General features: G+C 32.3%; 1 protein-coding gene across 1 annotated transcript; it reads left to right on the top strand.

Annotated features, from left to right (window-relative positions):
- Positions 1–29,138: 29,138 nt before the first annotated feature.
- LOC114332771 (syndecan) lies at positions 29,139–142,711 on the top strand. The gene is made up of 4 exons (XM_028282547.2): positions 29,139–29,354; positions 112,340–112,505; positions 118,584–118,763; positions 128,810–142,711. Exons 1-4 carry the CDS (start codon positions 29,289–29,291, stop codon positions 128,980–128,982), a joined length of 585 nt encoding a protein of 194 aa, XP_028138348.1. The 5' UTR covers positions 29,139–29,288; the 3' UTR covers positions 128,983–142,711.
- Positions 142,712–144,179: the final 1,468 nt, after the last annotated feature.

Genomic DNA, 144,179 nt, shown 5'->3' with positions numbered 1-144,179 from the left:
AAATAACTAAAAAAAAAGTATTTTATCGAATTAAATATTATCGACAAATTATATCAAAAATGTAGCTTATAAAAAACAAAAAAAAAATGGTGTACCTATTCATGAAGTCTATCGACACAGTAAAAGGAAAGCTCATGAAAATATTCGTTCAATTTCATATCGAATATTTCAACGTGAAATAACCAACAAACCAATCACTTTTCGGGAAAACTCATTGAAACTTTTTTTAATGTTTAAAAATTAGCTATATTTCTATTTTTTATAGCATTTTTATCGCATTTTATAGCAAGCTTCTAGCATCAAAACTAAGCGAGTTACGCTCAAAGCTCGAGGGGGCCTCAGAGAGCCCCCTCGAAAATTTACGATAATATAAATCTAAAATTTGCAGTTCAAAATGTTTTTGTTTTAAACACATATCTCGCTTTCTACGAGAAAAATGTTTTTATCTTTCTGCTGAACGAGGTAAAGTGTGAGGTAACCTAAGCCATGCATATATCATAAAAAAAGTTCATGCCTCCCCCCAAATTTGGTCTTGCTTAAGATTGTAAAACAAAAATTGTTTAAGATATCGCTGTTCACAATTTGCATACACTCGTAATTAGTGATTCGTTAGAGCCCTTTCAAATAAAACCCATTCAAAAATAAGCACTTCGAACCGGTGAAACTTACAGGTCATTTAAAAAAAAAGTTAAGTAATTTTTAAAGCGGTAATGATTAGTTTCATTTGAGGTGCTAAATAGGGGGAGATGTTCACAATTTTTTGTTTACCAAAAAATACTTTAACTGTATTTTGAGCGTACCTAACTCGCTTAGTTTTGATGATAGAAATTTTTATAAAAAGTAAAAATACCTAAAACTTATTTTAAACACTAAAAAATTTTAATGAGTTTTCCCCAAAAAGTGCTCCATTTTTTGGTTATTTCATGTTGAAATATTCGATTTGGAATTTGACAAATAAGAACAATTCTTCATGAGCTACAAATTTGCATTTACTTGGTCGATAGACTTCATTTTTATATAGGCTACATTTTTGCTACTTACTTACGTATAGGTAGGTACATACCTACTTACTTTTTGAGTTATATGCGAACATCCGCCTGAGAACTTGATTTTTTGTTGAACAATGTTGAACATTTTCACTCGTAAATAACTCGAAAAGTAGTATTGACTGGACCACTTCGGTGGTGACATTGAAAATTACACGATATCGCCGTATTTCACGTTCATTAAAGCCTGGGTTTCCTCGAAAGCGACACCGACAAACTGCTACCGTAACACTGCGATGAATTACGTCAGATTACGGTGAAAAATTCAAGGTTCTTCACTGCGGCAATTGAATGTGCAAACTCAGCAAGCGGTGGCTTCCAACGCATCCTTGGAAACCACGGCTATTATTTTGCGTGGTACAGTTTTTTATGACGTCATTCATCGCAGTGTTACGCTCGCAGTTTGTCAGTGCCGCTTTCGAGGAAACCGAGGCTTTACTGGGCATACACATATAAGTTTTTGTGACACATGTCGCATTTAGTAATTTTTCAAGGGGGGCCCATTTCTAATTCTGCGGGGGGGGGGCGACAGATTTTGTTACGCCACTGGAAGAAAGTCAGACAAAATATGCAAAAGAAAGAAAAGGAGATACGAAAATGACCAAATACTAAATATGGAGGAAGATTTAAATGAGGATTACACTAAAGAAGCATATAAATTCCTGAAAAAAGTCAGAGAGGGATATAGACCAAGCTCTAACCTTTTAAGAAATTAGTGAAAGGCAAATTATAAGTGATGATACAGCAATAAAAGTAGGGTGGAAAAACTCCGGGTATTGAAACTGAAACCTACTTAAATTCTCAAAATTGGAGGACAGACACTGATAGATAGATTCCATAAACTAATAACAGCCGTGTGGACACAGAAGAAATTTCAGGAGACTGAAAAAAAAGCAATTATGTGCCCAATCCACAAGACGGACGACAAACTCAGCTACAAAGCTACTGAGACATAACTTACTCTGTATAAGCTGTAAGGTGTTTACGTGGATTATACACTCAGAAAAATTTAGTTCGTAATATTGATTAACAGTGATTTTTGAATAGTATTTCGTTGTAACAACAATTTAATTTTTTGTTTCAACGAACTTTTAGGCATTGACTTGACGAATGTATTTGGTTATTGTCGCAATGATTGAATAATAATTGTGAAAATAACTAGAGTACATTAATCAATAACACTCAATTTATTCAGCCAATAACTTAGTTTCGTATATTTAATAAATAATGTTAATTCTGGCAGCAACTCACTTTCTTGATTTCGTAGATGACAAGCAATTACGTTGGTTTATCGTGACAACGTACAGATTTCATTAAAACAATGTACAAATGTTGTTAATATAGAGTAATATATGACTATTGTATAGATGTAAACTGATTATTGTGACAACGAATGCATTAATCAATCTACTACTGCGTTTAATAACCACAATCAATGCGTTCATGGTGACAATAAACGTAGTGGTTTAGACAATAAATGTTTTCTTGACCATTTGAAATGTAACGGCTTTTTCTTATCGTGGTACCCCTAGCCTCTCTGTGTTACCATTGTTTAAAAAAGAATTCTTTGTTAAACAATGCTGTTTCCTCTGCCGAATAATAATTTCATTTCGTTTCCAAGTGTAGTCCGTAGTTGAAAGATGTTTTCGTGTGTCTATTATCGTGAAATTTCGGTCGAATTCTTTTTAATTTTTTTTCGAATCCTGAGAAAACTAATTAGTATTTTTGAAAATTTAAACGCAAAATAAAATATTACAGTATTATCGAGGGTCTGAAGTCCCTGAGAACTTCTATAATGATTATTTTAATAAGTCACAGGGGCGAAAAAATAGAAAATTTAGTATATGATTTTTAATTTCAAATATACCATTTAAAAGAAACTTTTTGTTTATTCTAAGGGACTTTCAGCCCTCGGTAATAATGTGATCTTTTATTCTGCGTTTAATTTTTTCAAAAATACTTATTAGTTTTCTCATGATTCCAAAAAAAAATGAATGCGTTTAAAAAGAATTCGATCGAAATTTTGCACCTGCGCTCTAAAAAAGGATTAAAGTGTTATACATTTTTGGAACTATTTCAAACGCTTTTAAATGAGTTGTCACATGATGTACTTTCACTTTCACATTTGAAAAAATCAAAGTTATGCCTGTCACCTGAAGAGGGATTGTGTAAAGTTCGAAACATTGATGTTATAATATACTTTGATTATTTTAAAAATCGACCTGTCCGAGCGTTTTGCTTATGTGCTAAAAATAAATAAGTTAATAGGGGGGGAGTGTAACACTTATTCCAGCGCGCTTTATAAGTGAAATCATAATATTATTATGATTTCTCATATTATGAGAAATCACACAAGTCCATTAGGTTTAGGACAAAAGAAGGGGGATTTAAAAAATTATTATTAATCAATATCATACATTGGGCTAATATGCATTCAGTAATTATTAATATAAAATACGTTCATAGTAGGAATGAACGAAACTGATTGTAAGAATGAATAGAATTGCTTGTAAGAATAACCGTATTTATTGTGGGAATGAACGGAATTAATTGTAAGAATAAACGGAAATAATTGTAGAAATAAACGAATTACGTTAGGAGAAATAACACTGTTATTGACACAACGAATAGTCTTCGTCGGTCAATTAACGACGTTGTTGTTTCAATGAATAGTGTTCGTTGACTCAACGAACAGAGTTCGTAATATCAATAAAGTGATATTATGGTATACATAATGAATGTTCATCCATTCAATAAACGTAATACATTGGCTCAACTATCGAAAATAATGAATTGATGAACATCGCTTTGTTGTTCGAATAAAACCAAGAATTGGACAAATTTTAAGTATTGCGTTTGTTGTCTGAATTAACATTTTTATTGATATTACGTATCTTTTTCGTTGAGTGTAAACAGGAGATTGAGTCACTTTATAGAGCAAATCATGGAGAATATACCAGGCCGGATTCAGAATGCCTACTATTGATCAGCTATTCAAACTAAAATAAATATTATCTAGCTAAAGCCTCGGAGCACAATATAGGTAGATCTATCAAATCTTTCTAGATTTTCGACCAGCCTATGATAACATAATCAAAGATAAAATATACTTAATTATGCGAGGATTTGGTATACTAAGGAAATTGGTAAAGTTAGTTCAAGCCACCACGACTCACGCAGAAGCGCAAGTGCGAGTTCAAAATGAATTGCCAGATCCCTTCCAGATAACTAAAGGGCTAAAGCAGGAAGATAGGCTAGTAGTCCAGGGCGCATTTGTTTTGAGATGGACGTTGAGAGGTGACTTTTATTATTTAAGTTAAAATATATGAACAAATAAAGTTTTTGCTAATAAAAGTGTTATTTCAAAGGATAGAGTATGTGTTTTTATTTTGCAATAAACAAATTTATTTATTTATATCAAAATGTAATAAAAATTAAAATGTATCAATCATTATCAAAAGTCAATGGAATGCCCAATCAGAGCAAACTATGCGCTGTCTTGCGGTAGCATCAATATAATTAATGTTTATTTAAAAAATTGCCTGACGCCGTGGTAATTAATCTATTTTAATTTTGCAAATTGCAAATGAAAGGTACAGTACACTTCTATATGCAAAAAAAATTTCAACTTGCTATCTGTTTTATTTTCAGTCCTGTAACATTTTGAAAAAATGAATTTTTTTTACGAAAGCTGGATTGCAAAATTTATTTTGCAAAATCTATAGAACCGATGTTAATGAAATTTACAGTATTATTTTACTGTATCATAAAATTTTTCAGGGTGAAATATGAAGGTCCTAAGTGTAGCATAAATGGTTGAAAAACGTAAAATGCGAATACTTGTTTTTGTATATTTTTTTCACAATTATTGCTATTTTGCAACAAGGTGACTATTTTTTAAATTTTTAACCAATTCTATATTGTATGAAATTTAATTACGCAACTTTTATTTCAGTACAATTTTTCTCGGAAATGAATACTTTTAAAGTTATAATAAAAAAACCAAGAAGAAAATCAAATTTTTCCTTAATTTTTTGACATTTTGATTATTTAAACAATGTTCCGGACCTTTTTGAGAGGGAGGATAACTCAAATATTATTATTTGATTTATTTTCAAGCAATTTCTGCAAAAAAATTTGAGTCACCTCTCAACGTCCAAATGTACTAATATTTTTACAGATTCGCCCTGGTCTATAGCTTCGACTCTGTTTAATATAGGTATGTATATATCACAGAATTTTATGTCGAGCTTGAAGAAAATGCGAAAGAATAAAGAAATAAGGCTAGTCGTCAAAGATAAAACTAAAACCCCAATATAAGCAAGGAAACAACGAAACTTGCAAAATTTGACAATAGACCACCCAAATATTGAAGTCGTAAGACAGCTCACATATCTGGGCAAACAGAAAACTGAGGACAGCAAAGAGGAGGGAGACATACGTAAAAGGATTGAATCGAAATAATATTCGAAAATATTACTTCAATCCAGTGGCGGCTCGTGGTAATTTAAGGAGGGTGTTCAATTAAAGAATGTAATTATACAAACGGTGAATAAGCGCCGCAGGCGAAAAATTTTTGGGGCCTCGCCAAAAGATGTTTTGTAAAATGAAACCTATCTTTGACCCGATATTAGTCAGGATGTCACACACTTTTTTTGTTTTGTGCAGAATATGATACCTACTGAATGATGGCGCTTCTTCGGTGGTGAAGGTGGAGGCAGAAGTTACGAATAATGAAATGGCTTTGTCAAAACTGTTTAAAAATCCGTTTATTTTAACGGCATCCAAAGACCGAGATTGAAATTATAGTTTTATTCTTTGAAAATACTAAACATGGAAAACAAAATAAAGAATGTAGTTTATCATACCCACATAATCACTAAGTTTTTCTATACTGTTCAACTTTAAAACAATGTTTAAACTTTTTGTTTCTTATTGCACATTCTTGTACTAAGTTTATCTCCGGCCAAGTTAGTCCATTCTTTTTATAAGAAGTCGATTTTCAAAACTATTTGCATTTTCTTTTATAAACTTCACGGAATAAGGCTCCACCATCTCAAAAAAAACTACCTACCAATATTGTATTAATTTAATAAAATCCCACAACAGAAAATGCCAAACTGTGAATCGAAACGCTTCGCCCCGGTCTCTGTGTGCACAGTGTGCAGTGCACAAATGGTCAATGTTTTAAGATAGGAGAATCCCTGGTTCACGGATTTAAGAGCTCTCGTTCTTCTATAGGGTTACTGTATAGTGGCTGGGTTCAATTTGAATTCTGCACTTACCACGTGCATCTAGCGTAGCGGTGTTGTGCAAACAAATTATGTGATTAATAAATACAGTTATATTTTAATGATACTATGATATTTATGAGATTTAAAAAAAATATTTTAATGATATTTATGAGATTTTTAAAAATATGTATTTTAATGAAATTTGATTGGGTGTTCACTGCACAAGTGAACCAATGGAGAAACCGCCCCTGCTTCAATCATCCAAGATAGCCATCACTACACCCTTAGCTTAGCTCAGTCTCTCAAGGTGTGTGTTCGTCTTGTCCTAATCTTAGAAATGAACTATGAAAGTTTGGAATGAAAGCAAACAAAACAGTATTTTTAACTATAGTCTGGGCTGATTATCGGAGAATAGGCCATTTTTGGGAAAAGTTATTTACCAGCAATTTTATTGCTGAAATCGAATCTTATGATTGTATATATTAATAATATAGATATGCAAAGTCCGCAGATAGTGTGCTACTTTTTTTATAAACAAAATGGCGCCCGAAAATCGTGTTTTTTTAAATTTTTGCTCTATAACTCCAAAGATTTTAACTTTAGACCAAAAGCACTCAAATAAAAATTCACCGAAATTAAATTCTGCATAGAGACGTGTTTTTTCCGACTTAATTCGACAAAAACTTTCCCCGGAAAAAGCGAGTTTTTCCAAAAAAATCTTTAATTTTCAACTAAACTTTTAGATAAGTAATTGTTAATCAATAATTAAATAACTTAGCAACGTAAAAGCCCTTTCCGTATATATTATAATTCCAGAAGCCGATGGAAATTCAATCAACAGTTTAGCAACAATTAAAATGTTAATTAAAAATTTACGGTCGCTATAATAACGACAATAATTATGATGCATAAGAATAACTATGATTTTTTCATAAAAAGATACTATACCTATCTAATGTACTTTACAGAATTTAAATTGGACTATTTAAGCGGCCTCAAGAATATTTTAAAATTATAAAAAAAATTTTGGCTTATAAACAAATAGAATATCTCGAGAAATATTAAACTAAATTAAATTATGAAAACGGTATTCGAAAGACAGCGGCAGGACGCTTCTTATAAAAGAAAAAACGTTTAATTATGACGAGTGGTTCCTGAGATACAACCAGTCAAAATTGACCGAAATTTACGGCAAAGATATAAACAATAGGATCATAATTTTCAAACCATCACCTTTTTACTTTTGTTCTCTTTCTCCACACCAATGTTCATATCTTTAAAATCCTCATAACATATATTATTATAATAAAAACTATCGATAATACGTGTGCAAATTGCCAAAAATAGCAAAATTCCAATCAAAAATTAGGTTGGAGAAAATGTAACCCTCAAAGTTCAAAATCGGTATACGTTAACAAAATGCATTTTCTTGGCTTCCGATGGAGCAATTTCCTTCATTCTTTTTTTGTTCCCTAATAACTCGAGTAGAGCCATCGAACTAATGCATTATTAAATGTCAAACTTGCTTTTGTTTTGTTATAATAAATTAATTTGTTTATTATAACACAATATTTTAATTTGTTTAAATAAAAATTGTTTAAATAATTATACAGCTTTCAAATGAGAATATTTATGTTTTTAACTTTAAAAGGTACACTTGTAGTAAGTTTATCTAAAAAAAGCCTACAACTGGAAAAAATATGTAATTTTCTGTTCTTATAAATAAATTAATCTATTATAACAAAACAAAAGCAAGTTTGACATTTAATAATGCGTTAGTTCGATGGCTCTACTCGAGTTATTAGGGAACAAAAAAAGAATGAAGGAAATTGCTCCATGGGAAGCCGAGAAAATGCATTTTGTTAACGTATACCGATTTTGAACTTTGAGGGTTACATTTTCTCCAACCTAATTTTTGATTGGAATTTTGCTATTTTTGGCAATTTTTACACGTATTATCGATAGTTTTTATTATAATAATATATGTTATGAGGATTTTAAACATATGAAAATTGGTGTGGAGAAAGAGGACAAAAGTAAAAAGGTGATGGTTTGAAAATTATGATCCTATTGTTTATATCTTTGCCGTAAATGCTGGTCAACTTTGACCGGTTGTATCTCAGGAACCACTCGTTATAATTAAACTTTTTTTCTTTTACAAGAAGTATTCTGCCGCTGTCTTTCGAATACTGTTTTTACAATTTAATTTAGTTTAACATTTCCCGAGATATTCTATTTGTTTATAAACCAAAAAATTGTTTATAACTTTAAAATATTCCTGAGGCCGCTTAAATAGTCCAATTTCAATTCTGTAAAGTACATTAGATAGGTGTAGTATCCTGTTATGAAAAAATCATAGTTATTCTTATGCATAATAATTATTGTCGTTATTATAGCGACCGTAAATTTGTAATTAACATTTTAATTGTTGCTAAACTGTTCATTCAATTTCCATAGACTTCTGGAATTATAATACATACGGAAAGGGTTTTTACGTTACTAAGTTATTTAATTATTGATTAACAACTACTTATCTAAAAGTTTAGTTGAAAATTAAAGATTTTGTTGGAAAAACCCGCTTTTTCCGGGGAAAGTTTTCGTCGAAGTAAGTCGGAAAAACACGTCTCTATGCAGAATTTAATTGCGGTGAATTTTTATTTGGGTGTTTTTGGTCTAAAGTTAAAATCTTTTGAGTCATAGAGCAAAAATTGAAAAAAACACGATTTTCGAGCGCCATTTTGTTTATAAAAAAAGTAGCACACTATCTGCGGACTTTGCATATCTATATTATTAATACATACAATAATAAGATTCGATTCCAGCAATAAAATTGCTGGTAAATAACTTTCCCTTGTATTTTGCTAATTAGCCCAGAGTACTAATCATGTTTATTGTTCAATTAAGATACCTATAATAAAAATATGACTTATTAAATGCATCAACAAATATATTCAAATTCTTGCCAAAAACTAACAATTCTGGATTATACTTATGGCTCTTGGTATCTGATGCTAAATTCTTGATGTTGAATAGTACTGCTGTGGACTTCTTATAGACCTGGGCAGTAGTGATGTTGAAAAAGTAACTATTCGTTACAAAGTACTCGGTACTTACGAATACTGAAAGTAACGATTACTATGCAGAGAGGCAAATCGTTACTTTGATTACTCTGATTACTTCGTTACTTTGTACCAATCGTATCAGAGCGAGTAACTACTATTGTATCTACTTTGATTACTCTGATTACTTCATTACTTCGTACCAATCGTATTAGAGCGAGTAACGACTATTGTATCTACTTTGATTACCTACTCTGATTCCTTCGTTACTTCGTACCAATCGTATTAGAGCGAGTAACAACTATCATATCTACTTTGATTATTCTGATTACTTCGTTATTTCGTACCAATCGTATCAAAGCGAGTAACGACTACGACTATTGTAGTTGTTATATCGGAATACCTATACAAAATACCTACCTACTGAGAAATACGATTCCCGATATGATTACCGGTACTCAAATACAAAAGTAACAAAAGTAATCATAGTAATCAAAGTAACGAATACTGTAAAAAATGATTACTTTATACAAAATACCTACCTACTGAGAAATACGATTCTCGATATGATTACCGGTACTCAAATACAAAAGTAACAAAACTAATCATAGTAATCAAAGTAACGAATACTGTACATGATTACTTTATACAAAAGTAACGATTTGTAACGAATACTCGAAAGTAACTATAATCAACATCACTACTGGGCAGATGTTCGGCTCTAGGTCCCTGCAGCTGAAGATGTTGGATGCTGTAGTCTGGATGTCATGGTCTCACGTTGTTATTTCGTCATAGTTCCATCACCGGTGAGGTTGGCTTGAAGCTGGAGGCTCCCGGAGGGAGAAAAGTTTATTCTTATCCCAAAAACTAGAAAAGTAAAACACATATCAACAATCAAGAAGATAAACCAACGTGTGCCAGTCTGCCATTCTTTAATCCAAAGAGTAGCAGATGACAAGAATAAATTAGATGGAATTTACATGAGGAGAATAGTTAAAATTTTGATTACTAAACGTGCATATAATATGTAAATTAAAAAGATAATATATTTAAAACTAAAATATCGGAAACCATGCTTTTGACATTGGAGGTTAGATATAAAAATTTTTAGAAAAAGCCGTTAGATGTAGAAGTGTCATTACAAGAAAAAATAATAAAGAATTCTTAACTCACCCCAAGAGAAAATTAAGTCTGGAAATATACCTGTTATCAGCTCTGTAATTTTTATAAGATTATCACCACCATTTTGAGAATTGAAATGACAGCGAGTAGGGATGAAGTGTCACTTTCATGACAGTGCGACATAGGCAGTGGCGGGCATGTTCCGTATTGAAAAACAGATACTTACAGAGTAAGAATACACAGGGTATGTTCAGTATGATGATTTAGATGTTATATGAAAAGAGATATATTAAATAGAAGATAATAAAAGAGGGTAATAAAAGAGAATAATAAAAGAGGATCATAAAAGAGGATAATAAAAGAGGACGCCAAACAAGTTTTTAACGAAAAAGCAAGTTAAAACGAATGGAAGAAAATTATTTTAATGAAATATTAAAGAAAATAAAGTAAAATAATTATTTAAAAATAAAATATCAAAGATGTGACGTTTGTAACGTTACAGGATAATATTTGATAACAAAGCATACTTCTTTCTATCGCAGGTAGTGGCGGTTCTGGCCCGGGCTGCTGCCCTCCCCCTCCCCCAGTTTTTACAGGATTTTTGTACGTTGTGTTTCCTTGCCCCCTCCCAGTTTTTTTGGTCTAGAACCGCCACTGGCGCCACTGATCGCAGGTGTTTGGATCCAAAACCATCCATAAGGAAGTAAGTTCAAAATAAATAAAACTATGATATGACCAATAGAAGCATATGGAGCCGAAACACGGACCATGACAAAAGAAAACAAGAAACCTTATTCATTATTTTGAAAGAATATTGAGAAAGATATTGGGTTGGGACCCATCTGCGACAATGTTATGTGGAGAATAAGGTTCAACCATGAGTTATATCAATATTACAAAGAACCTCTATGGCAAATTACGCAGAAATACGAAGATTGCGCTCGGCAGGTCACCTTATAAGAATGGATAATGACAGAACACCTAGTATAACGCTTAGCGAAACTATGGTGGGACGTCGGCCAGTAGGTAGACCAAAGAAGACATGGATAGACGAAGTGTCTTCTTCTTCTTGACTGGCTTTACAACTCGGGGTGAGTCTTCGCCGCATCCACTATGGCCCTCCATCGTCTGCGATCTTGCGCTTCGATTTGCCATTGTTGTACCCCAATCCTAGATAGATCGGTTTCAACATCATCCTTCCATCTTTTTCTGGGACGGCCCACTGATCTTCTACCGTCTGGTCTCTCGAAGAACACTGTCTTTAGCACTCTGTCTTCCTCTGATCTTACTACATGACCTGCCCATCTTATCCGATTAGCTTTTATATGTCTGACGATGTTTTCAGTACCATATAGAGTCACCAATACAGCATTGCGGCGCCTTCTCCACTCTCCTGTCAATTCATCTCTTTGAGGACCAAATATCATTCTGAGGACTTTCCTTTCAAATATCAGCAATTTATTTATTTCTCGCTGATGTAGAGTCCATGTTTCACTCCCATATGTAACAACTGGGCGAATAATTGATATGTACAGTCTTAATTTAGATTGTCTTTTCAGCAGCCTAGATCTTAATAATGATGATAGGGAGTATAATGCTCTATTTCCCGCAGCTATTTTTGCTGAGACCTCTTTTTCTATGTGATTGTCCTCTGTGATTACTGCTCCCAGATATTTAAACTCTTTTACTACTTCAAAGTTGTGGTCATTAATAGTTACGTTCTGCCTAACTCTTGGTCTTGGATTTTTGGTCACCAGCATATATTTCGTCTTCTCTTCATTTATTCGAAGGCCCAGGTTACCTGTTTCCTCCTCGAGCTATGAAAACACCTCCCTTACGTCTCTTGTAGAATGTGCGACTGCATCTAGATCATCGGCAAAGGCCAACAATAGTTTTGATCCTCGATTTGCGAATCCCCCTGTTAGTTCAGACGATATTTTACTTATTGCGTATTCTAAAGCCAAATTGAATAGCAATGGTGATAAAGGGTCTCCTTGTCTAAGCCCTGATGTTATACTAAATGGCATCGATGTTCTGTTTCCTATCTTTACCTGTGCATATGAGTCTGCCACGCACATTTGAGTGAGCTGCACTAATTTTCTTGGTATTCCCATTTCTAGCATTGCTAGCCATAGTCTGCTTCTTTTTATCGAGTCATATGCTTGCTGGAAATCTACGGAGATTTGGTGTACATCTCGGTTGAATTCCCAGTTTTTTTCTAATATTTGTCGGATGGTAAATATTTGATCTATTGTTGACCTTCCACTTCGAAAGCCGCATTGGTAGTCGCCTAGAATATCTTCCGAATACGGAGTGAGTCTCTTTAGTAAGATAATTGATAGCAGGGCCCCCGTAAGGGTTACTGGCGCCTGTGTGCAAAAAAGGATTTTGGCGCCCCTTAAAGCATTTTGGATCATATTTTTTATTTATTTTTTGAAGGTAGGTAGGTGCTTGAAATAAACCAAAAAGCTAAACTTTAGAAGTCATATTTAGAGTCCATTCACTCAAGGTAAAATATTTTAAAACCTCTGAATTTTAAAGAACCGCTTGGATTGACATGAGATTTTGCATACACATAGCTAACATGTCAAAGAAAAAAGTGATTTTGTGCCGATGTGTGCTTTTGGCCTGAATGTGAGTTTCATCCCTTCTCGGGAGTGAAAAAACCTACAGTTTTTCCACTAAGTCAATGATACTTTTCAATACTTTTTAAGTTATTTGCGAGTAAATATGTTCATTTTTCAACAAAATAACACGTTTCTTCATCCGTCTAAACACGTTTTTAGATTTTCGCAAATAACTCAAAAGTATTTTATCTAAAAAAATATAGCTCATAAAGTGAAAAAAAGGTGTAAGTCACAGGTGTAACCAGGATGATTCTAAGGGGGATTACAACTACTCGATGGTCTCTGGGGGTATGGAATAATAATGTTATAACCCCAACCCCCCCGGTTACGTCTATGGTGTAAGTACCTATATACGAAGTCTGCATACCCAGTAAAAGTAGAGTTGTAGCTAATGAAAAGGAGGTTCTTATTCGTCAAATTCAAAATCAAAACAATTTCAACGTGAAATAACCAAAAAATCAAATACTTATCAGGGATAACTTATTATAAATTTTTTAAAGTGTTTAAAAGAAGCTATAGGTATTTTTGTTTTTTTTTTGTTAAGTTTTTTTTAACATCAAAAGTAAGTAACTTACGCTCAAAATAATGTTGGTCACTTTTTCTGGTAAAAAAAGCTTGAAAATCACCCCCTAATTAGCATCTTAAATGAAATTAATCGTTACCGCTTCACCACAAGTTACTTTATTTATGTATTGTTTATATGATCTGAAGTTCATCGGTTCAAAGTGCTTATTTTTGAAAAGGATGTAGTTAAAAGGGGTTGAAGGGCTCACTAATCACTAGTGTATGCAAATTTTGAACAGCCATATTTTAACCAATTTTTTTCTTACAGGAAAACAAAAAATCCAAAATATTCAGGAAAGCAAAACTTAAATTTTTTACTGCTTGAGATTTTTGGTATCACTAATATTTTTTTAGTTATTTGAAAAAAAAAATGAATTTTTTGAAGATTAAAAAAAAATTACTTTAAAATCAAATGTATTCAAAAATGAGCACTTTAACCGATGAAATTATATAAATAATACATAGTACATCGATTCGGTAACGATCAATTTCATTTGGAATGCTAATTAGGGGGTGATTTTTACGACTTTTTTTACCAAAAAAAAACGGTTGCTTGTTGCCTGTTTTTGTTGCTAGAAACTTTTTTAAAAATCAAAAATAAAGCTTTTTTAAATGTTTTAAAGAAGTTGTAATGATTTTTTCCCGAAAGGAGCTTAATTATTCGTTTATTTCACGTTGAAATATTCGATTTGAAATTTGACGAATAAGAACCTACTTTTCATTAGATAGCTTCTACTTGCAGACTTCATATATAAATTATTTTTTCACTTTTTTGTAAGCTATATTTTTTCTAAGAGTATTTTTTGATAAAATAATTAGTTTTTGAGTTACTTGCGAAAAACCGTCTAAAAATGGGGTTTCTTGTTGAAAAATGAACATATTTACTCGCCAATAACTCAAAAAGTATTGACGTAGTGAAAATTTCTATAGAACAAAAGTTGCTTAGAATTAGACAGTTTGTCCAATTCCGGACTTATTTTGAACGTATGTTTTTTCACCCCCGAGAATATACCCAGGTATTCTCGGGCGTATTCCCCTGAGAATGCCCTTTTACCCCAAGGACCAAAGCACACATCGGCACAATATCACTTCTTTTCTTTTAGCTATGTATATGACAGATTTCATGTCAATATAAGTGATTCTTTATAATTCACAGCAAAAACCGTAAGTAAATTGACTATTATTTGTAGACTAAAATATCAAAATGAAACAAACACAATAAAATCGTAACAAAATAAATTAAAATACCCGACTTCTGAAATTTTCTCGCAAATAAGAATCGGCAGTAACTGGATGATATACTAATAAAATTTCGTGTGTGTTTATACTGAATCCTATTTAATTTCTCAACTTTTATTTTAAAATTATTTTTGTTTTTTTTTTGCAATCTCTATCCCTGGGTTTTGGCGCCCCTAAAGGATGGCGCCCGTGTGCATTGCACACTTTGCACATATGGTTGCGGGGGCCCTGATTGATAGAATCTTATACGCTGTACTAATAAGCGATATGCCTCTGTAGTTTCGGAATTGCTCTTTATTTCCCTTCTTATGTATGGGTATTATAACGCTTCCATTCCATTCTCTAGGCATTTTCTGCTGTTGCCATACTCTGAGAATAATGTCATACAATTTTTTATGTAAAACGTTTCCTCCTTTTTTTTATCAATTCTCCATTTATACCATCATTTTCTGGTGCTTTGTGATCTTTAAGAGATGCTATTGCATTCTTTACTTCTTGGAGTGTTGGTGGTGGTATTTCCACATCTGCAGAATGAAATGTAGTCTCTGATTCCTCCATCTCACTTTCAATATTTAGTAAATTCCGAAAGTATTCCTTCCATCGCTCTACGATTTCTGTTTCCATCATTATCAGTTCACCTGCTTCATTTCTCATAGCTTGTGTTACCCCAACATTTCCACCTTGTCTGACTGTCTTCACTTCCCTAAAGAATTTTCTTATTTGATTCCTCTCGCCACTTATTTCCATTACTCGTATTTGCTGTTCTATGTAGCTTCTCTTGTGTGAAGTGTGAACCGATGGTAAAGAGATATTAAGGGTGGATAACGGAGGAAAGCAGCCAGAGACAGAGATATTTGGAAGAGGATACTGAGTGAGGCCAGTGAGATTAGAATTTTCCACATTGGCTACATTAACCATTTTCTTTTTCACGTTGTCTTTGGTTGTATAAGATTAGCTGTTTCTCTAACTATGTAGATCACTATAATATCCCTTTATTATCTTCGTTACCAAGAGATTAGATGTCGCATCGGAAAGGCAAAAAGTGCATTCTTGACTATGAGCTCCAGTGTTGCCAATCGGCGGATAATTATCCGATTTGCGTACCTTTTGGAGAGTTGTCGTATCTTCTTCGTACCTTTAAATAAATCGGATATTTGCGGATATTTTTCAGTGTATCTACCATTGACTAAAACTTTCTCATTCATATATTCCCAACACCAACAACACATTAATTTTGTTTGGTTCCACCCAAATTTTTATAAATAGCCTATACTGGATGAATGTTAGTGACATCCGATACTTTTCATCTTTTGACAAAAGGGACATGTGCCGATTCTTTTGTTTAGAATTTAAATGCACAAGTGCGTCCACTTAAGGCATACTAATCCAATTCAAATTTCAAAAACCATTATACAGTGTGAAAGGCACTTTTGGAATAAAATTATTTGTGTCCTTGTTTTAAAGAATTATAAAAAGCGCTGGGACCCGTCGATTTTAATATATATAAATGTGCATTTTTTAAATATAAATTTAAATCTACAGGGTGATTGACGCAAACCAGGCAGAGTCCATATGTTTTTTTTATTGGAACACCCTATATATTTTTATATTTTTAAAAGCTGCTTAACAACCAATAATACAGGGTGAAATTTTGAAATTAGAAAGTATGGAAACTACTTATGGAATAAAATTGTTTGTGTACTTATTTTAGAAAATTATTAAAAAATGCTGTACTCGATAACTTTTAAATTCAAATGGGCGCTTTATAAACATAGATTTAAATATACAGGGTGCGTCACGAAAGTCTAGCATAGTCCATGATCTTTAGTTTTAATGAATCACCCAGTATATTTTTGTGTTATTAGAAGCTAATGTTATACCTAATTATATTTATGATTTTTTTGAGGAATGTAATGGTACTATGCAGAAAAGGACTTTCCGGCACAGAAACGACACTTTTCTGCACACTACTGTCAGTTATTCTGTGAGAAAATATTAAGTTTGTTAACATAAAATTGTGCAGAAGAATGCATTTGGAATAGTGGTTGTAGAAAAATCGACTTATTTGAAACTAGTAGTATCTAGATATCTACTAATTAACTCAAAAATCCTTCAAATTTTTTACCTATAAAAATTATTTAGTCGGGCATTAACGTTGAACGCACCACGGGTATTATGGATAATAACTTTGATATTGATACCTTAATAACTACAAGATTGTCAAATACATTTCTATTGATTTAGTTGTAATAAATCTTTAGTTGTTAAAAGAGCGTAGGCGCAAAATTTCGGACCAATAATCTTTAAACTTATTAATTTTTTTCGATTCCTGAGAAAACTAATCAATATTTTTGAAAAATTTGAACGCAGAATGAAAGATTACATTATTATCGAGGGCTGAAAGTCCCTTAGAATAAACAAAATGTTTCTTTTGAATGAGATATTTAAAATTAAAAATCACACTCAATATTCTGTTTTCCTTTTACCCCTCTAACATATTAGAATAAAAATTATAGAAATCTTCAGAGACTTTCGGCCCTCGGTAATAATGTAATCTTTCATTCTGCGTTTAAATTTTTAAATAATACTTATTAGCTGTCTCAGTACTCGAAAAAAAAATGCATTTTAAAAGTATTGACCTGAAATTTTGCGCCTATGCTGTTAATGTAGCTGTAGTTTATTTTGTATTGATTCATTTATTATTTATTTTTCCAGGACCTAGTTTTAGGTAGTTATTACGTTTTAATAAAAGCTGTACATTTAAAAGTGTTTTTTTTTTACTTAAATAATTATAATAAATTAATATAACGATCCAAATAATGAAATATTTAGATTTATTTATTTATTTAGAATTTAACACTTAGGATAATACAAAATACGAATAATATAATAATAGTAAGTAAATAGTGTTTACATACATGAATTAGGTAATAATCAGCTAGGATAAGAGATTTTCATCTATAAACGAAAATTTTTAAACTTTGAAATAGAGAATCCAGTAGATTAAAGGGCCGGTTGCGGTTGTTCGAACGCTAATCAGAAATGGAATCAACTGATCATTATCAAATATTTAATTACTGTCAATGTCAACTTTGATTGGGTTGCTGAAAACATAATTGATTACAATTATGAGATTAGATTACTTAATCAATTATCTTAATAATTGTTACGTTAATTGATAATTAATAATTAATTAATCAATCAATTATGGTAATTATCATAATGATAATTGATTACAATCAACTGATTGGCGTACGAACAACGGATTTTGTTATTTGATGGTTGTTAAGGGGACTAGAAGAATAACATTGGCAACATTGATTTTAATAACAGAATATTTTTTGACCTAGCGTACCTTTTCGTGGCAAATCGGATATTTTTCGAGTGATTATCGGATAATCTAGAGAAATGCGATTGGCAACGAGCTCTGTGTTCAAGAGCCATTACCTCACCCTAGAAACAAAAATAAGGCTCCTAAAATGTTACGTGTACTCAGTGCTTCTATACAGAGTAGAAACATGGACATCTAAGGCGGACACTCTATCGAAACTTCAGGCTTTTGAACTATGGTTGTACATTGTACAGAAGGATCCTGAAGATAACATGGACAGACAAAGTCACCAATGAAGAAGTGCTACGGAGGATGAACACAACCGCAGATTAGGTTAACATCGTGAAGGGCCGTAAGCTGCAGTACGTGGGACATATAATGAGAAATCAAGGCAGATATAAGCTACTCAATGCATTTTGCAAGGTAAAATTTAAGGAAAAAGGGCCCCAGGACGAAGAAGAATATCCTGGCTTGTTAACCTGAGAGCATGGTATAGAAAGACCTTAACACAATTATTCCGCATAGCAACCAACAAAATCGTCATAGCCAGAATGATCGCCAACATTCGGAACGGACAGGCACCCTAAGAAAAAGATCTTCGTTATTTGGGATCTATTTTTGAAACGCTTTTCTTTACTTCAATAGTTTGCATCAAATCTTTAGACGTTAATTTGACTGACTTTTCTTCAATGCAAATGAATGAAAATTTGCAGACATATGCATTCGCGGGAACAATACACGAATAGTCAATAAATTTTTTTTATGTTTATAAAAAAACGGTTTTAATGGAAAATGCTTAAATTCTCTTGTTTTTTACAATGTAGAAACTTGAAACTTTTACGGATTGTAGCTAATGATATGAACTATACATAATTTCACTTTTTACGTTATTATGACAATAAAGTTTCAAATTTTGAACGCTCATATATTTGTTTATATATAAATCGGCGTTTATTCGTGTCAAATTTCAATACGATACGAAACAAAACTTCAACCAAAACTCGAATTAAAAAATTCGTGTTTTTATCTCAGTCCTAGAAAAACCACCGGTAGAGAAGTTTTGTGCTACAATTAACATTAGAATTCATTTTGTCGTATTAATTAATTAAACGCTTTTCTTTAGTTCAACCGTTTGGGTCAAATTTTGGACGTTAATTTGACTGCCTTTTCTTCAATCCAAATGACTAAAAATTTGTAGACATAAGCAATCGCGGGAACAATACACGAATAGTCAATAAAATTTTTTTTTGTTTATTAATTGTTTAAATAAAAAAACGATTTTAACTGAAAATGACTAAATAATTCTGTTGTTTTTTACAATGAAGAAACTTGAAACTTTTACAGATTGTAGCTAATGTAGCTTACTGTTTACGTTATGCTTCATAAATAAACAATAAAGTTTCAAATTTTTTGCCGATTCCGACTACTTTTCATGTTTGTACATCATATTTTTTTATTATTTAAATTTAAGGCGCATCAACCTATATGGTTATTAGCGTCGCTCGGTATTACAAAGTTTATGTTAACAATTGTTGATACATAGATAGATATATAAATTAACATTAATACGTATACATAGATTTTCACATACATTGATTTTTACAGTGTTGATGTTTATATTTGGTTGTAGATCCCTATTGATTTCAAAAAACTTAAAACTGTCGAAAAGTCACAGTCCTCTTCTAAACACTCACCAGAGGCGGCTCTAGCCCATGTAGCGCCCGTGTGCAGTCGATGCTCTGGCGCCCTTTGGTAGACGCGCAGTCAAAATGGAATAGTCGAATAGGTACCTACCTATGCCTAGTACTAGTACATAGGGTATTAGAGGGTAGTAGGTACACTTATATTGTAAACAAAAATCCAGATGTAAATAGTCCAATATTAAATGATGTCGGGAGCTAATAGGTATTCACGGCGTCAGAAAAACCTACCCAAAAGAGCCCCTGCATACTTTTTATCGGCAGATAGTTTGCCTTCAAACTAATTTGTCGGCCAAATATCGGCCGACAGTTTAATCAGTGTGAGCTAACTAGAACTTGCGCACACACGACGATTGTTTATCGGTCGATAGTTCAATTCTCTCCTAGTTTTGGTATCCAATACTTGTGCAGTGCGAATATTTTTGAATATTTAGCGAAAAAATGGCATCGTCTAATTCACAATCGTTAATTGTAGAAACCTGCATGGCCCAATTAGCATGACTAGTTCATTGAAGGTGACTAGATCATCCGATAAAAGGCGAAAAACTTTTTTGGGTAATCAAGTAATTTAGAATAAATTGTGTAGAATTTTTCACTAAATAATCTATCACTGAGAATTCATCTCATCAGCATCATCAACAACTATTCCATCCATCGCCAGAAGTAAGCCTTCCTTAAGTGTATCCATTCGTTTTAGTTTGTTGTTTTTTTTGCATCCGTTCGTGACCAGCCATTCACTTGATGTCATCAGTCCATCTTGTTTGAGGTCTGCCTCTACTTATTTTGCTAGTCCTTGGTCGCCATTTAAGAATTTGCTTCGTTCAACGGTTGTTTTCCATTCTTCCTATGTGTCCTGCCCAGTTCCATTTTAACATGGCAATCTTCTGGATCAAGTCTGTTACTTTTAACCGTCACGTCGTCTTATTTCTTTCACTGTAAATTATGATGCACTCAATACTCTCGCAATCTCTTCTTGGATTTCCTCCTCCGATATATTAGAGCGATAATATGTCTGGATAATTTTTTCATTGTGCGACTACTAACTTCAACAGTCAAATAAGAACTTTAGTACTAAATCGTTCGAGAATAGTCGGTCGGCTGTTGATAGTGTGCGCCCTCTTCACCAACCCGACTGTTTAGTTGGCTCAGTATGCGTACTAACAGCCCATCCCGACTAAACTATCTGCCGATAAAAAGTCTGCAGTATGCGGGGCTCCGCATACTGCAGTGTTTTATCCTACCAGTGTTTTAATTTTTGAAGGAACGAAAAAGTGTCATTATTTTGCTTTAAAAGTTCGAAGCGTTCGTCAAATTTAGTAATTGAGGTATCTAATAGGTAATAGTAAAAATTTACTTTAGAATATATTTTCGCGTCAGTTACTGATTCATCTTCCGCCTCCTATTTAAAAAAATTTCATATTTTATGTAGAAACAAAGTAAAGGACCCGCTCTTTGGTGCTCGGCGCCCCTAAAATCCCGGCGCCCGTGTGCACCGCACACCCTGCACAATAGGTAAAGCCGCCTCTGACACTCACGTATCGTTATCCGGTAGTTTACACTTTTTCCGGTTGTTTGCATATGCCGGGCATTCAAGAAATATATGTTTTACACTTAAGCTGTTACCGCACTTACCGCACATTGGATTTACACTTCCAGTAATATGGTATTCATGTGTTAGGCGTGTATGTCCTAATCTCAGTCTGTTTAATATAGTCTGCTCTTTCCTGTTGGTACACTTACTCTTCCATCTTGTAACTGTTGTTTTTATGTCCCGCAACTTTTGTTGAGACTGGTTCCAGGTCTGAAGCCACCGTTCACTTAGTGTGGAGTTTATCCAGTGATGAAAATCTTTCCTGTATGTGGATGTACATCATATGTTTTATACATATTTTAATAAACATGACGATATCTATATTTTAATGTTTGAAAATTGTAAGACGCAAAAGTAAAAAATAAAAAATATGAAAAAAATATTTTTAAGAAACGCTTTTCTTTAGTTACGAGTGACTAAAATTGAACATATAAAAAAATCAACGAAAAACCAAAAAATAAAAAAAAATGAAAAAATCTAACACGTTCGTTAAAGAAAAGCGTGATGCGAAAACCGTTTATTCGATGAAGACGAATGTGTTTGATTTTTTCAATTTTTTTATTTTTTGGTTTTTAGTTGATTTTTTTATAATATGTTTAATTTTAGTCACTCGTAACTAAAGAAAAGCGTTTCTTAAAAATATTTTTTTCATATTTTTTTATTTTATTTTGATTTGTTCATATTTTATTGCTATAATTATATTTCTTTCAGTATTAGGATTGGTATCTAGTTCTTAAGTTTCTGTTTTCTTTTACAAGTTTTTCGATGTTTTTCATATCGTGTTTTTATAGTTTTATTTTATTTTATATTTTGTATTGAGCATTAGGTATGTGTATTATGTGGCGTTTTTTTTAATTTCTTGTAATATGATTCTGTGTAATCGTAACATATCTATGCAATTATCTATTTGTTTTTGTTGATTCCTGTTAATTTTTTATTGTTTATATTTCTTAATTCTAAATAAACCCAGTCATTGTCTAAAAATAGTTTTACTACCTATTAATATAGCTACAGCACAACTCAAATTTTCTATATAGGAACATCCTGCAGTCTCTCTAAATATAGTTAGCCTCCCTCCTAGAAGTAAGTAAGGGTAATAGTAGTTTAACTCCTCCCTCCATAAGTGATGAAAATTAAGTTTGACGATTTTCTTGTTGGCTTGAAATTTCCTCTTGTCCCAAATGAATAGCCTTGCAATATTAACGTGTTCGCTTACAAACGAAATTAGGAAAATATTGTTTGGTCATTGATCAATGATTGCTATTATAAGTTTTGTGAAATTGAGAATTTTCAATTGAGAATAGAGCAGGATTAGATGATTATTATGATTATTCGTATAGGTTTTAAAAAATTATCCGAACAAAACTGTATTGAAATAAGTAAAATGAGGGGAAAGTGTTACAAAATATTCAACTTATTGTTACCCTACGTAAAGAGAAAAGTGTAATGTGTGTTGCAGATTTTCAGGAGTGTATTTATCCTTAATTTTGAGTGTGTTTAACACGTTCGCTGCCAGACATATTTTTTAACAAGTGTCCACTACGCCAAATATGTATGTACATACATCGGAAAAGTCTAGGGATGTTTTTAAAAAGAGATGTAATTGCTTCTTTAATTGTTTTGAATAAATAATAGTCGATTTGTAGTGTTTAGTAGTATTTAATATACAACAAAATTGAAATGTCAACAAAAACGAGAACGCCTTTCAGAAATGTCAAAAATATCAAGAAGTATATACATTTAAAATAAAAATATGGTCATAATAATCATATAGTCCAGGGTAATAAGGTTTTTTCCATGACATTTCAACAGCCAGGGTACTGAAGCGTTTTTTCGACAGGTAATACCTATAAGAACAAATTGTAACTATTTCCTGCGTAGGATCTGGCGGCCATTTTTATTTATCAACAATTTAGTGTCAAAATGGCCTTTTTTCTTTTTTTTTTCAAATTAATGAAAAACAGTAAGACATGGTTTTCTTAGTACAAACATCTTCGAGAGAATGGAAAAGCTTTAAAATGGCGTATTACAAAGTTTAATAGGTACACTCTTTTATTGTTAATATAATTGCGAAACAAGGTCGAAATTTCAAAAAAATTAATTTCGCAATAACTATTGTACAGCTTTGAAATTTTTGTCAAATGACGGTTCTTTGGTGTTCAATATGTGACAAAAATTTCAAAGCGATCCATTCAATTGTGTAAATTTTATTCAAATTGTTTATCCCAAAGAGCTTTTTTGCAATAACATAAGTCAGAAAAAAAATAATGTTACAACCATTCTACAGGTGCCAAATGAAAGAGCATGATCTAAACTTTCAAATTTGTTTAAAAAAAGTGAATAGAAAATGCATTTATTATTAATAAATAATTATGCAAAAGTATGTTAAATTTCTCCTTATGAAGTCTTTATTTTTATATACAATAAATTATATATATTTATTACAATTTTTCATCAATTATCATATACATAACATTACTTGGTAGTTGTGCACCTAAAAAAACGGTAAAAATATGATTTTTTTGAAAAAAGTTATTCAAAAAATTTATAAGGAAAAATTGACGATGTTTTTGCACAGTTATTTATTACTAATAAATGCATTTTTTTATTCACCTTTTTTAAAACAATTTGAAAGTTTAGTTCATGTTCTTTCATTTGACACCTGTAGAATGGTTCTAACATTATTTTTTTCTGACTTATGTTATTGCAAAAAAGCTATCTGGGATAAACAATTTGAATAATATTTAAACAATTGAATGGATCGCTTTGAAATTTTTGTCAAATATTAAGCACTAAAAAACCCTCATTTATTATTAAACTTTAATACGCCATTTTAAAGCTTTTTCCATTCTCTCGATGATGTCTGTACCTACTAAGAAAACCATAAGACTTACTGTTTTCCATTAATTTGGAATAAAAGGAAAAAAAGGCCTTTTTTCAACCTCTGTATGTGCAAACCTAGTAAACCTCTGTATGTGTAAACCTCTGTATGTGTAAACCGAAATCCTACCAGAAGAAGTAACCACAGCCATCAGACAAATGAAGGATCGAAAGGCACCGGGACTTGAATGAAATACCTGCAGAACTGCTAAAGCTATTAGATGGAGCACAAATTAATAAAAATAATAGCTGAAATATTTAATGACATATACAAGGCTACAAGGCAGGAAAAATACCAGCAGAGTGGCTCAAATCTGAGTTTGTACCGTTGCCCAAAAAACCAGGAGCAAAAGTTTGTGAAGACTATAGGACCATAAGCCTAATGAGCCATCTTCTCAAGCTGTTTTTAAAAGTCATCCATAATAGAATTTACCGAAAATGCGAAGAACAAATTGCGCCCAATCAGCTTGGATTTGTGAACGCCGTTGGTACGAGGGAAGCTTTATTTAGCGTGCAGGTTTTGTTTCAGAAATGCAGAGATGTCAGCGGTGATGTTTTTGCATGCCTGATTGACTACAAAAAGGCTTTCGATAGAGTCCGACATGAACAAATGATGGAAGTGCTGAAGAGGACAGGGATTGACGGAAGAGACCTGAAAATAATAGCTAACCTGTATTGGTATCAATCAGCAGTGCTCCGAATAGATGGAGAATATACAGATCAGGTCAAAATCTTAAGGGGAGTGAGACAGGGATGCATAATTTCACCGCTGATATTCAATCTGTACTCAGAGCACATTTTTGAAGAGGCTCTAAAAGATATTGATGAAGGCATCTCAATAAATGGAGTCAAGCTCAGTAACCTGCGATATGCAGATGATACAATAGTGTTTTCCAATACCATAGAAGGTCTGCAAAACTTAATGAATAAAATAACTGAAACCAGTAGAACATATAGACTAGATATAAACACCAGCAAAACCAAGCTAATGATCATCAGCAAGCAAAACATAACTGGAGTAAATGTGTATGTGAGCCAAATGAGAATTGAACGTGTCTCAGAATACAACTACAGTGGAACCTCGATAACTCGGATTAATCGGGACCGCGACCGATCCGGGTTATCGAAAATCCGAGATAGCCGGAGAATATGGTAAAAATTAATAAAATACGGTATACTTACAGATAAACTCCGTTAGAATTGAAATAACATGAAATATATTTATAAATATGCACAGTACCTACTCATTAAAATTACTAAAAAAAACACCAAACCCAAACGTAAGCAAATGGAAGCGAACAATACAAGACACACAATACTAAAGACCATTGTTTATAAAAGATTTTTTTAAATAGTCTTTCCTAAACAATGCTGACAGTTTGAAATAAAAAGGAATAGATACTACAGACAGGTGGCTGTTGTTTCTGCGGCGTGTGCTATGAGTCATTTTAATATCGTATAGTTCAAATTACACACATACACATTATCTCTCAAATATTATATTACATACATTTTTATTGTTGAAAGGTTTGTCTGATAATTAACTATTTTGATTGGAAATAAGCCACAATTAAATTGAAAAATACAAAATATTGAAAATCAAAATGTTTATCTGATAAAAATCGGTCCGGGTTAGCCGGACTTCCGGGTTATCGGGGGCCGACTTATCGGGGTTCCACTGTATTTGAAAACTATAATCAATGAGTCGTGGGACAATACTCAAGAGATTAAATGTCGCATCGGAAAGGCAAAGAGTGCATTCTTGACTATGAGCTCTGTGTTCGAGAGCCATGACATCACTCTAAAAACAAAAATAAGGCTACTTAAATGTTACGTGTACTCAGTGCTTCTATACGGAATAGAAACGTGGACATTGAAGGCGGAAACTCTATCGAAACTTTAAGCTTTTCAGCTATGGTTGTACAGAAGGATCCTGAAGATACCATGGACAGACAAAGTCACCAATGAAGAAGTACTACGGAGGATGAACACAACCGCAGATTTAGTCAACATCGTGAAGGGGCGTAAGCTGCAGTACTTAGGGCATATAATGAGAAATCAAGGCAGATAAAATTGAAGGAAAAAGGGCCCCAGGACGAAGAAGAATATCCTGGCTTGCTAACCTGAGAGCATGGTATAGAAAAACCTCAACACAACTATTCCGTATAGCAACTAACAAAGTCATCATAGCCAGAATGATCGCCAACGTTCGGAACGGACAGGCACCCTAAGAAGAAGATATGTAAACGTCCTGACAATGTTTTAAGCGTTCTACATTTCCAAATCGTTTCCACACTCTTACTCGACGAGAATCTGGATGAAGTCCAAATCTAGACTTATAGGAGAATAAAACTGTAGCCCAATCATTTGCATGCCAGTTTTGATATTCTTGACACCACTCTAATCTTGCAAAGCGATTGCCTCTGGAGATAGGTGGACATCTCAACGGCCTTTGATTGTGGAGATTGGGTTCATGAAGATACCACATGAGATGGATTTGGATGGATGAGATGGATTTCCCACAGTATCATAGCCTATGGCTACATGGTGTACTCTCTACAAGTCGCTAACCAATTCAGGTGCTCTAATTGTTGGTTGTTTTCTAGCGGATAACATTGAACATCGGTCTTGATCTTCAGTTGTAGCTTGTAGCGTGCTCACGTCCTAGATGACGTTAGGCTGGATTTCCAGTGTCAGAAAAATGCCGCCACAATAATTGACTTATAACACTTTGGGAGACTCCCATGCACTCAACTAGATTAGTTTGCCGCATGCCACATTGAAGAAGGCCTACAGCTCTATTTATATCATCCAAAGTTAAATGACGTCGTAAAAAAAGAAAAACTGTTACAGCCGAAAAAAATAAGAGGGCGGCCATACTGGGGCGGGGCTTTTGACGTCAGAGGTCAAAAGTCAAAGTGGCCCGAAGTGCATGCCTACCTACTAAATTTATTTATTATTTATTTATATTATTTTAATTTAATTTAATTTTAGGTGGGCCGGATAGATCAGGTGGTGGGATGTCTGACTTCCAAGCAGAAGGCTGGGATCGAATCCCAGCGCCGCTCCGACGGGAATAATGTCTACAGGACCCAGGTCGACTCCGCCTGAATAAAATGAATACCTTGGGTAAAACCAGGAGCCACGGGTAATAATAGGCGGTTAAAGGGTAGCACTGGCCCTGTTACCTTCCTTGTATTTTATTTATTTTATTTTATAGAAATATTTTAAAATTATTTTAAATTTATCAAAATTAGCCAAATCGATTCAGTCGTTCTCAAGTTGCTATAAAAAAGGTACATACTTATTACATATGTATATATAAAATTATAAAAATGTATATGTAAGTAATGTATGTGTAAATGTAATTGTAATGTAGTATATTATGTATATTTTGTATACCACAAGGTTACTACACGCGTATCGATTTTTCGAATTACGCCAAACAGCAACAGCCATTTCGAATGAGCGATAAGAAGTATTCAGTGAATACTCTTCACTTCAATAAGCTCAAAATAAGATCAATAAGATCAAAAATATTTAGCTAACGATTCCAAATATTATTTGTATGCTCCAATAATGTGATTGCCTCAATCAATTACAATACCGTCACGTTGTACAACGAGCGTATAATATGTATGAAACCCTAGCTTTAGACAGAGATGTTACTGATCCAGTGAACGAAGACGACACAACTTTCAGCAACTCAAAATGAACAAATCAAATTAATGAAAAAAGTAAAATCCACCCAAATCAGTCAGACAGTCAGAAATCTTAGAGTTATTACTTAAAAATCATCCAACTTATTGTTTTAAATCACTTTTATGATTTTAATTCATTAATAATTAGCGTTTTTTACTGTTTTGAAAACTTTTTCAACGAAAAATTTGAACTTCCCGGCATCTATGTGCAAGGTGAAAATTTTATGTCATATGGTACTCCCAACTCTATTAATTGAGTTGGAAGTTGGGAGTAAAAATAAAATAAAAAGTCTTAATTGTAACTATCAGATAGTTATGGTTTTGTATTAATGTGAATGTGAATGTAATGCTTACAGGAAATCAAAATCAGTATAGAAAAGGCTAGAGCAAATTTTAACAAAATGAGAAAATTGCTCTGCACAAGAGATTTAGGTTGGCTAGGTGCTACGTTTTCTCGAGTTGGTTTTATGGAATGAAAGCTTGGACCTTGAATGCTGCATCAATGAAAAAACTAAAATCATTCGAGCTGTGGGTGTACAGAGGAATTCTAAAAATATCGTGGACAGAACACGTCACAAACAAAGAGGTTTTGAGAAAGATGAATAAAGAAATGGTAATCTTAAATGCCATCAAAACAAGAAAATTGGAATATCTAGGACATATTACACGTGGAGAGAGATACAACTTGCTCCAATTGATTATGCAGGGAAAGATTCAAGGAAAAAGAAGCATAAGAAGGCGCAGAATATCGTGGCTGCGCAACCTGAGAGAATGGTACGGATGTACAGCAAATGAACTTTTCAGAGCAGCCGGCTCTAAAATCCGAATAGCTATGATGATTGCCGAAATTCGTCGCGGAGATGGCACTTAAAGAAGAAGATTAATGTGCGTATGATTTTGAATTAAACGTTTATTGTTACAAATTTACAAAATAAAACGGGTCACAGATTAGTTATAACAGTTACGTATTCCGTTTGTTTGTCATAGTAACACCTCTACTAACAAGATTCAAGTACAGAAGGAAGTTTATAGGGGGCGGTAAGTGTCATAGGCGATTGCGATTGGATTGTCGAATGTTGATTGATCAGTATACTCATGTTGTAGTGGGTTGTGTTTTTTGTCGTGCCATATTATTATTGTTATTATTATTTAAGTTATAGCAAATACAAATTTAAAGACTGTAGACTATTAGTGATGTATTTTAGGATACAGAGGTTATTATTTTTAGCAGTCCTTATTGGATTTGCATCAACAGCACAGGTAAGGGAGAACATGTACCTACTCACTTCATTTGTGAAAATTTTTATGATGTTTAACCTTTTCGAACTATTAGCAACACGAAACGTTGTTACTTAGATTAAACATTAGGTAATTATACATAACATGAAAAAAAAGGATATACCTCCTACATATTTTTCAATTGAAGATACATACTTAGTTACAGATAATACCTCATTATTTATATTTTCCTGTATTGTAAGACATAATCAAACGTTTTACGCGAGATATCATAAACATAACACATTTTCGCGCTTTCTTTTTTATCTATTTAAGTTTTTTTATTAATAATGTAAACACAAGGTTCAAAAGTGTCAGATGCACTTGAATGTATGTCACAAAAGATATTTTGTAATAGACATTGTAAGATAATCTGCAGATAGAACCTTTGTAGATGTTTTCGTTGTACATAATTGATTGTTATATTTTATTTATGGAGAAATATGCTCATTCTTGGTTTTTTTTCTAACAAATACATTAAAAAACATCATTTATAGGAAAGATATACATTAGAGGATATAGCAATCTTTTAAAGACATAACATGAGTCAGGTGTGTGCTTCCTATTTTTAAACTTCTATGAATTGTTTATATGAATAATAATGTAAGCAAGTCTATCTGTTGTATTATTCATTTATTGGATATATCCTAACAAATATTGATTAAAATTTTAGTCAAATTGCTCAAAATGTATTTTTCTGTTTTGTCTTCTTTGCTAGCATTATGGATTTTATATGTTTCAGTAATAGCATTTCACTATGTTATTCCCTTGAAAGTTCTACATTTTTAATCTGTGGTATTTTTCAACATGTTCATCAATTTTTTCTATTATCTCACATTCTTTAGGCCCTTTTATCAATATTTTCCATGGGTATCACATGGCCCAGGCAGTATTGGCCTGCTTTGATATTATTCTGTCAGTACCTTTTACATAAGATCAAAGTTCATTCTGCATTTCTTCTAGTTTACATCATGCATTATGGATGTATTTGTACATTTTATGCATTGTGGATGTTTTTGTAGATTTTGTACATTAAATGCATTAATATTATCTATGGCTTTTGATTACATATATCTGGACTTTGAAGGTAAACTATACTATGTCCGAGCCACTATGTCTAGGGTCAACGGCGGATCCAGCAACCTTGCAAGGTGGGGGCAATGAAATAAAAATTTTCTTAGGACTGGCGTACGCAGCATTCTTTTTCGGGATGGGCTGTTACTTTCTTATTCTTCATATACAATGTCCTTTCAGAATGTTGGTTACCATCATAGGTATCTTAATTATATTTATTGCCACCCTAAATAAACCATGAAGTTCCTCTTCGGCCTGGACTGCGTTTGCCTACTATTTTCACTTGAATAATATTTTCTAGCAACCTATATTTGGGACCTCTCATTAAATGTCAGAAATAATCCAGCTGTCTGTTCTTGATGCTTTTTATAGTCGCAGAAGTCTTGCTGAGACATTCTAGTATTATTGTGAAGTTTCGAATCTTCTCCATCCAATAAACTCTTAAAATTCTTCTATTGCACCACATTTCGAGAGCCTCAAGGTGATTTAGATCGATTTTATTCACAGTCCAAAACTCGACACCATACAGTAAGACCGAGAACACGTAGTAGCGAAGTAGTCGGATCCTTAATGCCAATTTTAGGTCTCTGTTACATAATACTTTGGACATCCTTCTAAAAGCGGCTCTTATTCGGGGGGTTTTATTAAATGATCAAATTACCATAACATAGCATGGGCAATTACTATTTTTATCTGGTCTCTGGCATTGAATTGAATAGATGGCAATAAACAGATTTATTTTGGGACTTTTTTATTTATTATGTTCCAAAGACTTTTAATAATTTTCGATTCCAAGAAATTCTGCCATATTTGTTTTAGTTTTTCAGTTATCAACAGGACACAAAATTTACTATTTATGTTCAATCGTAATATCTTTCTTAAAAACAACACCAAGCGAGGTCTCAAGGAGGGGGCAATTGCCCCCATTGACCCCCCTTGGATCCGCGCCTGTCTAGGGTGTGTTTGCAACAAAATTTAGAGCACCTAGAATGTTATAAAAATCTGATATATCCCATAATTGTTAAAATTGAAAGATAAGATAACCATATTTTAGTGATAATATACACTCACCGGCACAAAATTCCGCCACCCAAAATTTTTGATTAAGTTTGACAATTTATAACTTTATTATTTGTGCTCTGATTTTCAAGATTTTTGCAGCAGTTTGTAGGTACATGTATTGATATCGTTTGGTATTATTCCTGTTGTATTTTCTCCTATCTTTAAAAAATTCTGTGGAAAAATGTAAGAGCTGTTTTTGTTTCATAGTCCTGTCATATTATACTGAAGGCATCACTAAAATTTTGTTTTTTGAATTATACAAATATCTCTTTTTTTGTAAGAGCTGTACCATTTTTTGTAAATAAAAACACTTATTGACTCATAAAATAGAGGTTGGATTGATCAGATTAGAATGGCCCTCATGCAGCCCAAATCTCAATCCTATTGAGAATTTATGGGATGAATTAAAAAAAACTATTCATCGTCATCCTACTGCCGTGCTAAGCCCAAAGGCGGTAACTGATTTTTTATCGAAAATGACATTTTTGTATTTCTAGGTAGGTTTCATTATATTATAATGCTTCTACAACTCCAAAGACTTTGTAAATATATTCTAGATACCCATTATAATAGTTCTACAACTCTAAGGACTTGGTAAAAATATTCTAAATACCTATAATCTACGTAGAAATACAACAATCTCATTTTCGATAAAAAATCAGTTACCGCCTTTGGGCTTAGCACGGCAGCCTAGGCCTCCAGCAAATTTGGTACAGTTATGGCCCTGGTAGAGGAATATTGGGCTATTCCCCAGGCAAGGATAACACATCTTTATTCGATGCTAAACAGATTGCGAGCAGTCGTTGATGCAAGAGGTGGACATACCCGCTAGTGAATTGTTTTGTTGTTAATTTTGTTTTGTTAATTTTAGTGCCTTTGATAGTTTTAATTAAATTAACCTTCAAAGCAGTGTTTTTTAAAGCTCTTACAAGAAAAGAGATATTCGGATAATTCCAAAAACAAGACCTTAGTGATACCTCCAGGATAATACAAAAGGAGTATGAAACAAAATCAGCTCTCCAATTTTTCCACAGAATTTTTTAAAGTTAGGAGAAAAAACAACGCTTCCATTCACCCCTGTATAATACTATCTAAGCAAAAAGTTTTTTTTACCGTAATAATAACAAACAACATCAATACATATACCTACAAACTGATGCAAGAATCTTGAAAATCGGAGTACAAATAATAAAATTATAGCTTGTCAAACTTAATCAAAAATTTTGGGTGGCGGAATTTTGTGCCAGTTTAGGACCTGCTAATGCTTCAAGTATGTACTACATTTTTGAAGATTTTCTACACCTACAAAGCATTAAATGCTTTGTAAGTGTAGCAAAATACTTACAAAGCATTTGTAAGTGTAGTAATGCTTTGTAAGTGTAGTAAAATCTTCAAAAATGTAGTACATCCTTGAAGCATTAGCAGGTACTACGTTTTATGCATTCCACCCCATGTCGACATAGTGTAGTTTATCTCCGAGATCCAGATATATAACTTGATTTTAGAGTTTTCAATTTGTTCCCTTCAATATTAGGGTAATAGGGATACATAATACGAATCTGACTTGTATTCTTATGAAAATCTATTGTTTTTGCGCCTAAAGTGCCTAAATTGAAGTTTAAACATTCAAGTTGTTTTTAATTGTTAATTATGCGCGTCCACTCGACCCTTAAGCTGTCACGGCAGTGCATCACAGTATATGCTACGTATCGCATTACATGATTGGCGTATTTAATTAGCACATTGGCAATAATTAATTGAATCAATAAATTAATTATTTTAAAAAAACTCAATAACATATTATAAAATTTTAATAAAATGTCAAGTATTTGTTGGGAATTATTCTCAGAAGTACGTATAATATGTAGGTATACATGCAATAGAGACGCACCATAAAGTGGGACGCGTGACGATTAACAATTATAAAACAACAGTCTTTATTTAAATAAGCCCCGATTACTCGCTAGAATCTTAAAATTGGATGTATAAGCTTTAATTTAGGCACTTGTCAACCTGAACACTAATAATTTACACATGAGTTTTCAAGCCTCGAAAATGCATATCCTTATTTTCGTATTTTGTCCATCCTGTAGTATCATATTTTGTCATTCGTATCCTGTCTGAAGTTTGGAATGAGTTTAGTGCAACTGATTCTCATTAGGGAGTTGAGCCAAATACAAAAGCACATAAATTGAGCCAAATGTGGGACACAATTTTTTCATGGCCAAACATTTTCATAATTGCAAAACACTATATTATTCTGAATTTATTTGCGGTCCGCACATAACTAGCCTGGTCCGCATGCAGACCGCTGTCTGCTAATTGGTGACCCCTGGTATAGCATATATAAAAATATCACCTATTCAGAAAACACACTAAATTTGATGATTATTTTCCTTAAGTATTGTAGGTTCTTAAAACTTATATTGTTCTTTTTATTTGGTTTGGGGCTTCATTATTTTTTGTATTCTTTAATACATGAAGTATCTCTTCTTCTCAGTTCAGGTGAGACTTATTAACCCTTTCGCTTCTGATGATGTTGAAAGACATCATTTGCTTTTTCAAGGGCACATAACTTACTTTAGTAAGTATATCATCAGCCTCAAGTGAACGATGTTTTTCAAGTCATCCACAGCGAAAGGGTTAACCTCCGGCACTTGGTCGTTAGGTTAGGCCTTTGTACAATACTTTGTTTTTTCAATAAACTCATATATCCTGTGGCTTCAATAAAGGTGAACCGTTTCCTTATGGGTAGTTTTAGGATGTCTTCTGGTTCAATAAATTCAGTCTCTTCTTCAATTTTGTATTTTATGTGCCATGTTTCATTCACCTTACCTAGTTTGTATTGGTGTTTTCTTAAACTGTAATGTCCTCTTACTATTTTGGTGACTGTTTTAATCACTGGTTTATTGAGGTTCATCAAATTGTTTTAAAAGTTTTTTTTTATCAACATTCTTGAGTATTTTCTTAGTCTGGACCTGCCCTATTTCCATTTCTTTTGATGATTTCTTCTCAGCCACTTCTGAAGTGTGAGTGGGTTCTTTACGGCCAGAATAGCTGCTTGGCTATCTGTATAAATGTTGATTCTCTTTGCTTTTGGGTTTCCCTCTATAATTTCATCAATGCAGGCCACCAAAGCAATAACTTCAGCACGGAACACAGTTTTATGTTGACCTACGCTATAAGATTCCTTATAATTAGATGTTTGCCCAAAGACCCCTGATCCAATAACATGAGCAGTTTTAGATCTATCGATGGACCCATATTATGTCGTTAACTCATATTTATAGTTAGTATTTTGTACTTATTTTCTAGTAGGAATATTATGTTCTTGCTTTGTTCTTGGTAATTTCATAATAAATATTATTTTTACTTTTCTTTCTCATGTGGTTCGAAATTTTTCAACCTCCTTTTCTATTGCTGTTATTTTCATGTTATAATATGTTTTACTTATTTTTTTTTCCACTTGTCATAATTTTATTCACTTTTGTTATGGTACTTTCATACTTTCACAGGTGAATGTACCTGTCTGGTTTTATAGATCAGGAACATCTTTTATTTCATATACCTCAAGAGATTTTCTGCTGTAGTATATCATAACTAAAGGATGTGCTACATCCTAGTCAAGAATAGTTTTATAAATGAACTTAACTAACTGTGAACCAAAATCCTAATGTACCGTGATTTTACCACCTTATCTATGAATATGGATGACAATTACAGTGGAACTTCGATTATCCGTCAGGGCACTGGACAAAGGGTATGACGAATAATCGAAAAGACGGTTACCAGAACATTACAAAAAATTAAAAATTCACAGTAAAATTCTCTTCAAATTATACATGTATGTTTTGTTTGACAATATAAGAGGGATTTTTGTTCCAACAATCGAATCAATTTTGTTTAAAATGTTCTGACGTCTTTGTTTTACTGTTGCTTCATATTTTGCAACGGCTGAATTTCTTATCGGCGTAAGCTTATGCAATCTACTTTATTGGCTTCTTCTTGTTGAGAATACCACTCTATGAACTATTACATGTGCGATGCAGCTTCTCTAGCTTTTTTACACAAATCTTTGTCGCTTGCAATAGCATCATTGACATCGCCACCGTCAAATTCCAAGTCTGTGTCAGCTTCTGAATCTGTTTCGTCCACCTCTGTTGCCATTTCAATGATTTCATCATCTGTCAGCAATCTATAGCCGTTTGCGTCCTCATCACAAAACAAAATAGTTGATTCAGCCATAACTTCATTTGTTACCGCACCACGTTCTTCTGTTATGGAAGCATTTTGATCTTCAGTTCATTCAGGCCATAATTTATTTCACGCTCTTTTCAGCATTACTTCCGAAACATCAGCCAAAGCATCCGCAGCATTGTCGACTATGTGTTTTAACTTGTATACTTTCCAGTATTCTTGATCCCTCTTCCGTAACGAGGTTTTGAATAAAAGTTTCAATGAACGATTGATCCATTGGTTGTATCAATGATGTTGTATTCGAAGGCAGAAAATAGCACGTGATATTTCCATCGTCACTTCGTAGCCTACCGGCAGGATGGGCAGATGCATTGTCCAAAATGAGAATCGCTTTTTTTGCATATATAGTCAATACAGCTTATGTACGGACCCTGACAGTTAACAGAGGTGACGGTTAATGGAGAGACGGATAATCGAGGTTCTACTGTAGTACAAATGACATACGGACATGAAAAATTAGTACGAATTCTAAACCCAAAAACATAGACAAAAGCGACTTAAGAATAATAACAAACCTTTACCGGAATCAAAGAGCACAAATTGTAATAGATAACGAACACAGTTCAGAAGTTGAAATCAGGAGAAGAGTTAGGTAGGGATGTATTCTGTCTCGATTACTATTCAATGCATATAGTGAATCCATTTTTATAATAGGTCTGGATCCCGCGTATGAAAAAAAGGTTGATTAATAGCAAGCTGAAAATTTGTTAATTAGCTTAAGGGTGTCTAGTCAAACAAACTTTGATATATGGGAACACTGGAACAGGGGAAGTTTTAATTGTGGAACAGGTTAAAAATTTGGAACAGTCAGACCATGAAAACGGCACATGTATTTTGTCCGATAGAACAGACTTAAACTCTCCGAACAGAGGTTAAACTCTCATGCAAAAATCAGACTGCTATTTATCACCAAATGGGCGTTTTAATGAGTGGAACATGTAGAATATGTCAAATGACAGGAATTATGAAGGGATTTAATCCTTCCATCAGTGATCCTTACTGATGTTTTTAATTGACAGTTGAAATACACTTTGTTAAAAAAACACAAAATATTATATGTATATCATTCTCAAAAATAGGACTAAATACAAACGAATCTTAAGGGTTAAGAAGAATTTAAGGAAAACATTAAGGATCAGTAAAAAGAATGGAATAGTATGTTAATTTCAAGTGCTCTATTCATGTTGTTACATCTTTCCAGTAAATAGATAATACATATACAACTGAAGAAGCATAGAGAATCCGAGCAACAATGTTTTATTGAAAGATTGATTCTAACGATACTTTTATACTGGTATAATTATTATTCAATATTTACATATTTTTGTTTGTTACCCTTAATCTCAGTCCATATTGATTAAATATTGTCAGTTAATTTGGGATTTCACATTAATTATCTATGTTTGTTGTTTTCACTGCCTTTGATAGTGAGGCGGCACCATTGATCTAATTTTTAAAACAAATTTCACAATCTATAAATATGCAAGTACATAGTAACCAAATTTTATATACAATAATACCAAAACAGTTTAAATTAATGGAAAAATAACAAACATAATGAAAATAGGTTCTGCGCAAAACAAAAAGAAAAGTAAATTTATAATTTATCTAAGTTGTAGATTGTAGAAAGGTCATACAGTCTATTTAGCATCTTTGTACCTTGACCTTAAGTTGCTTGTCTTTTGGTTAGTCCACAAAAGAATTCAATTTCTTAATAGATTTTTTTACAGTCCCAAACCAGTTTGACTCAAAAGTAAAAAAAACTTCTTCTAAAGATGCCTATTTTCTAGTGATGTTGGTGACCACATTGGCCCATCTTATTCTATTCACAGAGCTCGAATGAGATCAGTTAACATTAGACCAGTCCACTTCCTAAGATTGGCCAGCCAGGACATACATCTATGTCCAGGGCCTATCTTGCCTAGTAGAATAAACTGTAGAGTTGGTATTTACCATGATGCATAATGTGGCTGCAGTATGCAAATTTTCTGTTCTTTACAGTGTTAATAGTTTCTTTGCCTTTTTTTAGCATCTGACCTATGGAGAATAGTTATGTTAGTTATGTGATGTATATGAGACCCTTAACATAATGTTGGTAGCACCACATTTCAAATGCCTCTTAATCGTTGTATGCCATCTTATGTAAGACGCCAGCTTTCTACTCAGAGGAGGAGGACACTAAAAAAACTTCAGACCTTTTAAACTCTGTTGGCTGCCTGAAAGAATGACATATGCCCTACTATATATCTCCTCTGTATCATTTCTAGGCAGTAGACACTGATGATATCAAGAGATTTTTAGAGTATACAATTTGGTTCTGTTACTATCACTCCCATCCTTCCTTCTATCTTTGATTAACACGTTGACGGACAGAACGTCTATAGACGTCTAATTTCCATTGATGTAATGTGACACAACGTCTATAGAGGTTGCATTTTTCCCTATTCTACTTTGCAAGATACATACATATTATAGTGTCACAACACTTGCTTATACATCGGACGCACTGTCCATCATCGTGTTAACTACCAAGATGTGGATTGATTCTATGCTACTTATGACATTTTTCCAGGATCTTTAGGTACTTGACCAAGTTGTCTCGTTTTTTTTGTGTCTGGTGCAGGCTGAGGCTCTATTTACTGTCTCCTTCCTAATGCAATATTGCAAAGAAGGTAGGTTGAGATTAGGATGTTGTGAAGCATATTGCCATTATCTCTGTAATTCCCAGATAAATCAGCTGTTACGTGTTCTGCAATTTACCATAAGCCATCTTTTGTTTTCTAAGGTAATTGTATCTAAGGAAAATATTAGGTTAACAATCTTCTTGATTTTCCTGGGTCAAATCCTCATTAGATGTTAGCAATCATTCAGCCAAGAGATTCATTGTCTACCTGGACCTTTGCTTTCTTTTAATTTACCCTGCATCATAACTTGTAGAATGTGCTATTTATTGTTTCTCATCACTTGACCAAAATATGGTAGTTGTCTATATTTTACTGTGCAGATCAGCTTTTGGTCTTAACCTATTCTGTGTAAAACTTTTCACTGGTAATTCAATGCATCATGAGGTACACATTATCCTTAGGTATTCATTTCGAATGCTGTTATTTTCTTACTGCTTGTTTCTGTAAGTCCATGCTTCCACTCCATATAGAAGAGTTGAGAATATATAACAAATAAATACATACTTGAATTCTAACCATTGTATTATGGCCCAGATTGCAAAGAACACCTTTTATGCTATAAAACACACTTCTGGCTTTCTCAGTTCTAGAGAGTGATTACGAATTTCTCTAGAGTGATCCTAAACCTCATTTAAGTTCTACAGTAGATTTGTGAAGTTTTGGATTCTTTCTAGTGGTTTATCATTTGTAAAGAAATGGTAGCTTACATTAGGGTTTTTGCTGATTATCATTGTTACTGTGTATCACATGTAAGAGACAGTAACGACCCAATGTGTTTTGGGAAAGACCAGGTGGGGAATATCTATAGGACAGTCTAGAAAAAGGTGAAATGAGGCAGTCAGAGAGAGTCTGGAGACAATGGAAAGCAATGGCACAGAACCTACAAAAATGGAAGGCAATAGTAAATGCGACAAAAACTCATGAAGAGTTGTAACGCCATTGATGGTGATGATCATCGTTACAAGTTTAGAATGGACATCTTGAAAGAGTTTGTCACACTCTGTATTGTCTCTTTATTTCCCAGTCAGGCCAGCTTATTCACGTTCGTCAATGTAACATAAAACATTTTTTGTTTAGGTTAATTATATCCAAAAAAATCATTAGTCCAACAATGGACATTGAAAGAGTTTGTTACATTTTACAGTGTCTCTAGAATTACAGACAGGTCAGCTGTTGGACTTTCTGCATACTAGCATAAACAGTTTTTAGTTGAGTAAGTAAATTGTATATAGGAAAAAAATTAACAATGACCACTCCAAATGAATTATTCAGTAGTTCTAGTATTATTCAAAATCGTCATATGAATTTAAATTTTAAATAAATAATTCTGAATAACTGAAAAAATATTGAAAATCTTTTGGGTACACAGAATATTAAACAGAAATATTCAAATATTCTGCTCTGCAATAAAATATGGCATTCCAAGCAATGGCCTGATGACTGGAAAAATCTACAATAACGATAATACATAAAAAAGCAGCTTCCTTAAATGCAAGAACTATAAAACTTCTCATGAGGAACTGAAAACTTTTGTACAAAGGGAAATTCCTCAAGAGCAAACTGGATTTACCAAAGGTAAAGATACTTGAGAACACCTGTAAATAAGACAACAAATACAAAATCAAGGGAATTCAATATCCCACTATACCTTTGTTTTATAGATTATCGTAAAGCGTTTGACAGGGTCAAATGGCAACACTAATGGCAGATACTAAAAGAAGTAGGTCTACCGCAACACTTAATTTCGCTTATAACTGAACTATACGAATTTACTTGCTTTTTTATTTCTTCGGCCCACCATGCTGTCTGTTTGTTTTGTTGAGTCTTTTTTACTTGTCCACACACTTGCTTTTCTCTCTCTCTTTCTCTCTCTTTCTCTCTCTCTTTCTCTTTCTCTTTCTCTTTCTCTTTCTCTCTCTCTCTCTCTCTCTCTCTCTCTCTCTTTCTCTCTTTCCTCTCTCTTTCTCTCTCTTTCTCTCTTCTCTTCTCTCTTTCTCTCTTTATCTCTTTCTCCTCTTTCTCTCTTTCTCTCTTTCTCTCTTTCTCTCTTTCTCTCTTTCTCTCTTTCTCTCTTCTCTCTCTCTCTCTCTCTCTCTCTCTCTCTCTCTCTCTCTCTCTCTCTCTCCTCTCTCTCTCTCTCTCTCTCTCTCTCCTCTCTCTCTCTCTCCTCTCTCTCCTCTCTCTCTCTCTCTCTCTCTCTCTCTCTCTCTCTCTCTCTCTCTCTCTCTCTCTCTCTCGTTGCATCCTTCCTTGTGGAGTATTGGGTGCATATGCGTTTCTTGGCCAAAAGTGTAAGATTGCTGTCTGGCTGGGACAGCGCATCTTCTTTTATTTTTATTCTCTGGATAAATTGTGAACTAATTCCCTCCACTCTCTTCTATCTTTTGCTCTCTTTTTGAGTTCGCCCCATCTTAGTCAAATTTTTTCGTGTTCTCTCGTTGTTGTTCTTTTCCAGCTGTTGTCTGGTCTGCCCCTCTTTCTTTTCCCCTCTGGTTGGTATTCAAGTGCTTGTCTTGCTATGCTGCTTTGGTATTTCCTCAAAGTGTGGACACACTTGCTTAGCTTATAGTTGTTGCTTAGGTTGTTTATATCATTTTTATCTTGTTTCTTTTATTCTTAAATACAGTGGAACCTCGATAACTCGGATTAATCGGGACCGCGGCCGATCCGGGTTATGGAAAATCCGGGTTAGCCGGAGAATATGGTAAAAATTAATAAAGTACGGTATACTTACAGCTATACTTCGTTAGAATCGAAATAACATGAAATATATATAAATATGCACAGTACCTACACATCTAAATTACTAGAAACACGCAAAAACAAACCTAAGCAAACGGAAGCGAACAATACAATAATGTACATATTCATACAGTCACAATCGGCACGATGTTTTGTTATTATGTATTAAGAACAGTGAAAACTAGGACCATGGATTAAAAAAGAATTTTTTAAATAGTCTTTCTTAAACAATGCTAACACAGTTTGAAATAAAAAATAAAGGAATACTACAGACAGGTGCCTGTTGTTTCTGCCGGCTTGTGCCATGAATCATTTTTACTATCGTATAGTTCAAATTACACAAATACACATTATCTCTCAAATATTATATTACATACATACATTTTTATTGTTGAAATGTTTATCTGATAATTAACTATTTGATGGGAAATAAGCCACAATTAAATTTAAAAAAATAATTTTATTAACATTTCGACGCCCAGAACGGGTGTCATTGTCAAAATACAAAATATGTACTGAAAATCAAAATGTTTATCTGATGAAAATCGGTCCGGGTTAGTCGGACTTCCGGGTTATCGGGGGCCGACTTATCGGGGTTCCACTGTATGTTACATTTTGTTACATAATATGCACAATTTTATCTTGTTTAACTTTTGAATTAGTATGTATAGAAACATTTTTGATAGAATCTAAAGTAGTTCACAGTTGAGACAAATTCACTATTTAAAATAATTTTTGAGTTTATTTTTTTATCTGTTTAACGTTGTTTGTTTATTTAAATCTCGTTATTACTGGACAAGTGTTTGTTTTGAATCCAAAATAAAATCATCAAAGTTTTATTGAATAATCGGCGCCTTAATATTTTATTCAATTAAATGGAGGTTATTTTCAGTACACATTACTCAGCTATGTTCATATAATTTCTTATTTCACTCTATTTTTGCAAAATACTGATAACCTTTGTTATCCACAACCTTTATTAATAGTTTCAAGAAAATATAAGAATATTAATTTACTTCGTTTTTAAACAAAGTGTGGTATATTCACTAGGTCTCTACCAGATGGCTTGCAAATTCGTTATCATCTGTGACCCATAACAGTCCATTTAGAACCATTTTCCGGACACATTCTGGCTTTTACATAAACCTAAAGAGATGCTTTAAATGTACTGGCCCAGAGATGCATGGACATGAATCAGGACATTTACTTATCTTTTGTAGACTTTGGAAAGGCGTTTGATAAGGTTCAACATAAAAAGCTTGTAGATATATTAAAAAGCAAAAATATTGACAGTCGTGATATGAAAATTATATCTAATCTGTATTGGAATCAAACTGTCAAAGTAAGATTTGGCAACCAGAACAAATGAGATATCAAAATACAGATAGGAGTCCGCCAGGGTTGCGTGCTCTCCCCACTTCTCTTTAATGTGTACAGTTAATGTGCAGTATTTAAAGAAGCGCTCTCAGATTCAATAGAAGGTATGGTCAATGAAGAAGATTTGAATAACTGTGTTTTGTAGATGATACATACGGATAACAACAATGATTTTGAGATCTTAATGCAACGCTTTAATTAATGCTGTCATGAATATCTACTGACTGAAGATGAATTTGAAGAAAACTAAATGCATGATCATGACTAAATCAGCAGATGCGAACATCCAATAGGGAACTTGCACTAAAAAATTTTTTTGCATAAAATTGTTAATTTATGATTTAAAATGTTATATTCAAAATATTACGTCTTAACAATGAATAGTGTACGTACAACAAATATGGTCAAAGTTCCGCGCCTAAAATTTCCGTTTCAAACAACTTCAAAAGCGAGAGCTGGGGTCTGACGTCACAGGCCACTCTTATCGTTTGCCCGTTCGGTGGGGTATTGCATTTAATGCAGTTTGCCCATAGATAAAAATAATATAGTTGAAATATCTTGTTTTACTCTGTGGCAAAAATGATTTTTTCTGTGACAGGCAAAATATTAACATTTTATCTCTCTTGACATGTATCAAAAAGTTCTTTTTTATGAAATTACTTTTGTCGTTTCTTGTGTTGAAGAACAAAGAAGAAACAAGTAACTTTAAAATAAACAAAACTTTTAGTAATAAAAGTAAGAGTAACTAAAAAGTGTTGGTGCTACTATAGTATGCGGTCTACAGCCGGGTTTCTACTATAGCTTGCGGTCTACCGAGGGATGCGGTGTAAGTATAAGCTAATATGATAAAGATATTAACTTGTAAAATTACAATAATGATTCTTCTTATCTGTGCGTATTATTAACTTTGTCAAGAAGGATTTTGTTGGCTATGTACACGTTCTATCGGTACGTCTGCTAATCACCATAATATTTTCTCAGAAGGCTCTGAACAAAATAATGAAAGGCTCCAGTAGGTACTAATAAACATTACAATAAAATATAATCTTTATTATAATGCAAATTACACCGTAATCTTTTCCAGGATATACGAAATCCTTCGATTAGAGGTAGGTAGATCAAACCCACGGGGTAAACTGTATACTATAATATAATGGTACCAAACTATTGTTATAAACGGTTTAAACATGCTTATTAATAACTCTTACTTATTTGCCTTGACACCTCGCATTTCTCCAATAGAATAGCTTTCACTACTTTTTATAAAAGTTGTCACCATGAAGACATCAACGGTAGGTAAGTTAGTCAGATTGACCTTTTGAAAAACCCTCGTCCGTCATATTATGCGTTTTAAACTCTTTACAAAGTAGCACTCAACTTTATCAATTTCAGTTTAAAACTAAGCTGATTGGGGAACTACTTATTACAATATAAATAATATAAGATGAACATAAATAATACCTAGGAAGTTCCCATTAAAGACGATTAAAATGTAATATACCCGTAATACCTACCCTAATCGCGTTGTTTCCGACTGCTAGGCCCGGTTGACCGTGGCCCGTGACGTCGAACCAAAGAAGGACGTTCAAGAGCCTCCTAAGATATTTGAATTTTATAGCATTTTCAAAGCGTCGTAATTAGCTCACGGCTTAAAAATACTTGTTTTTTTTCGCATGCAAGCGTTTTAAGATCATGTTACCTTATGTTTTTTAATATCATTTTAATATTTAAAAATGTATGCAAGTTCCCTATTGAATATTGAAAATACTGTAATTGAGAGTGTGGATACCTATATTTATATAAATACTTAAGAACATGCATAACGTCAAATATAGACCAAACCAAAGAAATTAAGACACATATTGAAATAGTATGTGCATCATTCATTAAAAATTTCTTTGTTGTCAGAATATAAGGTTAGAACTACGCCTAAGGATACTTTACTACGCCTAAGGCAATATTATGCATTCAAAGAATGTAAAACGTAGAAGTAACTATATAGAAGGATAGGAATAGGAAATGAAGAGGAAATAATACACTCACCTGCACAAAATTCCGCCACCCAAAATGTTGGATTAAGTTTGACAAGATATAACTTTATTATTTTGTACTCTGATTTTCAAGATCCTTGCATCAGTTTGTAGGTACATGTTTTGATGTGGTTTGTTATTATTCCAGGAACAAATCTCACTTTTAATTTTAGTCTCATATAATGTAAAACTGCCCCTCTTTCTAATCAGCAGCCTTAACAAATTCGATACTAAGAGTTCATTGATCTTTATTCAATAACTCTGTAGCCAAATTTTTTTTTTTATTTATTTACGGGCGAACCCATTTTACAAAATAAGTACAATTTTAAAACAAGTACAATAATTTAAAAAAATACAATTAACATGTCAAAGGTTTAAAACAAAATAAAACATTTATAAGCTAATAATTACAAGACAATTAAACATGAAAGTACACAGACGAATAATATAAATATTATACATAAAAAGTAGGTACCTACATCTGATAATAACTATCGTCAAGTGATATTTGACAATACGGCCTTGAATCTATTTAAGCTGTAGGAAAAGTCGAGTTCCTGAAATTGATTTGCAATTCTTTGGCTTCGAGATAAGAACGAATAATGAGCATAATTTGTTCTATGCATTGGTACAGAAAATGAAACCAATTGTCTTGTCTGGCGGTTGGGAACTGCGAAATTAATTTTGGCTAACATATCTGGGCAGTCGATTTGTGAGTTAACCAGCTTAAATAATAGAATTAAGTCGTAATGTAATCGACGGCTTTTTAATGTAGTAATATTTAGCATCTGTAAAATATCGTCATAATGCATATACTGGCCAAGTTTAAACGCAACATGTCTAAGGAATTTATGTTGCACATTCTCAATTTTATCACTATACAACTGATAATAGGGAGACCACACCGAAGAGCAATATTCCAGATGAGATCTAACCAACGAACAATATAGAATCTTTAATGGTTGGATGGACGTAAAATCAGAAGTAACTCGTTTGATATATCCAAGAAGCCTCAAAGATTTGTTAATGATGGTTTTAAAGTGCTCATGAAAAGTTAGTGAGGTATCTAGCCATATTCCAAGATCTTTGATTACAGTTTGTGATGAAAGAAGAGATGTATTAATACTGTAATCATATAGTAAAGGGTTATTAGTTCGATAAAAACGCATGACATGACACTTACTTGTATTCAGTTCCATACCATTATTGATGCACCAACTTTGAAGTTTAGTCAAGTCGACTTGTAATTTTTCAGCATCTTCACTTGACCTTATTACAGAAAATACCTTTAAATCATCAGCAAATAGGAGTACCACACCATGGTGAAAACTTTTAACTATATCATTAATAAACAGATTAAACAATAAAGGTCCCAAGTGGGATCCTTGTGGTACGCCAGAAGTTACAGAAATTTCATTGGATTTAATACTGTTAAAACGTACAATTTGTTTTCTATTGGAAATATAATCTGCAAACCATTTTAGTAACGATCCAGTGATACCAAAATTTTCAAGTTTAGTTAATAGGAGCTCATGATTAACTCTGTCAAATGCTTTTGATAAGTCTGTATAAATAGCATCAACTTGATGACCTGCCTCCATTGCTTGTGTTATATAACTAATAAAATATAGAAGGTTGACTTCTGTAGATCTGCCACTGCAAAATCCATATTGTTGAGACGCTATTTTGTGCCTAAATACTAATGATAGATGTTCTGTTAATATGGCTTCAAACAGTTTGGGAATGGTGCTTAATATAGATATAGGACGATAGTTCTTTATATCATGCTTATTACCGCTTTTATAAATTGGTGTTATATAACTCAATTTCCAGTAACTTGGGAATTGACCTGATGATAATGACTCATTGAATATATAATATAAGGGACGAGCTAATACAAAACTACAGTATTTCAATAAGATAGGAGGTACTGCATCAGGACCTGCACCTTTCCGTGGTTTCAGATTAGTTAGATGTTGATAGACTTCGGAGATGCTAACAGAATAATTAGAAACATTCTGGTCACTATCAGTTACGAGTATTTGATGTTGAGTTATATTATTCTTACGATACACGGATAGAAAATGAGAAGCAAACAGATTGGCAGATTCAGACATAGAATTGGATCTAACATTATCAAGGAACATTTCAAAAGCTAGAGAATTCTGGTCCTTATTGGCATTTGCAAATTTCCAAAACAACCTACTGTCAGCCTGTATAGAACACTGGGCATCACTCACATACTGACTATAGCATTGTTTAGAGAGTACTTTACACTGAGATCTAAGACACGAAAATTTTTCGTAACTGTCTAAATTCAACAATGTCTTGTGTTCTTGGTGTGCTATTTTTTTCCGTATAACTAGTTCCCGTAATTCAGGTGTAAACCACGGAGGATATTTCTTAGCAGAATTTTTTTTGATGGGGACATGAATCTCGATTATTGAAAATAAGACATCGTAAAATATATTAATCATTTCATCTAAAGACTTACCCAACAGCAAATCATCCCACAAAGGGATTTTTCTTCAGGAATTAGAACAAAACTAAATAAGCTCCTACTGACTTAAATGGTCATTATATGATCTGTATGATCCTCCAAAGTCTAAACCTCAAAGCACTCTCTCTCTTCAATCCTGACCCCCCGGAGGGAGTGTAGTGGTCGACGTGATGTCGTGTATTGTCCGTCTCCAAAGATCTCTGTCTCTGGTCATTTCTTTTAACTCGTGCATAGGTCTTTTGCATATTTCTGTAATTTGATTGATCCATCTTGTTGGGGATCTTCCTCGTGATCTTCGGCCTTCCACCTTTCCTTGTATAATGACATGTTTTCTGTGTTTGCTCTCATAGCATGTCCAAACTATTTTAATTGTTGGAGATGGACTTTATTGGAGAGTCGTTGGCTAACTTTTAGCTCTCTTAAAATCGAATTATTTGTCCTATGGTCGGTCCAAGGAATTCGTAGCATTCGTCTCCAACAAATCATTTAAATCTATAAATAATATTTTAGTGCTAAAGATTAAAGCAATTATACAATAGTATTTAGGATGAATTAAGATATTTCTATTAATAAAATTATAGAAAAAGGGCGTACCCATGACGTGTTTTACAATATTCAAATGTAAATTAAGATTATGAAAGGTAAACAAGACTGGATTGACGCCTGAGAGAGGCGGCTGATAAGGTAAAAACATAATAAAACGATGCAACCATTAAGCGTCGTTTAAACACAACGATAAGTCACAGCAACTAGTTGTGATGACAAGTTGAAACGCTGTTTAGACGCTGCGATTCAATGCAATACCACCTTCAACCCAACTCCAACTTTGATAAGTTGTGCGATGCACCGTTTACACACAATGAAAAGTTGCAACAACTCGATTGACCTTGATAAGTTGTTTGATTTATCGCTGTGTTTAAACGACCCTTTAGCCTTACCTTTCAGCCAGGTAGAAAGCCAAATATGCAAGCTATAGAAAAAGAAAAAGACAAACACAATAGGCTGTTCTCATGTAATAAATACTAAGTATTATTAGGAGGTAACCTCACTAAAGGATCGTTTAAACACAGCGATAAATCAAACAACTTATCAAGGTCAATCGAGTTGTTGCAACTTATCATTGTGTGTAAACGGTGCATCGCACAACTTATCAAAGTTGGAGTTGGGTTGAAGGTGGTATCGCATTGAATCGCAGCGTCTAAACAGCGTTTCAACTTGTCATCACAACTAGTTGCTGTGACTTATCGTTGTGTTTAAACGATGCTTAACCTCTCAAGTTTTTAAATTTCAATGTCATTTCGTTTCAGAGAAAACGTAGATAACATTTTTGTTAGAATATCCAAAGAACTGTTAGACCAGTCTATCTGTGAAAAAATCATTGAATACACATAAAAATCTTATTCTTATTTGAAGGTTCTTAATAGGATCTGTAGCTGATAAAAAAACCGTGATGACGTATAACTGATTTTGCTTTATTTTTTTAAACAATCTTAATAAAAAAATATGTTTTTTGCTTATAAAACGTTTCTTATACACTTCAGAGAAAAATAGTTCAAATAAAAGTTGTAGATCATAAAAAGTTCTTTAATTTTGAGTTTCCAAGTTAAAATACATAAACAATTGACAGAGATATTTTCTATAAGTGTTTGTACCACATTTAGGCCCTGTTGCATTTTCTGCTGAATGTCTCATTTCGGTGTTCCTTCCTTCACTATCACTGTCGCTTTTATTTAAATTCTTGGCATTTTTGATCTCTGATCGAGAGTTGTGGGTCTTTCTTCGTCCTTGATTCTAAGATATTCCGTTTTGATAATGTGGATGGCGAGTCTCCAATTTTCGTATTCTTCAGTTAACTTTCGGATCCATGTCTTCCTAATAGTTTGCCATAATCACTTGATGGTCTGCGAAGAACAACTTTGTTGTCTACTTCTATTCCCACCCATGTGCATTTTCTCCAGTTGTTTAATGCTTCCTGAATATACTGTATATGTCGTAGCCAAGTATAAAATGCAGGCATTCTTGCAAAAGCCTAGTCATTTTCATAATGACTATGCAGTTTATATGTTTTCATTTTTACGAAATGACTTCACACACTTTTAGGCATTTGCAAAACTGCCAAAAAGGATAATTTAATTTTGAAACAGTGTTGCAATTTAGCCACAGATCATATATAAGTTTAGGTTATGGTTATGTTGTTTATTTTTGTTATTGTTTTATAATTTTATTTTATCATTTATGTAAATAGTGCAATGAACTCATCGCTTTTCCAGTAAGTTCAGTGAAATATTGGTTCAAGTCCAAAATATTTAATCAAGGTCCTTAATTAATTAAATTAATATTTTTATAATAATGTGTTCCTTATATAATAAAGGTTTAGAATCACTGGATGTAATAATTTTATAGCATTAATTATTTAAATTTAATAAATTTTATAAACAATCTAAATTGCAACACTGTTTCAAAATAAAATTACCGTTTGACAGAATTATATTGTAAAAACGTTCACGTTGCCGGTGGTTTTGCAAATGCCTAAAAATGTGAAGTCATTTTGTAAAAATGAAAACGTTATACAAACTGCCCAGTCATTACGAAAATGACTAGGCTTTTGCAAGAATACCTGCATTTCATACTTGCCTACGACATATATTTTGAATAGGGTTGGGGTTAAAGAACATCCTTGTCTCAAGCCTTTTTTGAGAGAAAATGCGACTGAAATTTTATTCCTCATTTTAACAGCACTTTTTGCATTGTATGTACATGTTCGCTATAGCGTTGAAGTATGCATTACTTGGGCCTGCCTTTGTCAATATTTCAAACAATCTTTTTAAGGGTAGGTACTGTATCAAATTATAGACCCATCAGCCTCTTAACACATACAGTGAGGACGTTTGAGTTGGAATAAATTAATTATCTCGAGAAGGGGCGAATTGGGAGAAAAATTCTAAGACCGGTCGATTTTTATTTTTAAATTATGACTTTTTGGCATTTATATCATACTAGTGTCGTCATCCATCTGGGCGTGATGACGTAATCGATGATTTTTTTAAATGAGAGTGGGGGTTGTGTGATAGCTTATTTGAAAGGTTATTTAATTCTCTATTCAGTCATATAAACGTTAACATAATTATTTATACAGGGTGTCCAAAAACAATTTTTTTCATTAAATTAATTGAGACAAAAAGAAGAATGTATGTAATTCATTTATTTCAAATATTTATATATAATTTATATATAAAATAATTATATAAAAAATAAATAATTTATATATATAATTTATATATATGTAATTCATATATTCAAAATACATTTGAGTGCTCTCAGAAAACAGAAAGAAATGTTGATTTGAAAAATAAACATTGTTTTTGGCTTAAATGTTAAAACTGCCACCCACTTGTCTCTTAGCAGTTTAAACATTGAATTTAGGCGAAAAGCAATGTTTATTTGTGAAATAAACATTATTACCTGTTTTTCTGACAGTAGTATTTTGAATTAAATAAATTGCTTACATTCTTCTTTTTGTTTAAATAATTTTAATAAAAAAAATTTATTGTACACCCTGTATAAATAATTATGTTAATGTTTATATTACTGAATAGAAAATAGAAAATAAATTACCTTTCAAATGAGCTATCACACAACCCCTACTTTCATTTAAAAAAATCATCGATTACGTCGTCACGCCCAGATGGCTGACGTCACTAGTATGATATATATGCCAAACAGTCATAATAAAAGATTTAAAAACGACCTGTCTCAGGATTTCTTTTCAAATTCTCCCATCCTCGAGATAATGAATTTATTCCAACTCAAACGTCCTCACTGTATGTACACCCAAACTTATATGGAATCATCTGATATTTCTTATTATTTCGTGTGAATTTAAAAAAACGAACACACGAAGTCAAACAATATTTATTTTAAAGCAAATTAATAACAAATACATAACAATTAAATAAAACAATAAAGTATTTAACAAACAAATTGAAAGTAGTTGTTTTAAAGTCAATAGCATACAAAATTTCAATGTAAAACGAATAATGTTTAAATTGTTTTTATTTATTTTTTTGTATTTTGTGGTAGTCAGTGTTATCATCTCTAGTCCTTATGCAAGCTTCAATTTGCGTGGGCACGCTCCTAATCAAATTATCAACATTTTGTTGTGGTAGGTTGCTCCATCCTTTAAGAACAGCTTGTACTAGCCGTGCGGTGTTTTGTGGATTATCCCGGCGAGATCAAATTTTTCTTTTAAGCATATCCCTTAAATACTCTAGGTTTAAGCTCGGGTGAGCAAGCAGGCCACTCCAAACAAGGGATACCTTCTGCTTCAATGATGTCTCTAGTCAATCTAATGGTATGTGGAGGTCCATTATCATGCAAGAAAATTAAATTTTCTCCCGTTGCACCTTTCCAGAGCCTAACTACAGATTATCAACATACCTGTGAGCACTTGAAAGTCGATTGGATGAAAACTAAAGGAGTTTTTTTACGGATCACAATTCCTCTCCAGAACATTACAATTCCCCTTGTATATTTGTGAACAGAACTGACAGTTTTCGTTCTTGTTTGTCTTCCTCGGCCTCTAAGTACACGATTTTGTGGGTCTTCTGATTTTACACAAATCCTGACTTTTTCTGAAAATAGCACATTTTGTCAATTCCCAATGTTCCAGTTTTGGTAGTGAAGACACCAATTTAGGCGATCAATTTTGTGCTACCTGGATAACTCGGGAACCCATAACTGTCTCCTGCTGTATACTTCTTGGTACGAACTCTTCTTCTTATCGTTTAAACTGAAACAGTTACACCTGTAGCTTCCAAAAGCTGCATTTGGAGGTGCAGGTGAGAAATGGTTGGGTGTCTTCCAGCTGATTGGACAAAACGATCGTGGCTAGCCGTTATTACTTTTGGCGACTTTCCCTTGCTTTATTTTTGAGCTTTCCTAGTTTCTGTTACATAGCATAGGTTTTGGAGAGACCGCCCTGTATTACGCCTAGCTCTGAAGCGGACATAGCTGAGAACATTACTTTCTCCACAATACCAATAATCTTTCCTCGTTGTAAGTTCTATAACCCCACATGAGGCATATTTTCGTTTTTGGGCGCATAACTTAGTTTATTTATATTCGTTAAATTTGCAACTCAAGCAAATAACCTATACCGTACCGAGCTGTACTATCCGATTGTCTCATATATTTGTTTATTTTCAATAAAAACCTTTATTCTTCGCAACAATAACAAACTCTTTATGAAAATCTTAACACCTAAACTTAATTTCTATTAATCCACTAGGAAGAATTTCCTGTAGCTGGCTGTATACCATTAATTACAAGTAAAATTTAATAAAAAACTTTGGTCTTGGTAAAAGGTATATTATTTTAAAAAGCCCTATAGGGCTACAAACATCGAACAGAACGTTTTCGCTCTAAAAAGAGCATCATCAGTGTTGCAAGAACATGGTGAGCCAACCAAAAAATACGAAGGTCAAAGCCTTTCAAAAATGGACTAAAAGTCACATCAAAATGCTAACATAGCAAATTCCAAAGGATGGATATAATCCCTAAGGATATGGCCCTAGGATAACATATGACTCCCACACGTTGTAAGTGGGTCAAAGGTAACAAATTAGGTCATTGTGTTACAAGAGCTGACAGGCAACAGGTTGCCTGTCAGCTCTTGTAACACAATGACCTAATTTGTTACCTTTGACCCACTTACAACGTGTGGGAGTCATATGTTATCCTAGGGCCATATCCTTAGGGATTATATCCATCCTTTGGAATTTGCTATGTTAGCATTTTGATGTGACTTTTAGTCCATTTTTGAAAGGCTTTGACCTTCGTATTTTTTGGTTGGCTCACCATGTTCTTGCAACACTGATGATGCTCTTTTTAGAGCGAAAACGTTCTGTTCGATGTTTGTAGCCCTATAGGGCTTTTTAAAATAATATACCTTTTACCAAGACCAAAGTTTTTTATTAAATTTTACTTGTAATTTCTATTAGCCCAAAAAAAAGGCAGGCTTCAGGGCAGGATATGGCGCCAATGACCATCTGCATACCATAAATATATTAATTAATTGAAACATGCATGGAGTACAACATACCACTGGTTCTTGCATTTGTGGATTACGAGAAGGCTTTTGATTCTGTAGAGCAGGGGTCGGCAACTTGCGGCCCGCGGGCCGCATGCGGCCCTTTGCAACTTTTTGTGCGGCCCGCCAAAGCACTAATACAATTTTAGGAAAAATCAACATGAAAAATAATAAATTAAAGACAGAAACACAACAGACGATTAAGGACAGAAGTTGCATGGACCGAAATTCACCAGAATATAAGAAACTTAATAAGGCGATAAGAAAAAGAATAAGACAAGACATCAGTGACTACAACACCGAACAAATCGAAAATATTATAGAGAAAAACAAGAGTTTGAAAGTGTTAAAAACTCTAAATAAGTAGTAAAGACCGAAAATAAATACACCAAATAAAAGATAAAAATGGAATCACTAAAACGGCAAAAATGAGATAATGAAAAATATTAAGACTGATTATTTTTTATGTAATATTTCCTATACCTAAATGCGGCAATTTCGGAGTTACTGCTACATTTATTTACCAAAAAATGTTCTTTAAAATTCTTCTCTAAAGTTATAAACAATTTATTTCTGAAAACAACGAACGTTTTTGTACGTTTGAACGTTTTTGGGTTATAAACAATTTAATGACGATACAACGAAAAATGACGATACTTCTTCTATCAGCTCCCCATGAGAATTTTTGGCATGTTTTATTCTAAAATATTATTTTTTAAGAATGTAAATGAATTGCTTATGAGAGAACGGGCGATAATGCTGCATTAACAATTAAAAAACAATCGTTTAAAATGAAGTAAGCCCAAATGCGTATAATAAGGTTTGAACTTGAATTTAGGTTGTAGTTACAAAAGTAATATTTTTTACTTGGGATTTTAAGCCTTGATAACCGTCATTTTTCGTTTTTTCAGTATAAAATTGTTTATAACTATTCAAAAACGATCGACTTTGGAGAAAAATTACAAGTGACCTTTTTTATTTAAAATGGTCCAAGAACCTAAAATAAAGGCAGGACATGTTGGTAAAGGGGATTAACATTGATATGACCCAAGATAGAATTGTGTGGAGAAATGCAATTAGGGAAGCCGACCCCGCATAGGGATAAGGCAAAGAGAATGATGATGATGATGGTCCAAAAATAATGTCTGATCGGGCCGGTAAAATTGATTTTTATAACTTGTTTTAAATTTTTTGTTAAATATAGCAATAACGAAGAAATTATGGCATTTAGGTATAGGGAATATTACATAAAAAATATTCAGCATTTCTTAAGGACTTCAAAACGCAAAAAATATACAGGGTGTCCCATTTCAAATAAGAAAGTTCATTAGATTTTCAGAAAAACGGAAGATCCTAAAACAATGTAAATACCACCATAATATCGGCCGTATCACAAGACCCTTATATACCAAAATTTATAAAAATCGTCCAAGCCGTTTCCGAGATAATTGAGGCGTTACATACATAAAACTCACTCTTTATAGATTAAAAAAAACCCAGGGCCCGAATGAGCTATGTTACGAGTATCTCTGAAAAAACATATTATACGAAAATAAGGACATATGTAGCAGGACGAAGGTAGAGGATGTAATTGGAAGAATTGCGCAAATGAAGTGAAACTAAGTAGGACACGTGACATGACAAAACAACGAAATGTGGACGGGAAACATTATACATCGGAGACCAGACGAGCACAGCCTTAGTAGTGGAAGACCACAAAAACGATGGATCGACTGCCAAAAAAAATAAAAAAAAAGAAATAAAAACAATTTAAACATTATTAGTTTTACATTGAAATTTTTTATTTTATTGACTTTAAAACAACTAGTTTTATTTTGTTTGTTAAATACTTTATTTTTTTATTTACTTGTTACGTATTTGTTATTAAATTGCTTTAAAATAAATTATGTTAGACTTCGTGTGTTCGTTTTGTTAAATTCGCACGAAATAATAAGAAATATCTCATATACAACAACGTTCTCCGCTGAACTGTTTGCTATTCTAAAAGCATTGGCTCTGATAGTTAACAAAAATAATAAGAGAAACATCATTATCACAGATTCTCTCAGCTCAATATTGGCATTAAAACAACTCTATTCTGATCATCCACTACTACTTTTCATTAATTTCAAGAAAATATGAATATTAAAGTTAATTTTATTTGGGTACCATCTCATACTGGAATCGAAGGTAACGAGGTTGTGGACAAAATAGCAAAGAATGCACCTAATAACCCAAACGCAGAAGAGAACATGAAAATCCTACACACCGACCTGAAAGCATATTTCAAAGTAAATACTTTTAAAATAAGGCAGGATACATGGAGGGACTCATCAACCAAGCTATACGAAGTTGACATTAACCACAATCAAATTCCACAATTCAAAAACAGAAGAGAGCAAGTAATCTTCACTCGTCTCCGGATTGGCCATACTCGATTAACCCATGACTACGTACTCCAACGTGCCGATCAACCTGTGTGTGATTTGTGTAGAAGTGTCCGAAGTATAAAGTGCAACGAAAAAAGTGCAACATACCATTAAATAGTGCACTCGCAAAAGACAGTGATACAAAAAGCATCTTCACATTCCTCAAATACTGCAACCTCTTACCAAAAATATAGTATTTTACTTTACTTTGTATAGATTTAGAGCTTTTTATAATTTCCTATTGTTATGTTTAAAATCTATTTTTAAGTTATAATTTTGTAACACAATCAGGGCGCGAGGATATAGATCCACTGATATATATCACGATATATATCGTGATATATATCATGATATTTATATTGTATATATCGTGATATTTATCAGTATTTTATTTCGTACTAATTTTTCCATAAGAAAGTTAAAAAGCGGCAAGGTCGCAACTGCGTTGACATGCCTTCTAACAGGAATTTAAATCAATCAAGATCAACCAATTCAAATTAAGAACTTTTATTACAAAAGGAGGAATATGGCTCTAGGTTCGCCTCATTTTTTGGCAAACTTACTGGACCATCGCTTTTTGGGAGAAAGACTTACTGCCGAACAAAAAGAACAGGCTTATGAATATTTAAATTCAATCAACACAGATTTTGTTTCGTTTTATAATGGCCCTAACTTCGAAGTTTAAACCTTTTCCGTGTTTCATGTATGGTCCATATTTCAAAAAAAAAAACATCTCCATTATTATGATGGTAGTCTGTTCCAATCACTGAATCTGGTTGGCCTAAAAAAACATATTTCTCGAACAAATTAACCAATTACTTACAGCAGTAGCCTCAACGGTAAGCATTGAAAGGTGCTTTTCAAGCTTTGGACTTGTAATTCCAAATTACGAAATAATTTAGGAACCGAAAAGGCTGCTAAACTTGTATTCATGTTTAAACAGTAGTTCATACCAAAAACATGATAATTTGGAATGGATTTGGCCTGAACAAGAAACTGAAAGAAGGGAAAATGAAGAGGCAGAATTAAGTCTTGGGTGCTTTACTGATTTTGATTCAGACACTGCCGATGTTGAACGATCATCTTAATTAATTTTCTAAATTTTGATTTTGTTTTTTAAATGTTCAGAATTTTAAGTTATTTTGGAAAAATAGAAATACAATACCTATATATGTTTAAGTTAATGTTTTCAGTATTTTTAGTTAATTTAGTTGTTATTTGGATACTCGTATCATTTTGTTTTCTATTTATGTTTACATACTACCATACGTACGTTTATATTTTTTGTATTTTTTATTTAAAGTAAAAATATATCTTCTATATTGTTACATTCTACATTTAGAGTCTTATTTTGGTCAATTTAGTTTCTCTATTGAAATGTTTTCCATTTAGTTGTTATTTGGATACTCGTATCATTTTGTTTTCTATTTATATTTACATACTACCATACGTACGTTTATATTTTTTGTATTTTTTATTTAAAGTAAAAATATATCTTCTATATTGTTACATTCTACATTTAGAGTCTTATTTTGGTCAATTTAGTTTCTCTATTGAAATGTTTTCCAAAATATCATAAATATCATATAAATATCACATTTTGGATATATATCGTATATATCATATATATCCGATATTTTGATATTTATATAAATATCATGGATATTTTGTGCCCTGAACACAATCCATACACGCTAATAACCCTGCGTGGTTGATGCGTAATGTAAGGAAAAAAAAAATAAGAAATATCAGATGATTCCATATAAGTTTGGGTGTGTGTATATATGTGTATACGTACATATACCGGGTGGTGAATTGGAACACGGGCCATAGGAAACTCAATGTAAAATTCTAAACTGTTGAATTCCTGCTTCCCTAATTATTTTACATCGAAAGTCATAAGAAACTATTTGTAGAGAATTGAAATCTGTATTGAAAACAACTGTTAATATTGTTCTACGAACAATAATTATTCAAAATTTTGTAAAAATATAATACAATTTTCAGAGAAATACGCCAAAGTTACGCCACACACAGTGCAATAATGTGTATATGATTGCATTCGGTGACAATGAGTTTATTATATTAACAATTTGAACTGTCAATTTCTTTATTTATTTTATCATTTATTGTTTAAAACACAATAAAGTTGATCAGATACCCTCAGTTAAGGAGAAAGTATTAATAATAAAGATATTTTCTTCAGTCAATAGTGTGCTCACTGTCAGTTAAATACTAACGTGTGGCCTAACATGCCCACACATACCTACTGCGGTAAATACATTATATTTTTCAAAATTTTGGAATGTGTTTAAATCGTAGAACAATTGTAACTTCTGTTTTTAATACAGATTTCAATCCTCTACAAATAACTTCTTATGACTTTTGATGTAACATAATTAGGGAAGCAGGAATTCAACAGTTTAAAATTTTACGTTGAGTTTCCTATGGCCCGTTTTTCGATTCACCACCCTGTATGTATTATACATAAGAAATACATGTTCGGATTATCCGTGCTTTTCAATTATCCGTGCCACCTCCGGTCCAGAGGAGCACGGATAATCGGGGCTCTACTTTGAAGTACTTGTCTGTTTTAACTAGAAAAGTTCGTGTTGAAATTTTTTTAAGGATAAAATATGCCCTTTAACATTCCAATCTTAAAGTGTTTTTAATATAAGATGTCAGAAAAAGCTTTTCTTATGTCAAAAAACGCGACAAAAAACAAAATTGATTTGCCTTTCCACATTTTTCATATTATTTTGAAAGCTTTCACATTGTCACCCTGTATATTATTTCTATGACGTTAACAGATTGTGTCGCAATGACTTTTCATCACATCTTAATGGTTTCCATACTGTTTATACAAGAAATTAATTAATCAACGGCGCAAAATAAATAAATGCGACAAATAAAGGTTTTTTTGACATTAAGTTACAGTTTAAATGACGATAAATTAGTAGGTTTTATCGTTGTTTTCGATTGCATACTAGGAATGCATTATATTTTATAAAAAGAGATACGTAATAGGGGTCAAAGTGTTTTTAGCGTTTAACTTTTTCAATATCTGTGAATTTTTCGATGACGCTTTAACCTTGACACTCCTGGTCATCTCAATACATTCTTGCATATAATGTATATAGTCTGATCAAATATAATTACAATACACGTTAATCAAAATGTAATTCGGTACAGGTTGGAACAAATTTAATATCAACGTTAAGGTTTTTTTTACGAACTCCTAGAGAGATCTGCATATTATTATCTTCCTATTAGGCAATAAACATTTTTTCTAACAAAGAAGCTGATGACATGTAGAGTATCATTCCAATGAATAATCTTAAATGTATCTAAACCTTGACACTAAAACGATGTATGGCATCTTTGATGGATTCTAAAGGAATATCATGCCGAATGATTTCGTTACTGACGTAGTAGGGAGAATCAACAATAGTTCGCAGTACTTTATTTTGGAACCTCTGCAAGATGGGATTGTTGGGAGTTGCTAGCAGTTCCCCACAGCTGAATGCCGTAGGTCCACACAGGTTTTAAGATTGTTTGATCTGCGACCGATGAGCCAATACATGTTTCTTAATTTGAGGCCAAGTTGCTTGCGCTTAGTAAATATGTGTATTGTCCAAGTCAGTCGTCGATCCAGGTACATGCCCAGGTATCAGATTGTGGAAGTTGACAATTAATAAATTGAACAGGTGGGCACGTTTCTCTGCGGAGGGTAAACGCCACGTCTGTTGATTTCAATCCATTTGCTTTAATGCGCCATCTTTTTAGCCAGTTTTGGACCTTGTTTAGACTAGTTTGTAGGTTCTTAGAGGCTGATGTTGGATCAGTATGGGACGCCAAAATCGCTGTATCATCAGCAAATATCGCAACAGTGATAAGTCGTGTTGATGGCACGTCTGCAGTATACAATAAGTACAGGATCGGTCCAAGCACGCTACCTTGTGGAACTCCTGAATTTATTGGATGCAACTCTGTATATTCACTTCCATGTTTTATTTGGAAGTGCCTATCTGTCAGATATAATTAGAGAAGTTGAAAGTGAGCATGGGGCAGTAGCCTCTTTAGTTTAACTTGCAATCCTTCATGCCACACCTTGTCGAAAGCCTGAGATATATCGAGGAAAGCTGCTGAACAATATCTTTTACTATTCAGGTCCTTATTGATTTGATTTACCCCTCTATGAAATTGCTCTATTGTCCCGTGTTTATTGCGGAATCCGAATTGGTGATCTGGAATTATCTTCTTTTCGTCTATTTGGTATAGTTTTTAGTCTCATACTCATAACATATACCTTCTCAAAAACCTTGGAAAAAATAAGCAGTAGACTTACCGGTCTGTAGGAAGACAACTCTTCTGTTTTCTTTCCGGGCTTGGCTATCATCACGATCTGGGCATCTTTCCAGATGCTAGCGAAATAATTTAGTCGTAGTATAGAATTAAATATGTAAGTAATAAGTCTATAGCAATTTTGGGATAGTTCTTGAAGAATTTTTGAAGGGTACATTCAGAGGTCAGTCGGTAATTTCGTGTTCTTCTTCAGCAGATAATTCTGAAGGAAAGGGCATGAAGACTTTTTTCAGATATTTGCCAAAAGCTTCAGATTTTTCTTTATTTCAGGCCCAGATATTATTATATTTGATTGGTGGATTAGGCAAGTAAGACCTTTTTAATTTTTTTGTTGCTTTCCACAGCGAATAATGTGTGGCGTCTGTAGGTGTATGGTTTTCCAGCATTGTAGTCCCTGATTTTGTTCAGCTCTTTCAATTCTTTGGTGGCTTTGTTCAATTTTTTCTTATTTTCTGTGATCCTAACTTGTTGCCATTGCTTCATCAAGTGTCTTTTTGCGCCAATTGTTTCTCTCTGCCTGAAGAAGATATTTCATTTTTTCCTTGGCGCGTTTCATAGTGTGGGATAGCAAGCCAAGGCCGCCTCCTGTATAATCTTGGTCAACTTTTCTGCCTCCGTTTCTATGTCAAGTTCATTTTTTAATGGCTGATTTAAGGTGATTAACTTATCTAATTTTTCCCTGAATACTCCCCAATCGGTTTTATTATTACATAGGGATGGTTGTTTTGGCTGATCCAATATTTCTGAATATTTTGATATTATCACTGGAGAATTATCCGATGATAACTCCTGGCAGGATTTCGCTATGATCTTATTCCTGTCAGATGGCCAGTATGTTGGTTCTCTAGTAGATATTTGCTGTAGATTATCGCCTTCAATGCTGAGATCAATTTTCGCCCTTTTGTAGTTGTTAATCTGGAAACCCGTTCTGGATGTTTGGCATAATAGTCGCCACTAGAGATGCATCAAGTCAAACTAGTTTGATTTTATTCAACAAACTTGACTTGAAAATCAAACTTTTTTTGTAAAAAAGTTTGACTTGACTTGATTTTGATATCTTTAGGTTTGACTTGAAATCAAACTTCTTCAAACAGTTTAAAGTTTGAATATCATGTTGGCAACGTGTTTATTTCCAATTCTAATTGAGAGCGTACGGATTTTGTTGTGACTTATTTGGATAGGTCTGAATCTGTATTCTGCTACCCCGCAAATTAGTTTGTAGTTCATATTTAGACGTCCATGTTTGGCTTATTTATTACGTTCGTTTTGAAGTGTGTGCTTTGTGAGATAATATCTGAACCTGGATATTTTTCGGTCCAGAATAAGTACCAGAACAAATTGAGTCTGATTGAGTCACTGCAAAAATGAAGAGAAACAATCTGTAGTCGAAGCAGTATTAATTAAGAAAAATAAATATACTGATTTATTTGATGTTGCGGCAGGTGATTTCAAAACAATGAAAATTGCAAAGTGCATACATACTTCTATTATGTAAAAATAAAGAACAGCGTTATAAAATCACAAACAGTGAACTAATTCTTTAAAAGGACAGCGTTATGCATAACTCGACCAAGCGCCATTCCTTTAAAATCGAGATAACAGCGGATTCTGGTGACACATAGCTAAAACTATCTTGGAAAAATCCCTGTTATTGTCAAGTTAACGGTTACTAAGAAAAACAAAAATAAACCAAGCGACATTCTGTCTATTAAGGGTTTTTAGTTTTGTATAACAAGACTATATTCATAACTGCCATTCTTAACTGCCATTCATAACTGCCATATATCCATAACTGCCATTCATAACAGTTTCGCAATTGTAGACTTTGGTCTGTTTATGCTAAACTAAGCGTTTGGCCAGAATAACAGTTTTGTCCCCATTAATGTACACATTAATTTTGAAGTTTCCGTCAAAAAATGATGGAATTTTTTTAAAGTAAAAATGTTGTGTTTAGATATAATATAATAAATTAATCTAGATAAAATCTTTATATTATGTCTAACGTTCTATGTACTAAGAATATAGTATAAGTCATAAAATGGACCTTTCGGGATTCTTCTATATTTTGAGTTTTGAATTTTTATTAATCATTTCTGTACTAAGAGTATAAATCAATAGCCTGTTTTTCATGTATAAATATTGATTTTATTCCAACAGTACAACTTTTAATTTCAAAAGTCTGCTTTGTAAGGTACAGGTCAACTTATACTGTTAGTACCTTCTGCTTTCACTTACGCAGCTTGACTTATACTTTTAGTACACACCACATGTTATGAGATTCTGGGGAGTTGGTATTGAAAAAATGTAGACAATCCAAATTTGACCATAAAATTTCAAGGAATTAACATGCTTAAAAAGGCGATGGTACGAAAACAGATTTTTGAGGTTCTTTGTGTTCTTCCTTTTTAATTTTCCTAAACCTTTTTTTATGACTTTCGTTCTGTCGTTGAAGACGGTGCCGGTGTTTATTGTTATCGGTTATAAAAGCAGAAAATTATAAAAATAGCTAGCCCATTTAAACCAAAAACTGTTCATTTAGTATTTTTTTATTTAATTTTGTTGTGCGTGCTTAAAATAGTTTACTGGGAAAGTGTCAGTGTTGTATTGTATTGTAAATACTAAAATTATTGGAACTAAAGGAATATTTATATGGCACTCAATGTATTATTAAATTTCTTATCTTAATTGGCAACTGACATGTCTATCTCAACAAAAAAGTATATAAAAAATAAAAAAAATAAAATACAGGATCCTTTGTAAAAGGTATATTTAAAAGACCCTAATAATGGTTACATCACAAAAAAAACGTTTTCGGATTAACAAGTAATCCATCATCAGTGTTCAGCCAATAACATGCATGCGTGAGCGACCAAAAAGTTATGGGTAAAAATCCTTTAAAAGGTATAGTTGACACTCAATTTTCAATATGTGAGGTTCATCCCTCTCCTCTCATTTTACATCCATGTGGGTTAGAGTCCTGTGTTGCCATGGGTAATATCCAGGAATATTTGCAACATCCAACTATTTTAAACATAATATGTAGTATAATATAAGATCTTATACCTTTTAAAGGGCTTTTACCCATAACTTTTTGGTGGCTCGCGCATGCATGTTATTGGCTTAACACTGATGATGGATTACTTGTTAATCCGAAAACGTTTTGTTTTGTGATGTAACACTTATTAGGGTCTTTTCAATATACCTTTTACGAAGGATCCTGTATTTTTTGTGATTTATGGTATACAGCCAGCTACAGGAATTTTATTTTCCTCGTATATTGTTAAAAAAGTATACATATCTACGAAATAAATTATTTTTCAAACTCTTTCAAACTAGTTTGACAAACAGTTTGAATTTTCAAACCTGTACGATTGACCAGTTTGACTTGACTTGAATTATTTGTCAGAAGGATTGACTTGAGTTTGACTTGAAATTAAGTCAAACTCAAGTCAAGTTCAAACATTCAAGTCAAACTTGTGCAACTCTAGTCGCCACCAGCCAGGAATCTGTTTCCGAGTGTGTAGAAAAACCCTTCGTAATGTTCCTTTTTATTATTGTGTTTTGGGAGGACAATAATAGGGCCGCATATGAAATGCCTCCTGAAGAAGGGTTTCTTACCTGTCGCTAAAATGGTCACATACGAATTGCCTCCCAAGCTCTAAATAAATTGCATGCTCCTAATCTTTATGTGAAGGTGAGACGTTGCCACATCTTCGTCCCTTTGTAAATTTTTGGCAAAATTGGTATTTTGTTCTTTAATTTATTTTATTTTCAGTCTTTATGTATTAAACATTATTGACACTAGGCAATATTTATAAATTTCAACTAACTTATACATATACAGGGTGTCCCGAAAAGATTGGTCATAAATTATACCACACATTCTGGGGTCAAAAATAGTTCGATTGAACCTAACTTACCTTAGTACAAATGTGCCCATAAAAAAGTTACAGCCCTTTGAAGTTACAAAATGAAAATCGATTTTTTTCAATATATCGAAAACTATTACAGATTTTTTATTGAAAATGGACATGTTTCATTCTTATGACAGGAACATCTTAAAACAAAATTACAGTGAAATTTGTCCACCCCATAAAAAAATTATGGAGATTTTGTCCCCTTAAACTCCCCAAACTTTTGTGTACGTTCCAATTATTCATTATTGTGGTACCATTAGTTAAACACAACTTTTTTAAAACTTTTTGTCTCCTAGTATTTTTTCGATAAGCCAGTTTTTATCGAGATGCCGCTTCTTTTTCAATATATTTACGTAAACATTTTATGGGGATTTTGTTCCTTTAAACCCCCCAAATTGTTGTGTACGTTCCAATTAAACTATTATTGTGGTACCATTAGTTAAACACAGTGTTTTTAAAACTTTTGCCTCTTTGTCTTTTTTTCATAAGTCACCTTTTATCGAGATGTAGCTCTTCTTTTTCAAAATATACCTAAAAATGTAAATTATAAATAAATTTTCAGATTATTAACAGGTCTAAATATGTGGTGGATTCGACAAATATTCAAAATATCTCGATAAACACTGGCTTATCGAAAAAGTACTCAGAGGCAAAAAAGTTTTAAAAACAGTGTGTTTAACTAATGGTACTACAATAATAATTTACTTCGAACGTACACAAAAGTTTGGGGGGTTTAATGGAACAAAACCCCCATAAAATTTTTATGGGGTGCACAAATTTCACTTAATTTTTTTTTAAGATGTTGCTGCCATAAAAATACCACATGTCTATTTTCAATAAAAAATCTCTGAGAGTTCAATCAACCTATTTTTGACCGCAGAATCTGTGGTATAATTTATGACCAATCTTTTCGGGATAATACAAAAACATAATAGGTATTTTATAGATTTATTAAAAATAACATCACAAAAAACTTATTTGGAAAATATTACAAAATGTGTATAGAAATATAAAATTACAAAATATTATGTTTCCTAAATTTATATGATACTATTTTGACAAATTCTAATCTATTTATTTTACATTCTCTTAATTCTAAAATTTTTTCATTTATAAGAAAATTTATTTTTGCTGTACTTTCCGTAACAATTTTTTTGGTGTCGAAACAGAATTCATTTTAATGTAGGTATTTATTTGAAATTCTAAAATTATATTAATAAAATTATTAATGTTAGGATGAGGGCAGTAAGTAGAGAGAAGAATTATACTTGGAATGAAAACTTTCGCATGGGTTTGTGGTTCTTTGTAAGGATGAAGAGTGCTCAGCCCAATGTCGGGTAAGAACTTTCTTTTCTAAAAAGAAATATGTCGTACTGTGAAAGATTTATGTTAATATATTTTATGTACACTGCATTAAGACTTAGAAAAATCAAAATAGATAGATAGTACCTATTTAAATTATGATTTGGCAACATTGTGTCATTATACAGAGATTTTTATTTTATTTTATTCTGGCCTTGGTTCAGAACCTTTAGCCACGTAACTTTACAGAGATTAAATAGACAAAATATCAGCCTAAATGATTAACGAAACGGAGGCATTTCGATTGTACCTGGGAGGCATTTCATGTATGACAATATTTACCTGAAAAAGTGGGAGGCATTTCTATAAAGCTGAATAATAGACGGCAGATATCGTTAGTGTTCTATTTTTTCCTCACTTGCCACGCTTGTTGCTTGTAGATAATCTTTGGACAATTTTTTTCTTTCATACTATTTTATGCTGTCTCATATGCTTATTGCATACCTCCGTATGCTTTTTCAACTGGATGTTTAGTATAGTAAAGTTTGTATTTTGGGATTCGAAGATCATTTTTTTGTCAGTAAAACGTTAAGATGAAAATACAAGATATTTTCAAGAAAGTATTATGAACTATATATAACGGGATCATTGTTTACATAATTTTTGCACACAATTTTCCTTTTTAAATGCTGCGGTTTTTCATGTTTTTATGAAGGTTTTTACGATTGTAATACTTATTAAATTAAATTTGACTTTTACTTTATTTAAGTAATTATAAGTAAAGCTTGAAAAATTAATTTTCAAGAAATTAGTATTTGCATTATATGTAAATAAGCACTATAAAACATTTTTATTTTGCAGGAAAAGTTGCGTTAAGTTACCAATATAAAGCAAAATAAAATAAATTAGGTTGAAAAATATTCAACAGTTTATGAGATATTAAATTTGTTTATTAAATGTTAGTATTTTTTAATTGCAAAAATGCAGTTGTTGTCCATATAATATACACTTTTATAAGGTCTCATTTTTATGTTTTTATGCATATTTTCTACTAATACAACGGAATTCTTCTGATTGTTGCTGTTCTGAAGCTATTTCCTTGTGGCATTTTTATAATTAACTATTTAGATGGCAAATAAGCCACAATTAAGTTGAAAAACATAATTTTATTAACGTTTCGACGCCCAAATCGGGTGCCGTTGTCAAAATACAAAATACTACTAAATTAAACAAAAATCTGATTGCTTAGTAAAAAATTCTTCTAATAATTTATTTAATCTGACTCATTTATATCGGCAATTCAGACATATATTATATAGACATTTTCAAGTAGAAGACTTTAAAATGATATTGCCAATATTTATGAGTTTCGTTCCTGGGACGACTTTACTGAAAGATAGTTCATTCGATTACATGAAATCAACCCCAACCCAAGAATATACGTCACAAAAATATCATAGCATATGATCTGTCTTTAAAAAGACAACCAAATGCAACGGTGACAGTAAAATTCTCGCGTTAGAGATTCCATAGTAAATCACGAGGGAAAACCAGGAAAAACCTCGTGATACTATCCCGACATCGTAAGTATTTGGTCTTACATTTAGTTTACTCTCAAAACTAATACCAAATTCTGACTTTAATATATGTATGTTGTTTAAATTATAAATAATATTAATAATACATAGATACATATACACTTTAATACTACAACCTAAATAATACTACAACCTAAAAATAATGTGAATTATACAGGGTGTTCCAAAAAGAGTGGTATATCAAAGTTATATTTTTTCTTATGGAATGCCCTATATCTGATGACATTATTGAATTGACCTTAAAAAATAAGCTATACTTTCATAAGGGTTCCCTATACCTAAACACAGGGTGTTTTGATTTATTTCGATTTTTATAAAAATGTAAGGTTTTAGAAAAAAATAAATATCTACGAATCTAAGAAGCAGTAACAAATTCTTTCTTGGATCTTAATAAAAGACTATTTAGCATACTTAAACAGATGCTTATTGCAACAAAATTTCTTACAGGGTGGTCAAAATATGAGATTGTTCTATTAACAAATTCAAGCTGTAATAACTTACTTATTTTAAATGGAACACCCTATATCTTACTAGTCTATCGCGTAGAAAATTTACTTAGCTTTCAATTTTTACTAGGGTTTCCTATACCTATCTTTTTACAGGGTGGTCAAAATATTAGATTTTTCTATTAACAAATTCAAGCTGTAATAACTTACTTATTTTAAATGGAACACCCTGTATCTTACTAGTCTATCGAGTAGAAAATTTACTTAGCTTTCAATTCTTATTAGGGTTTCCTATACCTATCTCCCTTCATTTTTTAAATATTTAAAGATTTCCTAATTTGTAAGCTTTAAAAATTAGAATTAAGTACCTATGTCGTGGTTATGTACAACACATCACCAACACCGGCAATATACTTAAATATCTTAGTCAAGATAGTTTCATTAATAAAATTCACATTTTTATCATTTAATCACACAGTGTTCTTATTTTAAATGACATACTCGATATTCTATTCTTTATAATGGAAGATATTTAAAATCTCTTCAATTCCATGTTAACATTCTCAATACACATGGTATTCTGTAGATATAAATTCCCATGTTATTCTGTAAATACCCATGTTTACATATTTTTGTACAATAGGCTCGTTTTCGTCAAAGTAGCCATTGCATTTAATTGTTTGTAATTGCGATTTAAAGATTCAAACAAAAAGTGGCGTTCTTAAATTTACTTAATAACCGTTGGGTTAAGATATGGAAAATACTTATACGGAATGAAATATAATTTAAATATCTTCCAGAATACGGCATCTAATATAGGGTATGCAGTTTAAAATAAACGTATTATTCAATTTCACATGTAGGCCAAAATCAACTAAAATAATACAACACTCTGTGTGACTACATGATAACACTGAAAATTTCATTAATGACAGTATCTTGTCTAAGTATATTGCCGGTGTTGGTGATGTGTTGTACATAAACACGACATAGGTACTTATGTAATTCTAATTTTTAAAGCTTACAAATTAGGAAATCTTTAAATATTTAAAAAATGAAGGGAGATATGTATAGGAAACCCTAATAAGAATTGAAAGCTAAGTAAATTTTCTACTCGATAGACTAGTAAGATACAGGATGTTCCATTTAAAATAAGTAAGTTATTACAGCTTGAATTTGTTAATAGAACAATCTAATATTTTGACCGCCCTGTAAAAAGATAGGTATAGGAAACCCTAGTACAAATTAAAAGCTAAGTAAATTTTCTACGCAATAGACTAGTAAGATACAGGGTGTTCCATTTAAAATAAGTAAGTTATTACAGCTTGAATTTGTTAATAGAACAATCTGATATTTTGACCACCCTGTAAGAAATTTTGTTGCAATAAGCATCTGTTTAAGTATGCTAAATAGTCTTTTATTAAGATCCAAGAAAGAATTTGTTACTGCTTCTTAGATTCGTAGATATTTATTTTTTTCTAAAACCTTACATTTTTATAAAAATCGAAATAAATCAAAACACCCTGTGTTTAGGTATAGGGAACCCTTATGAAAGTATAGCTTATTTTTTAAGGTCAATTCAATAATGTCATCAGATATAGGGCATTCCATAAGAAAAAATATAACTTTGATATACCACTCTTTTTGGAACACCCTGTATAATTCACATTATTTTTAGGTTGTAGTATTAAAGGCCCTGTATATTTCTGTGAAGAAATTTTTTTAAAATATCAAGTGGTTTTCCGTACAAAGACCGAGGCGAATAAGATGAACCACCCTGTATAAGTAATACTAAAATATAAAATATGTACTAACTCGATATGTTGACTTACTAATCGTGGTATTTTCTTTCTATTGACTTCCTCTTTCAGTATGTGTAACCACATCCTACTGCATTCTACCGAGGAATTTGCAACACAATTGGTTTCATTTAGTATAATTAGAGCCGCTTTTTTGATTTTTCTCTTTTTACTATCTGTTTTTTTCAGGACTATACTTGAATCTCTCCACTGACCTCTATGTTCGTTATCTCATGCGTGTTGACATATTTGAGATCTGTCAAATTCTCTATTTTTAATATAAGACTGATGTTCACTTATTCTAACGTTTAATGGTCTTGACGTTTCACCTAAATAAAATTGTTCGCATTCACAAGGGATTTTATAAATACAATTCTTTGTTCTTTCTTGTTCATTGTTAGGTTTAGTTTTAGATAGAATAGATCTCAATTTGTTTGTTGTTTTGAATGTTGTTGAAATGTTGAATTTATTTTCTATTGTTTTAAGTTTCTCGGATAGTCCTTTTTTATATGGTATTGATATTTTCCTCGTATTATTTCTTGGGAATGTTGTAGGATCCCGTTCTAAGTTGTTCTGTTCCATTCAATCCAATCTTGACAATTCCTTATTTATAAACGATAAAGGATAATCATTTTTTAATAAAACAGATGTTAACAATAATTGTTTTTCTTCTAAAAATGAATTTTCGTTAGAACAAGTAATTTTGGCTCTATCATATAAGGATTTAATGATTCCCTTTTTAACGTTGATGTTGTGATTTGATTTGTAATTGAGATATCTGTTGGTGTGTGTTGGTTTTCTATACACTTGAGTCTCATATCCAGTATCCTTCTTTGAGACTAAAACATCGAGGAATGGCAGGGTGTTATTATTTTCCTTTTCCATTGTAAATTTTATTGTCTCTTCTTGATCGTTTATAATATTTAGGAATGTATCCAACAAGTCTGATCTATGAGGCCATATTGAAAACACAGGATACTGTGTTTCTCCACCATACTGTTGGTTTTAAATTTTGTTGAGAAATGATATTAGTTTCGAAATCCTCCATAAATATATTAGCCAATAATGGAGATAACGAAGAGCCCATTGCTAGACCAAAATTTTGTTTATAGAATTCATTATTTAGTTGAAAATAGGTATTACTAGTACATATTGTCAATAACTCCATTATAGCGGATACATTTAGTTTTGTCCTAGTTGTCAATGTTCTAATTTCGTTTTGATTATGTTTAAAGTTTTATCTAATGGCACATTTGTAAATAAACTGTTTATGTCAAAACTCACTAAAATATTATTTGGATTAAATTCAATAGTTGATAATTTGTTTAAAAAATGTTGAGTATTTTTTATAAATGTGTCATTATTATTAGCAAATGGTTTTATAATGTTTAATAAAAATTTTGATAGTTCTCCACCATACTGTTTTAAATGGTGTTTCTCCACCATACTGTTGGTTTTAAATTTTGTTGAGAAATGATATTAGTTTCGAAATCCTCCATAAATATATTAGCCAATAATGGAGATAACGAAGAGCCCATTACTAGACCAAAATTTTGTTTATAGAATTAATTATTTAGTTGAAAATAGGTATTACTAGTACATATTGTCAATAACTCCATTATAGCTGATACATTTAGTTTTGTCCTAGTTGTCAATGTTCTAATTTCGTTTTGATTATGTTTAAAGTTTTATCTAATGGCACATTTGTAAATAAACTGTGTATGTCAAAACTCACTAAAATATTATTTGGATTAAATTCAATAGTTGATAATTTGTTTAAAAAATGTTGAGTATTTTTTATAAATGTGTCATTATTATTAGCAAATGGTTTTATAATGTTTAATAAAAATTTTGATAGTTCACTATAAGGAGAATTGATGGTACTACAAATGGGTCTAAGTGGTACCTATCTTCGCTTTATGAATTTTCGGCACTCCATAAAAATGTGGTGTCTTACTGTAATGAGGTGTCATTAGATTTCTTTGATAGTATGTTAGATCATTTTTAAATTTGAATAAAGTTCTATAGATTTTGTTTTCCAGTGTCTTCGTTGGATCCTTCGTTAATTTGACATAAGGTCCATTTGTAATTAGATCTGTAATTTTGTCCTCGTATTGTATTTTATTCATTATTACAGTTGCATTTCCTTTATCCGCTGGTAGGATTGTTATGGAGTCATCATTTTTTAAAGTTTTTAAAGCTTTCATTTCCTCTTTGCTGATGTTCTGGTCAATTTGATTAGACTTTTCCAATTCAAGTTTACATAGTACCCTATATTGTTCTTTTTCATGAGTTGGTAGACACTGGGATATTTTCTCCACTGAGCTAATTATGTCTAATTTTGGAATAGATGGATGAGTAACAGCATAGGTTAAACTTTTTGACAATACCAAATTTTCCGTTGCATTTAAATGTCTATTTGATAGATTGACAACTGTCGCTAATAAGTCATTATTTCTATTTAGGTTATCAAAAGTATGTAGACTATTTTGTTCTAAAAGAATATTAAATTTATTTAAATCTATATTTCTTTGTTTCTGATATGAATTTTCATAAATTATGAGAAAACTAAAAATAATTCGATCAAAATCAGAATTTGATATCCTTCCGAAAAGTAAATCTTCAATACTTACGATGTCTTGTTCGATAAAAAATAAATTTGACCTGTGAAATTGTAACCTTTCCCGAATCATTGACAAACTGGCTCTATGTAGTATATTTTGGAGTCTTCTGCTTGAGTATGCTGGCCGTAACCTCAAGCCTTTTGGTATTAAGTTGTTATTTCTACATCGTCTTAAAAATTTTCTGATTGATTTCTGTGCCCAGATATGCGAAGGTATCCACACGTTCAATGGTACTACTGTACTACTTAAACATGCCAATTATGCAAAGGAAATTTTTTTTTGGACTTTTCAGGACCTTTCACCGCAAGGACTTCAAATCAGCTTCGTCAGAAAAAATTTGCAATATCTCCGATAATGGATCAATTTTAATGTTTTATATACAGGGTGTTTCATTAATAATTGTCCATATAGTAACTGGAGAAACCTTAGCTCAAAATATGAAGATTTAACCTAAAACACTTAAATAAAATGTGGTTCCTTACTGAGTTACGGGGTGTTTTATCTAAAAATTTAAAAACTATTTTTGCTCAGCATTTTAAAACTGTTTGACATATCCTTTTCATACTTGACAGAAAGTGCGACTTCTCTACAGCCTACTAAATTATGATACACAAACGTTTCTAGCTACTGCCAGAGGCGTACCATTACCATTTTAGTGCCAATTTTAGATTCACCAATACTTTCTACGCAAATAATATACTCTTCATTGATAACGATAAAGTCATTAGTTTTCGAGATATTTGAAGTTAAATATGAAACGGCACAGTTATTTTGATTAATTTATGATATGATTCATATGATTAAAATTTAAAAATTATTTGTAGCCAGTACTGTAAAACTATTTGGCCTATCCTTATCATATTTTGCAGAAAGTGTAGGTACTGTACACCCTACTAAATTAAGATAAATAAACGTTTCTAGCTACTACCAGAGGCGTACGACAGGGGATAGTTGCTGGTTGACCCTTCCCAAATTCTACGCCACTTACGAAATTGCTATTTTAGTGTAATTTTTTGATTTTCCAATACTTTTTCCGTAAATAATATACTCTTCATTCGTAACGATAAAATGATTAGTTTTCGAGATATTTGAAATTAAAAATGAAGAAATACACTACATTAATCAAAATAACCGTGTCGTTTCATTTTTAACTTCAAAGATCTCGCAAACTAATGACTTTATCGTTACGAATGAAGAATATATTATTTTTATAGAAAATATTGGGGAATCCAAAAATTACACTAAAATAGCAATTCCGCCAGTGGCGTAGAATTTGGAAAAGGTCAACCATTCACTTTCCCCCGTCGTACGCCGCTGGAAACAGCCAGAACATAATCTGGTAGTTTGTACAGTACCTATACTTCCTGCCAAGTATGAAAAGGATACGTCGAATAGTTTTAAAATGCTGAGCAAAAATAGTTTTTAAATTTTTAGATAAAACACCCTGTAACTCAGTAAGGAACCACATTTTATTTAAGTGTTTTAGGTTAAATCTTCGTATTTTGTGCTAAGGTTTCTCCAGTTACTATGTGGACAATTATTAATGAAACACCCTGTATATATTTATACAGGGTGTAACGAAAATACAGGTCATAAATGAAATCACATATTCTGAGACCAAAAATAGTTCGAATGAACCTAACTTGCCTTAGGACAAATATGCACATAAAAAAAGTTACAGCCCTTTGAAGTTACAAAATGAAAATAGATTTTTTCAAATATATCGAAAGAGATTTTTTATTGAAAATGAACATGTGGCATTCTTATGGCAGGAACATCTTAAATAAGAATTATAGTGAAATTTGTGCACATTTTATGGGGGTTTTGTTCCCTTAAACCCCCCCAAACTTTTGTGTACGTTCCAATTAAATTATTATTGTGGTACCATTAGTTAAATTCAATATTTCTAAAACTTTTTTGCCTCTTAGTATTTTTTCGATAAGGCAGTTTTTATTGAGTTGCGGCTTCTTTTTTAATATGTTTGCATAAAAATTGTATGGGGGTTTTATTCCTTTAGACCCCCAAATATGTGTGTATGTTCCAATTAAACTATTACTGCGGTATCATTAGTTAAACACAGTGTTTTTAAAACTTTTTTGCCTCTTTGTATTTTTTCGTTAAGGCGCCTTCTATGGAGATGTGGTTTCTTTTTTAATATGGTTCAAAATATCCCTAAAAATGTAAATCATAAATAAATGTTCATATTATTACCAAGTCTCCATAATCGTACTTAACCATATACAAATATGTGGTGGATTTGACAAATATTCAAAGTATCTCGCTAAAAACTGACTTTTCAAAAAATTACTAAGAGGCAAAATTTTTTTTTAAAATATCGTGTTTAACTAACGGTACTACAATAATAATTAAATTGGAACGTACACAAAAGTTTGGGGGCTTTAAAGGAACAAAACCCCCATAAAATTTTTATTGGGTGTCCAAATTTCACTATAATTTTTTCTTAAAATACTACTACCATAAGAATGTCTACCACATGTCTATTTTCAATAAAAGATCTCCAATAGTTTTCGATATATTGGAAAAAATCGATTTTCATTTTGTAACTTCAAAGGGCTGTACCTTTTTTATGTGCACATTTGTACTAAGGTTCAATCGAACCTTAGTAAGTAGAATGTTGTAAGGTTAGGTTCAATCGAACTATTTTTGGTCCTAGAATATGTGATTAAATTTATGACCTGTATTTTTGTTACACCCTGTATAATTTGGGGTCCTTGTTGCAATAAATATTCATTAATTAAAATCCATAAAAATTGAATTATGTATTGAAAAATAATTTACTGTTGTACAAAAACAAATGCAAAAAGGCCGAACTATGAGGAAAATGGAAGAGAAATCTTGATTTTTATACACTATTATAGAGTATTTTCTTATACTTTCTATTAAATCATGATTATCATTCTCTTTGGTTTTTCCCAATTTATTCTAATTTTATAAAACATCGAGAACTACATATATATTGCATAGAAAAAATTTTATTTATGTTTTCTCCGAATACTACTTTTTACAATATAAAATGATCTAAATTTAGGATATTCAGAACATTTGGTGAATAATAAAAACATTATCATCCCACTGTCATACTTAGAAATTTATTTAATCATTGTTTAGTCACAACCAAATTAAAAGAGAATGTTTAGGACTTGATTCATTATTTGCAAGCGAGACAAATACCTCAGCTATAGGTCATAGACCTTGGGCCCACACTTAAAAATAGTTATTTGGATAACAAGGGAGGAAAGTGCTACTTTTCCTCCCGAGAATGAAGTTTACTGTCGGTTTTTTGTCGGTTTTTTTTTATAAATGTTAATAACTTTTTTTTACTTATAATCGTCATATTCTATGGAATGTTAAGGCTTGTGGTGCTTAAAATATGCTCAAAATTTCAAAGCGATGCACAGTGTGTCGCTTATAACAAGCTAGGTGGACAAAATTATTTTTCATCTTATTTACATTTGTATCGACCAGTTAAGTAATTTGATAATAAAATAAATCATTTTTATTAATCAAAGACTAAATCAGAGGCGTTCGTCAGGGGAATAAATAAAAAAATTAAAAGATTTTCTATATTTAATGCATATTTTATGGTAGACACTAACTAGTCTGCTTGTATGAATGCGTTGTAGATTTGGAGTCTATGTAATAGGCTAATGCTTCATCTCCACTTAATTGCCTACCATCCTGCAAGCTATTCGATTTTTTATAATTAGAAGATGTAGCACCTACTGAGCATTCACTTACGCTCCTAATATTGAATTAGCAACGTTTCTTTTCCCTACTGCACGAGCTGCTACTTCTGAAGCAGTTACCAACTCCCCCACACTGCGTGATTCAACGAGGTCCTCAACTATACGTTTTTTTGTTTTAAACGATGCCTCGTCAAAATTTTTCCGTGGTCTTCCTATATTACCGGAACCTTGAAATACTATGGACGATCGCGGCACAGTACATTGAGCTTCAAATTTGATGTGCTCATTCAACCAACTTTCATTAGTTGCCAAAAAACGCTGTTTTGATCTTCCCGCAGCAACCCATTTATCAGAAATTTTGGAGGCATAATTTGCTATCCTCATTCTGATTTTCCTGTCAGAGTCCTCTGTTAGGTCTCTAAAATTAAATTTTGTAGAAAGGAACTCAAACAGAAAACAATTTTTTTCTCCTTTTGTTGAGTATTTTACCCATTCTTCAAAAAATTCCCTCCTCAGAAGACAGTGCTCTAAAAAACATAATGTGCGTACAAGTCATTACCACCCTTCCACAATTTGAAAACGAAGAAAATTTCCTTCTTTCATCATACAAACTTTTTTTAATATTCTTTGATTATCAGATAGATTTGTTAAATTGGAAAAAATTATCAGTTACTATCATAAATATTATCCACATTTAACAATTAATATTTATAAATTAAGAAAAACTTAAATTTCATGTGATTTATATGATCTACGGCAGAGGTTCTCAATCTGTGGTACATGTACCACTGGTGGTACATATCATTATTGTCGGTGGTACACAAAACACAGAAAAAATTAAAATAGTAGTACTTTTTAAGTAAATTAGTAGTACAAAGTATTGATAATACAATTTAAAAATATAGGTGGTACCAAAAATAATAAAAATAACTGTAGGTGGTACATCACTCAAAAAGGTTGAGAACCGCTGATCTACGGAATTCAACTGATTTATTCTATTACAATAAAAATACGTACCTTTGGACGCTATTACTCAAAAATCAAAATGATGTGCAAGCGTGTGCAGTTTATAATAGGCCTTATTATCAATGGGATAGGTGAAGCTATGACATATAAAAAATTTAGCCCGGGTACAAAAGGATACAAGTATTTCCCACCCTTCCAAAGTTTCAAAACGAAGAAAATTTCCTTCATTCATCATAAAAACTTTTTTTAATAGTGTTTGATTATCAGATAGTTTTGTTAAATTAATAAAAATTAGCACTTACCAATATAAGTATTATCCATATTCAACAATTAGTCTTTATAAATTATAGACCAGGACGCATCTGTAAAAATATTAGTACATTTGGACGTTGAGAGGTGACTCAAATTTTTTTGCAGAAATTGCTTGAAAATATCTCAAATAATAATATTTGAGTTATCCTCCCTCTCAAAAAGGTCCGGAACATTGTTTAAATAATCAAAATGTCAAAAAATGAAGGAAAAATTCGATTTTTTTCTTCGTTTTTGATTATAACTTTAAAAGTATTCATTTCCGAGAAAAGTTGTATTGACATAAAAGTTGCGTAATTAAATTTTTTACAATATAGAATGGGCTAAAAATTTAAGAAATGGTCACCCTTGTTGCAAAATAGCAATAATTGCGAAAAAACCATACAAAAACAAGTATTCGCATTTTACGTTTTTCAACCATTTATGCTACACTTAGGACCTTCATATTTCACCCAAAAAAACTTTATGATACAGTAAAACAATACTGTAAATTTCATTAAGATCGGTTCAATAGATTTTACAAAATATATTTTGCAATCCAGCTTTCGCAAAAAAAATTCATCTTTTCAAAATGTTACAGGACTGAAAATAAAGCAGATAGCAAGTTGAAATTTTTTTTACCTATAGGAGTGTACTGTACCTTTCATTTGCAATTTGCAAAATTTAAATCGATGTCACGGCGTCGGGAATTTTTTTAAATAAACATTAATTATTGGTGCTGCGCGCAGGACAGCGGATAGTTTGCTCTAATTAAGCATTTCAATGACCTTTGATAATAATTGATACATTTTAATTTTTATTACATTTCGATATAAATAAATAAATTTGATTATTGCAAAATAAAAACACATACTCTATCTTTTGAAATAACACTTTTTTAGCAAAAACTTTCTTTGTTCATATATTTTAACTTAGAGAATAAACGTTTATTAAACGTAAATACGTTTATTAAAATCTATAAACCGATATTAATGAGATTTACAGTGTTGTTTTACTATATCATAAAGTTTTTCTGGGTAACATATGAAGGTGCTAGGCGTAGCATAGATGGTTGAAAAACGTAAAATGCAAATACTTGTTTTTGTATATTTTTTTCGCAATTATTGCTATTTTGCAACAAGGGTGACTATTTTTTAAATTTCTAACCAATTCTATATTGCAGGAAATTTAATTGCACAACTTTTATGTCAGTACATATTTTCTCGGAAAAGAATACTTTTAAAGTTATAATCAAAAAACGAAGAAAAAAATTGAATTTTTCCTTCATTTTTTGACATTTTGATTATTTAAACAATGTTCCGGACCTTTTTGAGAGGGAGGATAACTCAAATATTATTATTTGAGGTATTTTCAAGCAATTTCTGCAAAAAAACTTGAGTCACCTCTCAACGTCCATCTCAAAACAGATGGGCCCTGGACTATTAGGGGAAACGTTAATTTCGTGCGATTTAAATGATGTCCGGAATTCAACTGATTTATTCTATTACAATCAAATACAGTGGAACCTCGATAACTCGGATTAATCGGGACCACGACCGATCCGGGTTATCGAAAATCCGAGATAGCCGGAGAATATGGTAAAAATTAATAAAATACGGTATACTTACAGATAAACTCCGTTAGAATTGAAATAACATGAAATATTTTTATAAATATGCACAGTACATATTACCTACTCATTACAATTCTAAAAAAAACACCAAACCCAAACAATACAAGACACACAATACTAAAGACCATTGTTTATAAAAGAATTTTTTAAATAGTCTTTCCTAAACAATGCTGACAGTTTGAAATAAAAAGGAATAGATACTACAGACAGCTGGCTGTTGTTTCTGCGGCGTGTACTATGAGTAATTTTTAATCTCGTGTTCAAATTACACACATAAGTACACGACACAGAGAGTCTAGACACATTATCTCTCAAATATTATATTACATACACTTTTATTGTTGAAAGGATTGTCTGATAATTAACTATTTTGATTGGAAATAATCCACAATTAAATTGAAAAATACAAAATATTGAAAATCAAAATGTTTATCTGATGAAAATCGGTCCGGGTTAGCCGGACTTCCGGGTTATCGGGGGCCGACTTATCGGGGTTCCACTGTACTTACTTTTGGACGTTATTACTCACACGGTGGATGTTTCAGACACAAATAAATATTAGAATAGGATGTTTTGATGTATTTCTTACAATATTCAAATAATAATTCTTTTAGTTTTGAACATGACTTTTGTCCAGCTAGCTGCTCAACGACACACTGTGCGATGGGTCAAATGGTTTAAAAGTTATTTTATCAATTTATCCCAAATTCAATTTTTTTGCAACAACAAAGTCAGAGAATAATGAAGTTACAGAAATTATACGGATAGCTTATGAAGGAAGAAGTTTTATTATATCAGTATTATTAAAAAAAATGAAGAAAAATGATTTTAAATATTGCCAAATCATTTTGCTAAATAATGTTTGCCTTTTTGCTTATAAACGTTTAGAATAACTTTTTACCCATTCATCATCACACACAGCCAGATTTGTCCGCCGTCGGACATAGCTCTCCTCAAGATTTCTCCACCCTTCTCTGTCCTGCGCAGCTGGCTGCAATCCAGTTTGTAGCTATTCTTTTAATGTCCTCGGTCCATCTGGTAGGTGGTCTTCCACGACATCGCTTGTCTGACCTTGGCCGCCACTCTAAAATCTTCTTTGTCCACCTGTTGTCTCTCTGTCTTGCGACGTGTCCTGACCATTTCCACTTCAATTTCGTAATGCATTTTATGATGTCTTCCACTCCAGTTCTTCGCTGTATCTCATCATTTCGAACTCTGTCTCTCAAAGTTAGGCCAAGCATGGATCTTTCCATTTTTCGTTGTGCTAGTTGTAATTTTCTTATTGATGCTTAAGTCAATGTCAGCGTTTCAGCTCCATAAGTGAGCGCCGGAAGTACGCACTGGTTAAATGCTTTTCTTTTTAGCTTTATTGGGATGCTTTCCTTGAACACGTCTCTTAGTTTGCCATACGCTGCCCATCCTAAGACTATTCTTCTAGTTAGATAATTCGCATGTTTGGTTGTCTCTACTTATTTGTATGTCGTGGCCCAGATAGATGTACTTGTCAACTGTTTCGATATGTCAGTTTTCTAGTTTCAATGGTCCGCTAGGTACTAAATTGGTCATCATTTCAGTTTTCCCAAAGATTATTTCCAATCCTACTTTTTGGAAAACTCGTTCTAGTTCTTGTAGCATTTCGTGGGCTTCCTTTAAGTTATCGGTTATTAGAACTATGTCATCTGCAAATCGTAGGTGGTTCAGCCTTTCGCCATCGACACTTTTTATCCATTGTCTGTAGGTAAATTATTTTTTCCTGTAGGTAAATTTAGAAAGCTTGCATTTTTTTCACAAATTTAAAATGTTAGTCTCTTTTTTTAATTCACAGCAGCTTTGTTTTATCATTCTCTTTGCCTTATCCCTATGCGGGGTCGGCTTCCCTAATTGCATTTCTCCACACAATTCTATCGTGGGTCATATCAATGTTAATCCCCTTTACCAACATGTCCTGCCTTATCGTCTCCCCCCAGGTCTTCACTTCAGCACTTCAGCCTTCAGCTATTCTTCTTATTGGGTGATTAACGCCTCGACATTGAACATGACCAAACCATCTTAACCTATGCTCTCTCCCCAGCCCAAATTCTACTGCATGCATCTCCATCTATTTCTCCATTACTCTGTAATACCGATCCCAGGTACTTAAAACTATTGCTTTTTACAATCAGTTCACCATCCAAAAATATCATTTTATTTGTAGTAACTCCATCTTTAAATGAACATTCCAAATACTCTGTTTTTGTCCTACTAAGTTTTGAACCTTTTTCCTCCAGAGCTTGCCTCCACTGTTCCAGTTTTTGTTCTAAGTCTCTTTCACTATTTCCTACTAACACGACATCATCAGCATACATTAAGCACCATGGAATGTTACCCTGTAGTTTCGCTGTTATCTGTCCAAAACTAATGAGAATAAATACGGACTAAGCACAGTCCTCTCAGTCTCTTGTCAGTCTCTCCCACACCTGTCCTAACACTAGTCGTTACTCCTTCATACATATCCCTCACAATCTTTACATATTCACCAGCGACTCCTTTCTTATTGAGTGCCCACCACAGAATCTCTCGAGGAACTCTATCATATGCTTTCTCAAGATCAATGATTACCATATGAGCGTTTGTTTCTTTACTCCTGTATTTTTCCATCAACTGCCTTATAATGAAAATTGCATCTGTTGTTGATCTGCCCTGCATAGAGCCAAATTGATTCTCGGATATTTCGGTCTCTTCACGTATCCGTCTATTAATTACTCTTTCCCATATTTTCATGGTGTGGCAAAGCAGTTTTATAGCCCTGTAGTTCGTACATTGTTGTATATCTCCCTTGTTTTTGTAAACAGGTACCAGTATACTGCTTCTCCATTCGTCTGGCATTTGTCCAACTTCCATAATTCTATTAAATAGGCCTGCTAGCCACCTTGTTCCTGTCTCTCCCAATGCTCTCCATATTTCCCCAGGAATATCATCTGGTCCTACCGCTTTTCCTTTCTTTATTTTTTGAAGCGCTTGAGCCAATTATCCTGTTCAATCGTTTGTTATTTTGGTGACCATTGCTGCTACTGTCTCAGTTGACTGTACAGACTGTCAACTTCTTCATTTAATAAGCTGTCGGAAGTACTTTCTCCATCTCTTTTTGACATCCCTTTCGTGAACTAGTGTTTTATTATTTTCATCTCGGATACATCTAATCTGATTAAAATCTTTTGCTTTCTTTGCTCTCTGTGTGGCTGTTTTATATATCTTCGTTTCGCCTTCCCTGGTATCAAGTTGATCGTATAGGTTTGAATACGCTTCTGCTTTAGCTTTTGCTACTGCTACTTTCGCTTCCTTTTTCACCACAATATAGTTTTGAAGATCTGTGTCGGATCTGGTTTCTTGCCACTTTTTATATAATTTTCTCTTTTCTTTTATTTTTCCTTGTACATACTTCGTTTGACCACCACCAAGTCTCTTTATCCTCAAACTTTTTTCCTGACGTTTTCCCAAGTATTTCAATAGCAGTCTCTCTAATACTACTTGCCATTTTTCTCCAAATTGTATTAGGGCTTGCTTTCATATTCCAACATATTTTTTCTACTATTCTTCTCCTGAATAGACCTTCTTTCTCATCTTTTAGCATCCACCACTGAATTTTTTGTGGTCCTCTCCGATATTTTTGTTTAGTTTCGCTTTTTACTTCGATGTCCAGAACAAGCAGCTTATGTTGTTGGCTTACTGTCTCACTAACTATTACCTTGCAGTCCTTGCATTCACATATGTCTTCTGTCCTTATCATGAAGTAGTCTATTTGGGATTGATGTTGTCCACTTTTGTAGGTAATAAGTTGAGTTTCTCTCTTTTTAAAGGATGTGTTAACAATCGCCATATCCAATGCTGTTGCTAATTCAAGCATGCCATCTCCAGCTTCATTTCTAGTTCCAAAGCCTAATCCCCCATGTTTTGTTTCGTATCCTGCCTTGGCTTGTCCCACATGTGCATTGAAATCACCTCCTATTATAACTTTCTCCTCTGACGGAATATCACTCAGGACGTCTCCTAATTGGTCATCTCTTCTTTCATTCTCACCCAGACCTGTTTGAGGAGAATACACACACACACAACATTCAATACCTCTTTATCAATTACAAATTTCACTGACATCATTCTATCACTCGTTCTTACAACTTCCACTACGTTATCTTTCATTTCACTATCAGCAATTATACCAACTCCATTTCTAGTGTTACTACTCCCTGCATACCACAATTTGTAACCTTCACCTAGTTCTTTCGCCCTTTGACCTTTCCACCTAGTTTCTTGAATGCAAGCAATTTTAACTCTCCTTCGTTTGAGCGCATCCACTAACTCCAGACTCTTACCTGCAAGACTACCAAGATTCCACTACCCTATTCTGATTTTTCTAACCTGCAATGGTGTTCCCCCTGAGATAGTCCTCACCCGGAGATCCGAACGGAGGCTCATTTTACTTCCGGTATATTTTACCTCAGGAAATGCCATCATTTCAGTAAAGTTTTTATATCTTTGGAGGTCTTTGCATTTTTATGGCCTGAAAAGATTTTGTTTGGATATTTGATGCCTGAATGCCTTTTCTATCAGCACCATACCCTGCCCTGCACGTTTAGCCAATACACCACCAATGCAACCAAAGTGCAGTATTACCCCACACCCCCTGCATTTTTCTGTATAGGCCAGGATCCCTACTGTAAGGACTGCCCTATATAAGCCAATGTATTGTTGCCCGTATCCCGCCACTAGGAGGCACGTACTTTATTCGGGATACTCACAGCAACTTTGTTTATAACAGTTACAAGATGTAATTAGTGTCGTTTGAAAGAATATATTTTAAAGCTTCAAAATGTGGTCCTCAAAATCGGTCAGCTTTGAAACTCGCGGCAGCGTTGGAGAGGGAAGGAGCTGTTAACTGTAGAATTGTTGAATATGGACTTCAACGTTTTTTTTTTAATAATTCATATATGTACTTTTTGAGTACATTATTACGACTAAGCATTATTTAGTAAATAAATTGTTAAATAAACCATCTATTTTGTTTAAACAATTTTTTTTCAAAATTTTTATTTGTTTTATTAATATTTGAGGTAATTATTATTGTAAAACATAAATATTTATCACTAATAATTCTTTTTCAATAAACTTCGTAAATAATTTAGTATCTAATAATACATTTTATCAAAAAAAGAAAATTATCTTGTTCAATTTTCGAAGAATAGTATTGGTTAATTTATGTATTGCATTAGAAATATAAAATCTTAACAATTTTTCGAGAATTTTTTGTGATTTTTTCTTACTAATTATTTTCTCCACCTAATAATGGCCTGATTGATATAGCATTTTTTGAAAGGAATTGAATGTATTGATGTGCTCTACCCATTTCTTATCTCTTTATTTTACCATCAAAACACGAGGGTTAGTCTAGCTTGTGAGTCTGATCCCGTATAAAAAATATTTGATTCGGTTTCTTTGTGGATTCCTGTTCAAAAATGCCCCCTTTAAACAAATCTGAAGGGTGCTTTGCGAAATTTTTGTGCAGAAATTGTTTAAACAAATTCCAAAACTCACCTTTTTCTGCTCCTTAATACATTTTTTGGGTTTCTGGGCCATTTTAAACATGAATGATGTTATTTTTCTGTAAAGTTGATAGTTTTTGGGTTATAAGCGATGAAAAATGCGAAAATGCGCATTTTCGAGGCTTAAAAACATGTATAAATTATTTTTTTGAGGTTGCCAGTTTGAGTGTAAATATTCAATTTCAAGATTGTTGCACTTATACATATTACACATAAATATGTACCTACTTATACGAGAATTCTATTATTCTATAATAGATAATATCTACTATATAATAGATTATATTATTAAATTATACAGTGTGTCAATTTTAAAATTTACAATGGCTATATCTCACGAACAAAAGCTGATATCGAAAAATGCTTGAAACCGTTTCTAGGATAGTAAGGGGGAACTAAAATAACATGAAAGAGAACTCACCCCCATCAACCCCCTAGGCCCCACCCATCACAATCAAAAAAATTTAAATTGCAAACCCCTACTTGTGATACATCATTGAAAAGGCTATAAAAAATGCTATTCAATGGTATAAATAATAATTATACAGGGTGAAGCAATAATTGTGAAACTTTGGCTAAAATGAAAAAATTAATAAGGTTTTGTTGAATTACAAATTTACCAAAAATGTCAATTAAGTAAATATTTAATGTGATTTCCGTTGTTTGGTAAACAATAATACAGCCAATTTTCAAATTCTGCAGGAAATTTAGCAAATGTTCTAGTAATAGGGCGACATGCTTGAGTAATTCTTTCTCGCAATTTCCGAAGTGAAGCAAGTTGAGTTTTATAAACAACTGATTTAGGGAAACCCCATAGAAAAAAGTAATATACTATCCTACTATAAAAATTACTATCCAATGGTATAAATAATAATTATACAGGGTGTTAATATCGGCTGGCTTACTATGACTTTTGTATTTGTAATGATATCTCCCGGACTATCATTTTAAATGGTAAGTGTCCGCTCTTACTTTTTTTGTCAATTAAAATTTAATTTGCCATTTTTGCCTTAAATCAGTTGTTTATAAAACTTAACTTGCGTCACTTGAGAAATTGCGAGAAATAATTACTATTACTAGAAAAAAATTTGTCAAATTTCGTGCAGAATTTGAAAATAGACTGTATTATTGTTTACAAAACAACGGAACCCACTTAGAACATTTACTTAATTGACATTTTTATCAAATTTGTAGTTCAACAAAACCTCATTAAATTTTTCATTTAAGCCAAAATTTCACAATTATTTCTTCACCCTGTATAATTATTATTTATACCATTGGATAGCATTTTTTATAGCCTTTTCAATGATGTATCACAAGTAGGGGTTTGCAATTTAAACTTTTTTGGTTGTGGTGGGTGGGGCCTAGGGGATTGATGGGGGTGAGTTCCCTTTCATGTCATTTTAGTTCCCCCTTACTATCCTAGAAACGGTTTCAAGCATTTTTCGTTTTCAGCTTTTGTTCGTGAGATATAGCCATTGTAAGTTTTAAAATTGACACACTGTATTAGATAAAATTTTTCAATTTATTATTAAAATAGTTTTTTAAATAATTTATTTATTTATTAAATTAATTATTGCCAATGTGCTGATTAAATACGCCAATTATCACAATATAATAACCGTATTGTTATTTTTTTTTAATGTGCTCGATATAAAATACTTATCTTTTGAATATATATTTATTTGTATCAATTGTAAATAAAACTATAATAATTATAATTTATTATTAACATTTTTAATAAAATATTAATTTCTTTGGTATAGTATAGATCACATTTAAAAAAAGTGGAAATAACAGCACATTGGCAATAATTAATTTAGTAAATAAATAAATTATTAAAAAAACTGTGTTAATAATAAATTACAAAGTTTTAATAAATTTCAAGCATTTGTTGGAAATTTTTCGCGTAAGTAATTATAATATTTATAAGCGCGACAGAGACGCACTATATAGTGCGGCGCGCCGCGGCGGCTTAAAAATCAAGTGAACTCGCATAATTAACAATTAAAAAACAACAGTCTAAATTGAAATAAGTAATATTTAAGATTACTCTTGAGAATCTTAAATTGAATGTTTAAACTTCAATTTAGGCACTTGACAACCTCGAAAATAATAATTTATATTAGTTTTCAAGCAAACAAATACATTGGTAAAAATTATAGAGAGTACTTACAAAGAGGTAAAAGGAAGAGTACAAAAAATAACAGGGGAAAGATCAGAAGAATTTAATTGGAAGAGAGGTATTACACAAGGAGATAGTCTCAGCCCTTTGCTATTCATAATAGTAATGAACGAATTGATAAGAAATATTAGAACCAACCAACTACAGACAATAATAGGATACCATAGATTACAACCGGTAACAATAGAGTCGTTAATGTATGCGGACGACATAGTACTAATATCAGATTCCGAGTATAAAATTCAGAAACAATGGATATATGGGTAGAACAAATAGAAGAACTAAAAATGGAAATAAACTAGGAAAAAGGTAAGATAATAATTAATCATCGGCAAAGAAGAAAAGGAAGAACGAAATAAAGATAAAATGTAAAAACTCAGAACTGGAAAAAGTTGCAACTTACGAATACTTGTAAAATATAATTACTACTTACTTACTTACTTACTTACTTAATCAGTAGACCCATTTGTACCTTTCGTTGTTGGGAATATAATTACTAACGACGAAAAAATAGACTGGGAAATAACAAATAGAACAAAGAAATCAAAAAGTTATACTATGCGTTAGTCCCAATTCTTGGAAAAAGAGAACTTACCTAAGAGACAAGGATAAAAATATATATCACAATAGTGATACCAACTGTGCTCCATGTAAGTGAAAACTGGGCAATTCTGGAAAAACATAAGATAAAGAAAAATGCAATGGAGATGAGACAACTAAGAAAAATAGTTGGAAAGACGAAATGGGATGGATTAAGTAACGAGACTATTAGGAGAATGACCAACCAAGAACCAATAATGAATAAAATAGCAAGGAGACAAATGAAGTGGTATGGGCATTTAATGAGGATGCAACCCAACATAATTACAAGAGAAGTCCACGAAGCAAAGACCATCGTAAAATGAAAAAGAGGCAAACCAAGAAAAAATGGATACAGCAAGTAGTAGAGGCGGGAAATAGGGGAAAAGTTAAACAAAATTAAAAATAATGCCAGGAAATAGAAAAGAATGTAATAGCTGAGTGATGGGAATTAAAATAACTAGGCCAAATCCGACACCATGCTAGGGTAAAAGGAAGGGGAGAAAGAAAGAAAGAAAGAGTTTTCAAGTCTTGAAAATGCGTATTTTAGCATTTTTCAGATTTTAAATAGCTTATAACTCGAAATTTATCAACTTGGAGAAAAATAACAAGAGAATTTTTTTGTTTAAAATGACCCAGAAAACGTGTTTCTCGAAGCAAAAAATGTGAGTTTGTGAATTTGTTTAAAAAAATTGTTTAAGCAATTTCTGCCCTGGGCACCCTTCAAATTTGTTTAAGGGGGACATTTTTTAACAGAAATTTGCAAAAAAACCGAATCAGAAACATTTTTCCTGCGGGAGCGACCTCACAACCTGGACTAAGTTATTTTTGATTCCGCCAAGAATTGGCGGGACTAACCTGGATGCTGTTGACTACGCGCAGAAAACAATTATTGATTAGTTCTGCTCGCACATTGCTCTCCTAACCGCTATTCCGCTATTTGTAACCTTTAGTCAGTTCATGTGGAAGTTATATGACGATTTGTTGCCCATTTACTTATTATTTCGGTTTTCTATATCCATCCTCTCAATGTAATTATACTTGTTCATGTGAGTAAACGGCACAAATACCAAACAACCTGGTTGATTACTTTTCGAATCTCACCTATACTTTATTTGCATGCATATTCTGCTAGACCATTTCGTTTGAATGAATACAGCATATCAAATTATCATTTTTGTACACATAATATTTCCTAATGTAATGTCTGCGTCTGTTTTTGGCTTGAGCTGAATGTATTATTGTCACAATACCGTTTGCTGTCTTATTAATTATTGAATAGATTGAGTCCACACAAAATTTGATACTGTATTCGTTGTTGTTCCAGGAATAATATGTTTACTGCGTTTTATTTTGGAAACGTATGCGCTGTACCGTAAAAATAGAATCTTTCACCTAAAAATCTATCCTTTAGTAATATTCATTTGAAGGCAAATAATTTAATTCATGTATCTTTGGAGATTTGTGCATTACAAAATCTTGGAAAATCATCTCAACAAAAAATTTATTATGACAAAGGAACCATTAAATACTGTAATTTATCAACAACTAACAAAATAAACACTTCACAGTAACAAAGACATCATTTAATTTTTCCTAATGACAGATATAACACTAGGTGATGACATAGTTCTGTTCTACATCTATAATAAATCGTTTTCTAGTGTAATTTTTTGTTTCCAAGCAATTTCAAGGTTAATTTGTCAAAATATATGCTCTAAATCTGTGACCTTGACCTATTCACGTCTGTGGTACATCAGTTTTCCTACTGACCCTAATGGTGTTTGTGACATTTTCTCAAAATGTATGACTTGTGATCTTGATATACCAATCTTTTCATTGGATTTTTACTTTAGTGTTGCTGTCTAGGTTAGGTTCTTGTGTCATTGATCGACATTATTTTTATTGTTTGTGTTGTTTCCCATTACTTTACTTACTTTATCGTGTCCGGACATGTCATTTATAAAATTTTGGCCCAGTATCGGGCTACGTCGGTTCCATGATCGTTGGTGAGCCACAAATCTTCGAGGGTACACCGATAAGGACAGTTTCTGCATGTAAAAAGATGTTCCATATTCTGCGTTTCTCCACAGTCACAGTTTACATCATCTTGGTCTATTTTCCCCCATTTCACCATGTTTGATTTCACTGGAGCGACCCCCGTTCTTATCCTATTCATAGTTTTCCAAGTTTTAAAGTCTAAAGACTGGCCAGTCCATTGAACCTGAGGAAGAGGAAAATACTCAGGCGGTTCATCCTGCACTATTCCAACGAAGCTTTTCCTGGATTTTAGTCGCTTTTGTGGTCGAGCTTTGTATAGGGCATGCCGCTCGTCCGCAATCTGTTTGATTTTCTCTATGTGCTCTGCAACGCCTCTGCGTGTATAAGCGCTGCTTTATATAAGCTTGAGAGTGGTGTTGGTTTCATGCACCCCGTTACTATCCTGCATGTTTCATTTAGCGCAGTATTGACTTGTTTAGCGTGGGTAGATCTGCCCCAGACTGGGCACGCATATTCAGCAGTTGAAAAACACAGTGCCTGTGACGTTGTTCTTAAGACGCCAGGACTTGCACCCCATTTACTTTCCGTTAGCTTTCTGAGTATGCTGTTCCTAGTTGTTACTTTCCCTCTCGTTTTTATGCAATGTTGTCTGTAGGTAAGGGACCGGTCCAAAGTTACTCCAAGATATATAGGTTGGTCTGTGTGCTCTAGTATATTACCATTCCACACAATTTGGAGTTTTCGCTTGGCTTCCTTTGCGCGAAGGTGGAAGGCGCAGACTTGTGTTTTAGAGGGATTGGGTCTTAGGGAATTTTGCAGATAGTACTTTGTCATTCTCACAATAAAACACTGAAAAACGTTTGTTTTCTATACTTCCACAAAATTTATTATAACTATGTTATTACTACAGCTGTTTCGGCAAAGTGCCTTTCTCAAGTGATATATTTTACAATGTGTTTGCCTTTTTAAGTCTTTAACTGAAGAGGTTGAGGAGTGGGGAGCTGTTTTTCTCGAGTTGGTCATTCAGAATTATATCTGTATTTTTCAATTTATTAATTTCCATTGATTCTAAAAGTGATAGCTTAAGGCCTTTATTTTGAATATGTAGAATTTGAAACTCTTCATTGAAAGAATGATTATGATCTAGAAGGTGAAGTGCGTATGTAGAAGTGTCTGTTTTTCTATTGTTGAAAGCTCTTTTGTGTTCTGCTATCCGTTTGTCAAAAGTTCTGCCAGTTTGACCGACGTAAGTTTTCGGACAGTCACCACAAGTTAGTTTGTACACACCACTCTGTAGTTGCCTTCTCTTTCGGCTTTTATTGTTTTTAATATGTTTGCTTAAGTTGTTGTTAGTTCTGAAAGCTGGTGTTATTCCTTTCTTTTTTATGTATCTGGCTATTTTTGTTGTTATTTTGCCAGTATATGTGAGAGAGCAGAAGGTACTGGGTTCTTTCTGTGGTGATGGATACACTAATTTGAAGGCTTTTTTATGGAGTTTTTGGTTTAAAATGTTGTTAACTGTTTGTTCGTTATAGCCATTGTTTACTGCTATTTGTCTAATGATACTTAGTTCTGTCTCGAAGTTATTTTTTGTCATAGGAATTTCTGTCAGTCTATGTATCATGCTATGGTAGGCTGCTAATTTGTGTTGTGTAGGATGGGATGATGAATTGTGTATAGTTGTGTCAGTATGGGTAGGTTTATGATATACGAAGAACTCATGTTTGTTGTGTAGTCTGGTAATCTTTACATCTAGAAAGTTTATGGAATTATTCTGTTCTGTTTCTATTGTGAACTCAATATTACTATGAAGTGAATTAATGTATGATAGAAATTGGTCAAGTTGTCTGTTAGTTCCTGTAAAGCAGACTAGTATGTCATCCACGTATCTCCACCAATATAAGAACTGTTTAAATACGGGGTGTTTAGAAATTGTTGTTTCAAGTTGGTTCATAAATATATCTGATAGTAATGGGCTTAGAGGATTTCCCATAATAAGTCCTGCACTGTTGTTTGTGTAAATTTGATTATTTAATTCAAAATAGTCTTGATTTATGCAAATTTCAAGAAGGTGTAAAATTTCAGATGCAATGATCGGATTTGTACTATTATGTTCTAAAAGGTTTTTAACTAAAACAAAAGTTTCTGTAGGAGGAACACTAGGAAAAAGATTTTTTATGTCAAATGAAATTAGTCTGGAGTTGTTGGGCAATTGAAAATGTTGTATTTTATTAACTAGTTGTACTGTATTTTTTACGGTGAATTTAGGTGAAAATTTAGTGTATTCTGTAATAATATCTGACAGTTTTTTTTTTTGAAAGTTTCCAACAATACTAAAAAGTTTCAAAATCAATACTAAATCCAACAGAACAGAAATACCTTAATATTATGAACCCACAACCCCCAAAATAAGACTCTTTTATTAAACTACACAAACCTGACCACCCAATAAGACCTGTAGTTTCTTTTTATACAGTTCCGTCATATAAACTTTCAAAAAAACTGTCAGATATTATTACAGAATACACTAAATTTTCACCTAAATTCACCGTAAAAAATACAGTACAACTAGTTAATAAAATACAACATTTTCAATTGCCCAACAACTCCAGACTAATTTCATTTGACGTAAAAAATCTTTTTCCTAGTGTTCCTCCTACAGAAACTTTTGTTTAGTTAAAAACCTTTTAGAACATAATAGTACAAATCCGATCATTGCATCTGAAATTTTACACCTTCTTGAAATTTGCATAAATCAAGACTATTTTGAATTCAATAATCAAATTTACACAAACAACAGTGCAGGACTTATTATGGGTAATCCTCTAAGCCCATTACTATCAGATATATTTATGAACCAACTTGAAACAACAATTTCTAAACACCCCGTATTTAAACAGTTCTTATATTGGTGGAGATACGTGGATGACATACTAGTCTGCTTTACAGGAACTAACAGACAACTTTACCAATTTATATCATACATTAATTCACTTCATAGTAATATTGAGTTCACAATAGAAACAGAACAGAATAATTCCATAAACTTTCTAAATGTAACGATTACCAGACTACACAACAAACATGAGTTCTCCGTATATCATAAACCTACCCATACTGACACAACTATACACAATTCATCATCCCATCCTACACAACACAAATTAGCAGCCTACCATAGCATGATACATAGACTGACACAAATTCCTATGACAAAAAATAACTTCGAGACAGAACTAAATATCATTAGACAAATAGCAGTAAACAATGGCTATAACGAACAAACAGTTACAACATTTTAAACCAAAAACTCCATAAAAAAGCCTTGAAATTAGTGTATCCACCACCACAGAAAGAACCCAGTACCTTCTGCTCTCTCACATATACTAGCAAAATAACAACAAAAATAGCCAGATACATAAAAAAGAAAGGAATAACACCAGCTTTCAGAACTAACAACAACTTAAGCAAACATATTAAAAACAATAAAAGCCGAAAGAGAAAGCAACTACAAAGTGGTGTGTACAAACTAACTTGTGGTGACTGTCCGAAAACTTACGTCGGTCAAACTGGCAGAACTTTTGACAAACGGATAGCAGAACACAAAAGAGCTTTCAACAATAGAAAAACAGACACTTCTACATACGCACTTCACCTTCTAGATCATAATCATTCTTTCAATGAAAAGTATCAAATTCTACATATTCAAAATAAAGGCCTTAAGCTATCACTTTTAGAATCAATGGAAATTAATAAATTGAAAAATACAGATATAATTCTGAATGACCAACTCGAGACAAACAGCTCCCCACTCCTCAACCTCTTCAGTTAAAGACTTAAAAAGGCAAACACATTGTAAAATATATCACTTGAGAAAGGCACTTTGCCGAAACAGCTGTAGTAATAACATAGTTGTAATAAATTTTGTGGAAGTATAGAAAACAAACGTTTTTCAGTGTTTTATTGTGAGATAAAATGAACTTCCATCAAGTAACGGTCGAATCCATCAATTACTTTGTCATTGTTTTTAAGGTAGTTTCGAGCCTCTCCTCCACTTCTTCAAAGCTATTTCCTTGAGCACATATTGCGAGATCGTCAGCATAGAGGAAATACTTGGTTTCAGTCGGCGTAGGTTGGTCGTTTGTATATATATTGAAAAGCATTGGTGCTAAAACACTTCCCTGTGGGAGGCCGTTCTTTTGGACTCTCCACCTACTTACTTTGCCCTCCAGCACAACGAAAAAACGTCTGTTTTTCAGTAAGGAATATACGACCTTACCCAGATGGTGGTCATTGAGAGTGTCGTATAATTTGCGGAGCAATGTTTTGTGCCTTACTGTGTCATAGGCTGCTGTCAAATCTACGAAAGCAGCCCCTGTTATAAGTTTTTCTTCAAAGCCCTCTTCAATGTGTTCTGTTAGTGCGAGGACTTGACCGGTGCAAGATTTGCCGGGTCTGAATCCTCCTTGTTGTGGGATGAGGTGCTTGTCGACATTTTTTTCTATTCTGGCGAGGATGAGCCTCTCATATAGTTTGAAAAAGTGACACAACAGCGAAATAGGTCTGTAGCTACTGAGATTTTCTGGGTCTTTTCCTGGTTTTAACAAAGCTATCACTTTAGATTTTCTCCATGATTTTGGAATTTTGCAGTCTTTGCAGCACGTGTTGTAAAGTTGCAAGATCCAATTTTTTGCTCCTTGGCCTAGATGCTTTATTTGTTCACTGCATATATCATCCACACCTGCAGCTTTCCCGTTTTTTAACCTGTTCATACCGTCGTGGAGTTTTTTTAGTGTAAAAGGAGTTCCTAGGTGGTTTGTCTCCTGATTCAATCCTCTTCTAGTATATGGGTCTGTATATGTATTCTTACATTCATAAGGAGTTGAGTAGCAACTTGGTTTGCTGTAACCTTGCAAGGTGGTTTATGTTCTTTTGGGTTACTGCTAAGTTTTTTTGACAAGGTTCCATGCTAGTTTGCTACTATGTGTCATGTCCATTTTTTCCAAGGTTTCAATCCACTTTTCCTTTCTGGCTTGACTCAGCTGTTGGAGTAGGACTGCTCCGCAGTCAACCGTTTCTTGGCTAAAAGGTTCAGTGGAATAGAGGGTTTCGTATGCTCTCATTAGTTCTTTGGACTCGTTGGACATCCCGGGAACATATTGTTGCCTACATCCTCTGGGTATAGCTTTTCTAGACACATTTTTTATTACTTCTACAAATTTTTCGTAGTTCTCTACTTTTGGCTCAAGACGTAGCAGCTCAGAATGTAGTATGTCTGCATACTTTTGCCAGTTTGCCTTTTTGAAGTTAAATCTCCTTCTGAATGGAATAGTTTGACGTCTGACAATTGGAAAAATGTTTATACCAATTGGTCTATGCTGTTTTTCCCATAAAGAATATATTCTTCTTCTCCTTCTAATTTCCGTCTTTCAATCGAAGGTTGAATATGATCATCGTTATCTTTACTCTATCTACCGCTGCTCTGAAAAGTTCTACGAAACTGCTTTTTAACCCAGTCCCTAAAATGTTTCAACCATGCCACTCTCCTTCCTATACACCTGTCTCCTCTTATTTTTCTCTGTATTATCCGTCTTAGCATTTAGTAGCTGTTTTCTCATTACGTGGTACCTTTCTTATTTTTATTGGGTTGATTACTTCGTATTATCCGTTCGTTTTCTTCTGAGTTCATGCTATTCTAAGCATCCTTCTCTAATACCACATTTCAAATGACTGTAGCATATTTATGTGTTCTTGCTTCAATGTCCAGCTTTCAAGTCCATATCAAGAACAAGTAGCATCTCAAAGCTCTTATTCTCAGTTCTAATCTAAGGTCTTTATTGCAGAGAATTGTTTTCATTTTTACAAACTCAATTCTTGCTATTTTTACCCTGGCCCTACTTCTGTTGTTTGACCATTATTTTCTGAAATCCAGCTTTCTAGGTATTTGTATTTATCAACCGTTTTTATCAGTACATTTCCCAAATGTGTGTTTGTTTGTATATTTGTTTTCTTAGTTATTATCATATACAATATTTAGTCTTTTTTATGTTTATTTTTGGTCCATATTCTTCATATAAACTGTTTGTTTTGTTTAGTAGTAGTTGGAGTTGTTCAGCAGATCTTGCTATATAGTCTAAGAGCTAGTGAACCCTCCGACTAACGGTCTTCCTGTAAGGCTAGAAATTTGTATACTGATAATTCATAGCACACCAAGGCTAAAAACCCTGAGGCATCAGCCCTGCACGTGTATCTACCAGGTGAATCGAAAAGTGCATAGTTTAGGGGAAAAATAAACTTTCTCCTGTAAAGTTCAAATTTAAGTATGTGTTTGAGTCAGTCATTTAGAAGAAATGTGTACAATGACAGGCGATTCTGAACAGCATAAGACCTTGCCAGGCGAGGGGAAAGATTAGGGGTTGTTCCTAAAATTATTTTTTTTTTCATCGAACTAAGTTTTTTTAGGTTTTTTGAATCATTCCAAATAGAAAAGGTCTTTAGTGACTTTTTTCTTAGGTTAATAGTTTTTGTTATATAAGTGATTAAACATTTTGAAAATTGCGAAATCGGCCATTTTTAACACTAAATCGGACATTTAACTAAAAATTTCAATGTTGCCAAGGTAGGTAGATATTCTTTAAACATTGATTGATGAAATTCCGAAGAGTATTTTGCAATAAAGAAAACCCCTTTGTTTTTTAATTGCTAATCAAGCGGGCGCGACACTGTAGTATAAGTGAGGACGTTTGAGTTTGCATAAATTCATTATCTCGAGAATGGGCAAATTTGAAGCAAAATCCTCAGACAGGTCGATTTTTATTTTAAAATTAGGACTTTTTGGTATATATATAATACTAGTGACGTCATCCATCTGGGCGTGATGACGTGTAATCGATTTTTTTTAAATGAGAATTGGGGTTGTGTGATAGCTCATTTGAAAGGTTATTTAATTCTCTATTCAGTAATATAAACATTAACATAATTATTTATACAGGGTGTACAAAAAAATTTTTTATTAAATTAATTTAGACTAAAAGAAGAAAAAATTTTGTTGTACACCCTGTATAAATAATTATGTTAATGTTTATATTACTGAATAGAGAATTAAATAACCTTTCCAATGAGCTATCACACAGTCCCTACTCTCATTTAAAAAAAAATCATTGATTACGTCATCACGCCCAGATGGATGACGTCACTAGTATTACAGTAGAACCCCGATTATCCGTGCTCCTCGGGACCGAAGGGTGGCACGGATAATTATTGAAAAGCACGGATAATCCGAACATGTATTCCTTATGTATAATACATATGTACGTATACACATACGTATGTACCTACCATAAAAAATTACAGAAAAAAATAAATCTTTCATTATGAGTCTCTCTTTCGTCATATAGAGTTTCTGTCAAGTGATTTACGATGACGCTATTTTAATAAAACCTCAAAAACGCAACTTTAATAGAAAATCATAGCACGGATAATCCGCAGCACGGATAATCCGCACCCGGATAATCTGGGTTCTACTGTGTATATATATATGGCAAAAAGTCCTAATTTAAAAATAAAAATCGACCTGTCTGAGGATTTCTCTTCAAATTTGCCCATTCTCGAGATAATGAATTTAGGCAAACTCAAACGTCATCACTTATACTACAGTGTCGCGCCCGCTTGATTAGCAATTAAAAAACAAAGGGGTTTTCGATATTTTATTGCAAAATACTCTTCGGAATTTGATCAATCAATGTTTAAAGAATATCTACCTACCTGGGCAACATTGAAATTTTTAGTTAAATGTCCGATTTAGGGTTAAAAATGGCCGATTTCGAAATTTTCAAAATGTTTAATCACTTATATAACAAAAACTATTAAGCGAAGGAAAAAGTCACTAAAGATCTTTTCTGTTTGGAATGATTCAAAAAACCTAAAAAAAACTTTGTTCGATGCAAAAAAAAATTTCATACCAAACCCTTCTTTCAGTGCGTCAACGATAAAATGTCGAAAATTACTAACCTAGAATGAATTGACAAGTCACCTCTGGAAATTGTAAAAGTATGCAACTATTCATCAACGAATACATAATTTTCTGAGTTCTATGTATAATAATCGCGATTGAGAGAATTCGACAAACTATGATGCTCTGAAAAAGGGTTTTCTATGAACTTGTAAGTCCCTTTTGTCTGCGGTTTTGTCTTTAGATGTTGGAAGAAGTTTTTATGTTTTACTTTGTCAAATGTTTTTTCAGAATCATTATAACAAACATGCACATTCACCTTCATATCCATGCATCTTTGAGCTAACACATTGAAAGCAAAGAACGCATCTCTGGTTTCTAGATAGTTTCTGAACCCAAACTGACTATCATCTATTCCTCCTTCCAGTTTTTTATTTATATGACCATGATCTTTAACAATAATTTGAAAACATGAGATTATATATGATATTGTTTTGTATTCACTACAGTCTTTAGAGTTTGTATTTTTAGGGTTTTATAACACAAAAGGTGAAGAGTAACCATGGTTTCGGTATGCGTCCTGTTTTTACACCGTCTTAAGTACTATAATGTCTAAGGTCTCATCATTTACGCATTTTAAGTTTTCTACTGAGCTTTGGTCTGGATCTACTGCATGGATATTCTGCTAGTCCATTTCGTTTGAATGAATGAATCTAATCATAATATCATTTTTGTACACATATTTCCTAATGTAATGTCTGCGTCTGTTTTTGGCTTGTGCTGAATGTATGATTGTCACAATACTGTTTGCTGTCTTATTAATTATTGAATAGATCGAGTCCACAGCAAATTTGATACTGTATCCCTTGTTGTAAAATAATATTTTAAATGTTTATTATAAAATAATCTGTTTCATGCATTTTTTGAGATTTACGCATTACCAGATCTTGGAAAATCATCTTAACAAAAAATTTATTAGGATAAAGGAACCATTAAATACTGTAATTAATCACCAACTAACAAAATAAACACTTGAAGTAACAAACACGTCATTTAATTTTTCTTAATGACAGTTAATAGCAAAAATATCTTGTTACTAGTGTTTGAGGGCATAGTTTGTTATTGCATTTTTTGTTTCCAAGCAATTTCAAGGTTAATTTGTCAAATAGATGCTGTAAATGTGTGACCTTGACATATTCTCGTCTGTGGTACATCAGTTTTTCCTACTACCCCTAATGATGTTGGTGACATTTTCTCCAAATGTATGACTTGTGATCTTAATATACAGTTATCTTCTATTTCATTGGATTTCCACTGTAGTGTTCCAGGTTGGTTTTTGGGACTTGGATTAACATTATTCTTATTGTTTATGTTGTTTTTCCTGTAAATGTTATATTCTTCTTCTTTAAGTGTCGTGTCCCAATCGGAGGTTGGATATCATTATCACTATCTTTACCTTATCTAGCGCTGCTCTGAAAAGTTCTATAGAATTGCATTTAAACTAGCTCCTTAAATTTTTCAACCATGGCATTCTGCTTCTTTCTATAGATATTTATTTATTTATCATAATAGATAATACACGAAACAAAAACATTGCACTCCACACCTGTACAAATTACATAAGAATTGTCAAGGCAAGGAGCGCTGTATAATTATCATAAAGTATTACAAAAATTAAAAACATGAGACTAAACAAACAAAGAAATAAGCATTGTCAAATAAAATTAATCAGAAACATTTAATATATAAATAAAAAAAAAGAAAAAATAAAATAAAAATAAAAACACTGGAAGTACAACAAACATTGCCAATTGGTTTCTAGGTCTTAGTTTTAATATAATGGATTAATAATCTCTTAAAGACAGTTGCATTATGGCTATTTTTAATGTGATAAGGTATATTATTGAACTGTACAATTCCTTTATGAAACAAGCTTTTCATTGAACTGGACTTGTTGGTTGTTCTAACATAAAAATTTATTGAATTTGCAGCTCTAGTGCTATGCTCATGAACATTTGCTAACGGGACCAACTGACTGTTCAAATACTCAGGTAATAAATGGTTTACCATCTTAAATAAGATTGTCATAGATTGGACATACATAAAATGTTCAACTTTTGACCAATTTAAAGTTTTCAGCATATCTTGAATTCGAGTATATCGATTGCATCTCAATATTACTCGCATAGCCTTATTTTGGAGAATTTGAAGCCTGTCATAATTAGAACATCCTGTATAGATCAATGAACAACAATATAAAAAGTGAGGTAATATTAACGAATTATAAATTGTTAATTTAGTTTGAAATGTCAAAAATGGTGATACTCTTCGAAAAAAACCTATTTTTTCCGCTATCTTTCTGCAATTGTAATCAACATGTTTACTAAAAGTTAGTTCCCTATCCAATATGAATCCCAAATACTTTATTTCCTGAACCATTTCAATTTTTTCATTATTTAATTTAATGTGAACATCCAAACTTAAGAATTTCCCGAAAAGAGTATTATTACCAATAAACATGTATTTGGATTTTAACTCATTGACTTTCAATTTGTTTAACTTAAATCTTTCAGTTAATAAATGCAATTCACGATTCATCGTGTCCACTACATCAACAAAATCTTCCCCATAAAAATATATTAATGTGTCATCAGCAAAAAGATGAATTTTACATTTGCTTAATACGTTTCCAAAATCATTAATGTATAATATGAAAAGTAGAGGTCCAAGTACACTGCCTTGCGGCACACCAATATCATTTAACTGTGGATTTGACATTTCACTGTTTAATTTAGTCCTTTGGTACCTATTTGACAGATAATTTTCCAGCCAATTAAAAACTGTCCCGTTAAAACCATATTTCTTTAATTTCAAAAGAAGTATATGACGATCTATTGTTTCAAATGCTCTTTTGAGATCTATAAAAACTGCGCATATACCGACCCCTGTCGTATCTAAAATACTTTTCATATCTGAGACAACTAACTGTAATGCGGTCTCACATGAATGAGAATTTCTAAATCCAGACTGGTAATTATCCAGGATATTATTTGAAGTAATAAATTTAATCAGCTGATTGTACACCACAATTTCTAAAACTTTTTCACAAAATGGGAGCATATTTATTGGACGTAATTGATCAAGTTTATTAGTATTAGGAACTTTTGGAACAGGAACTATAGTTGATATTTTAAATTGCTTGGGCACCAGGCCCTTCTCTAAACTCATATTAATTAAATTTAATAAAGGATAACCTAACACATGAAATAGATTTTTGATAATATCAAGACCTACTTCATCCGTACTATTTTTTTTATATTGTACTTTGATTATATCATATAGTTGGTTTAGTGATATGCTCTCAAAAGTTTCAAAATTTACATCAGATAAAACAACTGTCTGCAAATTTAAATTAATATCACTATTTTGGTCAAAACTTACAATAATATCTTTAATACTATCAACATAATATTGATTTAATATGTTTGCCAAATTTACACTATATGTTACACCTTCATGTTCAAGACTTTGAAATTGTGATTTAGTTTTATTAGTTCCTACTAACTGTTTGAGATGTTTCCACATTTGTTTAGAGTTACCCTTATTCCTATCAATATTTGACTCATAAAATCTAATTTTAACTTGTTTTAAAATTCTAACACAGTTATTTCTTTCAATTTTATAGTTATTCCAATCTACGCAATCGTTTGCAAACAAAAATCTTTTATAAGCAAGATTTTTATTCTTAACTGCCAATTTACAAGTGTTGTTACTCCTTCCTCCTCTTATTTTTCCCTGTAGTGTCAGTCTGAGCATCTCATATCGCTGTCCTTCATTACGTGTCCCAGGTATTGTAACTTTCTTAAAAAATCCACGAGGAAAATAAACTTCCTGTAGCTGGCTGTATACCATAAATCACAAAAATACTAGATTCGTTGTAGAAGGTATGTTTTAAAATACCCTAAATAAGGGTCACATTAAAACAAAACGTTTTCGGATTAAGAAACCCATCATCAGTGTTTAAAAGCCAAAAATTGCATGCCTGAGGCACCAAAATGGATTGGGTAAAAACCCTTAAATGTAAACGATTTAGTTGTTTTACATATCGTCGGTATACTGCGAAAACCAGGTAAATACCGAAATACCGAAACCGAGAAAAAACGTTTTTAAAGTTTAGTGTTTTATTGTGAATTAAGAGGATAACTTGTGTTTAATTTTAATATTCGGTATTCTAGTGAAAGATGCATATATCAGAAATGATATTCTATCATTAGTTTGAAAAAGTTAAGACACCTAGCTGATTAAACCTAAATTTAAGATGGAGATGCGGTCACTTACCTGGTTTTACCTGTAAATCTAAATTAATCAGTTAACCCTTAAAATAACACATTTATAACAAATATAATAAACCAAATATAATATTTTGTAGTTTTTTGATCGGAATATGAGGCTTTAACTAGTTAATAGCAATGTTTTTAAGGGATTAGTCGATAATTAAAACATTTAACTGGTTTTTCCTGAACATTTTATTTAGAGCTGTTTGTAGTTATATGGATATTAACATAAATGATAGGCAGTTTTATAGAAAAAACAAATTGATCTTGAACGTGTTAAGGATACAAGAAAATAATATTACTATGCGTATTACTCGTCAGATTGCATCTGACAACATGCCATTGGTATCGAAAATACGATACCACCTGTTATATTCCTTCGGTATCTCTATCCTATCAAATAGCTGTAACAAATCTCTGTTTTTTGCTATGCTAGTTGACGAAGTTCTATTATAAAGTTTCTTAAGATTTTATCGACTAATATAAGCATGCTTATGTTAGTTGATAATATAACTCAGCTTGCTTTTTTCTTGTTGACTGCCGTGCAGTATCAATAAGGAAATGAAGCTTGGTGACGCGTCGCAATTGAAATGGATTCTGTTTGTCTCTTCTTTCACGAATCTCAACTTTTTATCTTCAAACACATTATTTTTTCGCCGTTTTGGTCTTTTGTTCGGTTTTTAATTAGAGTGTGTGACAATTTTTTAAATCATAAAAGTCGTAGTACCTATTTAAAATCTTTACACTTGTATGGTTCTATACATACTTTTTTATGACATTTTTAGTTTTCCTTGCATTTTGAAAAAGCAGACAAGTAATCTGGCATACCATAGAGAGACCTGATTTCTAGCGGTTTAGATGCTGCTATGTATAGAGTCAAGTCAACTTCCATACAAGAATGTCCCGACTCTAAAAATGACCGACTCTATGTTACGATATTGTCCTCCGCAGGTATAAGAAAATACACTTATTTCACTTGCTTACATATTCTGGGACACATTTTGATAAATAGTGAGTATAATGCTTTCTATTTCAGAACTCGGTTTCAGGCAAAACGGTAAGCTACATTTGGTAATGCGGCTTCATTTACATACAAATTGTATACCCATAATTTTTGGGAAGAATATATGAATTGTCCAGTTAATCTGGAATCTGTAGTATAGCCTGTAGATCTAAAGTGATTGAAACAACATTCCGTTGTTGAATAGAGCTTTTCTTATCATTTCGTTTTTCGAGATTTCATACTTCTTTTTTTTTCTGATGTTGTCTGTAACTGTTTTCTAAATCCGGTTTCTTAGTTGGATTAGCCATGTCATAATGATAGGGCTAATAAATATTATTTATTACAAACTAAACATTGATCTTATTTAGGACAGAAAAGCTTAAATTATAGTCGTTAGAAAATATTCTTCGATATGTAATTTCGCTAATACCTTCCGGTTTCTTCAGCTGACAATCATTTATATAAAGTTGATACATTTTCCATATACTCAAATTTTTGTCCAAATATCTACCCTTCGAACTTTGGCGAATATAATGTGGGACCATGGTTGGAAAAGACTCAATATGAGCCTTCAAAATTTTTCGGTATTCATTGCTTGTTTTTTTTTTGGCAGTATATGATTGACTCGTATTGATTTGCCCGTATCTGCATAACAACATAGAATATCAATTTTTCTTACAACATCTTGCATTAACGACGCTGATATACAAAGTGTCTTACAACAAAATTTCTCACATACCTGTAAAAGAAACATAGTCGATACTATCGATTTTACTAGTCGATATGAATGATAAATTTTAATAAAATATACATGTAAAATGTATTAAAGACATTTATCACCTTTTTACTGAAAATATGGTATACAGCAGTGGAAATATATTGTTGTCCGGCAAAATAATATATGTGCGCTTACTTGATTTTACATGCAACAGACCTTTAATTTTGTGAAAGTAAGTAGCGATAGATTGTTTTACTTGCAAATTCAAAGTTGGTTATGTGTAACTTATTTGTTTATCACACAAATTATCTGCTGATTGGTAAGTCGTATCATTTACTGGGTTTTACCTATATATAAAGCGTAAATAGCTGAGAATTTTGGTATACTTAACTCAATATTTTAAAATTTGTCATTTACCTGGTTTTCGCAGTACACCGACGATATTTATATAAAATTCATGTGATGTCAAAGATATGCCTGGATGTTACCCAGGGCAACACAGGACTCTTCCCACGTGGTTGGAATTTTTTTGAGAAAACCTCACATATTGGATTTCAATGGCCAACTGGCAATTGAGTTGGCCATTGAAACCCAATATGTGAGGTTTTCTCCAAAAAAAATTCCAACCACGTGGGAAGAGTCCTGTGTTGCCCTGGCTAACATCCAGGCATATCTTTGACATCACATGAATTTTATATAAATATTATTATGTAAAACAACTAAATCGTTTACATTTAAAGGGTTTTTACCCAATACATTTTGGTGACTTAGGCATGCAATTTTTGGCTTTTAAACACTAATGATGGATTTCTTATGTTTATATATTTCTTACGTTTTGTATTGTGACCCTTATTTAGGGTATTTTAAAATATACCTTTTACAAAAACCTGGTATTTTTGTAACTTTCTTATTTTTATGGTATTTATTATTTCATGTTATTTGCCCATTTCTCGCAATATTTCCGTGTTCGTTTTCTTATGTATCCTGCTAATCTACGTATCTTCTCTAACTCCACATTTCAAATGACTGTAGCTTATTTATGTGTCGTGCTTTAGTGTCCCACTTTTAAGTCCATATTGTAGTATCGAGAACACGTAAAATCTCAGAGCTCTTACTCTCAGTTCTAATCTAAGATCTTTATTACAGAGAATTGTTTTCATTTTTACAAACGCATTTCTCGCTATTTCTATGCTGCCCCTTATTTCTGGTTTTTGATCATTACATTTTGAAATCCAAGTTCCCAGGTATTTGTATTTTTTAACGCTTTCTATCGGTACGTCTCCCAAATGTATGTTTGTTTCCTTTGTTGCCACGCCCCCCCCCCTTGCCCATGGATATGGGCGCCTATGGCTATCATATATTCCTTCTTCCAATTTATTATTTATAAGACCCATGTATTATATTCAAGAATAATTTAAGAACATTACTTATTTATGATATTGTTCTGTATTCACTGCAGTCTTCAGCGTTTGTACTTTTAGGGATAGCACAAAAGGTGTAGAGAAATTATTGTGTCATACTAAGTTTTAAACCTTTTTCCTTAAGAGGTTACTTCCACTGTTCCAGTTTTTTTCTTAATTCTTTTTAGTATTTCCTACTAACACCACAAGATCACCAACATGCGTTAAGTACCAGGTTTATCCTGTAGCCTCAAAATAATGTAAAATATTGCTAATAATAAATAGCAATGACCAACAAAAACAAAACAATATGTACGAAATATAAAATATGTAAAAAAGTGAAATAAAGTATTTAAAGAAATGACCGATTAAGAATAAAAAAAGTATGGGATGAAAATGATAGTATTTTTTATTAACCAAATATCGTGAATAAGGTCAAGAAATGACCCGACTGTATGAGGAACTTTTTTCGGTAAACAATAAATGAGATGCTGGTCATTCGATTAACAAAAAATAATTTGTAAAAATTAGAATAGATCCTTCTAATTTCTATATAGTATACAGGGTGTTTCATTAATAATTGTCCATATAGTAACTGAAGAAATCTTAGCACAAAATACTAAGATTTAACATAAAACACCTAAATAAAATATGGTTCCTTACTGAGTTACAGGGTGTTTTATCTAAAAATTTAAAAAACTATTTTTGCTCAAAATTTTAAAACTATTCGACGTATCCTTTTCATACTTGGCAGAAAGTATAGGTGCTGTACAATACAAACTACTAAATTATGTTAAACAAACGTTTCTGGCTATTACCAGAGGCGTACGACGGGGGAAAGTGAATGGTTGACCCTTCCCAAATTCTACGCCATTGGCGGAACTGCTATTTTAGTGCAATTTTTGGATTCTCCAATACTTTCCATGTAAATAATATACCCTTCATTCGTAACGATAAAGTCATTAATTTTCGAGATATTTGAAGTTATAAATGAAACGACACGGTTATTTTGATTAATGTATTGTGTCGCTTCATTTTTAATTTTAAATATCTCGAAAACTAATCATTTTATATCGTTACGAATATTTACATAAAAAGTATTGGAAAATCAAAAAATTACAGTAAAATAGCAATTTCGTCAGTGGAGTAGAATTTGGGAAGGGTCAACCAGCCGCTATCCCCTGTCGTACGCCTCTGGTAGTAGCTAGAAACGTTTGTTTATCTTAATTTAGTAGGGTGCATCGAAAAAGGCGAAAAAAAATTTTTTTTGCCATGGAAAAGTAATACCTCACAAAAGTTGACCAATCAACTGTTAAGTATTTTGGTAAAATTTTTTCGAAATTGGAAAATATCTTCTGCCCCCCAAGACAGTTAAATATTTTGAAAAAATGTTAACAGACGAAAAAATTTTTTTTTGCGGTGGAAAAGTAATACCTTACAAAAGTTGCCCAATCAACTGTTAAATATTTTGGTAAAATTTTTTCGAAATTGGAAAATATCTTCTGCCCCCCAAGATAGTTAAAAATTTTGAAAAAATGTTAACAGACGAAAAAAATTTTTTTTGCGATGGAAAAATAATACCTCACAAAAGTTGCCCAGTCAACTGTCAAGTATTTTGGTAAAATTTTTTCGAAATTGGAAAATATGTTCTGCCCCCCCCCCCCAAGACAGTTAAAAATTAAAAAAAAATGTTAACAGACGAAAAAAAATTGATTTCGAAATGAAAATGTAATAGCTCACAAAAGTTGCCTAACACACTATTTAGTATTTTAGTAAAATTGCGTTGAAATAAAAAAATATTTTCTGCTCCCCACGGCAACTAAAAATTAGAAAAAAAAACATTAATATGCGAATTTCTTTTGTAAGGGAAATGTAATACCTTATAGAACTTGAATAAATAAATTCGGTTTAAATTGGAAAATATTTTCTGGTTTCACAAGGCAATTAAAAATTTTACTTAAGAAAAGTATACTAAAACATTCTTTTTATAACAAAACAGCCTAACTTATCCGTCTCCCTGACGTCACCCAAGTTTTTTAATACTAAAATAAATATAAAGCAAAGTACAAAATTAGGTATATGTATAAATATTACGAAAAAATATGGTAAAAGCATTATATTCGAAGATGTTTTCCGATTTAGCATTAAAGTGAGGCATAGTTTTTCTGGAATCAATTTGCATTTTTATAAATCCATCCCTCGAATACGCTCCACAAACTGATAGGGAAGATTGTGTCACAAGCTTGACACATCGTTCTATTGTTTGAATAGTAGTCGTTTGAATCAAAATTTTTATCGGAGAAAGTTTGAAGACCCTCACGTTTTTTGATTTGGTCACTGGCAAACTTCTGTTGATGTCCAAGGGGTAGATCATTTGAATGTCGCAGACATACAAACCACTGAAGCGGTTTTTAAAGATGTTCTCCTAACAGCCTTATTACATCACCCTTAACGCCAGTATTTACGACTGTTTCGTCACATGCAATAGCTGGATTTGATACTTTCTGATATACCAGACAGCGGATACCCATATCCGAAATATTTACACCATGGCTCATGCACAAATGTTATGTGTTCTTCCACGATCGATTGACCATAAAACTTGTACTTGTACTTGGTACTGTTTTTTACTTGAGCTAAAGTTTTGTCGTTGCGTCGGTAACTTTCTTCTTTTACCGTTGTTCTCTCTGATTATATTTGTTTTTGTTTTCCCTATCAATCGAGCTTATCACCATTTTTCTGGGACCTCTTTGATTTAATAGAAATTCGCGCTCATCCAGAGGCACTTTTTGAGATTTACTACAAAGACAATTAATCAGAGTGTCACATTTGCATGCTGCAAGATCGAAACGTGTAGTTTTACTTTTGTTCTTAAAGCATTGAATTTTATTTTTGTAAAATTCACTGTTTTGCTTGTTCTTAAATGGTTTCATAAGTTTCATATTTATATTTGTCATGAGAGGCTTTTAAAAGCTGAATAAGCTTGTATGTTAAATTATTGGAATTAAGGCCTTTTTCCATATTTCCTCCATTTTAATTGCAACGTGTTCGGCAATACCAGAAAATTCTGGCTCTTGCTGAGTTTTTTATCCTCTTGCAACCACAAAACTTCATCGCTTGTTTGTACTTCGGTAAAACATTTTCAGGTATATTTGGTGGTTGCCCAAAAATGGGGCGGTCCACAGCACATCTTGATTTTATTCCAAATGATCCTGGTTTATCTATTTTAAAAATCTTTAATTTACAAACAACAATAATAACAAAGTAACGCACCGCACCAAACATAAGCGAAAATTACACGCACGGACTCACGAAGCGGGACATTTCAAAGGGGCTGGGGAGACTGAAAAAACAAATAAAACTTTAAATATCGTTTAAATTTGTAATTGACAACAAAAATAGTTTTTAAATTTTTAGATATAACTCGGTAAGAAAACATTTTATTCAAGTGTTTTAGATTAAATCTTCGTATTTTGTGCTAAGGTTTCTTCAGTTACTATATGGACAATTATTAATGAAATACCCTGTATAATGTCATTTGCCTTTCGTACAAGTTCTTCAATTCATCTTCGTCTGCCAGAACCTCTTTCACAGTTTTCCTCAAATTTTCCTAACACCTGATTGTTTTTCATTGTGGTATTAAATACATTTCCAAGTTTTGTAGGTCTGCCTTTAGGTTACCAATCCAGCGCTTTCCTGGCAATGTCATAGGGATCTCCGGAACATGTGGCTCAGCATATGGGATTGTCGTTGGCTTGGTTCCATTAACTTCTTTCCTTAATATTGTTTCCAGACTGTCAATCGGTTGTTTATAATTATTGCTGTCAATTTATATATGGTATCTCATAGCCCTTTTTTTCACTTAATTTTGACCTAGCTTTTTTAGTCAAGTATCCAAGATAATACATTCTTGTATTTATTGTACATTTATCATTATGCTAAGTGCTTCCTTAGCGCTTCCTTAAATAGTTGTGTAGATATTATAAAAATACGTTCATCGCAAACTTTGTATCCTATTTATATTTTTGTTGTGTTTTGTTAGTCATGATCGGGGTTTGACATGCATTAGCAAATGCTGAAATGCTAATTAGTTTTATAGTTTTATGTATATATTTAAGCGAAAAGCAATGTTTATTTGCAACATTAAACATTTTTTCTGTTTTCTGACAGCAGTAAAATGTATTTTGAATTAAATAAATTACATACATTCTTCTTTTTGCGTCAAATAATTTAAGTCAAAACAAATTATTTTGGACACCCTTTATAAATAATCGTCGTAAATAAAAGTCAAAGCTCATATTACTGAATAGAGAATTGAATAACCTTTCGAATTTTCGTTTCAACGTGTTTCTCCATTTTTGAATGTCCTAAAGGACTCAGTTACTTCAAATTATATAACCTGTAAAAAATCTTGATTTTATCTATTTTAAAAAATGGGGAAAATCCCCAAAAACCCCTAAAAACCAGTTTAACGGGTTTTTAACCCTCGTAAGGCGGTGCGGTAGGGCTTACAATACCGAACCAAAATCTCAATACCGGTATTTGGTATTTAAAATTTCAAATACCGGGATCCCGGTATTAAAACCGGTATTATGAATAAAAAATATACACGTTATATTTGTACTATCCTCAGTTGTTATATCGACTTGTTATTAAATTAATAATATATGAAACCTATTAAAGTTTGTTTTGAAATAAGTAGATGTTGTTTATAACATTACATAGAGAGTAGGAATAGATAGATACAAAAAATGTGCAAATAGAAAAACTATATATTTGATTCTAGGATAAATTTTGCATATACAGTCGAACCCGCTTATTGGAATAGCTTCCGTGCCAAGCAAAAATATTCCTTTAACCGGGGTATTCTAATAACCGATCATTGGTGGCTACTAAAAACGTTTCGGGTCCTCAAATTCATAGTCATTTAACTGGGATATTCCTTTAAGCGTTATTCTATTAGGCGGGTTCTACTGTAATAGGATAGTACTAGAGAGCGGAATATATGCAAAGTGCATATAGATGCATATATTGCATATTTTCAGACAACAAACACAACATTGCATATTTAAGCTAAACACGATTTATTTTGCATATTTTAAAAATAAATTATATAAAAGTTTAAAATTTTCCTCTCTTAGTTGGAATTTTATAACTTCGATATGAACGAGCTCGTTATTTATCTATCTATCGCTCATCTGGACTTTCCCATTACTACCTGAATTTAACAATTATGGGTGTTCCCAGAAAAATATTATTTTATTAGCGTAGTAAGTCGTAGGTACCTACCTGCTTTTAAGGGTCTAACAATTATTTTGTCAGTTTCCGGCCAACATTTGTTTAAAGTAAACGTTGTATCGTATTTAGTGTTTTTGAAGTGATTGGTATATATTAAATTTAAATATGTCTACCATTCAAAAAAGTGCTTGGATAAAGTGTTTTCCCGAGTTAAAGCTAAGTGGAGACAAAGCATTTTGCAAGGCCTGTTCCAGAATCGTAAGTTACATTCATTTTCACATTTCATTTTTTAAATGAGGAACTGACAAACAAAAGCATCATGTCCCACAAATGAATTTTTTCTGTAAAGAGTGTTTTTATTCGACAAATTCGCTTTTACTTCTATAAAGACGGACATAGAGAGAAGCATCAAAATACAAAAATCCATCAAATTGTAGACAATTCCGCTTTTGTTCTTCAGCTTAAGTAACGTACTTTGTTCTTTAAGTAACGTACAAATTGCTAAGGAACTTATGTTCATAAAAGTTAATTTTAGTTTTTTACGAGATCTAATAAAGTCATTAGAACAAAGGAATTTACAATTAAGTGATTCCGTTAATCTTGTTAACACTTTTTCTGCTCATTGTCAAAAAATTCCAGGAAATACAGGGATTACAATTAGAAATAAATTAAAAAATGTATAAACATTCTCAATTTCTTTGCAAAACGAAAATGCAGCAGCTGCATAATACTCTGGTTAAAGCGGAGAGTGCAGGAAGAGTCTATACCGGTTTCGGAGATCTTTTTCCCCTCATCAGTAAACCCATATCCTCTTCTCTCCGCTTTAACCATTTACCATAGCTTAGGGCCTTCCCGAATTGCAAAGAAAGAAATGTCACGGATGAACTAGGGCCATCTACCGGAAAACAAACTAAGTTATCAATCGAAGCAGCGCAGAAAACGACAATAAATATCGCCTCCGTACCACCAGATTGACAACAGGTGGAATACTTTCTTTGGTTACACCTCCTGAGACTTTTACAATTTATAAGTCATACAGGTGCCGAGAAAATTAAGATGAGAGAATTTTAAATAATTCACAACTCATCTACTCAGCATGGTAAAGAGTAAATGAATTAAAAATGTATAAACATTCTCAATTTCTTTGCAAAACGAAAATGCAGCAGCTTGTAGCAAATGCAGCAAAAATTAAAAAATGTTTTAGAAAAAAATGAGGGCTTCGATTGTTTGAGGAAAGTTGTACGTATTTTTGAAGGCAACTTTTCTGAAGATCTTACGACTTAATATATTGTTTTATTTTTGAGTATTTTTAATATGCATTTGCATATTTAGACAAATTTAGAAAAAATACCTGCATATTTGTAGTAAAAGTAATGCATATATATGCGCATATTTTGGTAATGTTGTGTTGCATATATTCCGCTCTCTAGATAGTACTTTTACTTATGAAATTTGCTATTTGTAAATTAATTTAACTTTAAAATATATTAATACAAAGATTAACTTACTTTGACAAATATTTTATATGGATTCCTTTGTTTTAGACCGCTATACATATATTTTCAATTATGAATAATAATTCAGAAAATAAGTGAGCCTAATTTATACACCACAATACACAAAAAAATGAAAAATATATCTGAAAATGTAAAAACAATTCTGATAAATAAATCTTACGGCTTATTTATAAAATAAAGTAGTCTAATTTTAAATATTTAAGAAATTTTATATAACTCATTTTATGTATTTGTATAGACGAGATTTAATAATTTGGTTGTAGAAGCTGATATAACCCCTCGCCTTGAATTAACGACATTCACGCTTTTAGAAAGCGCTATACTGGACTTGGTATGTGTAATAAACGTGTTTAATAAATATTTTTTACAATATTGGTTTTTTATCTTCAAAAATAATTTCTTGTAATAGCAAAAAATATCTTAGAAGAAAGTTTATTGTGCATCAATTCACTTTTTATAAATTAAGCTAATACCGAAATACCGGTATTTTTATTATAAATACCGGACAAAAATCCTGGTATTCGGGATCCCGGAATTCCGGTATTGTAAGCCCTAGGTGCGGGGTGCAGATGCAACCCAGACCTCGTTTTTCTCACCTATCTTTTTTAATAAATTTTTTTGATTTTTGTCCATTTTTTATTCGCATTAAATTCGATCTTAAATGCATTCCACCCATTACAGCATTTAAAACTCTGTGTTTACGTGCTTTTTTTGGAAAAATGACTGTAGGGTGCAAATGATGAAAATTTCATATCCTGAATTGGACGTTTCTGATGTTCCACCTGGAGCTAACAGAGCTACGGGACAAGGTCGGTGTTACTTATGTCAGAGAAAAAAGACCGAAAGTCCTGGCATGACTGTATTGTGTGTAAAGACTTTGTGTTGCTCACTCTGTGAAAAATTTCATGTGTTTGTCTTGCAACGATAATAATTTTTTTTTAAGAAGAAATGAGTACTTTGTTTGTAAAATTATGTTTCATAGTATAATAAACAAGTCCTAATTATCTTCAAATCAATTTCCGCGACTTTCACATATAAAAAAAATGGATATACGGATGGGGTGCAAATGCACCCCGCACCGTTGTTTACGTAAGAATCTAAGCACCGCCTTACGAGGGTTAAAGCTGTTGCACCTCGCACCTTAAAAAAAAGAAATATAGTTTTTGAAAAAATACACAAAATAAAAAAAATTAGACCTGCGCCAATCTCCAAAAAAGCTATCCTAAGAATTTTCCGAAAAAAAAATGTATTTTGAGGTTATGTACACTCAACTTACGGATCTATAAAAAAATTAACATGTTTTGTAAACGCCTCAACTGCATGTAAATTTTTTGAAATTTTTAAATTTATTGTATCCCTCCTAAAAAAATAAAAACGAAATAATGACTTTTTAGTGGGAGGAGAAGGAGGATCACATAGAAATTAAAAACTGAAAATTGATCTCTGGGAGTGAGGTTATTTTGTCTATCTTAACGGGGGGTACCCTAAATTTATCTAGTTACAAAAATTTTATTATACATAATATTCGAGACCTGAACGACTGAAACATATTTTTTTAATATATATTTCTTTTTTAGAATAACCAACGAAGTAGCAGTGATATCACTTTTAAAGACGAAGACTCTGCAATTGAAGGCAGTGGATATAATGGAGAGGTGACGCACGACCTGGAATCAAGTGGTTCTGGTTTTGGACCAGATGACGAAGATGATCATGATAACGACAAGCAGGATAGAATAATAGGTTTGATATAGTTTATTATATTCTCTTTCTTTTTAGCCTTCTATCGTCCATTTTTGGACATAGGCCTCTCCCAACTCCTTCCATCGGTCTCTATCCTGAGCAACATATTTCCAGTTTGTTCCGGCTACTCTTTTAATATCACCAACCCACCTCTTGGTCGTCTACCTTGTAAGCTCTCCAATGTTGTATTGTGGCGTTCCAGCCTTTTTGTCTAGCACTATTGCTGGCTGGCTGGCTGAAGTGGAATTGGGCGGGCCATGTAGCCAGAATGAAGGACCGGAGGTGGACCAAAAAATTACAGCGTGGAGACCAAGAGCAGACAGAAGAAGTGGAGGTAGACCACCTACACGATGGACAGACGACGTCAAATAATTGCTGGGAATTGGTTGCAGAAAGCCCAAGATCGACAAAACTGAAAGAAATTAGGGGGCCTATGTTCAACTTTGGATGCAGAAGGCTGGATGATGATGATGGCCTGCGAAGTTTCATTTGAGTTTGGCAATTTTTATTGTGATATCCTCGGCTTGTTTTTGATCTTATCCAGTCGTTCCTCTTTCTATCTGATAGTCGTATAGCTAACATTGCCCTTGTGGCTAGTTTGTTCATATTTGCCTTGGTTTGGGTCCAGGTTTAAGATTCATATGTCATGATAGGAAGTATGCATTAATTGAATACTTCGCTCCTCATAGTCTAGGCGCCGGAGAGGTCACCGTGTCCTTTTCAACTCTGATGGACAAACTCAACGGTTTCTTAACGATTTTTGGCTGCTCATTACGAATTTCGAGGGTGGATTTCGATCCGAGTGGTCAAAAAATTGTTATAAACAATTTATTTGTTTATAAGGCTCTGGCTCATATACTAAAAGAGATAAAAAAATGTTTCAAATAAAATTTGTTCCTTAAAAAAACGTGCAAATGAGCCTTAGAAGGTCTCATTTTAAATCTTAATTAGTAGGCTTCCAAACAAAGTTTGTTGAATTACTTTACCTTCATTTGTTTTAAAGTTATACCCGTTTGAAGTTATAATTTTCTTTAAAGAATTTGTAGATTAATTTGTTTATAAGGGTTTCAAGCTAATTTGAGCTATAAACATTTATACTTTAATTAACAATAATGATAGAACAACTCAAAAGGAAGAATTTGAGCTTATGAAAATGTTCGTAAGTTTATTTTTGGCAAAGATATCGATATTTTAATTTTGCGCTATGAGGCGCAAGATCGGCTCACAGTCAAGTAAGTGACGAAATTCGTAATCAAAATGTTCCTTTTGAGTTCCTCCATCATTATTGTTATTTAAAGTATAAATGTTTATAGCCCAGATTTTCTTGAAATCCTCATAAACAAATTATTGTACCGGGTGTCCCAATAAGAATGGCTCTCGGCCATATCTCAGGAACCGTTTATACTACAGCTTTGTGAAAAAAATTTTTATAACAAAAGTTGCCCCGAGAAAAGCCTGGAAATTATTTTCATAATTGTAAGGCCACCGCTAGAGGCCGTAATTAAATATCAAAAATTAAAAAATCGATATTTTACAAAATTTGCCTAATGAAAGGGCACTGGAAATCCAACCATCGTATTCTTCATTCAATTCTGTGCATATTTTTTTCACAAGTTAAAGTCTACCTGTGCAAATAAGAGGTGGGGGTGAGAACCTTGTTATGAAAAAATCGCTGTAAGTCCGGTTCTGCTTAATCGATTTTTACAAACTTGGTCTTGTTGAAAATAGCTCTTTTTCGTCAATGTAGTGTCTTATTTTCGAAATAGCCTAATAAGTAATATGCAAGCTAGGAGGCGTGATTTCATTATTTTCATAAATCTAGTTTTCTTTGAAAAATATTAAATACAAGTATGAATTTTTAATCCTGTATTAGAAAATTAGACCAAATTACCAACATAATACCGAAACCGCATGTCGATACCTTTTTTCTATCTCGAGATATCTTAAGAAACGTGTAAATTTAAACAACTGTGTTAATGTCACCGGTAAACGAAGTTAAGAAAAAGTAGTGTGCTGTGGAAAAAACAAAGAAAGATTTTCCAGATGTAAACGTATATAATTAATTAAAACAACAATAAGACAAACAACACTATAAAATATAACAAAGAAATAAAAGCAACTACTTACTTAGTCGTGACTGCCTAGAAGGCGCTATTTATATTTTTTTTTAGAAATCTAGTTTTCTATGGAAAATATTAAATACAAGTATGTATTTTTTTTCCTGTATTACAAAATTAGACCAAATTAGCAACAGAATACCGAAAACCGCATGTCGATACCTTTTTTCTATCTCGAGATATCTTAAGAAACGTGTAAATTTTAAACATAACTGTTGCTGTCATATAAGTGGAAATATATAGAAGCACGTAGTGTGTTATGGAAAAAAACAAAGGAACATTGTCCAGATGTCACAATATAATATAATGAATCAAAACAACAATAAGACAAATAACACTATAAAATATAACAAAAAAAGAGTGTGTGTACTTTGTACGCGAGTAAGAAGTTATACTTCTATTATTATGATTTTAACGAAATAAATATGTTGTAAAGAGTTTAATTTTATTTTTATTTAAATATTACACTAATTTTAATACTTAAAATAATACCAAAAAATAGCGTTAATATGTAAATTTTTATGAATTGTTGCCTCCGCGCATTTGCTTTTCTCTCGATGAATCGTAGAAAATGTAAAAACGTCAGATTTTCTACATAAATTTTTAATTTTTATTTCATTATATTTTAATATCAATTATCCTATTCCCAACTAAGATAAATACATAACTGTTATTGTCACCGGTAAACTAAGTTAGGAAGTCAAAGTGGAAACAAGTAGTGTGCTATGGAAAAAAATAGAACTATTAGAAGTATTAACTTCAAAAAGTCATCATGTGTCAAATCAGTAAAACATAAAAATTTGTTCATTGATGGTTTGTTGCGGTTTGTTTCTATTAAATTTTATATAAAACTTATACAGAGTGAAATTCAAGATGATTCTTACAAACTAATAAGCATTTGACATGACAACCACATTCTTTGAATGCATAAGAAATGCAACTGTTGCGGCTAGAATATATGCAATGAAATATCCCCAAAGACGTCACCCCAGTAGTAGAGTTTTTCATATTTTGTTTTGATTTATTATATACGGTGACATCTGGAAAATGTTTCTTTTCCATAGCACACTACTTGCTTCTATATATTTCCACTTATATGACAGCAACAGTTATGTTTAAAATTTACACGTTTCTTAAGATATCTCGAGATAGAAAAAAGGTATAGACATGCGGTTTTCGGTATTCTGTTGCTAATTTGGTCTAATTTTGTAATACAGGAAAAAAATACATACTTGTATTTAATATTTTCCAAAGAAAACTAGATTTCTAAAAAGAAAATAAATAGCGCCTCCTAGCCGGCATATTACGTAATAGGCTGTTTCCAAATTATAACTATTACATTGACGAAAAAGAGCTGTTTTCATCAAGACCAAGTTTGCAAAAATCGATTAAGCAGAACCGGACTTACAGCGATTTTTTCATAACAAGGTTCCCACTCACCCCCACCTCTTATTTGCACAGGTAGACTTAAACTTGTGAAATAAAATATGCGCAGAATTTTATGAAGAATACGATAATCGGATTTCCAGTGCTCTTTCATTAGGCACATTTTGTAAAATTTCGATTTTTTAATTTTTGATATTCAATTACGCCCTCTAGCGGTGGACTTACAATTATGAAAATAATTTCCAGGCTTTTCTCGAGGCAACTTTTGTTATAAAATTTTTTTCCCCAAAGCTGTACTATAAACGGTTCCTGAGATATGGCCGAGCGCCATTCTTATTGGGACACCCGGTACAATTTTTTTAAGAAAATTATAACTTTAAACGAATATAACTTTAAAACAAATGAAGATAAAGCAATTTAACAAACTGTGTTTGGAAGCCTATTAATTAAGCTTTAATTAATTTAATTTTAAGACCTTCTGAGGCTCATTTGCATGCGCAGAAGCTGAGTTACGATCGATAAAGCTTCGAAAAATACTTATTTTGCAATTTGCATTGTGCACTAATTTTACAATATCTTGAGTTCTAATTGTTGGATTTAAGTTTAGTAAACGTTTTTTCTTCGTTTTTTATTAAGGAACAAATTTTATTTGAAACATTTTTTTTATCTCTTTTAGTATATGAGCCAGAGCCTTATAAACAATTAAATTGTTTATAACAATTTTTTGGCCACTCGGATCGAAATCCACCCTCGAAATTCGTAATCAGCAGCCAAAAATCCATAAGAAACCGTTGAGTTTGTCCATCAGAATTGAAAAGGACGCGGTGGCCTCTATTTGGCGCCTAGACTATCAAGTATTGAGGTATTTTGCGGTTCTTACGTATCCAACTGAGTTTTCCAAATCCTGCCCACATGTCAGTTTTGTTCTTATAGTGATTTCCGCACTTTGTTTTTCTTTGTCAAGTTTCAGAATTTGACCTAGGTAGATATATTTTTGGACACCGGTCGATGACAACGGTCATCGTTCAGAGGTCCTATCCATCTCATTGTCACTTGCCGTCAGACTTTCAACATGTAAACCAGTCGAATCCACAGCTCAGATGTTACCTAGAGCAGATGAGCTAAATATTTTAAACATCCATATTTAATGCAGCTTTTTAAACCAATGTTTCCTTGACGGACTTCTTTTACTGGGCTTTGACCCCCATATTTTTGTCAAATACTATCTTGGTGGTTAGCATGTAAATTGCACGTAAGCACTGATGATGACTGGTAAACCAGTCGAAAACTAGTTATGCTGCAATTTTGATGTGGTTTGAGTGTTTTTAAATATACCTTTTTATACAGCCAACCACAGGAAAACTTTTTCCTTGTGAATTTTTAATTTTTATTACATTTCGATATAAATAAATAAATTTGTTTATTGCAAAATAAAAACACATTTTAGCAAAAACTTTCTTTGTTCATATATTTTAACTTAGAGAATAAGAGTTTATTATTTTTAAACATATTATGCAATTGTTTAAACAATATTTCACAAACAATAATAAAATTAGTTTGATTTTTGTGGAATTAAATATTAAAATACAACAAAATATACAGTAAGAAAATAATATATTAGATAAAGATTGGAAGAAATTTTGGTGGAAATCAACTTGTGTGAATCGAACCCGCTGTCCTGCGCGTAGCACCAAAAATTAATGTTTATTTAAAAAATTTCCTGACGCCGTGGTAATTGCAAATGAAAGGTACAGTACACTTCTATAAGCAAAAAAAATTCAACTTGCTATCTGCTTTATTTTCACTCTTGCAACCTTTTAAAAAAATGAATTTTTTTTGCGAAAGCTGGATTGCAAAATCTATTAAACCGATCTTAATGAAATTTACAGTGTTGTTTAACTATATTATAAAGTTTTTCTGGGTAAAATATGAAGGTCCTAAGTGTACCGTAAATGGTCGAAAAACGTAAAATGCGAATACTTGTTTTTGTATGGTTTTTTTCGCAATTATTGCTATTTTGCAACAAGGGTGACTATTTTTTAAATTTTTAACCAATTCTGTATTGTAGGAAATTTAATTACGCAACTTTTATGTCAGTACAACTTTTCTCACAAATGAATAATTTTAAAGTTATAATCAAAAAACCAATAAAAAAATCGAAATTTTCCTTCATATTTTGAGTGGGAGGATAACTCAAATATTATCATTTGAGTTATTTTCAAGCAATTTCTGAAAAAAAATTTGAGTCACCTCTCAACGTCCATCTCAAAACAGATGCGCCCTGGACTATGTCACATTTTAGTTCTTTTCTAATTGTTTTACTTAGTTCTACATATTCTTGAGAATGGCGTTTGTTTTCCGCTAGTAGTTTTCTTCTTTCCTTCATTGATTGCTTCGTTTCATTGCTTATTTTGTCTTCTTTAGTTCTTGTTTTTTTTTTGCGACCTGTAGTCTGTAGTCTGGTTTTGAGATTTTTATTTATGTTATATTATCGTCAATTTGGTCTTAATATATTACAATATCTTCTAAATTCAAGAATTTATTTTATATGTGAGATAATTATTGACTATTTCAGAACCAAAAATAAGTCCACCTCAAGAACCAAGTTTCCCTAGAAACATACCGGAACTGGAAACTGAGAAAGACAAAGACAAAGAAACTAAAGGTTCGCCTAACACTACGTTGGATCCAACTGTCAGAATGAATTCAAATGATCGCCCAACTTCATTCTTTACTCAACCCGGCATGATGGCTGGTAAGTTTTACTATATTTATATTTTTTATAATTTAATATTTATTTATAAAGATCAACAGGCCTTTAAAGGCCTAGGACTGAAAGGCTTAATTTTTCATTACAATTACTATTTACCTTAATTTATACAGTGCTAGTCAAAAGTCCCATCCCCTCGTATCTTTCGAATGGTTATACTTCTTCTTCACGTGTCACTCCTAGCGGAGATTGGAAATCATCATGGACACTGCGACTTTGTTAGCAGCGCGCCTAAAAAGTTCAATCGAACTACACCCGAACCATTCATGTAGATTTCGAAGAAACGATATTTTTCTTCTTCCCACACCTCTTTTGCCATGAATTTTGCCCTGCATGATATTTCTTATAAGTTAGTACTTTTCACCCCTCATAATGTGCCCCAAGTATTCCATCTTTCTAGTTTTTATCTCATTTATAATTTTGCATCTTTTGTCTGAACCTTAATCACACCAAACGATACCGCAACAAACTAATCCACAGATCCCACAACAACCTACTCCACAAAATGTACAAGCTGCACCAACACCCCAACAACAATTCAGGCCAACATATGCGCAAGTTGCCAGTGACAATAATATATTATCCATTCTTCAAAATACAATTACAAACCAACAGCAAATAATGAACCAAATGGCAGCAGAAATAAAATCAGTTAGAGAACAACTCACACAACTAACTAATCTCTTAATTAGAAATGGCCCAACTGTAACTCACACAACTAACTAATCTCTTAATTAGAAATGGCCCAACTGTATAAAATTGCCCTTAGGAATGCAAACGGCCTTGCCAAACACAAACAAGAAGTAGAAGTATTTCTTGCGCACAACGACATTGACATTCTTCATTCATCCAATATCACAATCAGTTTAACAATAGTTCTTACTTTAATATTAAAAATTATTTAATGTACCACACAACTCATCCAGAAGCTGACAGGATAGCCAGAGGAGGAACGGCAGTGCTCATTAGACACCAAATTAAACACTATGAGTTACCTAAGTTCAGAAAAAACCTTCTACAAGCAACCAGTATCGTAATTGAAGATTGGTTAGATCCATTAACAGTATCAGCGGCATACTTCCCACCAAATAAACAAGAGATGGAAGAATACTTCTTGTCTTTAGGTCACAGGTTCCTAGCAGGAGGTGATATGGGGAAGTTAGAAGATTTCTAATATAAGATAAAATATAGGGTGTTCCATTTAAAAAAAAAAACATAAGTTTGGTCGAACACCCTGTAACATTCGGTATCCCTGTATAGTAGGATTTATAAACAGTAATCTTTTCAACTCTAAACAGTTAACTTTTCTTGATATCAGGTAGAAGAAGTTCTAATAAATTTAAGATTAACCATTTAGAAAGTCCTAATTAAGCTGCATATCCAAAATAAAGCTGATTATACCCATTAAGATCCCCATTATACGCCAATATACCCATTATCTATGACTAAAAAGAGGATTCTTCTAAGACGTAAACATTTCTAAGAATATGGAAAATTATGTGTCGATTAAGCAAAGACAGGATAACAAAGATAAGATAAGAAAGCAAATATAAAAGTGCTTGGTTTTATTTATATGAAAAAAACCTCATTAAGAACCAGTATTTCAAAAAGTGAAATAATAGCTATTTGTATAACAAGGGAGGAAAGTGTTACTTTTCCTCCCGAGAATGAAGTTTACTGCCCGACGCGTAGCGGAGGGCAGTAATCATTCAAGGGAGGAAAAGGCACTTTACTCCCATGTTATACATATGGTTTTTCCACCTTCCTCAAATAACAAGTCATTTTTTCATTTTTACTTAATTTATTTATGTAACTAACCAACAAAATTTATTAGAACTAAAACTAACAAGTAGGTAGAATATAACTGTCAACTGTCAAATATAAGTCAAATTATTAATGTAAACATTGTTAAATCAAAATAACAATTTACTTTTTTTTACCATTCTGCAAAATACAGGATGTTTTATAAATAAACGTTAAAATGTATAGATACTGCGTAATAGAAAATATATATTGTACAGGGCGTCAATAAGTTATATTTCATGATTGAAATACCATGACGTCACTTTTACTTTTCCTCCCTAGGGAGGAAAAATATTTTCCTCCCTAGGGAGGAAAAGTACAACTTTGCTCCCTACAATCAGGCCCGGAAAAGTATACTTTCGGTAGAGGTAGGTGGAAAAATTGTTTAGCCAATCTTTTGGACATGAAGCGTGTGTGAAGGAAAAAATACAGGAATTCTGTTTCTGCTCTGTGTGCATCTTCTTCTTCAGCCTGTTTGCATCCACTCCTGGACAAAGGCCTCCCCATGAGCTCTCCACTCTTCTCTGTTTTGTGCTATTTCAATATGTTTCAAACCAGTTCCATTTCAATGTGAAATAACCAAAAAAAACAGAGCACTTTTCGGGGAAAACTCATTACATCTTTTTTAAAGTGTTTAAAAAAGGTTTATTTTTGTTTTTCAAAAAACTTCTAACATTAAAAATAAGTAGTTACGCTCAAAATATTGTTGGGCCCTTTTATTTTTTGGTACAAAAATCGCGAAAATCACCCCCTAATTAGCTTCCCAAATAAAATTAATCGTTACCGCTTCACAAGTTACTTTACTTATGTATTGTTTATAATAATATTATCTATAAGTTTCATTGGTTCAAAATGCTCATTTTTGAAAAAAAATTGGGTTTAAAAAACTTTTTTTTATTTAAAAAAAATGGAATTGTTCATGGAATTAACTTAAAAATTATTAGTACAGTGGAACCTCAATAACTCGGATTAATCGGGACCGCGGCCGATCCGGGTTATCGAAAATCCGAGATAGCCGGAGAATATGGTAAAAATTAATAAAATACGGTATACTTACAGATAAACTCCGTTAGAATTGAAATAACATGAAATATATTTATAAATATGCACAATACCTACACACCAAAATTACTGAAAAAAAACACCAAACACAAACGTAAGCAAACGAAAGCGAACAATACAAGACACACAATACAGTCACAACGATGTAATGTTATTTAAGAACAGTGAAAACTAAAGACCATTGTTTATAAAAGAATTTTTTAAATAGTCTTTCCTAAACAATGCTAAGACAGTTTGAAATAAAAACGAATAGGTACTACAGACAGGTGCCTCTTGTTTATGCGGCGTGTGCTATGAGTCATTTTTAGTATCGACTATCGTATAGTTCAAATTACACACATACACATCTCTCAAATATTATATTACATACATTTTTATTGTTGAAAGGTTTGTCTGATAATCAACTATTTTGATGGGAAATAAGCCACAATTAAATTGAAAAATAATTTTATTAACGTTTCGACGCCCAAATCGGGTCGTTGTCAAAATACAAAATATTGAAAATCAAAATGTGTATCTGATGAAAATCGGTCCGGGTTAGCCGGACTTCCGGGTTATCGAGGGCCGACTTATGGGGGTTCCACTGTAATACCAAAAATCTTAAAAAGTAGTAAAATGTACGTTTTGCTTTTCTGAATATTTTTGCTTTTTTGTTTTCTTGTTAGAAAAAAATTGGTTATGCTATGGCTGTTAAAAATTTGCCGAAACTCGTGATTAGTTACTCGTTCAAGCCATTTTAACTACAGCTTTTTCAAAAATAAGCACGTTGAACGGATGAACTTACAGATCATATAAATACTACATAAGCAAAGTAACTTGTGAAGTGGTAATTATAAAATTTATTTGTGATGCTAATTAGGAGGTGATTTTCGCGATTTTTTTACCAAAAAATAAAGGGGGCCAACAATATTTTGAGCGTAACTCACTTACTTTTAATGTTTTTTTAAAGTTTAAAAAAAAACAAAAATAAACCTTTTTTAAACACTTTAAAAAAGTTAAAATGAGTTTTCCCCGAAAGGTGCTCCGTTTTTGGGTAATTTCACATTAAAATATTCGATTTAATTTGATGATGAAGAACTACAGACCTCAAGCATACACCATTTTTTTCAGTTTTTATAAGCTATATTTTTGATAAGAATATTTTTTTTTTGTGATATACTTACTTTTTGAGTTATATCCAAAAAACCGTCCAAAAACATGTTTTTTTCTGTTTTATTTACATATTTACTTGCAAATAAGTCAAAAAGTTTTGACCTAGGGAAAAACTCTATAGAACAAAAGTTGCTTAGAATTAGTCATTTTATCCAATTCCGGGCTTATTTTGAATGTATATTTTTCACCTTCGAGAGGGGGGTAAATAAGCATTTTTCTATTGGCTAAGAAGAAGAGTCATAGCATCTGTGGGATGTTCTGATTATCATTTTCTCGCTATCTTATTGGCAGAAAAAGGTTTGGATTTATTATTAATGGAGAGGAAATTCCTCTCCATTTTTGTAAAATGGAGGGGATGTAGAATTGTAAACTTGTTCTTATATACCTAATAATAGACAATTTTAACTACCTATTCCCAAATTTTCATCCTTCCTTTATTTTTTTTTTTTTGGTCAGATTGTTCTTTGATCGGGCTATAAGTCATAACTGGTAGAATACAACTGTTCAATACTCTTTTCTTTAGATTTATTGGTATCTTTTTGTTCTTCAACACATCACTGAGTCTTGCTACTGCTGCCCAGGTCATTCGGATTCTTCTAGTTATCTCTGACGTTTGATTCTGTGTACATACCCCTGTCCTAATAGAACACATTTCAAATGTCGCTGATTTGCTTGTCAAATATTTTGAAGAAAATTTAACCACCCCGAAATTTCTGCAGAAAACGTTTTGAGCAACGAAACACTAAAAAGCCAAAAACCTAGGAATTTTGTGCAGTAAGATGAATCGTCATGCAACTTTTTGCATTCACTTTGAGAGTGTCAGGCAATTTTGTGAAGTAAATTGATCTCCGGCAAAAAATTTTGTGCATGAGAAAATGCACAAAGTGCATCTCAAAGAGATGGAAAATGAAAAATTTAGAACTCAGGAAATATTGACGGAAATAAGTTCAATTTTTATATTTGGGGGTTTTGGAGGCCAGTGAACACAAATTTCATGGCGGCGATGGTCTCCGAGGTACCTGGTGCCCAGGGTGGAGCTCGTCGCCTGGGACGATCGAATAATTCACGAAATGAAGATTGGATCGAAAAACTGAAAAATACGCGTTTAATATTTTTCAAAAACCTATCGAATGACACTAAAGACGACCCCCACTCCATCCCCTGGAGGTGGGGTAGGGATAACTTTAAAATCTTAAACGGAAACGCCCATCTGTTATTACAGATTTGGATTGCTTACGTAAAAATAAGCAACTTTTATTCGAGAAATTTTTTCGAATTGTGGATAGATGGCGCTATAATCGGAAAAAACGATTTATCGTGATGCCATAGGTAAATTATAGAAACGGTCTAATATCTCGAGAAATACACTTCCAAATAAAAGACCAAAAAATACGTATTTAATATTTTTCAAGAACCTATCGAATAACATCAAACACGACTCTCCACTCCACCTCCTGGAGGTGGGGTGGGGGTTAGCTTTAAAATCTTAAATTGGAATCCCCCATGTTTTATTGCAGATTTGGATTCCTCATGAAAAAATAAGTAATATTTATTCGAAACATTTTTTAGAATTGTTAATAGATGGCGCTAATAAATAGTATTTTTCCGATTATAACGCCATCTATCCATAATTCGAAAAAATGTCTCGAATAAAAGTTACTTATTTTTACGTAAGGAATCCAAATCTGCAATAAAAATGGCTCCTATTTAAGATTTTAAAGTTACACCCCACCCCACCTTCAAGGGGTGGAGTGGAGGGTCGTGTTTTATGTTATTCGATAGACTCTTAAAAAATATTATAAAAGACGTATTTTTTGGTTTTTTATTTGGAAGCGCATTTCTCGAGATATTAGACCGTTTCCCTAATTTACCTATGGTATCACGAAAAAATCGTTTTTTCGATTATAGCGCCATCTATCCACAATTCTAAAAAATGTCTCGAATAAGAGTTACTTACTTTTACGTAAGAAATCCAAATCTGCAATAATAAATGGGATTTCTATTTAAGATTTTAAAGTTACCCCCACCCCACCCCAAGGAGTGGGGTGGTCGTGTTTAGTGTCATTCGATAGATTTTTGAAAAATATTGAACACGTATTTTTCAATTTTTTGATCCAATCTTCATTTTGCGAATTATTAGATCGTTCCGCGAAGTAATCGGTCGTCCCAGGCGACAAGTTCCACCCTGGGCACCAAGTACCTCGGAGACCATCGCCGTCATGAAATTCGTGTTCAGTGACCTCCAAAACCCCCAAGTATAAAAATTGAACTCATTTGCTTCAATTTATTTTCCATCTCTTCGAGATGCACTTTAAAGATGCTTTTTCTCATGCACAAAAATTTTTGCCAAAGATCAATTTAGTTCATAAAATTGCATGACACTCTCACGAATCGAATCCAAAAAGTTGCATGACGATTCACCTTACTGCACAAAATTACTAGGTTTAATGCTTCGTTGCCTCGTCTAATATACAGGGTGTCCCGAAAAGAATGGTCATAAATTATACCACAGATTCTGGGGTCAAAAATATGTTGATTGAACCTCACTTACCTATATACAATAGTGCACACAAAAAAAGTTACAGCCCTTTGAAGTTACAAAATGAAAATCGATTTTTTTTCATATATCGAAAACCCTTCGAGATTTTTCATTGAAAATGGACATGTGGCATTATTATGGCAGCAACATCTTAAAAAAAAATTAAAGTGAAATTTGTGCACCCCATAAAAATTTTAAGGGGGTTTTGTTCCTTTAAACCCCCCCAAACTTTTGTGTACGTTCCAATTAAATTAATATTGTGACACCATTAGTTAAACAAAATGTTTTTAAAACTTTTTTGCCTCTTAGTACTTTTTTGATAAGCCAGTGTTTATCGACCTATTTTGAATATTTGTCGAATCCACCACATATTTGTATATGGTTAAATACGATTATAGAGACCTGTTAATAATCTGAAAATGTATTTATAATTTACATTTTTAGGTATATTTTGAAAAAGAAGCCATATCTCGATAAAAGGTGATTTCTCAAAAAAAGACTAAGAGTCAAAAAAGTTTTAAAAACACTGTGTTTAACTAATGGTACCACAATAATAGTGTAATTGGAACGTACACAAACATTTGGGGGGTTTAAAGGAACAAAACCCCCATAAAATTTTTATGTAAATATATTAAAAAAGAAGCCGCATCTCGATAAAAACTGGCTTATTGAAAAAATACTAAGAGTCAAAAAAGTTTTAAAAACGTTGTGTTTAACTAATGATACCACAATAATGAATTAATTGGAACGTATACAAAAGTATGGGGGGGTTTAAGGGAACAAAACCCCCATCAAATTTTTATGGGGTGGACAAACTTCACTATAATTTTGTTTTAAGATGTTACTGCCATAAGAATGATACATGTCAATTTTCAATAAAAAATCTCTAATAGTTTTCGATATATTGAAAAAAATCGATTTTCATTTTGTAACTTCAAAGGGCTGTAACTTTTTTTATGAGCACATTTGTACTAAGGTAAGTTAGGTTCAATCGAACTATTTTTGACCGCAGAATGTGTGGTATAATTTATGACCAATCTTTTCGGGACACCCTGTATATTAATACCTATATTAACGAAAAAACTTGCCAAATACCCGATTATTGAGATATCCTGACAGAAATTTATTTTCCTGGGCTATTATTTTTATTCCGTAAATTAAGTCCAGGTGAATTATTTTTTTATTTTCTCAAAGAAATGTTTTCTATCTATTTATATTATTTATTTCTATGGTTTGTGCTGTTGTTTTGTTTTTCATTACCATGTACATCTTCTGATCTCATTTTTAATGTCTAAACCATGTCTTCTTTGATGATATTAAAAGAGAAAGAAAATATTTACAGATGTAATCAAATGATTGCATATTTCCTATTGTTTATTTTTAACGACAAGGTTAAGGTAATAAAATCTCATCCATTTTAAAGCGTAGTTGAAATATTTTTATTAGAACCATAAATAATATTAAAAAATTAAAATGCAGGGTGATATTATTTTAGGTTTCGTTTTTGCTTAAATTTTAGCTATGATTAACTATTTTTGATGGGAAATAAGCCACAATTTTACTAAAAAAATGATTTTATTAACGTTTCGACGCCCAAATCGGGTGTCGTTGTCAAAATATAAAAAATATTAATGAATTAAACAAAAATGTTGTTGCTTAGTAACAAAAATTCTTATAATAATTTATTTAATCTGACTCATTTATATCGGCAATTCAGACATATTATACATTTTAAAGTTGAAGACTTTAAAATGATATTGCCAATATTTATGAGTTGCGTTCCTGGGACGACTTTGTTCAAAGATAGTTCATTCGATTACATGAAATCAACCCCAACTCAAGAATATCCGTCACAAAAAAATCATGACATGTGATCTGTCTTTAAAAAGACAACCACATGCAATGGTGACAGTAAAATTCTCGCGCTAGAGAATCCATAGTAATTTGACAACGACACCCGATTTGGGCGTAGAAACGTTAATAAAATCATTTTTTAGTAAAATTGTGGCTTATTTCCCATAAAAAATAGTTAATTGCAAAAATGCCACAAGAAAATAGCTTCAGAACAACATTTAGCTATGATAACAGCCAAAATAAATTCAAAAATCTTCCATATATTATTATAATATAAAAGATAATGTTCAATCGTTGCTTTATATTATGAATAAATTACATTGGCAAATGAGTAATTTTGTAGATATTAGTGTAATGGAAATTTTCAAATTTTCGTAGTCTTTATTTGCATTTTAAGAACTTTTGTGCCTATTTAGGATAGTACAGTAAACTTTCTAAAGAAAGTAATAAATACAAGCCATAATCTTGTACCTTTTTTTACCACAATATAGTCCTAGAAGTAGACCAGAAAGGAAAAAAGAAAACAACTTATTAATGAGAGGCTTAGTAATAGATACATCAGATGAGGAGCAATTAAAAACAGAATAGAAAACTTTATAAAAAATACAGAAATCTATTTTAATTGAAAATTCATCTAATACTTTTCTAATCGTTTCCGATGAAATTAGTGCTCTGTCTCTTCTGCAATTCTGTTTTACCGTTCTTGGATAGCCTGTGACCTATTAAATAGTATATGTAAAATAGTATATGTAAATAGTATATGTAAATTTTACATATACTTATCTCACTACCCTCGAGAACTTTTCTATATACTTGTTAACCTTTACAACATTTTCCGTCTATTCCACCATACCCCCATTGGCATAATTTGAGCAATAAATCATGTTATTGAATACTCAAGAAGGAGCCCCTTGTTTGTAGCGGAATGTAAGTCCAACACGTTATCATTGCATAATCACAGACTGCATACATTTGCATGTGTTTGTGGACCTGAGGGCGTTTGTTACTGCCATTATGTGTACGTGCATATATTTAAACTCTAACAAATACCAAGGAGCCCATTTTATTTTCTCTTTATGTTAATATCAACGGTTGTAATAAAAAGATTTTCACTAATTTTTGCATATTAATGGCCAATCTTGGCCATTAACAAATTTTATGTTGAATCGTCAATAAAAAAACTGTAACAGAAGATTGTAAAATACGGGTGGTTCCATTTAAAAATGCGCATATATTATCCGTATATCTCAGAAACTGTACATTTGACAACGTCGAAGATATAAAATTTTAAAATAAAAGACAGTTTAAGACGCCCTAGCGACATCTCTTAAAGAAAGAGAAAGTCCCATTTATCCAATGATTAGTCCCATTTATCCAATAATTATTTACTATTATTTTAATAGTGAATTTTGTATCTGGGACTTTTCTCTTTTCTTTAAAATTTGAAATCGCTGATCCATCTGATATACATAACTAACATTTTGTTACATATTATACAGATATCTTTATGTTTCCATATTTTACACGCCCACTGTAGTTTAATGATTTAAAATTTGTCGTGTACAATTAGATTTTGTATTTAAGTAAGTAATGACCTAATTAATATATATGTTTGTTTTAGCTGTGGTTGGTGGCGCTGTTGTTGGATTACTATGTGCAATATTAGTGGTGATGTTCATCGTCTACAGAATGCGCAAAAAGGATGAGGGCTCATATGCAGTAGGAGACCCCAAGCAATCGCCAAACTCAAACTCGTACAGCAGAGCTACAACAAATAAAGAATTCTTTGCCTGAAAGTAGTCCTACTAAAGAAATTTTCAATAATGTGGAAGATCTGACATTGCTCATTCAAGAAGTTCAAGTAAAAGATATGAAAGGGATCTTCCACTTGAAGCTTCGCGACATTACATTCATACGCACATAATGCAGTTTTACAAATTACCTTTTTGTTCAATTTCGTTACATATTTTCTTGTCGGAAAACTGCCCTAAATCATTGAGCCGCCATTTTGTTTGTTTGGGAGATGTACATAAATATACATATATGGAATGTAACAAAAGTAACTAAATGTTGTACGTCCATTATAATCTTGAGTTTATAGTACATTTTTCTTTTAATTTTGACTATTTTAATAAAATTTATCTTTACCTTAAATGTACTATAAACTTAAATTTACTTAAGTACCTAATATTCAATAAATTTAGGAGTAGTTTTATTGATATTTTCCAAAATTGTCTAGGAACTAAGCTATCTATGCTTATTAATGCAACTATTTATGCTTTACATTATTTAAAGACATATAACTAGAGTACAGCTGGTTTTATGACAATTTGTTATTGTAACCACAAATTACAGTTTGACATTTGCAGCTAAACCCCCCACTTTTTACACATTTTAATAAATTCTCAGTGATAAAAGTAATTGGTTCAGTATTAATTTATACTTGATTTGCATTAACTGCAGAGTATGGCGTAGTATGACTCCATTTCTTTGCAATATGAGCACTTTTTCATTGGGTTTTTTATTTGTATTAATCAGCATATAAAGATACATTCCTATAAGCTTCACAGATAGACAAATTACAGTCCCTGCTCACCAATCACCAAAACAGATGGAAAAAGTCGAGTTCCAGCACACTTTTAGCACATTCTATTATCTGTCACGTTTTGACAATTCAATCAAAAAGTTTCACCATTTTTAACGTAATTATGCAGGATGATTATTCACTAATTTGTTATCAAACGCATTCAGCAGGCCTGGATCACTGTGAAGATACTTTTAACGTGCTTCAAATTAAACAAGCTCAGTAATACATAATTTGAACAGGGACTGTACACATTGAGCACCAAAATCATCGGCATGCTATAAGTTTGGCCATCATGATATAATGATAGTGGAGATAAACTTTAATAGGGTCTAACCTATGAAGCAAGTGCTTGATAGATTTCTATCCTAGTACATCCAATGAAATAGACCATGCTGTAATGGAGACCTTTTTCAAGCATTGGGAACACTGTAGATCTACATTAAATGGTCCCACTTTACTACTACTGCCTTCTTTATAGTCAAATTCTTCAACAAATTTCTTAAGTATTTTATGTATAGTGGGCTTTTGTTTTTCAGTTATATTAAGTGCCCACTATACATAAAATTTGTAAGAGATTTGTTGAAGAATTTAACTATAAAGGAGGCAAAGAAAGTATGCTCACGTCTATTCCCATTCTGGTCAGAGTGTAACCTTTTTAATATTGGTAATATTGGACATTATTGCTATGATAGACTATATTTTATTTCTTTTTTGGACTATATTAAAAATTTATTTCATTAGGTATATAAATTTGACATACTTTGATTGTTTTACTTGCATTGGATGCATCATACCTCGCCATAACAAGCAACGAGTAGTTAAACTGTGTTAGACAGAGACGAACAAATCCACTGTGTTCTATTAGTAGTTAGAATTAAACTAAATGTTTGAATAATCAATTCTTGTAGTGGTGCACGTTTAATTCCATTTGCCACTTTACTCTCAAGGCATTCATTAACTGTTTAAATATTGAATCTGCTACGAGGAATTGACTAGATTGGCAGCTTATCCCAGTAGATTACACGTGGCATTTGTTCGTCTAACTGATCTAACATATTTGACTTTTATATTGAGACTGAATTCAAAGATATTCTGTTAAATATGATTTTTTTTTGTTTGTAAAAACTGTATACCATTGCATTTCGTGTTTTTAAATATTCTTTAATAAGAGCAAAAGGTATAAAATTGATCTGTAAGTAAAGGAGAATCAGGTGGTCGCTGTTATTTACTTTAGGTAATAGTCCAAGAGGCAGCGCTGAAAAATCTCTTTGAATTTACTAAAGCTAGGTTTTTCACAGTTGATTACTGTGATTGTGTAGAGAAACATACTGCGGTCGGTCAAGCGAAACGTAGAACAGGGGTTACTGAGAGGGTATCAAAGTTGCTTTCCTACGAAGGTAATTAAATCCATTTACTAAGGCTGAAAATCAGTACATACATTCTAAATTAAATATAAATAAAGGTTATTATAGTCGGTCAGCTGTATGACGGGACAGAGCCGGTCGATCGGCCCCAATGAATGTACAGGGTTATTCACTATATTTTGACCCCCTTGTAAACTGCTTTATTTACAGAATTAGAAAAAAATGTAATATACAAAAGTTATTCGATTTTTAAATTATGATTTTTTGACATATATCGTACTAGTGACGTCATCCATTTGGGCGTGATGACGTAATCGACTATTTCTTTAAATGGGAATAGGGTCGAGTGCTAGCTCATTTGAAAGGTTATTCAATTCCCTATTCAGTAATATAAACATTAACATGATTAATTATACAAGGTGTCCAAAAAAAAGTTTTTTAATTAAATTAATTGTTTAATTAATAATTCAAAAAAAATTTTGGACACCCTGTATGATCTTAATGTTTATAGTACTATATAGAGAATTGAATAGCCTTTCAAATGAGCTAGCACACGACCCCTATTCTCATAATTCTGTAAATAAAGCTGTTTACAAGGGGGTCAAAATATAGTGAATAACCCTGTACATTCATTGGGTCCGACCGACCGGCTCTGTCCCGTCATACAGCTGACCGACTATAATAACTTTTATTTATATTTAATTTAGAATGTGTGTACTGATTTTCAGCCTTAGTAAATGGATTTAATTACCTTCGTAGGAAAGCAACTTTGATACCCTCTCAGTAACCCCTGTTCTACGTTTCGCTTGACCGACCGCAGTATGTTTCTCTACACAATCACAGTAATCAACTGTGAAAAATTTAGATTTAGTAAATTTAAAGGGATTTTTCAGAGCTGCCTCTCCGTCTATAATTGGAATGAACCATATGATTAATAATTTAGGAAAAAATTCAATTAAAAAATTTTTTAATAAAATTTTTTTAATTAATTTAAAATTAAAAATTGTAATTGTGGTTTGTCTCAATTAAATAAAATAGTTAACATATTCAACTGCATGCCTGGATATCCTCTACGTCTACAGTGCCATGATTAGTTCTCTTGGAGCGCATATTCATCTTGAGGAATAAAAAAGTATAACGGAGAGATATCAGGGTTATAGTGGGTGTGGTAATGTTGCAATACTTTTCTTCATCAAAACCCAAAACCTTTGCTGACAGGAGCCGTTTAAACCTGCTCTGAACGTCAGACTTTGACGGAAACTAACGGAAATATTGTTTTTCCAGACATGTTTCCAGGTCCGAGTTAAAACTCACTTGTCGGAGCCTAATTGCCACACCTCATATGATAATTATTCCTATTTTTCGTTGACCTTATAGTCACTAATATGTCCTTCAAAAACTCCAATTAATAAGCCTACTCAGAATATCAACATCTTTCAGTAAAATCTTTTAAAAAATTTATTGTAGTCAAGTGCAGCTACTTGTATTAGTTAGGTGTTATGTACTAGAGCTAGTTATGTCTAAACTCTTGATAAATATGTTCTTCAAACACTCCAAACAATAAGCCTACTTAGAATCGTCAATATATTTCTGTAATTTCTTTAAAAAATCTATCATAGTCAGGTGCAGTTACCTTGTACTAGTTTCATTTTGTGTAAACACTTAATAAATCATTTTTAAAACCTTATAATATCTCGTGTAATTTCTATATATGTGGTGTCCTCGCTTATATCAAATTACTTTTCACTTTCTATTAAAAGTAAATTAAACCATTGTAGAAAAATTCAAATAAATTGGTCTTTCCTGATAGAACTAGCCGATACAGGACGTATTAAATATCGATACATTTTTGGCAAAGTAACGTAAGTGACATTTTTGGCGAAAATCATGTTTTTCCATTAAACTAACACTACATATTGTTTAGAAGGTAATGCCAAAGTGTAGTAAGCCTAGAATTACTTTAAACATAATATATGTATAGGCTTACTACACTTTAGTGCCTTCTGAACAATAATAGCGTTAGTTTAATGGAAAAACATGATTTTCTTAAATGTCACTTACGTTACTTTGCCAAAAATGTATCGATATGTCCTATGTTTACAAATGTTCTTATCAGATGGCAGCTAAAACATTGGTTTATTAATGTTTACAATTAGTAAAATCTTCCAGACTACCAGTCACAATAAATAAGTATTTGTTAAGATTATGTTTATGAATCATTATATTGCATTTTAATATTTATTTACATTCCCTTTAAACAGTCTAAATACTCTAAGACATAAATTATTTATATTACCCGTTATAAATTTGACATAATATTTACACTGGAAGTACTCAATGCTACAAAATGTAAACTACAAAAAAAGGGATTATTTGGTGATAGGCTTATAAAGATGATATTGATTAAAAACACGATTTGCTTTGCTGTATTAGTTTGGAAAATAGTATCATAATGACAGTGAGAACAAAACGGCACCTCTAAGTTATTTTCGAATTTCACAATATTTTAAGTAAGTTTAGTTTTTAGGAAATATTAAATAACTGGAGGCACAAGTTTTTTTATTTCTTTTATATTCGTTTTCATGATCCGTATTCTAGCAATTCTGCACATATCCAGTGTTTTCATATATCTAATAAGCAAGTGGGTCGAGGTGGAGGTGTAGGTCGCGGTGGATGCCACTAGTTAAGTCGCGGTCGATGTTGACAGCACATAGCAAGGAGGTCACCTGCGCTGTCAGTCGAGCTAGAACCACTATCAAGTGAAGTAGTTTAATGAAATTTGAAGAAATTCAAAAATAAACTGAATACAAAAAAGGGATTATATAAAAAGTATCAACTCCGATAGAGCAGGTAATGACAACTTGGCTTCGAACGGAACAATTACAGGGAAGCATCCTTGTAGGCCGCGCAGTAGACATTCATGTAAAACAAACTCATTTTATTTTCAAAAGCTGCTCTGTTCTCTTCCATTTACTACAATGTGTTTGTTTTACATGGATGTCGACCGCGACCTCCACCTCCACCGCGACCTACTTGTTCTTATCTTACCCTAAGATTGCAATAAACAAATTAAAAAAGGACTCTAAGGTACTTACTGTTTGAATTGTGCCATGTTTGGTCTTCAGAGATATATGTAAAAAAAGTACTTTATCACCATAATTAGCTTAATTTAAAAAGACATTTAGATGTATTTGGTCTATGGAATCCAAATTATTGATGCCTAAAACCAATTCAACAAAAGACATCCTGCACCCACGTGATGCTTCTGCGCAACAACAGTTCATTGCATAGTCTTTTGGAGGTGTTCTAATCTTATAGAAAAAATTTTTCTGGTACTGATTTTGGAGTTGTTTCTAGACCTAGACAAACATGTTCTCTAAATCATTATTGACAGACGTGTACCTCCGCTCAAGTATATTCTTCTGTAAAACAATCGTTATGACGAGGACAACATGTAGGTGGCTAAAGTAGAAACTGAGCAGTCTTTCATAAAGTTTATGTTTAATTTTTTCTAGAACAATTTCAATTTGTCTGGGCATTCCTAATTCCTAGCTTAAATAACATTACTAAATGTTCTTGTCAGATTTATGTACTGAATGATTAAAGAACTACTAATGTCAAAGGGCTTCAATACATAAACGCTACATAAAAACTTCATCATTGATTCGTTAAATGTAAATGTGTGATTTTTATTGGATCTATCCTCGATGCTATAAGATCATCCACAATTTTCACTGCCTAAGTAACCTTGAAGTATGTAGCTTGAAGCGAATGCATTTGATTATCTATAATTACTTCCTGAGAGGTATAGATTCAGTTAGACGACTATACGTTAGTAAATAAGTATGAAAAACTTTAAGGGCTAATTCTACATGAAAAATTAATGTCAGATTGCTCTATAAACATTATAGGTTTGTTCGTAGTACGATCCAAACGATCAGCAACCGTTGCCAACCATCAGACGCATGCGCAGTTAACCGTTGGCGCTGCGCAGTTAACAGTTAGAGTTTGTAGATTAGGAACGCGCATGCCTCTGATGGTTGGCAACGGTTGCTGATCGTTCTACGAACAAACCTAATATCTCGCATATACTTCGTTGCGGTGTTGAAATTTTTTTTCAAACTGCCAATTTATTTATTACTCTAAGACCAGTTGAGCTATGAAAATGAAATTTGGTCAGTTTTAGGAGGTAGTTATTGCGCATTTTTTGACATACAATTAAGAATTTTGTATTCATCATTGGCGCGCCTACGGGTAATGGACTGAATTTTTTTAAAGAAAATAATAGTACGCCACTGAGATATTAAAAATTATTTCTAAATTCCACGTTTAATTGTTGATAAAAAACCTTTCTTGCCTTTTTTCATATGGTACACCGTTTTTATGCAGAAAAATAAAACATCTTGACGCGTATTTTTCATTTTTTAATACATTATCAAGAAATATCCAATATAATAATACTAAACTGGAACAATAACAGAAAATATTAATAATAAGATTTTAAATAAGTACAGGGCTACAACAAATGTTAAAAATGACCTCCTTTAGAGGTTACAGAAGAAGTTTATATTCATCATTGGCGCGCGTACGGGTAATGGTCTGCATTTTTTTAAGAAAAAAATAGTACGCCACTGATATATGTCAAATTAAAAATCATTTTTGAATTACTGGTTCAATTTATGACAACAAATCTTTCTTGCCTTTCATTTCATATGCAGCGCTGTTTTTATGCAAAGAAATAAAACATCTTAACACTTACAAAGTATTTGAACTAAGTTTCTATGCATATGGAAACTACCTCAAATACTTTGTAAGCGTTAAGATATTTTGTTTTTTTTTAAACCGGCGCACGTATGAAAAAAAGGCGAGAAAGATTTTTTGTCGTAAATTGAACGGGGAATTTAAAAATGATTTTTAGTTTGACATATCTCAGTGGCGTACTATTTTTTTCTTAAAAAAATTCAGACCATTACCTGTACGCGCGCCAATGATGAATATAAAATTTTTCTGTTACCTGTAAAGGAGATCATTTTAAACATTTCTTGTAGCTTTGCCCCTACTTAAAATCTTATTAGTAATATTTTCTGTTATTATTCTAGTTTAGTATTATTATATTGGATAGTTCTTGATAATGTATTAAGAAATGAAAAATACGCGTCAAGACGTTTTATTTTTCTGCATAAAAACGGTGTGAAAAAAAGGCAAGAAAGGTTTTTTTATCAACAATTAAACATGGAGTTTCAAAATAATTTTTAATTTGAAATATCTCAGTGGTGTACTATTTTTTTCTTAAAAAAATTCAGACTATTACCCGTATGCGCGCCAATAATGAATACAAAATTCTTAATTGTATGTAAAAAATTGCGCAATAACTACCTCCTAAAACTCATCAAATTTCAATTTCATATCTCAACTGGTCTTAGAGTAATAAATAAATTGGCAGTTTGAAATAAAAATTTCAACACCTCGTATCTCGAAAACGAAGCATTTGCGGACATATGTTTATAGAGCAAACCGGCATTATTTTTTCATGTAGAATTAGCCCTTAAAGTTTTTCATACTTATTTGCTAACACCCTGTATATTTACTGGAACCTTCCTCGTACATGATGTTCTTAGCTCTTAACGTTCTATCTACACCTATTTGTATTCAGCTTAGCTTGTGCCTCGTCTATATTTGGTTTTATATTGTGTATGTACACATTGTGTATAAAATTATTTATTTATTTATTCAGAAATAGTACAGATCGACGTGTGCCGACACCCAAAAACTGATTCTGAATCAAAGACCTCATTATGGCAGTTAAATTCACAAAACAAAATGAGAATATTTTTTTATAACATAAGTATATGTGCCCATTTAAAATCCACCTCACCCTTCAATTATTTTATGGACAAAGCACTTAACTTCACATTGGAAGCCAGTTTGTAAAAGTATTTTAAATGTGATCATATGTGCAGCAATATCTAATTTTAGATCTGTTATTACTCAGTCTGTTCCTAAATTTTTGTAGTATTATGTTAAGTCTCTTTAAAATGGCAACTATTTAACTTACAATGGCTACCATCTACAATAAAAAATGTATGTATCATGCGTAATAATTCAGCTTTTAAGGAAAACTCTTGATTTTACTAGCTTCTCATAGTTCGATAAATTTCATTTGACAGCTGTCAAAATATGACGTAATCGCCATATTTCTTAAATGAACATATAGCATGTGATACATAATTTTGATGTCTTTTGCCTCAGAAAATAATTGTAAGGGTGAATTTTAGACACACTATATTTATCTTCTGATATGTGAATTGAAAGTTATAATTTGATGATTGAGATATATTTTACTAATTGATAGGAATTATTCGTTCTTTTTAATTTTTTTATTATTAAATTTATAAATATATTTGAATTTGTGGCTGTCGTAGCTTGTCATGGCAAAACGTCAAGGCCCCAATGCATCTAACATGCCACTAGGGATCATTACATTTGGCTTAACACCAATGTAACCAATCTAAGAAGACAATAAATTTGTTGTAGAAAATATACGCAAATAAACCAGAAATTAATGACATTGGAGCCAGTATGTTCTGCTCAGTTTGTTCGCTGCTACAAATTCAAATAAAACCAATAGTTGAACACCTGAATGTAGATTTCAGTGTATAAGTATAAGCGCAGCTACTATCAAATTGGTGACAAACTTTTCTATATAATGAAGTCTTGGCAACTGTTTTATAGTTATCTTTTGTCTCTTTGTTGGAAGATTGTAATAAACAATACCGTCTTTTTGACCAGTTGAAGTTAGCTTAAGTCTGTCAATGTCACTAACACAATATTTCGGTAAACTGAATTTTTCCTTCCATTAGAATTACTGTTTTGAGCAGAAATATGGTATTGACAATTTTATTAGATTTACTAGTGGTGTGTGATCGTGAGAGTTTTCGAGAAGGAATAGAAACGAATAAAATCTGTTAACATTGTAATAGTCTTTGATAATTGAGATGATGAAAGTGTTTTCATCAAGTCGGCTGTGCCAAATTTCAATTTTCAAGCAGATTGTCTATACATTATTTGTTTAATTGCACGTTATCTAATTTTGACATTGACATTTGACATTTTCGCACAAAGTTGCCATATTGTCAGGATAGTAAAGAATGTAGGGAATTATGAACTGCAGTTGGTAGTACTGTGACGACATAGATGCCATTGATGACGTGAATTAACTTTAAGGAGATAATTTCGGTTTTACTGCAGACTCAACAATATCTTTTCTTTAAGATAACCTGCAAGGTTTATTTTGTTGCAGTTTTTATACTTCAAATAATAATTTTACCACTCTCTGTATATTTCGATTCAAGTCTTGACTCGATGTGTAGTTGATTTACAATCGAAAAGCCGTCAAAAAAATTGAAAAAACATCTCACGGTCTCATACCACTTGACAGTGATATTTTTATCAAAATATTCCTCTACTTATTTTATAAATTAATTCCTTTATTTTAGGGTATTTTACACATGGCCTAATTGTTTAAAATATTGTTATATTTAACATCATTAAAACCACATAGCACAAATTTTGTTGATATCAAAAGAAATTTTGTTGCATTCAGAATAAAACCGATTTACACATTGAAAATTATAATCTTCGTTTCCTAGATGAAAAGCTTATAATGTTCGGTATTAGCACAAAACATCAATCTTATTTGGCTGTTTTGGGGTAATTAGAATGCCAAAATGCGATGGCAATCAGTCATTCATAATAACTGTTAAGATGTATTCGTACATGCTAGTCATCTCATCAAATTACTAAATTTTAGTTTAAATATCTCTGTAAAACGCATTTTTGTATTTTTGCGTATGTTTTGTGTAAAAAAGGTCTAATCAACTATCAATTAACCAACTGGTTTTTGTATCTATCCGTCAGTACATACAGTAACTACTTACATTTTACTTGAGACCGTTCACATGCTCGTTTTAATGACTTAAAACGGGGTTAGAATGTGAACTGTCTCAAGTAAAATGTATGTAGCTGTAATCGCGCGTTAAGCGCTTGTCATGAGAACGGGGCCTTAATCTTCCTAAATTGGGTTTTATAAGCTGGTCTACTTAGTTTCGTTTGCAAATCCTTTATAATTCAATATCGTATCAAAACCATTAGCAGCAGAATTCAGAAATCATACTGCTGCTACAAGAAAGGCTTTGAAAATCTTCCTGAATTGAGTTTTATAAGCTTTTCTACTCAGTTTTGTTTGTAAATCTTTTATAATTCAATATGATACCAAAACATTTGCAGCAGAATTCAGAAATAATCGTACTGCTACAGAAAGGCCTTGAAAAACCTTCGTTAATTGGGTTTTATAAGCTTGTCTCCTCAGTTTTGTCTACAAATCCTTTATAATTCAATATCGTATCAAAACCATCAGCAACATAATTCAGAAATCATCGTGCAATTACATGTATAAAAGTCTTAAAGATATACTTAAATTGAGTTTTATAAGCTTGTCTACTCAGTTTTGTTTGCAAATCTTTTATAATTCATTATTATATCAAAACTATTAGCAGCAGAATTCAGAAATCATCCTGCTGGTACAAAAAGGCCTTGAAAATCTTTCTGAATTGGATTTTATACGCTGGTCTACTCAGTTTTGTTTGCAAATCCTTTATAATTCATTATTATATCAAAACTATTAGCAGCAGAATTCAGAAATCATCCTGCTGGTACAGAAAGGCCTTGAAAATCTTTCTGAATTTAGTTTTATAAGCTTGTCTGCTCAGTTTTATTTGCAAGTACATACTTATAATTGATTATTATATCAAAAACATTAACAGCAGTATTCAGAAATCATCCTGCTGTTACATAAAGGCTTTGAAAATCTTCCTAAATTGAGTTTTATAAGCTTGTCTACTCAGTTGTGTCTGCAAATCTTGTATAATTCAATGTTATATTAAAATCATTAGCAGAATTCAGAAATCATCCTGCTGGTTCATAAAGGCCTTGAAAATCTTCCTAAATTGAGTTTTATAAGCTTGTCTACTCAATTTTGTTTGCAAATCTTTGTAATTGATTATTGTATCAAAACCATAAGCATCAGCATTCAGAAATCATCCTGCTGGTACAAAAAGGCCTTGAAAATCTTTCTGAATTGGATTTTATACGCTTGTCTACTCAGTTTTGTTTGCAAATCCTTTATAATTCATTATTATATCAAAACTATTAGCAGCAGAATTCAGAAATCATCCTGCTGGTACAGAAAGGCCTTGAAAATCTTTCTGAATTGGATTTTATACGCTTGTCTACTCAGTTTTGTTTGCAAATCCTTTATAATTCAATATTGTATCAAAACCATTATCAGCAGGATTCAGAAATCATCCTGCTGCCTTGAAAATCTTTCTAAATTGTGTTTTATAAGCTGGTCTACTCAGTTTTGTTTGCAAATCCTTTATAGTTCATTATTATATCGAAACTATTAGCAGCAGAATTCAGAAATCATCCTGCTGGTACAGAAAGGCCTTGAAAATCTTTCTGAATTGGATTTTATACGCTTGTCTACTCAGTTTTGTTTGCAAATCCTTTATAATTCAATATTGTATCAAAACCATTATCAGCAGGATACAGAAATCATCCTGCCGCCTTGAAAATCTTTCTGAATCGAGTTTTATAAGCTTGTCTATTCAATTTTGTTTGCAAATCCTTTATAATTCATTATTATATCCATACTATTAGCAGCAGAATTCAGAAATCATCCTGCTGGTAGAGAAAGGCCTTGAAAATCTTTCTGAATTGGATTTTTTACGCTTGTCTACTCAGTTTTGTTTGCAAATCCTTTATAATTCAATATTGTATCAAAACCAATATCAGCAGGATTCAGAAATCATCCTGCTGCTACATAAAGGCCTTGAGAATCTTTCTGCATTGAATTTTATAAACTTGTCTGCTCAGTTTTGTTTGCAAATACTTATAATTGATTATTATATCAAAAACATTAACAGCAGTATTCAGAAACCATCCTGCTGCTTCATAAAGGCCTTGAAAATCTTCCTAAATTGAACTTTATAAGCTTCTCTACTCAGTTTTGGTTGTAAATTCTATATATAATACATTATAATATCAAAACCATTAGAAGCAGAATTTAGAAATCATGTTGCTGCTACATAAAGGCTTTGAAAATCTTCCTAAATTGAGTTTTATAAGCTTGTCTACTCAATTTTGTTTGCAAATCTTTGTAATTGATTATTGTATCAAAACCATAAGCAGCAGCATTCAAAAATCATCCTGCTGCTTCATAAAGGCCTTGAAACTCTTCTTTTTTTTTTACACGCCTTGGGTTATTAGCGTAGTATTGATTTTGATTATTGCTCGGCTGAATTGACTAGCATGTTTAAATGTTGCAAAAATCCTGCATATGAGGATGCGCTAATGTGCTCTTCTGTAAAGCTTGGTGTTTTGGCTATTTATTTTTGCTGGTTTACATTGTCAAAAAGAAGTAAATTGGTTTAACTAAATGTAAAATAAATACCTTAAGGAATTACTAAAACGTATAGAATAAATGTATTAATACTTGAATTTTTCACAGAAATAGTAAACATTTTTGGGCAGCACGTTTGAGACGTTACATTAATCTGTAGCAGCTTTGGTAAAAATCTGTTTTGTTTAGGTTGTGAATCTGATGAATATTTAAAAACTATAACACTTGGAAGCATGGGAATATTTGAAATGATATTTTGAATAGCATTATCTGTATGTTCTCTACATCCAAAAAATAGTGGTATTTATATCAGTTATATTATTTGTTATCTTTTTCACCGAAATATATTTCAGTGAATAAAGTACATACACTTTATTTTGTAGTTATGCTTAGTAATTGTTATGTAGATTTTAATTCTTAATTCCTAACTTATTAGGTTTTTTAAACTACTTAAATTTTAAAAAACATTTTCTGGCATCAAAAATAATCTCAAAGTGCAATATGCTAATTGAGCGTTTTAAGGCCCTTATTTGACATTATTTCCAAATAATGTTAGAGCTTAAAACATAGATGTGTATAGAGTAAGCTTCGAATAAGAAGAATTGACGTCGGGCAAGTTCTTTGGATACCATATAGAGATCTGACATCTGCTTTGACATATTCTGTGCTTTCTCTATACATTCATAGACTGAAATACTAGTGTAGTCTTAAAAACTTGCAAAATTTTACTTATTTGGGGCTTACTGTACTGTCAATATTGGTGTATGTATTGACAATGATATTGTAGTTCACATGGTGTAAGCTTATTAACATTGTTCTTTGAAGTGTCATATTTAGGCATCTATGTTTTAACAAACAATGACTTAACTTGATTGTTTAGTTGTGAATTAAAGATTTTTAACAATAGTCGATGCAGTAATGGTTGCTGCTAACTTCAAGTAATTAAATCCATTGAACATTTTTATTTTTAACAAATAACAATATTTATATCAAAGATAAATTAATTACTAAAATAACTTTTTTATTAAACGGATTGTAGCTATTCGAGATTCAATTGTATATTATTAGAATAATGTTGTACAATCCAGTTGTAAATATATAAAGACGTATAAATGTTTGTTTTATTTATCTTTACCTCATTTTCGCCCCTTCCTTTTTACCCTATCGTGTCGGATTTGGGCTCGCTATTTTAATTTCCAAAAAGAATGTGTGTGTGTACTTTGTACATTTGTACGCACGTAAGAAGTTATACTTCTATTATATGATTTCTTAAAAATAAATATACTTTAACAGTTTGTTTTAATTTTTTTAAACACTAAACTAATTATGTGCTTACCGCTTTCAAAAAAATATAAAAAAGTATAGGATTGCTCCGGACTGAGTTATCTCTGGCCGAATGCTATACCAAATACGCTACGAAGACTGTGTCTGTATCGGTTCGAACCTACCTAATGACAATTCACGGTAACAAATAGACTGGAAGGTGAAGTATAATAAATATACAATAAAATGTTTTAATACTCATCTTACTCCTGAGGAAGACAAATCCAAAGACACAAAAATTATAATAAATATATTAACTAAAAACACGAATATATATTCTTTTCACACCTTTTCTTGCACTGATATATTTATACATAACTTGAAAGATTCAGCAACTAAACGCCATACTGTCTGTGTGCGCATGCGCGCAGTATTATGAAATTTTACTCTCAATCGCGCCTAAAGAAGTATAACTTCAAAAACAAGTAAAATCCTTTATAAAAGGTATACTTATTAAAATACCTAAAAAGGGCTACATCACAGAACTAGTTTTCGATCTGATATATCATCAGTGCTGGTCTAAAAAATATAAGTATAACCGGGTAAGTTGACGCAAAAAGTTACAGGTTATACTCATAGATGCATAGATATACAGGGTGTCCAGAAACTCTACCGACAAACGAAGACAGGAGATTCTTCAGATAATTTAACCTAATTCACTAAGGGAGCTAGAGCTCTTTGAAAATGGCGTCGTGTAATTAGTTTTTCTTAAATACCTCCAGAACGCTTCTATTTAGAAAAACAAAAATTGGTACGCTTATTTATTTTCAAGATATAAATCTAATTAATCCATTGCAAATTTCTAGTACCGATCATAGGCGTCCGTTTTGGGTAGGGCAACGGTTATTTTATCGCATAACTTTTTTATGTTTAACTTCTGTGCATTTCTGATACTGGATTATTAAATTGTGAAGTATTCTACTACTAAAAGTTACTCTTGTTTTAAATCGGTAGGACACACCGTTTTCTAGAAAAATCGATTTAAAAATTTTTCGTTTTTATAATTAAAAAAAAAACTGTTTAAAAAGACGAAAACTGGTACATTTATTTATATTCCAGAGATAAATCGATGTCATTAATAGAGTAGGGTCATTCCAAAGTGAGTCTTGTCCATTTTTTATAAAAATTAAGTTTACACTGAATATCGCTGTAACATTGATTTTGACATACTATTATAACAAAATACTGTTGCAAATCGCTTCTTGTTCTATATAAAATAAGTCTAAATATTGCGCATCTTTCCAAAATGCGCGTTATC

This window comes from Diabrotica virgifera, chromosome 10 (genome assembly GCF_917563875.1).
Source record: "Diabrotica virgifera virgifera chromosome 10, PGI_DIABVI_V3a".
In the NCBI taxonomy this organism is placed as follows: domain Eukaryota; kingdom Metazoa; phylum Arthropoda; class Insecta; order Coleoptera; family Chrysomelidae; genus Diabrotica; species Diabrotica virgifera.
The sequence above is the reverse complement of the archived record's forward strand: the minus strand, read 5'-3'. Positions and strand labels throughout refer to the sequence as shown.

What these genes read in the sequence shown, in the direction of transcription:
- LOC114332771 (XM_028282547.2), top strand. Translation starts at nt 29,289, where the DNA reads ATGTATTTTAGGATACAGAGGTTATTATTTTTAGCAGTCCTTATTGGA. An exon ending in CAAGCAGGATAGAATAATAG is followed by an intron (nt 112,506 to 118,583) that starts GTTTGATATAGT and finishes TGACTATTTCAG; the next exon opens with AACCAAAAATAAGTCCACCT. An exon ending in TCAACCCGGCATGATGGCTG is followed by an intron (nt 118,764 to 128,809) that starts GTAAGTTTTACT and finishes TGTTTGTTTTAG; the next exon opens with CTGTGGTTGGTGGCGCTGTT.